Below are 144,179 nucleotides of genomic sequence, written 5' to 3' on the forward strand. Positions count from 1 at the left end.
TCACAGCTGACGAATTGATGTTCCGGAAAAAACTAACAAATGAGTGGGAGTCACCCATACCAAAGGTACCCACAACAGAAATGACGCTACAAGACAAAATCAAACAAGCCATGGTTACACTAGAAAACAGGGCCGAGTATAGAAGGAAAATTTTTAACAAGAAACTGAAACGTGTTACACAATTTTCTGAAGGGTAACAAGTCCTCTTATGGACATACCCTAAATCAACAAAATTTTGCACACTGAATAAGAAGTGGCAATTACTCTATTCAGGACCATATGTAATTTCCAAAATACCATAACCAGGGATGTACAGATTAGCCTATGAGAAAACAGGGAGAAACAAGTCTCCACCCTCACAAAGACATAAAAGCCTTTATAGAATGACGAAGTGTGGTAACATTTCTTTTATCACATGATAATTGTACATAGTGTATATAATTCTAAGTGTAATTTTTCTCCTGGAGTGTATTTTAAGATAAAGTAATGTGTATAGGCATAAGTAATTCCTTTGATTTGTAAATGCAGGCATAAAAATTAACAGTAATGGGAAGTAATACACCACTTCATGTGAAGCGAAAGTATAATCAAAATTAGCGTATGGCTCAGCTGTCATGCGCTCAATAATACACGCTGACGTCAGTAGCAGGAAAGGACGCATTGACCTATGCGCATGCGCAACAGACTGGCAGAAGGCGCAACCAAAATAGGAATGCAATATGTACCTAACCCAAATACAAAGTAAATGGAAATACTACGCAAATACACCTACTGTCTAAGAAGGAACCTATTGATACAGGTATACAGAGATTTAATTAAATACTAAGCTATATACAACATATTTACAACCAAAAGGAAGCATTATGAAAAACTATACAAGACTAATGACAAAATACCATGAGAAATGTCAAATAATTTTCTTTGCAGAGTAAATGATCATAATGGGTATCAGAATAAACGAATGTCTATGAATTGAAAGAAAGTATGGGAATATCAGTGTACGTATGCAATGACCAAATGTATCAGTGGCCACCGAGCTACGTAATGCAATTAGTTTTAAGTTTTTTCTTTCAGCGACCAGTGTGTCGTCACAGCGCAGAAGACGAGAATTACGTCGAGAGTAGCAGGTACCAAATGAAGAAATGGGCCGCACCTCATATAAACAATTTAGTTATAGGGATATTTATACAAAGGTCATAAGGCAAATGAAAATATGCATCGTTGCAGTATATCTCCGTGACATTTACCAGTACCTATTCACTGCAGAGTACACATAAACATTTAAGCATAAGATTTTACAAAAACCAATTTTATCCTGTCACATGAAAGCTTGAATAATAATATTTCCAGGTATTTGAAAAAGATAGGTCTACGATGGTTAAAATGTCATATTTCACACTAAGCAACACGTGATTTGAAGTAAACAGCACTAGCATATGAATAAACATGATACTACACCAATGATTAGTCAGTGCATATTATTTCCATGAAACTAAAGTTCCTTAGCAACTAGTCCATGATTGTACGAGTAACATTTTCCTCGTAAATCCTTGAACAACTAGAGGAGTATATCCCCTTCTTCCCTTCCAAACAAAGGAGACAACGCCAAGCATAGTTAGGCCAGCAATGCATGGTGTTTTAGTCCTCTTTCCAATGTTTTTCTACCTCCTCTACCTAAAGAAGAAATGAGCTCCCATAAGTGATAAAAGCCTATCTATAAAATGAAACATAAATGTATCATATGCTTGTAGTGTATCATGATGATGTGTATGTAATTAATTTGTGTATGTGATGTGAACGAAGATAAGTTGAAGCTAACAAACAACTGTAGTAACAAAACCCAGTTACTGAAAAATTTATGATGTTTTAAAACTTAAGAAATTTATGTTTGTAATATAAGCAATGGATGGAATGTCAGCCATAGGTATAAGCTATCATGTTATGTATATTGTCATAACTCAATACTTGTATGAATTTTCATTGGAAACCAAACTCTATATGAAGAAATGAACTTCAAAGACAAGCAATTTATACAAGGTTTTGGATGGCTATGTGTGTCTTTCAACAAGTGGACGGTCAACTGTGACGACATTAACATGCATGTGCAATGAAGTAATTTCTGAGTATCGTGGCTCACAACGCTTGACACTAACAAGTGAACTATAGTTGTTTGAGCACCTACTCACCTCACTGACGAATGTGCTGTTGGTTGCAGTTCTCTCCGCTAAAAATGCGAGTATGATGGGTGATGATAATGGATTTTGAACAATGGGCGCACACCCAATGCACCCAGAAAGAAGACAAATGCTACAGCAATGCTTCGATATGTGACACTCCGGTGAAAGTGACACTCAATGTGAAATAAACACTAAGAAAACGAGTGCGCACACGTGTGACAGAAGCAGCTAGCATGCTGACAGTTAGTGTCTAGCTCTTAGTCGCCAAAGTCAACCAGTGTGCCAGCGCGAAACCCGGCAGCAAGAATGAAGCAAACTGAACATTATTGTTAGTGCGCTAAATTCAAATATTTAATAGAGTATCATATTATCTATAATCTTTTAATTTCTTGCAGAAATTTAACTTACTTGGGATAAGCTGACACGTCCATTCCATTAAACAAAACCAAAGCTGACAATAAAGGTCATTGACCTCTATCAGCAAATGTAAAAAAACTGTATATCTCCATACCACGTCAACGTACATTGTGGGGGCAATTGCTTAGGTTCATGATGAAAGACTCCCAGAATACCGTGAAGTTAATGTTTTTAATAAACAAAAAATGAAACACCGATCGACCAGAAGAGATTGCAAAGATGTTAATTAGAAATGCACGGTAAGGCGCAGACAAACAACAAAAACATTCATTCAATTATTTGTACAAGTTTTTTTTAACACACACACCCACTCTCGTATGTACAAGAATGACGGAGATGTGTGATTTTAAATATGAAGTATTATGAATTCTATTTATCATATGTGTGCATGAATAATAGTATACTGAACAACAGTATGAAGTATTTTTTATACACTTAAGTGGAGGGAAGATCATATAAGGAGGATTTTCTTGATTATGACAAGCGCTGGTGTTCTCAGAGCCCGCTGCCTGCAACTACAATTGAAATGTATGCGAAGTCCGATAGCCAAGAAAAATTCAAATAAGCACAGAACATTTCTAACAACACAGTCATATTATATCCTACAAAAATGTGTCTTCATATGAATATTTAATAATATTTATTAATAATACTGTCATTTTTTATTTATTTCTTTTATTAATACAACACAACAGGACTCCTTACTGTAAATGTGGTACTATTGATGGCTATGGCAAAGAGTGTAACACTTAAAACACTGCCCTGAGGAACACTAGTCTCCTGCTCAAATCAATCAGACAGCATGTTACCAACTCAGGTCCCAAAAAACAGCTGAGACAGGAAAGACCGTATGATAATGGGGCGGTGGTCACGAAAGCCCCATCGATGCAGTTGGGCGAGAATACAGTGTCTCCAAGTAATGTCATATGCCATACTTATATCACAGAATATGCCAATACAATGATGCTTACGGAGGAAAGCCTGCTGAATAGCCGCCTCTAGGTGCGTATGGGGGGGGGGGTGGGGGGGGGGTCAGACTGTCGACAGTGGACCGAAATCTTCGGAATCCACACTGAGATCAGCTAAGGAGTTGCCTGGTCTCTTAACAAACAGGCCAGATGATGGTTAACCATTTGCTCCAGGGTCTTTCCTACACAACTCGTTAAGACAATACTCTGATAACTACTAGGACACGTGCAGTCCTTTCCTGGTTTGAGGAGAGGGATTAGAATTGCCTCCCTCCACGAGTTGGGGAAGTTGCCTGAATGCCATATTAGATTAAAACATTAGAGGAGGATTTCTTTTGGTGTCACTGGCAAATATCGAAGCATTCCGTACCAGATTTGGTCATAACCAGGTTCAGTGTCACAAATCTGTCAGTGCTGAAAGTGGAGTTGTAGGCCTCAGAACTAATGGACCTGAAGTCCAACTTTTCCCCTCTCTAGAATCACACGATAGCAATGAAATTCTGGATCCTGGATTGCATTGGCAGTAGTTTGTGCAAAATGTTCGGCCAGCATCTGAGCAATGTCTCTGGGTGTTTTTGGAGGCAGCCCTGTTTCAGCACTGCTGCTATCGGTAAACAGCTGTGTTTACCAGAAATCCTCCGGATGGCTTCCCATACTTTTATAGAAGAAGTGGAACGATTGATGGAGTCCAGGAACACTTGCCATGACCTCATCTTAACTTCCCTAATGACACGTCGTTCCTTGGCCCTCATGATTCGAAAGGCCTGAGATGGTCTGCTGTCGGTCGGCATTTAAAATATCGAAGAGCCACATGCCTTTCCCGTATCGTGGAATGGCACTCATCTGTCCACCAAGGTACTGGTTGCCTCCTAAGATGACCTGAGGTCTGTGGGATGAGAAGTCAGTGGCGCGAAGGATCACTCATGTGATGCGGTCCACCCATCCTTGGATGCTATCCCACTGATCGAACACAGCCAGCTGGCTGAAACATGCCCAATTAGCCCTGCTGATCATCCACTTTCAGGGCTTAACTTCAGGTGGTGAGCCACTTAGTAGGTGAAGGCGAATTGGGAAGTGGTCACTGGAATGAATGTCGTCAATGACCTCCCACTGAAGAGAGTCAGCAAGGACGGGAGAACAGAGAGGACGATGGCTGAGAATGACACAGTAGCAGTAGAGAAATGTGTGTGAGTACCCATGTTGAGGATGCACAGCTCATGAGACATCATGAGGCCCTTCAAAACCCGACCCCGAGGGCAAGTACTGGTCAAGCCCCACAGGACATGATGGGCACTGAAATCTCCCAGGAGGAGGAATGGTTGCAGGAGTTACGTGATAAGATCTGTGAGTGCCTCAGAGTCTAGTGAATCTTGCAGAGGTAAATACAGTGAACAAACAGTGATCCTTCGACATGAATTTGAGCTGCAACTGCTAGCAGGTCAGTAGCCAAGGAGAGGGCAGAGAAGTGGTGCGCACTGGTGACAAACACTGCAACACTTCCCTTGGCCCTTTCCCCTGATTCGTCATCCTTGCGGTATAGTGTATATCCTTGTAGCACAGGGACATCTACGTCTTTAAAATTCATTTCTTGTAAACAAAAGCACAAGGGACATACCTGTGATAGGAGTTTCCAGGTCCTCCAAATGAGTCTTGAACCCATTCATGTTCCACTGTAGTATGGAAGCCATGTCATCGATGCAGATTTAATTTACCCCTATCTTTGCACCGGGGATGTGAGGTATTTTAAGAGCAAGGAGGAGTGGAGGGGCTGCCTGGATCCAATGCATCTTACTCTATGATATCCTCCTCATCAATTAAGACAGGGAAGAATGATGTCTGATGGCACTCGGGACAGCTTTTGACCTGAATGTCGTGAGCCTTTCCCTGCACCCTGTCCCTCTGAGGATGGGGGGGGGGGGGGTGATGTGTGTTGAGAGGCACTCTGCTTTTCTTGTACCTTTTGGATGCTCGCTGTGGAACTACTGTTGGTCTGTCCTGGAGGAATATGAGGTGTCAAAGACAGGGGGCTCCGTCACCTTATATTCTTTTTTGGCTTCGGCACAGGGGATCTGCTTGGTCACTTATCTCCTGTGTTTTGCATTCTTCAGCAAAAACAGGGCAGTCTTGACTCCAGCCTGGGTGGTTTCCAGAGCTGTTGATGCACATCACCGGAGATGGGCAGTCAGTCCCAGCGTCATAGCGGGTTTTCCATAGTTCACGAAAATCACTTCACCTCCACAACTCATGGTTGTATGGTTGAAATGCTCGCATTTATAGCACCACATAGGGTTTGGAATGTAAGGCTGAACCCCATCATAAGATGTTCAGGCAGTGTCGGAGAACTGAATGTGACAATGAAAGTGGCAGTCTTTCAGTTGCTCCATTATTCTTCTGAGTTTGTTGCTCCACATTGACTACTCCCTGGGATGCCCATTCTTGCTTCAGTTCTGCTATGTCCATGTCCATGACATCTCAGCATGTGACAATGACCTTACTGGAGCTGAGAGAGGTGTGAACCTCAACAATGATATCATAGTCACCCAGTTTCTGCCATTTCTTAAGAAGGTCTACCGGCTTTGGCCTGTAAGTTTCAACCAACAATATGCCACTACACAATCATGTTATAGATTTTGATGCTCCAGGAATGCCTTCCAAACCCTTATGGATATAAAAGGGGGACACTTCCTCTAATGTCCCCTGTTTCCTCTTTATCACCACAAACACATTGTTATTCATGACTCCATCAGCCCTGTTACTGCAGTCCAAAGTATTCTTATCATCTGGAGGACTAGCCTCTCATTCTTTTGGATGGATGGATGGATGTAAATACTCCCAGGTGGTACACCCTACCCACTGGGAGGAGAGAATATTCAAGGATTCCATTTCAGTCCCATGAGCAGCTAGGGAAACAAGGGTCTACTCAGACAAAGTCCCGCGTGCCTGAGTAACCCTTATACAACGGAGGTGCAGCAGGATCCCCACACGTTGCCCAATAACGACTGTTCCACCTCAACAGCCATGCATACCATCAGCACACAGCAGAAAAAACCAAAAAGATACACTTTGGTGGCGCATACACCTCTGCTTTTCTAAGGGTCTCATTTGAGGTGCTACAGGTCCTGGCTCAACGGCAAGGTGATAAACAACAGAAAAGCTTGTGTGACTGATTTCTTCTGCCCGGGAATGCTTTTTGATGCAGCATAATGTTCATTACAGTTAAAGAGGCTATGGGTAAAAATCCTGTACATCAGCTCATGTTACGACTATTGTGACATGGTGGAAAGATATACTTATCAAGTAACTTATCACATCTACACGCATTGAAAAGTCCTTGACACACTAGTCTCAAATGTAAATGAAATCAGATATCGAAGTGTGTCCACACCAAGAAACTCATCAAAATTACATTGAGTGCATTAGCAGACTGACTTATCGATATTATCACTTGATTATCTAACAAAATGAGTCTTAACAACAGGCTGAAAGCTATTAATATTGTAAAAAGACACAATGATTATTAATTACATTCTGTATTATCAATCCTTTAGGATAGAATAAGGTTCGTGTACCTCTGCTAAAATTACATTCTTCAGGCATAAGAAGTCTCCAAGTTCACTGACTCAATTCTATTGAAAATGCCATTTTTTTGCATTGCAAGTGATTATTTATTTTTTGTGACCAGTGAGAGAGGTTTGTCACACAAATTTACTTGGTAATGGGAAAATTTTACAGAAATTTTCACACTATTCAAGATCTTTCACAGTTACATATGTTACAATAGTTCCATCACATTACCTTTATCAATATATAGGTAATTTGGTACATATATAAATAGTTACATAGATGGATCTGTAATACATTGCTGATGACAATCATATATTCAATGGACTTTCAGCAATGTATCAGCATATTGGAACTCAGTACTTGTTTCATATTCACACATATCAAGGGCAATCTCACAGCTCTCCTTCACAACACGTTTTGGGTCCTGCAGGTAATCCTTTAGTATTTCGAAGCATTCCGGAGATGCAATAGCACCCAGAGCTTCTGCACATTCATGGCGCACCATTTCATTTTCAGAAGCATCTTTCAAGGATGCCTCCAGAAACGGAACAGATACCGCACTTTGTATTTGTCCTAATACAAAAGCAATCTCGTGACGAAATAGGGCACCTCCGACTTTTAGCCCTACAAATCAAGAAATGTTTGAAGATTAGGCATTTTGTCAGAAAATTCAATCTCAAGACAGTTTGACAATTACAGAATTTAAAAAACACTCACCTTCACATAATGCCAATATGCTTTCCTCTGTGTTAATATTTCTTAAGGCAAACATAGCCCTGTATCTATCAAACAGACTGCTATTCTCATCCAACAAGATGTTCTTCAGATGGGGTACATCATTTTCAGATGATGGTGGAGCTGGGTCCACTGAAGCATATGGACTCTTCTGCTGATCATTTGGTTCCCTGGATTTATGAAACCACTCAATCCTTGCTAAAGCTAACTGGCATGTTTCAGCTACTTCAACAGCTGGATCTTCAACAAATTTCCTTAGAATGTCAGATACTTCCAGTGATCCTATTGCTCCAAGTGCTTCAGCTAAAATATGAAAAAAACCTTTATCTTAAGTGAATACTTTTATCTTTTTAGAATCTAACAACAACACAACAATGGTAATCATTTCAATGTGTCAGGAATTTTTATTATATGCACACTGAATTGCAAGGTCAAAATATTGTATAATATGTGTGGTTATCCAATGGAAATAAATTTGTAGTAACCCCACGATATTCACTACCATGAATGTTGCTGCGAGTAGAAATGAGACACTCAATGGTGGTCAAGTACAAAAATCTTTTACATATTTGGGTCTACCCAACAATTGGCCAAATTTGACGCCTTGTTTGTTGTTTTATGTTCTACGAGATAATGTCAAAGTCTTTTTAACCACCAAAAATCTTTTCTTTCTGGTGATCAGTCTCCCGAATTGTTAGATGGGGCCCACCATGTCATCCAATCCTCTGTCAATGTCTTCACCATCACAGAATAGCACATAACAGCCAGTGTCTTCTATTATTTGTTAGATATATTCCAACATTTCTTCCCCTACAGTTTTATCATCTAAAGCAATCACTTAATCATGGAAATTATTCCTTGATGTCTTAACACATTATCCAACCATTCTGTCTCTTCTTGTCAATATTTTAAGCAGTCTTTTCCCCCTCACTCATTCTGTGGAGATCCACTTCATTTCTTATTTGATCTGTTCATCTAATTTACTGATAATACTGTATAAGTCTCACTTTCAAGAAAGTCATACTTTGTAATGCATACCTGAAAATGTTGTTGTCAGGGATACACACAAAAAAATATCATAATATATTTTTGGAGATGCTGCCAAAACCTCTACATAAATTACCATGCTTTTCACAAAGAAGATAATGCGAAGAAATGACATCCCATTGAATGGCTGGACTTTTAAACTCCAATTTTGAAAACTGAGGACCACTTTAACATACTTCAAAAGATAACCCTGATACTAAATTACATAGTTCCCCAACATTCTCTGTGTCCAGTAGGTTACATGGAACAAAACTATCCATTTAATATGCTTGATGGAGCTACAAACTATTGTATCAAAAGTGTTTATTCTGCAGAATTGAGTGATAAGAATACTATGTAAAGCTGACAACAAAAGGTTATGCAGCAGCCTCTTTCAGAGTTGTGGAATCACAAACAACTGCATCAATCATGTTATCTATGTTTACTAACAAAAATTAAGTTTCAGACAAACCAAAATAATTACAACATAAAGTAAAAAAGACTTAAAATTGGATTTTACTTGTTTGGCTTGGTGCCAAACTGAAGTTCTCTGTTCTTGTCCAAAAGCTTTTTTTGCTAGTTCTCGACGTAATAGTAACCTGTATTTACCCAAAGATTCAACAACCACTTCCACTAATTATCTATACCCTCATGCTGCAACTGTCTCGACACCACCACCACGCACAGGCTTCCTAGTGCAATATATTCATAATTATTTTCCTCTGATAATGTACACTTGACAGCAAAAGAGGTTGTAGTGGAAAGTCACAGCCAGATTCAAAGTCCAGTGCAGCACCGACACGGATGATATGCGAGGTGGCATTTATCCAAATTACATTGAGAACATGTGTAAAGGCAGTATTACTTGAAATATTATGCAAAACTATTTCTGTGTGTATTCTAGACCTATTCCAAGGACTGATACTCATTAGCTGCAGATACATTACAGAGACCCTTAACAGGGAATTTTTTGGTCGGTGTGATGTTTTCATGGCCTATCGGAGTAAACAACAGAGTTTACTGCAGCCAGAGGTCTTACTCCTTTTGATTATGAGTAATGTTAATGACAACATGCAAACAGACCAATGAAATCCATTGTTAGAGTTGAATTACTATACAGATAAGGGCATCCGTACAGCAATACCATTGGCAGCAGATTAGCATAAACAAACAGTCTATAAGAACACAAATTGTGTGGCTTACTGTGCAGCTTCCAACACATCTTTCTGGCCAGTGTCACACAATGGGAACTCCATGTTGGAATAAGAAAAGTATAGATGACACGTTAAGCTGCAGACAGGCACAATAAAAAGACTGTTAGACATTTAGCTTTCAACCAAAGCCTTCCTCAGACAAGAAAACAAACACACACACACACACACACACACACACACACACACACACACAATTCACGCAAGCAAGCACATCTCATGCACACACGACCAACACATGTGGTTGAGTAGTTGGCCGCTTTGATGGCAGCGTTGATTTTCCTTTTTTCATGGGAGATATCTGCAAAAGAAATGAAGTCTACAGCAGTAAACATACATTTTAATATATAAAATGGTATGCAAGCAGAAATGAAGAATCATATTTTCTGTTACTCGAACATAAATGCTTGCAAGGTTCTGACTGTATAAAAGCCTGTGCAGCATGCAAAGCTTTGGACCACTATGCACAAAATGCCCTGTTACTACTGGAGCTCTTAGCCCTTATGAAAAATTAATGTTCAAAGGCAGAATTCTCCTACACAGCCTATTTGATTAATGACTGGCCACTGCCAGATGATGATGATGATGATGATGATGATGATGATTACTATTTGGGTAGATAGGGCACTCGACATCATGGTCTTCAGTACTCTGATGAAAAGTCAGCCCACAAATCTCACGTGTGGGGACAAAGGCTGTCCGCACATGTCAAGCAGTTTATAATACATTAAAGACTGCCACCCTTTCCCACCAATTTAGGGATGAGGTCCGACAGTTCACAAAATTTCACCACCCTTGTAACACTGTAATCGGTATCTATGAGGATGGTGGGCAGATCTCCAGTATCAGTATATAGGACACATGTAGCCACAATATGCCAAACTGAAAGTGGCATGCCACAAACTTTACAGAGTGGTGGTTCCTCCCGCCGGAGGAGGAAATCATGTGTTAATCTGCAGTCTCGTAAGCAGAATCTCCTTCCAGTGGCGAGACTGACTAGAAATTCACCATGCCTTTGTGGTCGATTTGCGTGACCGCAGTTTGTTGTCTGTCACTTGCAACCATTCAGTCTCCCACTGACGAAAGATACATCTGTCAGAAAATGAGATGATGACATGCAACAGTATGGGACATTGATGGACAGCACTATCCCAACATGCTTCCTTGGTAGCTTTGTCGGCCATGTCATTGCCCTGTATTCCAATGTGGCCAGGTACCCAGCAAAAGATCACCTCCTTGCCAAGGTGTTGGTGCCGCTATAAGGAGTCATGGATGAACTGAATCAGCTGGTCCACTGAATACATTAGACGAAGTGCTTGCAGTGTACCAAGAGAGTCGGAACAGACAAGAAACCTTCCACAGCGATGACTGTGAACCCTCTCCACTGCCATAAGAGTGCCATATAATTCCTCATCATAATCTGTAAATTGTTGTGGAAAACACACTTTAAAAACCCCATCAGGGAAAACATCAGAAAAATCGAGAGCATTCTCTTGCTGGGCTCCACCTGTACAAACAAAGATAAAACAGTGGTATGAACTTAAAATGGACAGAAAAAGTTGTAAGAACAAAATCTGGAGTGCAAGTTTTCTTGTACTGTGAAAATCACTTTGGGCCTCTGAAGATGCCTAAGTGGCAATGTGTTCCATCCCTGGCTGTGTATTTTGATGCCTGAGAGATCCAGATTCTTGAGACAACTGTAGAACGTATACCAAATGGCATGGTTGCATGGGGCCAATTCCTGAATAGTTGTTCAAAGGTGGGTTGGACCACTGAACTGAATGTCAATGGCTGAGGTGACACTGAGTTTTCAGCCCCTGTCGAGCCAAAAGGATACGTTGCCGAATCCAGTGTGGTGGTTCACCAGCCTCTGCACACGGACTCTGAACCGGGCTGGTCCAAAAGGCTTCAGTCGATATCTGAATGTCCTCGTGGTGGATAGCATCTAACATCCTGAGGTAGGAAGGACAGCCTGAGCCATAGATCATGATGCCATAATCTAAAAATGATTGAACAAATGCCCTATAAAACTGCAGGAGTGGGAACTGTCAGATACCCATGTTTTTCCACTAAGCATTTCAAAATATTCAATGACTGGAACCCCTTTGTTCATAGGTTTTTCATGTGTGGGAGCCAAGTTAATTTAGAGTCAAATAAAAAACCCAAAACGTGAACAGTGCCTTGAAAACATAAAATATTGTCCTCCAGTGAGTGTACTGGTTGGCTAAAACGCCGACGAGCACGGTTAAAATTGACACACTTAGTCTTCTTCGGTGAAAATTGAAAACCGTTTGTCTGGGTCCAGACTGTGAGAGTCTAGATATGATGGGTGCCCAACAGTGAGGTCAGCACTGTCCTTACACTAATGAAAACAAACGAATGTGGAGATTATCTAAAAGTGTTGGACACACATGCACTCGAAATGACCGCACAGTTGCTCTGTACCACATGCACTCTCATATGCACTAAAACTAATTAGGAGGGAAGAGAACTAATGGGAAGAAAAAAAAAAACCATAGGGAAATGTGACTGGCTGACCACTTACAAAAATCTAGGATCAGCCAGCCACCCTTTGACACATTAAGAACATCTTCCTAAAATCTTGTTAAAAATGTTGGACACTTAACAAAACTTTAAAACCCTAACAACATTAGTTTGATCATTACATAAAATAGATGGCAGATCTGCCGGCAAATCTGCCACAGTCCACTGCTCGACAAATAAAATGCAGTCCTATAAAATGTGGCGCACTGTGATCTGAACGCCACAGGCACCACACATAGGAGGGTCCTTTCGCTGGAGTAAGAATGCATGTGTCATAGAGCTGTGGCATCCGCCCCCGGTAGCCGAGTGGTCAGCGCGACAGACTGTCAATCCTAAGGGCCCGGATTTGATTCCTGGCTGGGTAGATTTTCTCCGCTCAGGGAATGGGTGTTGTGTTGTCCTAATCATCATTTCATCCTCATCGACGCGCAAATCGCTGAAGTGGTGTCAAATCGAAAGACTTGCACCAGGCGAACGGTCTACCCAATGGGAGGCCCTAGTCACAGGCCACATACATACACATAGAGCTGTGGCCTATGCGAAGATGGGTTAGAAGGACCTCATCCTGCTAACTTGGCTGGAAGGAAGTACTCCACAGCCGAGTTGTGGGCTTGATGACACGGAGCTTGTTATCGGTTACTGCCAGCCATTTGTCTTCCCATCAATTCATGACTTTGTACCTCAACAGTGAAGTGTGCGGGTGAAGGTGGGGCTGCAAGGAACTTACACACCTGACAAACCGCGCTGCCACTAGGTGGTAAGCAGCAGTTCCCCTGCCTCAGCACAGATGCTAGGTATGGGACTGGTCCGATAAGCACCTGTGGCCAGCCGAATCCCCTCATAACGGACAGCATCAATGATCCGCAAGTAAGAGGGCCTCGCTGACCCATGCACCATGCAACTATAGTCCAGCCACGAATGCACAAAAGCCCAATAAAACTGAAGGAGATGTGCTCTGTCCGCTCCTCAAGACCTGTGGCTAAGACACTTGACAATGATCAATGCCTTCAGGGTTCTGGCTTTCAGGTCTCGCAGGTGCGGTAACCATGACAATTGGCAGTCAAACATAAAGGCCAGAAATGGCACTGTGTCTCTAAAATGTAGGATGATGTAGCCCATATTCAAGACAGGCAAAATAAGACGGCGACAAGAATGATTAAAAAGAACTCGCACGCACTTATCTGCAGTAAACTGAAAACCAATTTTTGCAGCCCACTCCTCTAAACCACACATTTTAAGTTGCAACAGATGGCTCATTGTTGTAACACTGGAGGACAAACAGAAAACAGCAAAATCGTCTACAAATAAGGAGCACTGGGTCTCTGCTCACTCAGGAATGAGTGGTAATGAGCAAGCTGATAGGTTGGCCAGGATAGGGACAATGACACCATTTATTGGACCAGAACCCGTCCTGACAATCACCAAGGCAATGATCAAAATAAAACTTCGAGACTGGACGAGGAGTCAGCATGCAGAATATTGGGCTAAGGTCCAAAAGCAAAAACATGGCAAGGTATTGATGCCGAAACTATGTTCTAAAAGACGTGTCTCAATCCTGGGCTTGAACAGGGGAGAAATGATACTCATGGTTGGACTATTGAAAGGCCATGGGAACTTCAAAAAACACCTACATACAATGGGGATAATAGAAGAAGACCCCCAAATGTAGGATGAGAGGTGTGGGTGAGGAAATTGCATCACATTTGATCTTCGAATGCGAGGCATTGGAGATTAAGAGACACACAACATTCGGATCAACCAGACCTGAAGAAACTGTGTCTAGCAAAGCACTGGTAAAGGATCTCCTTGCACCATTCAAGGGCATTGGTTGGCTTTACTAGACACACAGGGAATGATACCACACAATAAACTCTGTTTTGGTGTGGGCACCAGCGGGCTTGACCAATGCTGTATTCACTACCCTGATAAAATCAAATAAAATCAGGTGTCTTCTATGTTGATGGTCCACCTTGGGAATAGGTTTCTACACCATGGAAGGTGGCAAAGACAGGCAGTTTTGTTGCCTTACATTCTGTTTTCAGCATAGGCATAGGAGACCCGCTTCTTCACTTTTGTTTCCTGTACTTTGTGTTCTTCAGCAAAAAAAGGGCAGTTTCAGCTCCAGACTGGGTGGTTTCCTGAGCAGTTGATGCAAATAGCCGGAGATGAGCAGTCAGTCCCAGCGTCATAGTGGCTTTTCCACAGTATGCGTTATCTCCACAACTCATGGTTGTATGGCTGAAATGCTGGCATTTATAGCACCGTTTAGGGTTTGGAATGTAAGGCTGAACATAAAGTTGAAGGAACCCTGCCATAAGATGTTCAGGCAGTGTCGGAGAAATGAATGTGACGATGAAAGTGGGAGTCTTTCAGTTGCTCCATTATTCTTCTGAGTTTGTTGCTCCACATTGACTATTCCCTGGGATGCCCATTCTTGCTTCAGTTCTGCTATGTCCACGTCCATGATATCTCAGCATGTGACAACACCCTTACTGGAGTTGAGAGAGGTGTGCATCTCAACAATGATATCATATCAATCAGTTTCTGTGATTTCTTAAGAAGGTCTATCTGCTTTGACCTGTTAGTTTCGACCAATGATGAGCCATTACGCAACTGCGTCATAGATTTTAATGTTCAGCAAGGCCTTCCATACCCTTATGGATATAAAAGAGGGACACTTTCTCAAATGTCCACTCCTTCCTCTTTATCACCAGAAGCACATTGTTATTCTTGACTCCATGAGCCTTGTTACTGCAGTCCAAAGTATTCTTATTATCAGGACTAGCCGCTCTCATTCTCTTGGATGAATGTGTGTAATACTCCCAGGCGGTACACCCTTCCTGCTGGAAAGAGAAGAAGATGATTTCGAGAGTTCCATCTCAGTCCCACGAGCAGCAAGGGAAATAAGGATCCACTCAGACAGAGCCCTGTGTGCCTGAGTAAGCCTTATACAACTGATGTGCGGCAGGTTCCCCAGAGGCTGCCAGCTAACGATTGTTCCATCTCAACAGCCATGCATCCCTTTTTTTCCCTTTTAATTCCGTCCTTGCGTTCCAGGAAGTCAAGTCCAGATCCCCATTCCCTAAGCCACAACGTTCCACCGCCGTGACACACGTTGGTTGCAGAAGCATACTCAGAGCTTATGGAGACGGGGGATTGGCAGTGCTTACCAGTCCCCAGCTAAGGAACCCCAGGGTCGCCAAGCCCATACTCAGCAAATCAATGCTGAGCCCTTGAGAGCCCACAAAATGGTGGCCCAAGGTGTTGGAGATAGCAACAAAGTCCACGATTACTTTGTCTGCTACTGTCAGGCTCGAAATTGGCCAATGGATCTCGGTCTTAGAGAGCCATCGGAGGTTGGCCCACACGACAGACCAAGGGGTGGAACTGTTGAAAGTACTAGTGAATGAAACCCAGCTAGCTTTTTTGCTATCCTGAAGAATGCAATAACACTTTTCATGCATCTGTTTATAATGAATGCAGTTTTCGATTGTAGGATGACTGTTAAAAACACAGAGCATGTCTCCGCGCACGAATTGCATCGCAGCATGTCTCAGTCCACCAAGGGACCAGGACACAGCATGATAAAGAGGAAGTGCGAGGAATGGACTGTTCTGCTGCGGTAAGGATAATGTTTGTAAGGTAGTCCACCTGGTCATCACAACTGTGGAAGGTTGTCAGGGAGGAGTAAAGCCACCAGTCGGCCTTAGTAAGCCACCATTTGGATGTGCACACAGGTGGGGTAGGAGTCAGCAAATGGGTAGCACACGGGAAGTTGTCGCTCGAATAGGTGTCAGAAAGAATGGACTACTCGAGACTATGGGCAAGCTGGGAAGTACAGGATAGGCCCAAATGGGAATAAGTGTGTGAGGAGTCGGAAAGGAATGTGGATGCTCCTGTGTTAAGGCCAAAGAGGTTAAGTTGATTAAGAGGTTCAGTCAAAAGGGCACCTCTCCAACAGGACCTGGGAGAACCCCAAAGGGGATGGTGCATATTAAAGTAACTGAACAGCAGAAATAGGTGAGGAAGCTGCCCAATAAGTTGGAGGTAGTCTGCCCTCCTGACACCGAATGACGGAGGGATGTGAATGGTACAAAGGGAAAAGGTCAAGTGAGGAAAGAAACGGTGAACTGCAACAGCTTGAAGCAGCCGGGTAGTCAGGGACATCGTGCGACTATGAATGTCATCCCGGATGAGCACCGTGACTCCCACACATCACGGAATTCAGTTCTCGGTGGGAGGAGGTGGGGGAAGGTCAAAACAAACCAGAGAGAAATGGAAGAGGTCACAGTGGTTGTGAGGACGCAGTTTTGGTTCCAGGAGACAGAGAACAAGCGGATGCTGTGATTCTAAGAGCAGCCTCAGTTCTCTTTCTCGGATCGAAGGCCAAGAAGGAAGGGGAGTAAGGAAAAAAATGAAGGGTTCTCACCTCAGCGGCTGCCGAGTGCCATCCTTCAAAGACTCACTACTACAGGGTTGGTTGGTTTAAAAGGAGAAGGGGGGGGGGGGGGGGGGAGAAGGGACCAAACTGCAAGGTCATCGGTCCCTTGTTTCCACTAGAACCTTCACCCAAGGGAAAGAAGAAAACAAAGAAGATGTACGACACAATAACAGGAGAAATTAAGAACCAGAAGAACGACAGAAGGACAACAAACACTACAATGGGCAAAACAGGACAAGAAAACCACAGAGAGATGCAGGAAACAGGGAGAAGCGATTAAAAACAAGTAAGCAGATTACCATGAGAATAAATAAGGAGAAGTCAGCCACTCTGCAACATATTAAAACCTCCACCCTAAAAGCCCTAGTGTGGAGGACACAGAGGGACAAAGGACACGCACTAAAACTCAGATCAAATGATAAAACTCACCCTCACCAATAAAATGTAAAACTAAAGCTGCTGTTGAGGCACTGTCACCCAACACCGAAGGTAGAGTGCTGGGGAAAAAAGTCTGCCGCAGAGAGAATAAAAGTGGGCAGTCCAGCAAGATGTGGATGACTGTCATTTGGGAGCCACAGCGACACTGAGGTGGGTCCTTGCGACGATGGAGGTGACCATGTGTGAGTCACGTATGGCCAATGCAGAGCCGACAAAGGACAACTGATTCCCTGCGAGAAGCCTGCAGGGAAGACTTCCACACGTACACAGTCTCCTTAATGACATGCAGTTTGTTGTACATACTATTATGCCACTCTGTATCCCAAAGCTGAAAAACCTTACGGTGTAAGACAGAATGCAAGTCAGTTTCAGAGATGCCCATTTCCATGAGCAGTTTCTGCGTAGCCGGTTTGGCCAGCCTGTCAGCAAGTTCACTGCCTGGGACTCCGATCTGTCTTGGGGTCCACACAAACACCATTGAACGACTGGACCGCTCCTGGGCAGAGATGGACTCCTGTATGTTCACTACCAAAGGGTGGCGAGGGTAGCACTGGTTGATAGCTTGCAAGCTGCTCAGCGAGTCAGAACAGAGAAGAAACGACTCACCAGAACAGGAACAGATGTTCTGAAGTGCACAAGATATAGCCACAAGTTCTGCAGTGAATACGCTGTAGCCAGCGGGCAAGGATTGCTGTTCAGTATAGCCTCTGCAGACATAGGCAAAGCCAACGTTACCATCAGTCATCAAGCCGTTGGTGTAAATAACTTCAGAGTCTCGGAACAAGTAAAGAATAGAGAGGAAGTGACAGTGGAGAGTGGCGGGGTTAACGGAGTCCTTAGGGCTGTGCAAAAGGTCCAGACGAAGATTCGGCCGAGGTGTCCACCATGACACCATGAAGGTGTACGTGAATGGACCTAAAGTAGAGATGGTAAAGGGAAGGACTCCTGTACGGAGAGAAGGGATCGCAAGTGAACCGCAATCGTGACCCCTGACATGGGCCACCAATGAGGGAGATTAACTGCCACGGGTGGGAAAAGGATATGGTAATTTGGATGCTCAGGAGAACTACGAATGTGTGCAATATAACTGGTGAGCAGTTGTGCACATTGGATCCTTAATGGAGGACTCTGGCCTCCACTAGGACATTGGTCACCCAACTCGTTCTGAAAACTCTCGTCCCTAGGCGAACGCCACAGTGGTGCACTGAGTCCAGTAAACACAACGCTGAGGGCACTGCCACACCGTAAACCAGACTCCCACAGTCAAGGCAGGATTGAACAAGGGCTCTATAGAGCTGCAGCAGCGTAGAGCAATCTGTACCCCAGTTGGTGTTGCTCAGGCAGCGACGAGCATTGAGGTGATGTCCGCACTCCTGCTTAAGCTGACGAAGGTGAGGTAGCCAAGTCAAACGGCATCAAAAAACACTCTGAAGAATCAATATGTCTCCACTACAGTGAGTGGATTGTCATTAAGATAAATTTCAGATTCCGGATGAGCGCTACGATGCTGGCAGAAGTGCATGACACACGACTTTGCAGCTGAAAACTGGAAGCCGTGGACGAATGTGTGCGCCTTTTGAATGGCTCCCTGTAGGCACCGCTCAGCAACACCAGTACTGGAGGAGCAATATGTAATGCAGAAGTCATCTGCGTACAGAGAAAGGGAGACTGATGGCCCTACAGCTGCTGCTAGGTAATTAATGGCCACTAAAAATAGAGACATACTCAATTTGGAGCCCTGCAGAATGCCATTCTCCTGAATATGGGGGAACTATAGGAGACATCAACTTGGACACGGAAAGTACGGAGTGGCAGGAAGTTTTGGATAAAAATCAGGAGCGGGCCCAGGAGACCCCACTCACACAATGTGGCAAGGATACGATGTTGCCAGGTTGTGTTGTATGCTTTACCTAAGTCAAAAAAGGTGGCAACCAGTGTTGGCATCTGGAAAAGGCTGTTCAGATTGCAGACTCAAGGGATACAAGATTATCAGTGGTAGAGCAACCCTGGTGGAAGCCGCCCTGACATGGAGCCAGTAGGCCACGAGACTCCAGAACCCGACCTGACCCAACCCAACTGCCGACACACAGTACATCCCAGCAGCTTACAGAGAACGTTGGTAAGGCTAATGGGCCAATAGCTATCCACATAAAGCGGATTTTTACCACGTTTTAGCACCAGAATGATGGTGCTCTCCCGCCATTGCGATGGAAAGACACCATCGCATCAGATCCGGTTGAAGATGACAAGGAGCTATTATCGCTTGTAGTCAGACAAGAGATGTTTGATCATCCGACTGTGGATCCGATCTGACCCAGGAGCTGTGTCGGGGCAATGTGCAAGGTTGCTGAGGAGCTCCTACTCTGTAAATGGGGTGTTACAGGGTTCACTGTGGCATGTAGTGAACAAGAGGACTTTCCATTCGCATTTGAGGTTGTGAAAGGCTGGGGGGGGGGGGGGGGGGTAGGTCTCCAATGCAGAGGCTCAAACATAGTGCTCAGCAATCGCATTTGCATCAGCAGAGAGCACATCACTGATGTTAACACCAGGGACACCTGTTGGGGTCTGGTACCCAGAAGACATCTGATCTTCGTCCAGACTGGAGAAGGTGACGTATGGCACCCCAATGGTCGACACGTACCTCTCCCAACACTCCTGTTTCTGTCATTTTATAAGCAGGCAAACACGCGCATGGAGCGGCTTGAAGGCTATTAGGTGCTCTAGAGAAGGGCGTCACTTATGTCACTGTAGAGCTCACTGATGCTCTTTAATTGCCTCAGCAACTTCTGGCGACCATCAAGGGACTGTCTTTTGCCTGGGGCACCCTAGAGAACAAGGGATTGCGTTTTCTGCCGCAGAAATTATCATTATAGTGACCTGCTCAATCATAACATTGATGGCACCATGTGGGGGAGATTCATTAGTGACAGCAGAGGTTGCCTTGTTTAAAGCCCACCTCGGTAGGTGTCCGTGGGCTTGACGTTGGGTGAGTGACAGGTAGATGGCGAAGTGGTCACTACCACACAGTTCGTCATGTGTTCTTCAGTGGATAGATGGGAGAAGTCCTGGGCTGCAAATTGATAAATCAATGGCCGAGTAACTACCATGAGCCACACTGAAATGTGTGACGCCTCCAGTATTTCAGAGGCAGAGGTCGAGTTGGGATAGTAAATTCTGGACATCTCCGCCATGGCCAGTAAGCATGGTGCCACACCACAAGGCGTTAAAACCTCCCAAATGTCGGAAAGGTTTAGGGAGTTGATCAATCAATGCAGCCAAGACATTCAGGGGTACCAAACCATCTGGAAGGATATATATGTTGCAGACACTTATTTCCTGCGTTGTCCGTATCCTGACAGCCACAGTTTCAAGTGGAGTTTGAAGGGGCACAGGTTCACTAAATACCGAGTTCAGAACATAAACGCATACTCCACCTGACACACTATTATATTCGCTATGGTTCTTGTACTATCCCCTGTAGACGCAAAGGGCAGGCAGCCACATTGCTGGGAACCAGGTTTCCTGGAGGGCAATGCAGGAAGCAGGTGTAAAGTTTAAGAGTTGCCGTAGCTCAGCCAGCAATTCCACTAGAGGATGACGCGATCGTGAGACTGGGAAGGCACGAAACACTCAATGAGGCAGTCTATGCCTCAGGGTCACCTGCTACCACCGACTTATTTCCTGAACAGCCTATATCCATTGTGTCTGAGGGTCTGGCAAGATCTAGGTCCTGAACAGACACCAGCGTCTTCACCTCATCCTCAGATGCAGAGCTTGTAGGCAGCAACGGTGCAGATGCACCGCAATTCCCTTAGGCTTGGGGGTTTTCTTTCTGGATTTCTCTTGTTGATCCTTGGGTTTCTCTGGCTGGGAGGGATTCACTTATTCAGTCTCCAGGACTGAGGACGATCATGAACCCCTTTCGCCTCTCCGGTTGAGAAGTGGGGACTGGTGTCCCTGATGGTTGGGGGGACAGTGCTCCTGATGTGGGAGCATCAGGGAGGGAAGTGCCCCCGCCATCAAGGAGGCAGGTGCAGTCTTCCAGCACTGAGAGCTGACTGGAATTCGCCGTGGTGATGGGGCTACAACTGTTCTTGTAGCGGTGCCATAAGAGGAGGCCATAGCCACAGGATGTATGTGCTCAAATTTCCTCTTGGCCTCAGTGTAGGTCAGTCAGTCCAGGGTCTTGTATTCTATGATTTTCCTTTCTCGCTGTAAACTCCTGCAGTCTGCTGAGCAAGGGAATGATGTTCTCCACAGTTGACACAGATGGGAGCGGGTCACATAGAGAATTGGGATGGGATGGACATTCACAATCTCGACATGTTATGCTGAAAGTACAGCGGGAAGACATATGGCCGAACTTCCAGCACTTCAAGCACCGCATTGGAGGAAGGATATATGGCTTGACATCACAGCGGTAGACCATCACCTTGACCCTCTCGGGTAATGTGTCACCCTTGAAGGCCAAGATGAAGGCACCGGTGGCAATCTGATTATCCCTCAGGCCCTGATGGATGCGCTGGACGAAATGAACTCCTCGTCACTCTAAGTTGGCGCGCAGCTCGTTGTCAGACTGCAAAAGAAGGTCCCTGTGGAATATAATACCCTGGACCATATTTAAGCTCTTATGAGGTGTGATGATAATGGAAACATCACCCAACTTGTCACAAGCAAGTAATGCCCGTTACTGGGCAGAGGATGCCGTTTTTATCAAGACTGACCGACTGCGTTTTGGACAAGCCCTCCACCTCCCCAAACTTGTCCACTAAATGCTCTACAAAAAACTGAGGCTTCATCGAGACAAAGGAGTCCCCATCAGCTCTTGTACATATGAGGTACCGGGGTGAATAAGGTTCACTGCCATCCTTAGCCTGGCATTCCTCCCATGGTGTGACCAGGGAGGGGAACGATTTAGGATCGTACTTCCTTCCATTGTACTGAGACTTGAAATGCTTAGAGACTGCTGGCGTTTGATCACCAGCAAGTGATCACGTACTACACTTCATGGCGTGTCATCTGCCCTGATGCCACCCACTCCGACCAGCGCCCTCCCCAGGGGCATCAGCCAGCCTCAGTAAAGGCCACCTGGCAGGATGGTCATTGCCGGGAGTCCTGATGCCCCAAGGAGATGGGCATCTACTCCATGGCATAAAAGGGGAGTTAAATGTGCAGGCATCAGCAGAACGATCCTTGTGTAGTCAGGGGTTACAATCAACAGGGTACATGGCAGCCTCACCACAATGGACGTGAGGTGCAGAGAATTCAATGGTCAACATTGGCACAGAAAACTATATTGCATAATGGGTGGAGGAAAACGCACCCAGGAAGGTGTCCTTGCTCAAGAGATGGAGGGTGAGCAGGACTGCAATGCCACGATGAGAAAGTGGGCTAAAGATCTACATGCATGATGGACACGGTGCACCATGTAAGGTGGGACATGATGCATCATGTAAGGTGCCCTTCCCCAATCGGCTCACTCTTCGGCAAAATTTTGAAAAATGGAGGTCAAACCCTACATGGGACCATCACATAAAGGACGAAACGTGTGAGACTCCTTTTAGTCACTTCTTACGACAGGCAGTAATACCTCGGGCCTATTCTAACCACCAGGCCCACAGGGGGACTACTACAGGGCACAGTGGCTGGAGGACCCTGCTCTGTGAGATCTACAGAGGCACCGCCATTCTCCTTCTGTCAGTCTGCGGAGTCCAGGGCGGAAAAACTGTTGGTGGTATGCACCAGCAACATGGACGACGGCTAGGTGAGGGTACCACATGGCGACACCATTGAAGAGGAACTTCAAGTCGGCAAAGGATATGACTGTTTGCCTTTGTTTGACGCCTTGGAGCCTTTCCGGTTGGCAAAGGGGGGCTCAGATGTTGGTTGGCTGGAGGGACATATTAAGTCATGGGAGTATTCCTTCCATTCTTTCCGGACTGCTGGTTGTGTAGCAGGTGACTTCACCCAAAGTTTCGTGGCTTGCTGCACAGCTGGAGGAGGAGACTGGGCTGCTACCATAACACTGAGCGATTTTACAACTGCAATGCTGTATTTGAGGTCATTTGTCTGCAGAACCGTGTCGTTCATGGAGCGAGAAGCAGCAAGAACAATACTTTTAAGTGCTGGGTGGTAAATGCAGGGTTTCCAACTAGCCAACAACTTGTGAGCGAGCGTAGAAGGCACTTTTTCCTTCACCCAGATCTCCTGGTCAGCCCACTCGTCGAGATACATGGAACAATCTCTGGAGGCTGCGGCATGGTCGCCAGTGCAGTTGATACACCGGGAAGGAGGAGGTGGACAATTGCTCTCGTGAGCATCCCTACCACGGATGACACATTGGCCAGTTGTCGACCGGAGACTCTAGAGTGGTTGTAACAATGACACAGGCAGCAGTGCATTGGGTTCAGAACATACAGACTGAGAGTGATAACTTCATAACCTGGTTTGATATTTGATGGGAACACCAGAGAAAAGTCAGAAAATGAGTGCTTTTGTCATTAAAGAGGCATTCCCCTTTATCATCACTGACGGACTGCAATGAAACCCTGATCAGAGAGGTATATTTGGATTTCTGTCTCTGTCACACCATCGAACAGCCTAATGTAAATAACATTACAGGAAGAATTCATCATTCAATGGGCCTCGACACGAACAGGATAGCCATGGAGGAGCAGAGCTGCAACCAGTTGTTATGCTTGAGAATCACAACTAGTCTTCAAAAACAAAGTGCCATCGCGTAAACATGAGCAGGATTTCACAGGGCCAGCAATTGCATCAACAACTTTCTGAATAATAAAAGGATTTACCAATGCAAAGGACTGCATCTTCAGTACGTGAAACCATGAGGTACCGTGGTGCCACTGGAAGGGTCTTTGAATTGTTTAACTACTTCCATTTACATTTTGTAGACTTTGACTGTAAAGAAGATAATTGGCTCATTGCAAGAAAATCCACCATGATTGCCAGTGTGTCTGGTGGTGTGATCCTTCCAATTAGGGGCCCCCTTCAGAAGGGGACGCACCCACCTTAGGTGATTGTTCACACCTCAAGCCACACCTCCCAAACACCTGACAGAGGGACCAATCGGCAATATGGGAAGGTAGCAGCTCAGGCAATCACCCTTCCCTGGGCCTGGCCTGTACCAGGCGGTATGTGGAAACCCTACCTGTCAACCCAGGGATGGGAATTACGTGTTACCTTCACCTGTTACATATCAGATGTGTGAGTTGGCCTTCAGGAGTGCACAGAGAGGAAGAAGAAAAAGAGGAACCTCAAATGCTGAAGTGGCGGAAGGACAGGAGAAAGCGAATGAAGAAAGAAGAAAAAAGGAATGAAAAAACAGTGGTGAGACTGTTCCGATGTCAGTCACTGAAAATGCAGAGTACATTACGAAAAATACCCCAGACATGTTCCCCAAGGGAGGGGAAAAAGAACAGCAAGAGGACAGACATGCATCACGGAAGGGAAAAGATGTTGCAAAGGCTGGGGACACATGGTAGTCAAGCACAAACCTGCCAAAGATCGGTGAGCCCCCGAGGGGGGGGTTTCAGGGTGTGCCCATACCAGCCATTTCCACTTGTGGAATCACAGTACTCTTTCCCAAAATGAATACCACAACCATAAATGCACAGCAGCTGATTATACTAATAAAGTCTGAGTTTAAATTTCTGGTATGCACTATTAATAACAAACTGTAATATTTTTGTTGTGTGTCCTAGGGTCATACCAACATGGCCCTCGAGTGCTGATCAATGCTTAGCCCATTATAGTGACCTAAAGTGGTGTATTCCTGGATATATGCCAATCTTCAGTCTCCTCATAGGCTGGAATCCACGTGAACTGTGACATCCTTGGTTGCCACAAACAGACATCCAGAAAAATCTGAAGACATTCTGCAATGCTTGCTCAAATGAGATTATATTCAAATGAGATCATAATCAAATGATGCATTAAGATGCAAAACAACAAAGCCACCATATGTAGAAGATGTCTGTGGTAATCTATTGCCTCAAATATGTCTGCAATCAATAGTTTTATTTGACTGCAGAATATAATGGCAGTGCTGTCCTTGTCAGCTGCAAGGAATGTGCTGGCCACAAAAACTTGGCCTCTGTTCACACAATCTATTCCAAGCCTCTTTTAAAACCACTGAAACACTCAACATTTTTTGCAAACTTTGACTTCAAAACCAAGGAACCAACTGCATGGCAATTCTCCTCAAAAGAGAGTACAAATCCTGAATGATATTAATGACAGTAACTAAACAACTCTATTAATCCCTCCACCAGGAGATCATCCCAATACTATCTCGAGACATCGCTGCTAATATTGTACTGGAATATGCTGATCTCTATTCCCGAGCCCTGAACCAATCAGGGGATAGAGTACTTTTCTACTACATGTCATTCATATGCAATACATTGCATCATCCTGTTCCATTGCACACTCTATCAACTAAGTTCCTGTAGCTCAATTGGCCCATGATGTTAATCGAATGAGACCCAATGCCGTGCAAGTTATACAATATGAAGTGATCAAAATGTGTGTATGGATGAGAAGGTGAACAAAGTCAAACTTGTACAAAGCCCACTCTGCACCATTGTTGAATTCCTGATACCAATTAACATTGATTCTTGTATGTACAAAACACTATTCTGTAGAACAATGAGTGTTATTTGTAATGGCAAAATACGATAAAACTGGGGCCAATGTTTGCTGCTAGCTCACGTGTATGGGATGGCTCTGAAAACTATGCAAAAAAACTATAATACTAATAATACATTAATTCCGTAAGTCTACCATCAGCAGCTGAGTATTCTGTCTACCCAACAGCTGCATATTATCTTACAATTATATTACAGAATTCTGACAAGGGGTGGATACACACAACTAACCAAGGATTCTGATGCGCTTTGACACATTGACAGTGGACCATTCAAAAGTAACTCTTGTGAAACAATTTAGGTGACTAGGTCTTAGCTATATAGGTAAAAATATAGGTAACTGTAATGTTTATTGTTTCATATTACTGTTCAGGCAGCCTCTTCCTGAACTTTGTCTTTATGTGTCTAATGATAAATGTCAAAGGCACTCAAAACACAAAAATTTTCTGCACCACAATTACTAGCAAGATAGTTCTTTTTTCCAGATGATACTAGTATTGTAATCAATCCAAGCATACATACAGCAACCATAGAAATGGTAAATGAGGTTCTTAAAAGCATCATTGACAGATTTTCTGCAAATGGTCTCACCTTCAATTTTAAAAAGACAACATATTCAGTTCTGTGCAACCAGGGGTATTACAGCAACGATACATGTAACAAATGGTGAGGAAATAATAAATAGAGTCAAAACTTCAAAATACATAGGTTTCCATATTGATTAGAGTTTAAATTGGAAAAAAGCACATTTTGGAACTCCTAACACAACTTCGTCATTCAACATTTGCACCTAGAATCACTGCAAATCTTGAGGACACACAAAGCAGTAGGTTCACATATTTTGCACGTTTTCATTCAATAATGTCACACAGAATAATGTTCTGGGATAACTCATATTTAGGAAAGGTAATCTTCTTCACTAAAAATCATGCTGTAAGAACAATACATGGTTCTCACCCACGATCATCTTTTAGACGCCTGTTTAAGGAGTTGGGAGTTTTGACTATTGCTTCAGCCATTTATTCTCTCATGAAATTTTTTGTAAATAATCAAATGTACTTCAAAAGGAACAATGATGTATATAATTATGATGGCAGAAGGAAAAATGACATTCACTACTCCACATTATGCTATTCTTTAGCACAAAAAGGGGTGCACATGACAACTAAAATTATCTATAACTTGCACAGTGATATAAAATGTCTGACACAGCAAAGTAAAATTTGAAAATGAATTGAGGATAAACCCTTTGGCAACTCCTATTCCATAGAGGAATCTCTCTTATTGTAGTGTGTAAAAGGCTGTGGGCAGGAATTGCTAACTCATGCCTGTATATTTAATAATAATAATAAACAGAACAAAAATGTTCAGCACATCTACAAATTAATTTGTGATGTGAATGTAAAATGATTCATTTCACATAATTACCATTTATCATGCAAATGATCCATGTAACATGGAACTAACTGTAGCTGTACATTGCATTATTTTTACCTGCATTATTAGATTTTCCCGTAATTATCACACAAAGTACAGTTTTACTAAACACTTCTAATTATTCATGTGACAAACAAAAACTGTTAACTTTAGGGATTTGAACCCACAATGTCCAGGTGAGCAAGTAATCCACCTAATGCCCCATCAACTCTCCAGTCCTAACTAGTCATCAAATGTGATGACTGTAGACCATGTTTCTTTCATTAACCAAGGCTTAGTGATCTAAACTGTGTACAGGGCTAAACATTTTAGCAGCATCATACCTGAAGGGGAACACCATTCTGGTGTAATATATAACATTGGACATTACCCCTGCTTGTGGTGGCATAATCTACTACATTGACCGACATTTTAACATGGCAAGTTATATTGGTCACCACATATTAGGTTGCTAACTATTTCAATTGCACAATATGGCAGAAGAAAAACACTATAACTGATCAGCTGTAGGCACATTTACAAAGTACTTTAGGATAAGAATATAAAATGATTCATCCTAAATCATTGCGATTTATTGTGGACGTTATAAATGGAACACTGACTGACTGACTAACCAGCCACATGTCTGTGGCAATTTGGACGTGGATGTCTTCATGTGGAGTTGGGATGTTTCACAGGACATATGACTGACTTGATGCTGCCCAGCATACTCTCACCAAGAATTTATACCAAACCTCAGCCCCAATGACAACATATTGACAGAGATGAAATGGACCATGTGAAACGCTGTGCAAGTTTTAAGGCTAAAAATATCTCAATAAGGAATGTTAACTGTTTGTTACATTAATTTTGTGTTCTATGGATTCAACAAGTTAAATTAAAACAGAAAAAATTGCCAGAGGTGTGGTATGATTCAAATCCTGTCATCATATAATTACTTGGAAGTCTGCTGACTATGCTACTGAACTGTGAAGTCACTATACCCTAATCATGTAAGAGTAAATGGAGTCAATTCCACGCCAAGTGGTCTACAGGTTCCCACATGACCATAATGGAGATTGATAAAATTTTGTATGAACAACCATACATGTCCCCAATGACACTGGTAAATTTTCATAATTATTAATTCAATACTTCCGGTTGTATAGTAATTTGTTTGACACCACAATTCAGCTTTTGGAAATCAATAGGAGAATGAAATTCTATATTCTAAGGCATTTATTTCACTCAGGAGAGTGCAAGAAGTTGCACAAGGTGGCCTATTTATGTTTCTTTCAAGAAAATATTTCAGGAGATACTACGTCGCAGTTTTGTCGAAAACTCACTGCTGCACTACAGGATCAAACAAATGACTACGGGTATATCTCTGCAAGTATTAAACTACTGGAAGTAAAAACTCCCAATGTTCACTGGGAACATGTGCAACTGTTCACACAAAATTTCAGAAAAACCTGTGATGGTCATGCTGGAATTTATTCTGAAGTTTTTTTCTGAAATTAGACCACTTGACATGGAATGGCCCTTTTACATGATCTGGGACTATACTAAATTCTGTGATATTCAGATATTTCTTAGTGCCATTCCACCCCGACTCCACCTCAAGACTTCACATGACTTTTTCATGTGTGGAATCCTAGGAATGACACTGAGCAGATTTTCTTGTGCGTTTTTAGAGAGAGTATGCTTTGTGCCAAGAGCCAACAGGACATAATTAGTCACAGTTACAAGTAACCTTTACTTTTATGAGTAGTAAGCTAACTGCACATCTGAAGTGAGGGTCATTCCATGTCAAATCAATGCACTGATTCAGACTTGATGTCTCAGATTTCCACGATTTTTGGTATGCAGCGATATATCAGGGACTTAAGGAAAAATACCAAATTTCAGTTATGAAGCACAATTATTTTTGAAGTTATTAATTTTCAAAGATTTAAATTTTTATGAAGAAATTTCAAGATGGCCACCGAGTGAGATCACAGGTATTTTCTTTGTCCGCTAAAAGAACTTATTTAAGAGGAAATCGAGTCAACTTAAATTTTCTTTGTTTTGTATACTTGCTGTAGTGTCCGATCTTGACACACAACTGAATATTAGCATCCCAGCTGTGCTTGTTCTTGAACAAACTTGTACTTTAGCTGAAGTCCCGATAATTACGACATACCCTGAAATTTTGTGTGACAAACACAAAAAATTCTATGCAAGTTTTCTTGACAGTGCAAAATTTGTTTTCAAAAGGCTGCTACTAGTTTCATCAGTGTCTATTGTTGCAATAAAAGTGTAACATTTCTAAATCGTACTTAACTGACACACTTCGTATTGCTTACCAGCTAGATAAACGCGATTTTGGCCTAAATTTTCCGAGTTATAAACTTTCAAAAAACTGACCAAACAAACTTGATAACGTAAATTCTCTGAAAGCAAATTAATTACAAATTCAGTCTTCTGTCATTTTATCTCTAGATCAGTACAAAAAAACAACCACTGCACATAAGACCTTTGTGTCTTTTTTATTTACACACAACCAATCTCGCGTCCTTGGCAAATTTAAAACATTCTTTAAACTTAATTATTCTTTCGAAACTGACTGAGTGAGAAATGTGGGAGCTGTTATAGGGTAGCGAGTACAGGGATTTGTTGCCAATCTTGTAGGAAATATTTTCACGGGGGGGGGGGGGGGGGGGGGGGGGATGCAGTGGGGAGAATGTTGGGAGAAGAGAGAGGCTCTCCCCTGGAACTGCAGAGTATGCAGTAGGAACATTTTGATTGGGGAACAGGAACAGGCCACCAGTATCTTCAAACCAAATGCAGGGTTGTCATGTGATGGAGGAAGTAGGGTCTTTATGTAAGGACTTTACAAAAGAGGACCATGTAGTGATAGTGGGTGGGGTGGGAAACAGTTTGGACAGGGATGGGGTACATGACATAGTTGGTGATCTGGACAAGAAAGCTTCCCTGACACATGGCATCAACGTACACTTTGTTGAGCTGTTCCAGCATCATGATCAACCACACCTTGATGGAGCTGTGAGGCGAATCAATGTGGGGTTAGGGATGGCTCTGAGGACAGCCAACTTTGCTCGTGTTTCTCTGGTGCCTGTCGGAACTATCAACAGATGGGGTTTCACTAGGCATGACCTACACCTAAACATGACCGGGAAGGGAAGATTGGTATAGCTGATTCATGAAAGTATAGGGTGTGGATCTTGGGCCACAAATGGTCAAATACCTGTTGTCATAGGTAGGAAAAGTAGGTCTTTTTTAGGATAAATTCAGACAACTGGTTCCCCTGCCTAAAGAGTATCTCCAGCATTTTAAAAAAATACTGAAACAATCACTCACAAGACAGATTTTAACAGCTAAAATATCACATATACCAGATTTCACAAAGAAAAACAAACCATTGGAAAGAGTAACATGGGGCATTTCACAGACTTCACAATCATCCATCAAAACATGCAATCAATAAAAAATAAAATACAACTATTAGAAGTTCAGCTCCAGTCTTTGAACTGGTGTAGAGACACAGAAATCCAACATGTAGTATTATCTTTGTATGGAAGGGCAATTCAAGGAGTGGAGGATCATGCATTTATATCAGAAAAGGAACACAGTTCAAATCAAGACATGACCTCAGTACTGTATGTGAAGACAAACACTTTGAAATATCAGCTATTGAATTAACAGGGCTTGACATCACCAAGAAATTAATCATTTTGTTTATGTATAGATCTCCCAGTGGTAGTGTGAACACATTTTTCAGTAACCTAACAGAAGTTTTAGATAAAGTCTCAAGTAAAAAAGGTCCACATAATTCTGTGTGGGGACATTAACATCAACACTAACAACATAAATGAATCCTTCATAAACATCCTTCAAAGTTTTAGCATGTCCCTATTGGTCAATAGTGCAACAACGGTTACCACGACAGCTTCATCAGTAATTGACCATGTGGCCACAAATATGGACAGGGAAAAATGTGATGTAGCTGTAAAAGATCTCTATCAGCCCATCTCTGTCAAAAAACAACAGTAAAATTGGGCATCGAATCATTCCCTAAACTACAAGCCTACAAACGACATCTATCAGAAATCAAAATAAAAGATTTTTCAAAGGAACTAGAAAAACAAAGCTGGGATGAAGTGGATAAGGAAACCAATTTGAATATGAAATTCTCTATGTTCTCCAAAGTGTTTAAATTGAACTTTGAAAAGGCATTTCCAAAAGTATGCATGACTGTATCAACATCCCACAAAAACAGATGGATAACAGCAGGTGTTAAGAAGTCCTCCCAAACAAACACCTCAGTTCCATGAAAAAGATTTGCAATTATCCAGAATTCTTAAATTTCTATCACAGATCCAAAAAGATCTATAGGAAGGTGCTGATTGTTGCAAAAAAGTCATTTAATGACAAAATAATATATAATGCAGAGAATAAAAGCAAAGCAGTTTGGGATGTTATAAAAAAGGAAACAGGGAGGGGGCAAACAAACAGAATAACATACTGCTAAGGGAGGGGGATAAAGTAATAAATGATCCACAGCACTTAGCAAACTATGTAAATGGGTATTTTTCAAGTATTGCAGAGAAGGTACAGCAAAAATTCCCCAAACAAATATAACACCTGTAAATAATGTTGCCCTAAAAACAATGATGTTATTTCCAACCACAGAGAATGAAGTCAGTAAAACAATTCAAAAACTAAAAAATAAAAAGTCAGTAGGCTTAGATGAAGTACCAATCTGTGTACGGAAACAATGCATAGGGATTATGCAAGGCCCCTTAACAACTATAATAAATGAATCCTTCACATCAGGGACATTTCTAGAGCAGTTAAAACAGGCAAGAGTTGTACCTTTGCTTAAGAAAGGTAATGCAGAAGACATAGAAAATTACCGGCCCATTTCCCTGCTGTCAGCATTCTCAAAAATAATAGAAGCAATTATGAAAGACAGATAAATGAATTACCTGAATAAATACAATCTTTTAAGTGAATCACAGTTCGGTTTCCGAAGTGGCAAAAATATGGAGTCAGCCATAGTGGAATTCACAAAAATTGTACTCGATGTTCCTGGCAAAGATGAGTGTGTCACAGGCATATTTTTGGATATTTCTAAGGTGTTTGAAACAGTTGACCACAAGATACTATTAAATAAATTAGAAGCATTAGGAATAAGAGGAGTAGCTAATGACTAGTTTCAATCATACCTAATACATAGGGTACAAAGAGTAGAGGTAACACATACTTCAAATAGATCCAAACATTTACTAAAACACTTATCAGAACCAAAATACATTAATATAGGGGTTCACAAGGTAGCATATTAGGACCAATATTGTTCCTGGCTTTCTCAGTAGTGTTACTGATGGCAAAAAAATCCTCTTTGCTGATGACAGCAATATTATAGTCACTGAGAAAACAAGAGAACTCCTTGCTGTGAAAGCAAATGAAACTCTAAAGGAAGTTTACGATTGGTCAATAAGTAATAAAGTGACATTGAACCTAAAGAAAACTAATGCCATGAATTTCAGTTTGAAGAGGAAAAATGACAATGTTAAATTAAATGTAGATGGCACCTCTACAGACTGTAACAAATGCAAAATTTCTAGGAATGAATTTCAGTTGAAGTGGTGTGAACACACAAAGGTACTTGCAAACAGAATGTCATCAGCATGTTATGCCCTTAGAATCCTATCATCAGTGTGTAACATGCAGTGTCTTCTAGTTACATATTATTCATATGTACACTCAGTTATTAGCTATGGCATTCTTTTTTGGGGAACAAATGCACACAATATGAACACAATTTTCAAACTTCAGAAAAGACCCGTAAAACTAATAACCAAAAATACAAGTCGAACTCATTGTAAAGATCTGTTCAGAACATTGGGGACTGCTCCATGTGAATACATTTACCAGTCAGTTGTACACATCAAAAATAACATTGGCAATTACTGCACAAACAGCTCTGTCCATGACCATGCAATGAGAGAGAGAGACTCAACTTACATTTACCAAGAAAAAATACACATGAAACTCAAAATAGCATTTTCTACCAAGGAATAAAACTACAATAAATTACCATACAAGAGATTAACAAAATTGCAAAAACACACTTATTTAAAAAGGCAGCTAAAAAGTACCAGTTATGTAACACATTTTATACATTGAAGGATTACTTAGCTAACACAGTATGGTTTGGATAAAAAATGTTATACTAATAATAATAATAATAATGATTATAAAATATCCAACATTCTACATAACACCTTCCACTTTATATGTTTTTCCCCTTCTTTTTTTCCTTTCTAGAAATACTTTTCCCTTCTTTTTTTCCTTTCTAGAAATACTTACCCCCAAGCTATGCATGGCACAATACTAAAACCTCTTCATCTTTCTGAGCTCAACATCTCACTCATTATGGAGGGATGCTGACTTAGTTTTTCAGGATAGCAAATGGGAAGTTGCAGTACAGAAAATGGCCCAGAGATCACCAGATTTAATACATTATTTGTAAAAAAAGTATTGTATACCAGGAGTAAATGTAATGATTGTCTCTAACTAGAAGTCGGTAAATATATGTGTATACGAATTAGCTTATTTTAAATTGATCTAAATTTGTAAATACTTTGACATGTCCTATATCCTAGTAAAAAGATATCTGCAATAAATAAAGCTGCTGCTGCTGCTGCCGCTGCTACTACTACTGCTTCTACTACTGCTACTACTACATGTTTTGGCACCTTTGGATGCCTAAAGGCTAGCAACCAGTGATGATGTAAACCTGGGAGTGGTCTCATTTTAAAGCTGTTGAATGGGGCTTTAATATGATATGCCACAAGATAGGGATTACAATTCTTTTAAAAAATTGTAAATTTTAAAATCTAAATTTCTCAAAAGTGGCAATTTTAAAAATTCCAAAACATTATTAAATACAGTTTGCAAGACCTTAATACATACAGCAAAATTTTATCATGGGTTCAGGAGATATAGGACTTCAGAATTAGTATCACTTCAGAAAATTTTGAATAGTTCATTGAATGAAACAAGCAACACATTACAATGAAACAAGCAGTAGCAATTACTTTTAGATTTTTTAATGGAAAAAGGTCACATACACGCATAAGTGTAACTTCAAAAATCCAATATTATGAGTAAAGTTAAGGGTTAACAAATTAATTCATTGAGACTTCAATCAGTGGAAGATACCCACACATTTGTTCACTTCACTGTCTGATAAACTATATTTCAGACAGTCTGTGTGACGGGGTTCACTTTGCATATCACATCTGCAAAAGGGATCCATGGTGTATCATGTGGTATGGGATATATAAGTGTGGGTGATGGACTTGAGGGATGGAGGAATGTAACTTGCACTTTACTGCAATCTTCATCTTTATCCAGAACATAACTCAACCACCAAATGTCACCACAGATTGATGTTACATACCTACTAATATCTGCTGTATGTCCTTTACAACAGGAAATATGTTTCAAACAACTGCAGAAGAAAATAATTTCACATTTACTTTGGTTCCACATTTCAGAGGTATGAAGGCATGAAATTTCTGGGTTTGTGATCTAGTTCCAGTGGTATTGTACCAGTTGGCCAGTTCTTCAGTTTTAACATATTCTTCAAGGGTCACAAATACAAAGTCTATGTTAGATATGTTCTGATGTGACCATTCATACAGTTGCCTAGCGTCCATAATTTGGTCCTTATACGGTCTTTGTAGGCTTGCTCTGGCTGCTAGTCTTTTTACTGTGGCCCCCAACCTATCGCATGGTCCTTTGCCATGTGCTGTTGCTGAAAAATGCCTTTCAGCCTCAGCTCCAAAATCTTGCTTGTGATTACACAACTTAATAAAGTTTTATTTTTGTATAGATAGACGGCTGTATTGTTGTGGTTGAGGCAATCTGATATTATTACAAAATTTAAATGTTTGGCTTCCTTCTCTTTAAAATACACCACAACAGGGTGAATGGTTGCCTGACTATTTGACCAATGATAGGATTGGATTGTGCCTCATCTTGAAAAATGATCAAATAATTCTAAGAAAAGTCACAAATGACAGCCACTTCACATTCCACAAGATTTTCCTCAGTATGTCTCAGAAATGCACTTTGTTCCTTTGCTGTGAAGTTGTGACGAAGTAGGACAGGAAGTTTTTCACAAAATACATCAGCAAATTCACTTACTGGTTTTTGAATTATTTCCAAGTTACATCGCTCCACAGTCTGTATGTGAGTCTCAATTGCATTGTCTTTATATGCTTTTTCCGAAAGTTCTCTAATCCTTTTGGTACCTGGACATGAAACAATTTGAAAAGAAGCAGTCAGTTGATGGTGGGCTGCAAACCATCATTTGCAGGCAGTCCTTGTATGATTTAATTCTGCCATCCATCACTAAACTCATTCTTGCATTTTCAAACATAAGCTTCACATTCCGTTGAGTGGTGCACACACAGACTGAGTGTGTTCCACTCTGGCCCGCTAGCACACAATTTTTAGGCCTAAGTTCTGCAAACTTAGAAAATCTCACTTCTACAGGTGGGAATTTTTCTTTGAAAACTATGTATATAGTGTATGCTTCTTTTAAATTAAATTATTAAGCATCAACCTTTTTGAAACATATTATTTACCACCTGTGCTGTTGTCTTCTTTCACTGATATAAAGTCCTTCATCCCTGGTATCACTCTACTCATTTCATAACTTGTAAAAAGTCCTTTAACAATATGAATGGTATGATTTGATAGACCTTTTCCTGATTTCAGATCAGGACCAGACAAGGCGCCCTTTTTTTCTATGTCTTGATTTATTGAACTAAGTAGTTAGAGGCCGAAAATTCCTGCATTACTTTTCCTCACACTCCAGCTGTCAGGCATAAGAGTCAGCAGTTGAAGCTGCTTCTTCCTACTAGTGAAGCTGTTGTACACCTACTTTACATGTGTTAAGAACTCATCTTGTGAACCATCATTCTCATCATTGCTAGATGCATTCACTAGCAGTTTTCTCTTGCCAGGCACATTGATTCTGTTGGCCTTCTCAGTAGAGTAAATTTTGGATTGCATCCTTTTTTTGTCTACAGGCGACTCTCCCATCTCTAAAAGAGAGCTGTTAGAGCTTCACATTCATTTGAAAATGGCATATAAATAGCTTCTTCAATTTCAGTATCAGACTGACTTTCTTCCTGTATGTTGCTAGTTCCAGTGGTTATTTCTCTATGTTTTTCATTTTTCAACTTCATCAGCTGATTCCTACAATGGTCACAGACCTTGGATAACTCAGGTGTTCTTGGAATCAAGTCAAACGTCCATGAAGTAACGTGTCTGAAACCTTTTCTTGCATGGGAGTGATTAGGCTTATTGAAAGGATTAAAACAATCCATTCTCACTATCTTGTCAGTGGTATTCATCCTGCAAGGGAAAAACAGTGAGAAATTAACAAGGAAAAGTATAGTGGCCAAGAAATGGGTTGTGTTCTAAATATACAATAACACAGGAAACGTCAAATGAACTTCATACAAGCAACTCTGATGCTACACTGGCTATAAATGTGGTCTTGTCTGCTTGACCAATCAGCTTCCACCTTGTGAAAGGGGATTTCCCACGAGGGAAATCCCCTTTTTATCTGAGTAAAAGGGGATTTCTCTCTATTTGTAGGGCAATCAGCTCCAGTTTTCTTTTAAAGAGAAGTTTCCAAATATGGTACACTATAAAGTAATCATTGTGTTTTATTAATTTAATAGTGTACTGCACACTGCATAGCAAAATTAGTAATTCAAAAATAAAATTTTACTAATTTGGTACTTTTTTTTACAAAACGTGTGTGTATCTGAAGCCCTGTGTATCTGATCCCATTAGATCCCATGATAGAATTTTGCTATATGTATTAAGACATTAAAAACTACATTTGATAATTTTTGAAATTTTTAAAATCACCACTTTTAGAGAAATTTAAATTTTATAATTTTCAATTTTTTAAAAATTGTAATGCCTATCTTGTGGCATATCATATTAAAGCCCCATTCAACAGCTTTAAAATGAGACCACTTCCAGGTTTATATCCTCACTGGTTGCCAGCCTATGGGCATCTAAAGGTGCCAAAATACGATTTTTTTTTTTTTAATTTTAATCTTTAAAAATTAATAGCTTCAAAAATAATTGTGCAGTATAACTGAAATTTGGTATTTTTTCATAAGTCTATGATATATTGCTGCATACAAAAAAATCATGAAAATCTGAGACATCAGTTCTGAAAATCTCCCAAAATTGTGTTGATTTGACATGGCATGACCTGCGACTGGTTTCAGTGTAAAGAGTGGGCAACTTAACTTTCAGCAACTACCACTTTCTGCTGTCAAATGTACATAGTGAACAATGAAGTATGCAATATAGAGGGTACCAGTTTGAGATTTTGAAGTGAAGATATAGTACAGCAAGTGCCATCTATTAATTTCACACTTATTAATCACAAAATGGAAAATTCAGGCTTGAATGTAACAATCTTATGAAAAGGATAATTGCTACTCATGATAGAGTAGAGTGGAGATGCTGAGTCCCAGATAGGCAGAATGAAAAGATTGTCAGAAAGTGAGCTTTTGGCGAGCAAGGTCTTTGTCGAAAACTGACAACCCAACCCCCCCCCCCCCCCCCCCCCCCCCCACACACACACACACACAGAGAGATAGAGGTCACGCGCTATCGCGCTTCTATAAAAGCGAGCGAGCACCGCGAAGCGGATCACTCGCGCTGCTGCTGCTGCTGCTGCACAGGCAACTGCATTGAACGCTGCCAAGATGCCATACAGAAGATATCGTCGTCGTGTTAAGCAAACAGTCTATAAAACCATTGAAAACATAGAAATCGCCACAACTGCCGCAGACAAGAAGTACCGCATACCAATGAAGTCCGTCGCTGCCCAAGCTCTCCTCGACGGACCATCTGTCTTCATTGGTTGCCGACTTAATTTTAGTGTAGATATCAATGATTCTTTTTCACACGGTAATGGTTGGCTAACTGTAGCTATTGTACGTGGAGGTACAGGTGTTCCTAACGTACCGGGACTTGAAAGTTTTGTAGATAGAGACATTATTGCCTACCGTACCTACCATATGGCTGAACTTGCAAATAAAGACTTTGGTAAATCTGCTTATATGTCTACTTCAGCATTGTCATTGTATACACGGAACAGGAGAAAAATATCTGTAAATGAGTCTGTATTTATTTGGGTTAAAGGAAAAGGTGTGTGTGAATATGTAAAGTTTGTTGGTGATTGTACTTTGTATTTTCATAAATAAATTGATCTGTAGCGTAGCTGTGAACCGGACAAGGGTACATCTAGGTGCTGCTTGTGGGAGTGCGCAGGGATGAAGTGGAGAGAGGGCATGCAACTAGGTGCAGCCAGGAGGTTAGATGGAGGGCAGGGGAGAGTGCGGGTGATGGAAAAGGAGAGGAGTAAAGAGACTGGGTGCATTGGGGGAATAGAGGGCTGTGTAGTGCTGGAATGGGGACAGGGAAGGGGCTAGATGGGTAAGGTCAATGACTAATGAAGATTTACACCACGAGAGTTACAGGAACATAGGATATATTACAGGACAGTTCCCATCTGTGCAAATCAGAAACATCACATTGGGTGGAGCGCTCAGCAACAGGGTGGACAAGCTGTTTCTTGGCCACCTTCCCGTCGGTGGCCATTTGTGCAGACAGGCAGCTTGTTGGTTGTCATGTCCACATAAAATGCAGCACAGTGGTTGCAGCTTAACTTGTAGATCACATGACTGGTTTCACAGGTAACCATGCCTTTGATGGGATAGGTGATGCTTGTGACAAGACTGGAGTAGGTGGTGGTGTATGCGACAGGTCTTGCATCTCTGTCTATTACAGGGACATAAGCCATGAAGCAAAGAGGTGGGAGCAGGAGTTGTGTAGGGATGGACAAGGATATTGTGTAGGTTCGGTGGGTGGCAGAATACCACTGTGGAGGGGGTGGGAAGGATAGTGAGTAGGACATTTCTCATTTCAGTGCACAAGAGGTAATCTACACCCTGATGTATGTAACTCAGTTACTCCACTCTGGATGGTACTGAGTAGCCAGACGATGGGACTTTGTGAGGTGGTGGGTGACTGGAAAGGTAAGGCACAAGATATCTGTTTTTGTACAAGGGTGGGAGAGTAATTACAGTCTGTGAAGGCCTCGGCGAGAGATTCAATATATTTTGAGAGGGACTACTCGTCACTACACAACCCATGCTCTCAACCCCTTGCCTCATGGCTCATATCCCTGTAACAGACCTAGATGCAAGACCTGTCCCATACATCCTCACACTACCACCTACTCCAGTCCAGTCACAATCCTCACCTACCCCATCAGAGGCAGGACTACCTGTGAAACCAGACATGCGATCTATAAGCCAAGCTGCAACCATTGTGCTGCATTCCATAAGGGCATGACAACTAACAAAAGCTTATCTCCACATAAAAGGCCACCAACAAACTGTGGCCAAGAAACAGTTGGACCACCCTGCTGCTGGGCATGCCATGCAACGTGACACTCTTATTTCAATGACTACTTCACAACCTGTGTCATCTGGATCCTTCCTACCAACAACAGCTTTTCTGAATTGTGCAGGTGGAAACTCTCCCTGCAGTATATCCTACGTTCCCGAAACACTTCTGGCCTCAATCTCCGTTAGCCATTGTCCTTATCCATGTAGCCCCTTCCCTGCTCCCATTCTAGCACTGCACAGCTCTCTATTCCACCAACACATCCAATCTTTTTACTTCTCTCCATTTCTGCTACCCCACTCTCCCCTGCCCTCCACCTAACTCCTGACTGCGTCTAGTTGCACGCCCTCTCTCCACTTCATTCCTGCACGCTACCACAAGCAGCACTTTACTGTCCTCCAATCCTACCCTGCTATCCCTTCCTATCCACACCCCAGCCTCCTCATCCCCACCACCCAGTTGCCTCTCCCATCACACACTGCTGCTCGCAGTCTGGCTTCAGCTGCCAGATGAGACTGTAGTCGCGCACGTGTGTGTGTGTGTGTGTGTGTGTGTGTGTGTGTGTGTGTGTGTGTGTGGGGGGGGGGGGGGGGGGGGGGGGGGCTGTCCATTTTCAACGAAGGCCTTGTTGGCCAAAAACTCACTTTCTGACAGTCTTTTCGTTCTGCCTATCTGTGACTCAGCATCTCCGCTCTTTGGTTAGTAGCAACTATCCTTTTCATAATATTATTACCTTCAAGCATGGATTTTCCGTTTTTGATTAATATGTGTGACACTAATAAAGGGCACTTGCTGAACTATATCTGTACAGCACTGTATGAAGGACTGACTCTGCATACAGGAAAGTAACAACAATGTTTGGTGAAATTAAACGCAAGGGCAGTAACATTAACACTATAATGGGAATTCCACTGTTAAACGCAGAAGAGAGGGCAGTTAGGTGGAAAGAGTGCAATGGAGGCCTCTACAAGTTGTTTGATAATGTGATAGAAGAAGAAACAGAAGTCAACAGGACAGAGATATGTAATACAGTATTAGATGGAACTTATGGGTACTTAACAGCAAGGTGATCAGTGTCCAGTATTATACTCAGAATTTAAAAGAGCTTTGGATGACTTAATACCAAATAAAGCAGAAGGGATAAATAGCATTCCATAGGGACCACTATTCACACTGGTCTGTAGAATGTATTGACTGGTGATGTACCAAGCGTTGGCAAATGCGAGTGTTATTGCACAATGAGCTTAATAGCTTATGAAGCCAAGTTGCTGACAAAAATAATATACAGAAGAATGGAAAAGAAAATTGAGGAGCTGTTGGATGATAATTTGGCTTTAGGAAAGGTAAAGGCACCAGAGAAGCACTTTTGATGCTGTGTTGATAAGGAATGAAGACTGAAGAAAAGTCAAGGCACATTCACAGGATATGGCGACTCTGAAAAGCTTTCAACAGTGTAAATTGGTGCAAGATGTTAAAAATTCTGAGAAAAATAGGGGTAAATTACAGCAAAAGACAGGTAATATACAATATGTACATGATCCAACAGGGAACAATAGCACTGGAAGACCAAGAATGAAGTGCTCACAATAAAAAAGATGTAAGACAGTGATGTAGTCTTCTGCTCCCATAGATTGAAGTAATGGTGGAAATAAAAGAAAGGTTCTAGGGTGGGTTTACAATTCAAGATGAAAGGTATCAGTGATAAGATTTGCTGATGACATTGATATCCTCAGTGAAAGTGAAGCAGAGTTATAGGATTTTTTGAATGAACAGTATAATGGGCACAAAATATGGATAGAGTAAATCAAAGAAAGATGGAAGTAATGAGAAGCAGCAGAAATGAGAAAAGCGAGAAACTTATCATCAGGATTGGGGATCACAAACCAGATAAACTTAGGGAATTCTGGTACCTAGACAATAAAATAAGCCATGACAGATGGAGCAAGGAGGATGTAAAAAGCAGACTCATTCTTGAGGCAAAACAAGCACTGTATGATTGTAAGAGGTACAGAAGCATGAGAGTGTGCTGGGGCTTACCCCGATTCACTACTACCAGCGCCACATCATCAGAACATATCTGTGCTCAACAGTCAAAGAATTGCACCATAATCTAAGGGAGAAATTGAAAAATTAAAACAACTTTCCAAACTTTGTCAGTGTATTCTTCAGTATGTTAATGTTAACATCATAAGGACTCAGAATGATCAAATGAATATATTAGGCATAATATATGATCCAAAGAATAAAATAAGTGGCACCAAATAATAAGACTAAGAGGCTGAAATAAGGTACCTCTGCTAGTTTTCAAATTTTTACTGAAAACCGAATTGGAACAAAAACATTTTTATTCATAATAGATTAAGGATTGTTTGTATTTGTAATAGAAAGTTCTAATTATAGCACTTCATTATATTCATAATATAATAAATCTGTACAAAGTTTCAAGAATGTATTGTAAATAACTATTAATACAAGGAATCTTAAAAAGGCAGTTCAAAGGCCATGTTCTACTATCAGATCCATACTAAAATTTTAGCCAGCAAAGTTTAAACACAGTAGAGCAAAAACTTTTTCAGTAACTAAAGAAAAAAATAACTGTCTTTATACAAAAATTAAGAAGATTGTAAATTGTTAAACAGAGCTATTAATTAATACATGTCCAAGAAAGGGCCATTTAGATGCTGCTACCTGTGCCTAGGTCGGTAGATAGCACACATTCCTTTTGGACATCTGCTGTGCACAAATACAGCCAGTGATGCAGTTAGAAGGGAGACTTTGCACAAAGATACCAGTCTGTCCGTGTCAAACAAACATCTGTGTGTGCTGTGCTTCAGATGACATCAGACCCATGCAGCTATCAAAAGTGTTATTGGTAAAATTAGGAAGTGAGCTCATGAGGACCAAACACTGTTGTAGGTCGCTAAGATTTCACGGACGTAACTGTTTGTGTGTTGCCCGTCATGTTGACAAAACCACAAGGCAAGAGGAGAGATCATTTCTACTTTTCAGACAAGTAATTAACTTTTGGTTAGAAGTCAGGGCAATAGACCATTTAACTTGGAACTTACTACAGAGGTCACCTATGAACTGTTAATATTGCTGTTTCTGATAGGGACATCATCATATTTTGTGCATGTCAACCTTTAAAGAATGTATCAATCAGTTAAAACTCAAAACTTTTAATTACAGTCACAGTTCCTGATCCAACTGGGTAAACAGCTAGTAGGAATTTTTTTCTTTCAATGAGTTCAAAGAGTTATGTGGACTGGCAGACTGGAAATTATGTTCAATATGTTCTCCACCACTTTCTCACTGACTGCAATTATCATTTTCAGGCTTTTGTAAATGGCGAAGGTAGATTTAAAGCACGCAGGTACACAATTTAAGTGTCTTTTCATGGTGACATAACAAAGGTAATGACCATTTTGATTATTTACCTGCTGTCTGCCACACTGGCAAAAAGGGCATTCCTGACAAAGAGAAGTCTGCTAGTAACAAATATAGTCTTTGAGGAAGAAATGTCTGAGAATGTATGTTTGGAGCACAGGACTGTATGGTTGTGAGACAAGGACTGTGGGAAAACTGAAGCAGAAGAGAATCTAAGCATCTGAGCTGTGGTGCTACAAAAAAATTTTGTGAGTTAGGTGGACTGGGTAAGGAATGAGAAAGTTCTCAGCAGAATTGGTGAGGAAAGGAATAAATGGAATACTTGGACAAGGAGGGACAGGATGATTGGACATCTGTTAAGACATCAGGGAGTAACTTGCATAGTACGAGAGGGAGCAGCACATGGTAAAAACTGTAGAGGAAGACAGACTGGAACACATCTAGCAAATAATTGAGGACATAGGTTGCAACTGCTACTCTGAGATGAAGAGGCCTAAAAAAAAAAAAAGCATGATGAGGTGGAAATCATTTGCTGCCAAGTGTAGGCTGTAGAACAGGTGTTGAAACATGTACAATTTCAACTGATTCAACAGTTATTCTTGGTATGTTGCACTTCTTGGCAAATAATTAGTGTGTCAATTCGAAGTGTTCACTTTGTAAGACTGCCCATGTAGCTCGGACTTTGCTACAAGTAATTTTTCACTATTTAATGCATCCAAAGTGCCTTGGGTTCCAGCACTGGCAAAAAAATTCAAGATGTTATCACTGGCTAAGTGAGATCTAACATGCAGAAACTTCGAAAGGCTTTATCAACTAGTAGCGATAATCTTTAAGCCCAAAAGATTCGCATATAGTAGTACAAAGAAGTGTAATCAACATCTTTCTAATAAATTTTCTTTTCCCCTTCTACAGTATTTTACTTACATATCACTAGGCCCTACTACTCATACAGCCCATGTAAAAAAAAGAAAAAGGTCCCATATACACCAGGCATCATAGGTACTATTTCGTCTACTAGCAAATATAAATAAACAATGAGAACTTTCAGTAATGAAGTAGATCTGACTTAGGCTATTTCAACTGCGTTAAGTATAGGCACTACTCTGCGAGAACATACCACTTCAAAGGTAAGAAAATATCACACAAAATTGTGAGAAACCGCTGACGTGCATATTCTTGAAACAAAAGAAATATCTTTACTAATGCTTTCCGTATCGATAACGATTTGAGATAATATTGCTGTTACACTATCAAATATCACATAGTCTAATGTTAATTTCTCTACGGTATAGGGTCTTGCATTGAAAATACTGTAGTTCTCAACAAAATTAACTGATATGTCATTAAAAGTTCCACGACTAATGTAACCTGACCTGCTTCATGTCTGACCATGGGCTCCTGATTACGGTCTCTCAAAATATCTATCAGAATAGGATTTGCGATGGGATCCTGCATCTGCCCAAGGCAGTATGCCAGTTCATGTTTCAGTAACGCCGAAGGATCATTAAAACATTGCTTAATACATTCAACAGCAACAGGTCCGCCTATGTTTTTCAATGTGAATAATGCTCTAAATCTTTCTTTCAGCGGCCTTTCCTGGTCGTTCAACACTGATCCAATAGCTCGTATTCTCTCTTCAGGAATCAGACTCAAACTCATCTTGCTGCAATATTATAACGAACTTAATTCACAACATACACAGTTACACACTTCGTTTCAACGTCACAACATCAGTCACCAACCAAGACATGTGACAATCACAACCAACGCATATCGCTCAAAGCTGTTAAGGTTGTCACATGTATCGTTTTTATAATTTTTCCCTCTAATTTCCCTTTAACACAAAGTAAACTATTCCTGCATATTTTCTACTTATTTGACTAATTTGCTAGTTCTATTTGGAATGGTTTTCTATTCATTTTCACACTGTGTCACTGCCGCCTATATTACTGGCTGCCGCGACTTCGTTCACTGTCATGTGTAAACAGGGAGAGCTTCGTTTCACCCGAACGAACTAAGGAAGTGACGTCGAGATGACGTAGCCCAGCGTTCGCGTAAACATCGAGTGTAGCGTGGTATAGAGCCCTTGAAAGTTCGTGTGTTTACAAACACTAGACAACCACGACCGCAGCAGCGTAGCATTATATTTTTGTTGTGAACAATGTTTATGATGTATAGATATCTTATTGGTCTATAGGAGAAAACCATCTCTTCTTCGTAGTGTAACAGAAGTGGTGTTCGAAATATTGCGTCCTTCTGAGACATGGCAAGTAGCAGATTAGAAAAAGTTGGAACTATATATTCAAGGTAAATTTTAGTAGTTTTGCTACTACCTCACATCGTGTGGTCTTAAGTTGCATATGATGACAATAGTGTAGTTCACAGGTAGAAACTATGTCCGTGTTTCTCGTTCGCAGGGTTACCGGTCTTCTGAAGTCTGGTGCCATGAAGAATGAAGATAGACCAATTTGGTACGATGTGTACAAATCCTTTCCACCGAAGTACGAGCCAACCTTCTCCAGACCTGCTCCAAATGTACCTATAAGGAATATCTTTTACCCCGAGGATAATTTGCGAGCGTAAGAATTTCAATTGACTCAAATACTCTGCGCTCTGGGCATGCTTCGGCGATCTCAGTGAGCACTGCACAACGGTAGAATGTTATATACCACGGCAGATCTTGGCGTTATCATGTGAATCGTAAAGATGTTAGAAAACTACATAAAAAACGGCCTCAAGGTGTGCTAATGACATGCTGATTTGGTGCGTGGCTGTAAATGTGCAACAGATGTTTGTGGACAAACTCTGGGGCAATGAAATGAAATGATCGTATGGCATTTATTGGCCGAGATATCCCCTTCAGAGTTCGGCCGCCGTATTGCAAGTTTTTTTTTAGTTGACGCCACTTCGGTGACTTGCGTGTCAATGATGGTGAAAATGGTGATGAAGTACACACAACACCCAGTCCTCTGCAGCAGCTGCATGTCGCTTGCTTTCCAGTGTGCTGATGCTGTCCGCTTGAAATCTTTATTGGAATGATTCACTGATCTCGTAAAGTAGTCTGGGGTCTCGGTTATGTTGGAACAGGACAGTTTGGCTGTGAGTTGATGAATCCAATGTATGTGAAGACGACATAAATACAATATTAACAAATTTCTCTGTAGAGAACCCAAAGGTGTACATTTGCTTCATACATAACGCAATTTCGTTAAATTTAAAGTAGCATGACAAAAGTTTTGAAAAATCTTCATTATTTTATATTCGATGTGCTTTTTCAAGATTCGCTGGAAATTTGAAATCAGTGGAAAGTTTCAAAAATAGGTCATCTCCAACAGAGACCACCTTCTCCAATCAGCCTTCATTGGTGTTGAATGTTAAAACAGTTTTGGAGGTGTAACTATTTTGGCATCCTGTTGGAATAATTTCCTTGGTGTCCCAGCTCTCCCTGTCATTTTGTTGTTCCTGCCCCCCCCCCCCCCCCCCCTCTCTTCTCCTTCCCCCATTCCCTACACCAGAAAGAGTGAGAAATATAGAGAAGAGTAACAACAAATAACAAAATGTGCAAATTTAGGATCTCAAGAAATAACAATAATAGTATGAGTGTGTTGTTGTTTTCAGACCTGAGACAATTTTGATTCATTTATTCATGTTAGCCCAACCTAAACAAGTTCCTTCATCTCTGTTCACCAACTGCAACCCATTGTCATTTCACGCCTACTTAATTTATTCAACCTTGGCCTCTCTGCAATTTTTACTTTTTGGTCATTCCATGTCAAGGTGACCAGAGGTCCCCACTCGACCATCTCCAAATCTAATGAAATTTTGTGGGAAGGTTCTATATGGTCTTTGATGGTTATATAACAAATTTCAGTTCAGTGCCTTCAGTGGTTGAATTCTTAGGAGCTTTTAAAGAGAGGCTATTCATCTTCGCATCGTGTACAAAGGCACAAATGTGCTAAGTTTGGTAGGCATTTTTAAAATTTCTAGCAAACATTTGGTCATGTACATTAATATACACAGACAACTTTCTATGCTGAATCACACCATGACAAAAATGTGAGATTTAGCCACTCCTAAACATAGATACAAGCCTCTAAAGTGGCTAAAAAATTTGTCGCACTATTGTAAGAGCCAAGGTTTGACCAACCACTGCTTGTTTTTGTATGGACCAATCACACCAAAACTTCAGAGGATTATTCCTACCTATGATGTCTTTATATGTATCAAATTTAATTAACATTGGATGCCTAGATGAGACGGTATGCATCTGCAAGTTTGGCCAAAATTTTCTAAGTGCAAATTGTAGCGTATTTTTGGGGGGCAATATCTCAACTGTGTCTTGTTCAATCTATTTTTTTCTTGCCACAGCTGGAAAGAACATACTTAAGCTTTCAAAGCTATATTGTTTAATTTCTGGAGCTTACATACTGATTAGTAAGAATACATTTCAGAAGTTATTATTTTAGCACTTCCTGAAGATCGAGAAGTGAGATATTTTGCTCATTAAGTCCTCTAATAAATTTTTTATTTAGTATATAAATCAGTTTCAAACATTAATTTAACAAATGCCATACACAACACAAGCAAATTTGCAAAACAAAAACACTAAAGAGTCAGCTCCATTTTTGGTTAAATAGTTCTACAATTTTGTCAATGACAGACTGAGGAAAACTGTATTGTCTTCCTGATGATGATGGTGCTTCTAAAGTCATGAAAATATCTTGCTCAGAAATCCAGCAGGTGTCTTTAGCAGTTGGCCAGTGCAAGGAACGAGCAGAACCATGTGGGTTCATAAAGCTGATGAGGACATCATCTTGTTCATATGAAACTTTTCCTACCCACCAAAAATTGTCTTACACCCATGCAACACACTGTCCTGGTTGTAAACTTGCAGTTGAGATTGTTGGAATTTCTTCATCTACTTCAGAGGCATTAACTGTGATTGCTGTAGCATCATTGGAAACTCTTCTTGTTGCTTGATCAAGCTGAACTTTTTCAAAGTTTTTTTTATACGCAAAAAACTATGCCTGGAATACTGTCACCATAGAATTTGAAAAAAATTGTATGGCGTCAATATTTGGTTATCGAAGGGCCTCTGCAAACTAGCACAGGTTGCTAGTCTTTTTGCTGTTCCCACAGTGCCAGCACAAGGCGATTTACTGTGGCTTGTTCCAGAAAAATTCCATTCACCATTGATGGCAAAAATTTTTCATGCATACATAAATTGATGAAATTTTTGAAATTCTTTTATTGAGCTGATGAACCATCACTAAAGAAATAAATATTCTTAATCTTTTCGTTCTTTATCTTTAAATATGCTATTAACATTATTTGAAAGGGGTGGACAGCAATGGCATCATGATGAAGACAGTCACTGATAATACAAATGCTAATACTCTGACATTCTTTGCCACCAAAATAGATAACAAACAGATGTAATGTGGTCCGACTATTCTCCCAATGAAATCCTTGCACAGCATCTTGAACAACAAATGAACAAGTTTCAGCAAAATCCATTAATACAATTAATTCATTTCCTGCAAGATTTCTTTTTAGCTGCTTAAGGTATAAACTTCAGTGTTATGTCACAAAGTGATGGCTTCTTAAACCAGTAAGTTTCCAAATCAGTGCCTCCATGAAACCTTCAACAGTTCTCTGGCATGTCTCTAATGTGCCTCTGTCAGAATGGACACATTGCTTGTATTACATTGCTTCTTCAAGGTCATAATCTTTAAAAGCATCTTTAAGAAAAGCCTCTAGTTGTATTTTTCCTGGACATTTGTTGCAATGTTGCAGTATATAATCTTTTGATTCCAAGCTGCATATAGTTTCTTCTCAAAACCTTGTAGTCGTCTCGGATGGATGTTTCTGAAGCCAACATTAATTTGACATTTTGATAAATTGCACATACACATACTGAATGTGATCTAGAAGCACCAACTGTAGTGCACCATTTCAGCCCGAGCTCACAAAATTTTGAGAAGCTCAGTTCATTTCCATATTGCTTACAATAAGCAAAGAACATTTCTTACAGGTTACAAAGGAGCAGTGGTTCCTGCTTGTGAATCTTTTTCCCAGTTACTCTTACTGCATCATAATCCTTTTAGCTGGGCATAAATGAGAAAACTCATCATCTCCAAACAAGTAAAGACATTTTGTTTTACTTCATCACTGAGCTTTTTCCCATTTTGGTTTGCAGGTGTTGCCAAAATCCAATCTTCCATCTTTAGTTTCCTACACTTTTTCACCATTTTAGTTGAAACAGCAAATTCTTTAGCCATTTTTTTCAATAGTCCAGCTATTTGTGGCCAGGATCAAAATTTGAACTTTACTGCAATTTCTTGAAGCCTGAAGCTTAATCTTAAGTTCTTCAATTAAGGTGTCTTTATCTTTAAGTTTTTGGCACTCTTCCATTTTTATTTGAACAATATCTACTTGGCTCACACCAGCAGCTGTGGCAATTACCTTAGTAATGCTGCCTTGGGCCTTTAGAACTTTGTGCTTTATGTATCCCATTGAATACCTTTTGCTGATCCATTGAAGCTCTAATGGTGACTCTTCAATTGGTGATAATGAAGTATTAACAGTAAAGCAAGCATCAATGACACCCATGTCTTCAGTGGATGGACTTATCCTGGTAAGATGATGTAAAATATACAAATTAGTCCATCAATACATACTGTTTTAGTGCTTACCTTTAGCTACAACAATGATTATTGATTATTCAAACACTCAGTACTCAACACTAAGATTGTACAGTGTCAACACCAAACATCACTCTGCACAGAAAATTGACTCTGTGAAAATTGCTAATAATGAAAGCAATAATTGAAACTGGTGATTCAGCAATGTATCACTGCTGTGAGGATAGAGCCTTAAAAAACTATTGCTGCTTTATAATGCTGATGGAAACTGATTTACAGCACATATATGCACCACCATGCAGTGTGGGATTACAACATTCCAAAGCAACATAACATTCCATTACAATATACTGTAAAATGATGTATAAACACTTCTTATTAGCATAGTTACATTCCCTAAACTACAAGCAAATCTTATACTATTAAAAGACACTACAATGACATTTTTTGATTTACAGCCTCTTCTTCTTCTTCTGCTTTTACGGCCTCATTGGACCACTTCAGTCAATCATTTCTGGTCCTCTTCTTTGGTATTTTCATTCCGATGCTTTTCGTCGTTCCTTATCTGTAAATACCCTTTTCATTGTATGTCGTTTGTCAATTTTTGGTTTAAATCTTATTTCTGTGTCCCTCAACTTCTTTAAATTTGGCGTTTTGTTCTGCAAATCATCCAGAGTTATTTCCAGTTCTTCCATATCCTCTCTTATTTCCTTAAGCCATCCTCCTTGTTGTTTCAAATTCCAGAGTTTCTCAATAATTTTCCTTGATAATCTGGTTTCTGGTGTCCTCAGAATGTGACCACAAAAAGAGATCCTTTTCTTTCGTATAGTATCAGTGATAGGCTCCAGTTCTCTGTATACCACTTCATTTGGAACTATCCGCCATTGCCCAGCTTTTTGATATTTCTTATTTATGCATGTTCTAGCAATTCTTCTCTCTACTTTTAAAATTTTGTCAATTCTGTTTTTCTGGGTGACTTTAAAAAGAGTTTCACTTCCATATGTAACCTCTGGTTGAACCACCGTCTTGTAATGTTTTAATTTTGTTTTAATTGATAGACATTTTTTATTGTACGTAGACCATGTTAGTTTTTGAGCTTTTATCATTTTATTAGTTCTTGCTCGCCATGCAGGTTTCTCATCCAATTTATGTGTTATAATTTCACCCAGGTATTTAAATTGTTTCACTATTTTAATTTCCCTATTGTTCACTGTGATGTGATCTATTACAAGTGGATCCGTTACCATTATTTCAGTCTTTTCAAATGATATCTGGAGTCCTAATTTTTGTGCTATATTTTGTAAGCTTGTTATTTGTTTCGTGGCTTCCTGAATATTATTAGCTAGTAATGCTAGGTCATCAGCAAATCCCAAGCAATTTAGGTTTATTTTATCTTTCTTAGTTCCAATTTTAATATTCATAGGATTTTCCTTGTACCATTCTCTCATTACATATTCAAGAGCACAATTGAATAGCAATGGTGATAAACAATCTCCCTGTCTCAACCCTGTTTTAATCGTAAATGGTTCAGATATTTCTCCTCTAAATTTTACTTTGGATTTGGTGTTTGTTAAGGTTAACTGTATCATTTTTATTAATTTAGGATGAAGTCCAAAATTCCTTAATATTTTCATCATTGAAGATCTATGGATGCAATCATACGCCTTTTTGAAATCTACAAAGGTTATGACTAGTTGTTTTTTGCCTTCTTTCGTCGACATCCATAACTAACTTCAAGGTGATTATCTGTTCTGGGCAGCTTCTCCAGGATCTAAATCCTCCTTGATATTCTCCCAGTTCCAGTTCTAGTTGATCTTTACAGCGGTTGTATAGTATTCTTGACATGATCTTATACGTGCAGTCCAAAAGGGAAATTCCTCTATAGTTGTCTGGATTTAATTTTTCTCCTTTCTTATGTAATGGATGTATTATAGCAGTAGTCCAATTTTCTGGTAATTTCTCTTCATTCCAGATTTTTACTATGCATTGGTGTAATGCTATCTTTACTGGTTCTGCTGCATATTTCCAAAGTTCAGCAAACGTTTGATCTTCTCCACTTGCTTTGTAGTTTTTGAGTTCTTTCAAAGCTCTGTAGATCTCATTAATTGTAGGTGGATTTATATTTTCTGCTGGTGTTTTAATTGGGGTTTCTGTGTTTATCTGAAGAAGTTCTGGGGGATCTTCACAATTTAGTAACTTGTTAAATGTTTCTGCTAGAATTTCTGTATTTTTACTATTGCTATGGGCTAGGTTATTATCTTTATCTTTTAACATTAATGTTGGAGGATCATATCTTTGTAATTGTCTGCCAAATATTTTGTAATAGTCTCTTGAGTTTGTTTTTTCACTATTTGTTTCTATCATTAGAAGTATATCTTTTTGGTACTGACGTTTAACTCTCCTTATTATTTTTTGTGTTGTCTTCCTTTGTTTTGTGTGTTCCAAATATTATTTTTCTGTTTTTTCATTTTGATGCCTTAACCAGGCTTGGTGTCGATCCAACACTGCTTCATCCCATTCATCGTTCCACCACTGGTGTTTTTTCCTTGGATTTATAGGGGCAACTTGTTCAGCTATTTGTTTCAATTTGGGAATTATTTCTTCCAGATCATCTGTTATTTTTATACCCCTGGTTTGTGCTTCATAATCCTCATTTTGTATCAGTTTATGAGGGTCATAGGTTCTCTTCTTCTTCTGGTGGGATTTTTTCTTTGCTAATGGGGTTAATTTAATTTTAATTTTTATCATGTAATGATCTGATCCGGTATCTGTCCCTCTCAGTACTTTCACATTGTAAATTTCCTTGTGGTAATTCTTATCCATGCAGACATGGTCCAGTTGCCATTCTCCTTTTTTCCAGTCTGGATGTTTCCAAGTTTTTAGTTTACTTGGTCTTCTCTTAAAATACGTCGACTTTGAGATCGTGTCATGGTTTCTGCAAAATTCCACTAGTCTTATGCCATTTTTGTTTGTTCTTGTTTGTGCTGTCCATTTCCCTATTATGTCTCTATATCTCTTTTCCCTTCCTAACTGGGCATTGAAGTCTCCAATTAAAATTTTGATGTGATTTTTATTAATGTTATTCGTCGTTTGATCTAAGAGCTCCCAAAATTTTTCTACCTCTTCTCTGTGTTCTTTTTTATTATTTTTATCATTTGTCGGGGCATGGGCATTTATTATTGTGTACATTTTATTTGCAGCTTTTAGCGTTAATGTTGAGAGCCTGGGAGATTGTGCTTTAAATTCTATTACGGACTCTATTATTTTCAGACTCACCACGAATCCTGTTCCAAATTGTGGACACTGTTTCATGACTCTTTTCCCTGGTATTCCCTTATAAATCCTATATCCTTGTGATTCTATCGGCTCCTGATCAGTATTTCTCATTTCTTGAAGTCCGGTTATGAGAATCCCCTTGCGATCCATTTCATCTGTCAGAATTTTGAGTTTGCCTGGTTGTATGAGGGAATTTATATTGTGTGTCGCAATGTAGTTTATTTGTCCTGTCTTGAGTTTTGGTCGTCTGTCCGTTTTGGGTATTTTCAGATGCTCCGACTCATCCAAGTTATCTTTCAGGTGACTGCCCACCGTATCCGAGTGCAGTCTTCCTTGGTTATTGCCAAGCGGTGGATTATTCCTTGAAAGATTTCCTTCCATGTTTGACTTTCAAAGGTAGTGAACCTTGTATGGAGCAAGCTCCGAGTTACAACTACGGTTGTTAGCCGTAGCTTCATATTGTATTAATTTTTTGTATTTATCGATAATCCATTTTCCCCACTTTTGATAGGTATTCTTACTATCAATATGCGAGATCCAAAAATGGGAATAGCTTCTCATTCTTCTTACCAAAGTTAAATATTAGCTATTGGCTGCTCTTCTTTTTACTTTTTTGTACACTTTCATGTAGGATTGTTTACCTGCCTCTCAACGAAAGAGATTAATGGTGCTTGGCTATTGATATTTGTATCTTGAGCCAGTAAATCGTAAAACTGTATTTCTTTGTCACCAGTGTTACTCTCTCTTGGGTGGATTGTGTAACCATCATCTCTGGATGCCTTTGGAAAATACATTTGGTTCAGTGTGTTACGCAACATTGTCCATGCTACCCATTCTCATTTTAAAAGAGTGCTTCTTCCAGTATGTGGCTGGCTGGTACTATCAATAGCCTATATCATCACCAGTAAATTGAAGTGCAATATTTTGTAACCTTCAGTGGTGCAGCTTACCTCTGTAGTACTTACTGTGGGCACCCGATGGGAACATAGGATTACGGTATAGTTTTGCTCCAACTTTGAAGGTAATCTTCACCAAGATTATCATGTGTTCATACTCTTTGTAATTATTTAATTAAACATAACTCAGTTTTGTATGGCAATAGTTCCTTTGCTAGTACCTGTCTGCCCAGCCAATTTAACAATATTTCTTCCATTCAGAAATTAAGAATGTTCTCATACATATTAATGTCTGGTTACAGCCACCTATCTGTACCAAGTATTATGTTTGCATTTATGGTTGATGAGTAAGAGAAATTCTGAGCTGCTTCCCTGAATGCATTTGCAGTTAACTAATGTTATGTAACATTTTCTTTTTCCTGACCTGCAAGACTGTGTATTACTCCCATCCACACCCTTTCTTTTCCAACCCCCCCCCCCCCCCCCCCACATACATACTAAATACAGATAACTCATTATTTTGTCTATAGAGCTTCATACTTATTCCTTATTGGCCCTACAGAGGGTTTCTCTAACTTAAGATGTGTTCATTTACATGCCACACATTCTCTGCTATCTGAGTAGCTGCTTTCCAGGTGTAGTGCATGACTGACATCTTCAGGAAGACCCAAAAATTTCTGCCTTAGTGTGCAGGTCTAGCTATATGAAAGCACAATAATCACAGATTTGATAATTTTCAAGTTCTGTGGTTTGTTGTTTAAATGTCTCCAGTTTAAGCTGATTACCTGAATCCAAGCCATTTCCTGAAGACATACATTTAATTTCAGTCGCATGAAACATACATACACATATTTCATCTTCAGCAATGAGTAATGTTTTAGGTGATACTTATGATTTTGGATGATTCATATTTATCACTAGGACTGGAGTAATGTTGCAGATTTAGAGACATAAAGGACATCAGTTCTTTTTTATTTATTTATTGTTCCGTGGGACCAAATTAAGGAGAAGTCTCCATGGTCATGGAAGGAGTCAATACATGAAATTATAACACGATATTAGAAACAGATAAAATGAAATATAAAAAAACATATTCAGGTGACAAGTCGTAAATTTAAATAAAGAAAAGCAACAATGTAACACTGGAATTTGCTTAATTTTTTAGCTCTTCCAGGAGCTCCTCGACAGAATAGAAGGAGTGAGCCATGAGGAAACTCTTCAGTTTAGACTTAAAAGTGTTTGGGGTACTGCTAAGATTTTTGAGTTCTTGTGGTAGCTTATTGAAAATGGATGGAGCAGAATACTGCACTCCTTTCTGCACAAGAGTCAAGGAAGTGCATTCCACATGCAGATTGGATTTCTGCCTAGTATTAACTGAGTGAAAGCTGCTAACTCTTGGGAATAGGCTAATATTGCTAACAACAAACGACATTAAAGAAAATATATACTGTGAGGGCAGTGTCAGAATTCCCAGACTATTGAATAGGGGTCGACAAGAGGTTCTCGAACATACACCACATATAGCTCGAACAGCCCGTTTTTGAGCCAAAAATACCCATTTTGAATCAGAAGAACTACCCCAAAAAATAATACCATACGACATAAGCGTATGGAAATATGCGAAGTAGACTACTTTTCGTGTTGAAGTGTCACTTATTTCAGATACTGTTCTAATGGTAAATAAAGCAGCATATAGTTTCTGAACAAGGTCCTGAACATGGGCTTTCCACAACAGCTTACTATCTATCCGAACTCCTAGGAACTTGAACTGTTCCGTCTCGCTTATAATATGCCCATTCTGTCTGATCAAAATATCAGTTCTTGTTGAATTGTGTGTTAGAAACTGTAAAAACTGAGTCTTACTGTGATTTAGCATCAAATTATTTTCCACAAGCCACTAACTTATTTCATGAACTACGTTATTTGATACTGTTTCAATATTACACACAAGATCCTTCACTATCAAGCTGGTGTCATCAGCAAACAGAAATATTTTTGAATCACCTGTAATACTAGAAGGCATATCATTTATATAAATAAGAAACAGCAGTGGCCCCATCACCGACCCTTGGGGAACGCCCCACTTAACAGTGCCCCGTTGGGACCGAACATCACTACCACTCTCAATATTGCGGAGAATTACCCTCTGCTTTCTGTTCTTAAAGTAAGACGCGAACCAATTGTAAGCTACTCCCCTTACTCCATAATAGTCCAACTTCTGCAGTAACATTTTGTGGTCAACACAGTCAAAAGCCTTCGTTAAATCAAAGAAAACACCTAGCGTTCGCAACCTTTTATTTAATCCGTCCAAAACCTCACAGAGAAAAGAGAATATAGCATTTTCAGTTGTTAAACCATTTCTAAAACCAAACTGAACATTTGACAGCAAATTATGTGAATTTAAATGCTCCACTAACCTTGCATATACAACCTTCTCGATAACTTTAGCAAACACCGATGGCATAGAAATAGGTCTATAATTGTCAACATTATCCCCGTCTCCCTTTTTATAAAGTGGCTTCACTACTGAGTACTTTAATCGGTCAGGAAACCGACCACTCCTAAAGGAAAAGTTACATATATGGCTAAGTACTGGGCTAACATACATAGAACAATACTTCAGTATTCTGCTAGATACCCCATCATATCCATGAGAGTTCTTGGTCTTTAGTGATTTAATTATTAACTCAATCTCCCTCTTGTCAGTATCATGGAGGAGCATTTCAGGTAACAGTCTCGGAACACTTTTTTCTAAGAGCGCTATATGATTCCCTGTTGGGACTAGGTTTCTATTTAGTTCACCTGCTATATTCAGAAAGTGATTATTAAATACTGTACATATATGCGACTTATCAGTAACACGGACATTCCCACTACGCACTGATTCTATATCCTCGACCTGTCTCTGCAGACCAGCCACTTCCTTTACGACTGACCATACGGTTTTAATTTTATCCTGAGACTTAGCTATTCTATCTGCATACCACATACTTTTTGCCTTCCTAATAACATTTTTAAGCACCTTACAATACTGTTTGTAATGGGCTGCTGCATTTAGATTTTGACTGTTTCTAACGTTTTGATATAATTGCCACTTTGTTCTACAAGATATTCTTATCCCTCTAGTCAGCCACCCAGGCTGCCTGTTTGTGCTAGTACCCTGTTTTGAACATTCTAACGGAGCATGAGAAAAGTCTTGAGAAAAGCATTATATTTATCGTTACTGTATCAGCGCTATAAACATCTTGCCACTCTTGTTCCTTGATAAGGTTTACAAAGGTCTCTACAGCAACTGGATCAGCTTTCCTAAACAGCTGATGACTATATTTAACACGTGTTGCAGCACAAAAATCTTTTAGAGTTAAAATTTGTGCATCATGATCTGAAAGGCCATTCACCTTTTTGCTAACAGAATGCCCTTCTAGTAATGAAGAATGAACAAAAATGTTGTCTATGGTTGTTCTACTGTTCCCTTGCACTCTCGCTGGAAAGAATACGGTTTGCATAAGATTATATGAATTAAGGAGGTCTACCAGCATCCTCTTCCTTGCACAATCACTTATACAATTAATATTGAAGTCACCACATATAACTAACTTTTTGTATTTCCTATAAAGTGAACCAAGAACCTCCTCTAGCTTTAGCAAAAATGTTGTGAAATCGGAGTCTGGGGATCTATAAATAACAACAGTTAGAAGTTTAGCTCCGTTAAATTTAACCACACCTGCACAACATTCAAACACCTTTTCAGTGCAATTCTTTGAAACATCAATTGACTCAAATGGGATGCCGTTTTTCACATACATGGCTACTCCCCCACACTGCAAAGAGCTCCTCGAAAAGCTCCCAGCCAACCTGTATCCTGGTAAAGGAAGCCTCTGAATCATCTCCTTATTTAAGAAGTGTTCAGATATACCAATAATTTCAGAGTCAACATCTGTAAGCAGTTCACTAACTTTATCTCTAATACTTTGTATATTTTGATGAAATATACTAATTCCCTCATTACTCGGATACCTAAGCTTTGTCAAAAGTGGTTCCTTTGTTAGAGAGACTTCCCTTAAGCAGGAATACATATCAGCTGACTTCAATCTAAAAAAGGTGCAGCTCTAACACCCACTACTGTAGGAATTTTCCCATGAGTGATCCCACCAACCCCACCTATGCTGTCACCTATAAGCTTTGCCAACCTCCCCTTCCCATACCTGTTGAGGTGCAGGCCATGTCTAGTGAAACCCGTCCTGCTGATAGACTCCACCGACACCACTGAAATGTGACCCATGCTTTCTGTCATCAGCGCACCCCCAAGTCTCATGTTATTACGCCTGACGGCTGTATTAAGATGAGGCTGATCGTGGCGCTGAAACAGTTCCACGAAATGCACATTCGTGTTGCCAGTCTGAGTGGCTATCTTTTCCGGGTCACCATCTATGTCATACTTCCCATCCCTATCAGTACTGTTACCAGCCCCACCCACAATCACAACCTGATCCTCTTTAGTAAAATCCCTACATAACCCCCCTATGTTAACAGTCACCTGAGCCAATCCTGCATTAGGCTTCACAATGCTGGTGACCTGGTACTCACTCCCCAGCACTTCCTGCAACTGCTGGCCTACACCTCTGCCATGAGAACTACCTAACAGCAGAACCTTCTTCTTCCTCTTCGACTTTGCAACTGTTCTAGCCACCGTAACTACTGAGGTCTGCTGCGTACTTCCTACATCTACAGCTACTAGAGATTCCTCTCCACTAGACTCTGACAGTTGGTCATATCTATTGTAAACACCAATAGTAAAACTATCTGAAAATCTTCTTCTCCTAGCAGATCTCTTGCCAACAGCCAGCTCCCATTCCCCAACCCCCTTCTCCCTCCTCATCCTATCTAGCTCCTCCTGTGCGTTTTTCAACTGCACCTGAAGGGCACAGATCTTACGCTCCTGCTTCTCTATCAACTTACTCTTGCTACATAACCTGCAGTTCCAGGAGAGGATCTCACCAGAATGCCCACTGGCTTCCCCACTGCATTCCCCCCCCCCCCCCCCCCCCAGTGAAAATACTTTGAACAAGTCTCACACCGCAATCCACTACTCACAAACCTACGGCAAAGCCCACACTTCTCACTCATGGTAAAATTTTACTTTTTCTAAGTTCCGCTGCTACAATAAGAAGATGTTAAAAACCTGACTACAATAAACACAAACTTACTCTACAAGGGAAGTAACTACTATTATTAACAGTATTAATAAACAACAAATGTGAATAAAACAAAAGACTAATACAGAAAGAGAATAAAACGTCTAATGAGACTGTAACAAAGCTGAAAACAGTTCCCAAAAGGTTCTTCTGAAATTATTTCACCAGAAAACATTAAAAACTCTGGTTGAAGACTACTATAGTTCCTAAATAAACCACTATACACAAACAATTAATTAGTACTTAGCTTTCGATGCGCCGCTACAGCTGTAACTGGTCAGCGCGGAATGTAAACACAGGTGAGAGGTTACGTTGCTCAATGCGAAACACTCACAAAGTTCTTATGTTTGGCACGGTGTAGCATATGTCTATATTAACAAATGTGTGGTTCTTCAGTGGGTACAGGTGTGAGGAATGGACACTGTTCATGAACAGAGAATTCAGATATTAATTTATTCTACATGTTGTTGTTGTGGTCTTCAGTCCTGAGACTGGTTTGATGCAGCTTTCCATGCTACTCTATCCTGTGCAAGCCTCTTCATCTCCCAGTACCTGCTGTAGCCTACATCCTTCTGAATCTGCATAGTGTATTCATCTCTTGGTCTCCCTCTACGATTTTTACCCTCCATGCTGCCCTCCAGTACTAAATTGGTGATCTCTTGATTCCTCAGAACATATCCTACCAACCGGTCCCTTCTTCTAGTCAAGTTGTGCCACAAACTCCTCTTCTCTCCAATTCTATTCAATACCTCCTCATTAGTTATGTGATCTACCCATCTAATCTTCAGCATTCTTCTGTAGCACCACATTTCAAAAGCTTCTATTCTCTTCTTGTCCAAACTATTTATCGTCCACGTTTCACTTCCATTCATGTCTACACTCCATACAAATTACTTTCAGAAACGACTTCCTGACACTTAAATCAATACTCGACGTTAACAAATTTCTCTTCTTCAGAAACGCTTTCCTTGCCATTGCCAGTCTACATTTTATATCCTCTCTACTTCGACCATCGTCAGTTATTTTGCTCCCCAAAAAGCAAAACTGCTTTACTACTTTAAGTGTCTCATTTCCTAATCTAATTCCCTCAACATCACCCGACTTAATTCGACTACATTCCATTATCCTCATTTTTGCTTTTGTTGATGTTCATCTTATACTCTCCTTTCAAGACACTGTCCATTCCGTTCAACTGCTCTTCGAAGTCCTTTGCTGTCTCTGACAGAATTACAATGTCATCGGCGAACCTCAAAGTTTTTATTTCTTCTCCATGGATTTTAATACCTACTCCGAACTTTTCTTTTGTTTCCTTTACTGCTTGCTCAATATACAGATTGAATAACATCAGGGAGAGGCCACAACCCTGTCTCACTCCCTTCCCAACCACTGCTTCCCTTTCATGTCCCTCAACTCTTATAACTGCCATCTGCTTTCTGTACAAATTGTAAATAGCCTTTCGCTCCCTGAATTTTACCACTGCCATCTTCAGAATTTGAAAGAGAGTATTCTAGTCATCATTGTCAAAAGCTTTCTCTAAGTCTACAAATGCTAGAAACGTAGGTTTGTCTTTCCTTAATCTATCTTCTAACATACGTTGTAGGGTCAGTATTGCCTCACACATTCCAATATTTCTGCGGAAACCAAACTGACCTTCCCTGAGATCGGCTACTACCAGTTTTTCCATTCGTCTGTAAAGAATTCCCGTTAGTATTTTGCAGCTGTGACTTATTAAACTGATAGTTTGGTAATTTTCAAACCTGTCAACACCTGCTCTCTTTGGGATCGGAATTATTATATTCTTCTTAAAGTCTGAGGGTATGTCGCCTCTCTCATGCATCTTACTCACCAGATGGTAGAGTTTTGTCCTCTCCGAAGTCTGTCAGTAGTGCTAATGGCATGTCGTCTACTCCCATAGCCTTGTTTCGACTCAGGTCTTTAGTGCTCTGTCAACGTCTTCACGCAGTATCGTATCTCCCATTTCATCTTCATCTACATCCTTTTCCATTTTCATAATATTGTCCTCAAGTACATCGCCCTTATATAGGCCCTCTATATACTCCTTCCACCTTTCTGCTTTCCCTTCTTTGCTTAGAACTGGGTTTCCATCTGAGCTCTTGATATTCATGCAAGTGGTTCTCTATTCTCCAAAGGTCTCTTTAATTTTCTTGTAGGCAGTATCTATCTTACCCCTCATGAGATAAGCCTCTACATCCTGACATTTGTCCTCTAGCCATCCCTGCTTAGCCATTTTGCACTTCCTGTCGCTCTCATTTTTGAGACGTTTGTATTCCTTTTTGCCTGCTTCACTTGCTGCACTTTTGTATTTTCTCCCTTCATCAATTAAATTCAGTATCTCTTCTGTTACCCAAGGATTTCTACTATCCCTCATCTTTTTACCTACTTGATCCTCTGCTGCCTTCACTATTTCATTCCTCAAAGCTACCCATTCTTCTTCTACTGTATTTCTCCCCCCCCCCCCCCCCCCCATTCCTGTCAATTGTTCCCTTATGCTCTCCCTGAAACTCTGTACAACCTCTGGTTTAGTCAGTTTATCCAGGTCCCATCTCCTTAAATTCCCACCTTTTTGCAGTTTCTTCAGTTTTAATCTACAGTTCATAACCAATAGATTGTGGTCAGAGTCCACATCTGCCCCTGGAAATGTCTTACAACTTAAAATCTGGTTCCTGAATCTCTGTCTTACCATTATATAATCTATCTGAAACCTTTTAGTAACTCCAGGGTTCTTCCATGTATACAATCTTCTTTCATGATTCTTCAACCAAGTTTTAGCTACGCTTAAGTTATGCTCTGTGCAAAATTCTACCAGACGTCTTCCTCTTTCATTTCTTAGCCGCAATTCATATTCACCTACTACGTTTCCTTCTCTTCCTTTTCCTACTGTCGAATTCCAGTCACCCATGACTATTAAATTTTCATCTCCCTTCACTACCTGAATAATTTCTTTTATCTCATCATACATTTCATGAATTTCTTCATCATCTGCAGAGCTAGTTGGCATATAAACTTGTACTACTGTAGTAGATGTGGGCTTCATGTCTATCTTGCCCACAATAATGGGTTCACTATGCTGTTTGTAGTAGCTTACCTGCACTCCTATTTTTTTTATTCATTATTAAACCTACTCCTGCATTACCCCTATTTGATTTTGTGTTTATAACCCTGTAGTCACCTGACCAAAAGTCTTGTTCCTCCTGCTACCGAACTTCACTAATTCCCACTATATCTAACTTTATCCTATCCATTTCCCTTTTTAAATTTTCTAACCTACCTGCCTGATTAAGGGATCTGACATTCCACACTCCGATCCGTAGAACACCAGTTTTCTTTCTTCTGATAACAATGTCCTCTTGAGTAGTCGCCGCCCAGAGATCCGAATGGGGGACTATTTTACCTCCGGAATATTTTTCCCAAGAGGACGCCAACATCATTTAATCATACAGTAAAGCTGCATGCCCTCGGGAAAAATTACGGCTGTAGTTTCCCCTTGCTTTCAGCCGTTCGCAGTACCAAAACAGCAAGGCCGTTTTGGTTAGTGTTACAGGGCCAGATCAGTCAATCATCCATACTGTTGCCCCTGCAACTACTGAAAAGGCTGCTGCCCCTCGTCAGGAACCACATGTTTGTCTGGCCTCTCAACAGATACCCCTCCGTTGTGGTTGCACCTACGGTATGGCTGTCTGTATCGTTGAGGCATGTAAGCCTCCCCACCAACGGCAAGGTCCATGGTTCAGGGGGGGGGGGGGGGGGGGTTATTCTACATCTAAGATCAAATAGTAAAAATAATAAATAACTTTGTTGCTGTAGTTGGAATGTCAGCTGCTAATAGTAGTTTTGATTGTTTAAATACATACAGATACTGCAGATTTATAAATCAGTCAGTCTTCAGTTCAATAACTATTCAGTAGATCATGAGCCCTGGCCACTATGGAAGTCTGTAAATGTTAATCAACTGGCAAACATACAAAATGGAGTCAGTGCAAGTATGTTTGAACTTAAGTACACCCGCTGCTGAAGCTCCAGAGAGGGGGTGCTTGCATCTCATTGGCAGTGGTGTAATCATTCATGGTAGTGTGCTTGTGTTGCCGTGCTTGCTGTAGGAAAGGTGGCAGCGTAACTGGCGTTGCTCGAATTTGGATATGTGGCCGATACTGCCTCTCTCCCTCACTAACTTGGAGGGTGTGGGTGAAGGCGTATGCTGTGTATAGTGATGAGGCTGGGTATGTGTCTGGGGGCAGAGCAGACCGAACCGTATCCAGACACTGCAGCTTGCAAGCACCAGGGAAACTGCCTTGGAAAGCCAGGCGCATGATGTGTCCGACGACTTGGAGGGTGCCGGCAACTAGCTGATGGTGACAGCATTGATATCCTTGGAAGAGATGACCTGCAACATTGGCAGCAATGGCAGTGCAGGTGGGCAGGCAGAGACTTCCATCACTGACTTGGCCATGGGTTGAGACACCCGCTCGGTTAGCTGCATAGGAGGATGCATTTGCATCAGACAGATGTGGCTGCATCACAGTGGCCGGACGTCATGCTGTGAAGAAATCTAAAACAGTTTGATCTACTGCAGGATCACTGAATTCGTGGTGCCATAGCTGATTTTGATGGTGCTGATGTATACCTGCACTACCACGAATGTTGTACTGTGCTCTGTCAGCTGATCTGAGAACAATGCTGGATCTCCATAGTTGTGGCTTGTTGTACACTTGATATTGAACTCTGACATTTGGGTGCAACTTCATGCTGAAGTCTGAAGCTGGATCAGAGCAAATGCAGCAAAGTTCTGTGGCATCTCCCATGCAAACATTCTGTCAGAAAATTGTTGGGAGCTAGCAAAGTGTTATGTAAACTCAGAAACATCTTTATGTGAATGTGAAACTCGAAGTTTTGACATTTGTGTCGTGAACATTTGAACAAAACTTTGGTCATGCCAGTAGACTGTGGCAAAAACATTGCTGTCCTGACATGCTGTATTCCATTGCACGTGTAAAATTGTTAAAATTCCTTGGAAGGAAAACAAGGTTCATTGCCAGAAACAATTGTTTAGTGGGATAACAAAAGGATATTTGTAGTTGGCATCGACAATAACTGACCAACCTGTTTACCAAGAGGGGCCAGCAGAGTCTATATGGAGGCATCGCCATGCAGTATCAGAATGCGGCTAGGAGAAAAAGTCCTGGCGCAGAGCAGCCTGATTGTCGTCCACCCAAGCATGACATTTTGCTGTCACGAATTCTGTTTCCTTATCTAAACCAAGCCATGTACAATGTTGGTGCACCAGCTGCTTAGTGCGAACTGTTCCTGAATGAACTCTGTGTAGATGACTTAAAACTTGCTGTTGCAATGAGGTGAGGATTAACACTCTTGTTTGGTCTTTGGGCATGAGAAGCAGAATCACATCATTCAGAAGAGAGAAACTGTTGCAGTACACAAAGTATTTTCACACTAAGGAGTCAGGAATACATTTCTGAAAGCATGGCCAACCTTTGTGAATGTAACTTTCTAGCAATGGTAGTGATTGGTCACGCTCCGTGGCTTGCACTATCTGCTGTGAATCACCAGGAAAAGAATCCAGTGATTGCAAACCACTAGAATCAGTAAGTACAAAAGAAGATTCCAGTGCATCGAATGCTGCATCTGTGCTGACAGGTAAACGAGACAGTGTTTCAGCGTGTGTGTGTGTTGCACTGTTGGGCGATACAGAATTTCATACTGATAATTTGACAATAATAGCAAACAACAATGAAGCTTTTGTGCTGCGTGGTTGGCAACTTGTTTCGATGGATGAAACCTTGCAGTCATAGGCTAGTGGTCCGTGACCAGGAATAATTTTCTGTCAACACATAATGATGTAATTGGGTGACACCATATATTATAGCCAGGGCTTCCTTCTCCGGCTGACTAATTAATCTGAGCACTGTTCAAATTTTGAAGCAAATGCGATGGGGTGTTCTGTTTTGCCAATTTTATGGGACGAAACCACACCAACACCATGGGATGAGGCATTGACCACAAGCACAAGTGGTCTGATAAAGCAACGTTGACAAAGTAGTGCATTTTTCAGTCTTTGAAAAGCTTAGTCATAGTCTTTTGACCACTGGAACAGAACATTTTTAGATCTGAGGTGATTCAGAGGCATGGCAATTTGTGCTTCATTAGGAATGAACTCCAAGTAGTGAGTCAGTTTTCCAAAAATAGCTTGCAGTTCATGTAAATTCTTAAGAGATGGCAGTTGCTGAATTGCTTGCAAATGTTTCATCATAGGACGAGCATAATTGGCATCAATGATATGCCCTAAGTATTCAATGATTGTGTTAAAAAAAGAACATTTCTGCAAGGTATGTTTGAGGCCCACAAACTTGAAAAAGACAGTCCAAATTTTTAAGGTGTTGTTCCGCTGTTCATCCAGATGTCATCAAAATAATTAAAGCTAGAAGACATATTGGACGTTACTTGTTAAAGGAATTTTTGGAACAACACAGGTACAGAAGCCTTTCAGGAAGATAGGCATTGATATTCAAACATGCCGACATCAATATTCACAACAAAAATATTCTTTGTCTCTTCATCCAGTGGTAATTGATGATAGGTTTCAGTAAGATCAATTTTTGAGAAGAACTGTCTTCCCTCTAGGTGATCCAAAAATTTTGTCTACACATTGTCTGTCGAACAAATGTTGATACATGTCACAGAGTTGTTGAATTGTGGCATGGGAAACTTTTGTGTCAGTGACATGCACATTGTCCTGCACATCCTATCGGTAGGAATCAAACACAGCCATGCTGAAAATATTTGGACTTGCCCGTGAGCAAACTACAGTGAAAGGGACTTCCTTAGTCATGTTTTTGTATTTTGCAGGTAAGCAGTGAGTTGCAAGCACTAAAACACTATCATTTTATATGTGGTGAGATGCAGACTTGATTTTTGCAAAGGTGGTTGGCCAAATTTCTTATGTGTTAAGCAGTAGTTTTTCATAGGTTAAGCGACGTGACAGAAGCTCCAGTAGCTAGTTGAAAGGGCACTGACTGATTACAAATTTGCAGTTTAATCCACATCGTATGATGTGTTTTCTGAATACAATTGTCCATTCTGTGTTTTGGAAAACTGTCCTCTGTTTTGCTTGCATCTCATTGGCAGTGGTGTAATCATTCATTGCAGTGCCCTCGTGTTGTGTTGGCGGCTGTAGATAATGTGGTGGGCTAACTGGCAGCACACGCATTTGACTGTGTGGCCGACAAGATAGCAGTCGGTACTGCAGATACATAGGATGGAAACTTCAAAATTTAAACTGGTATAAACACATTTTGGAACTCCTAAAAAATCGTAGTCAGCCACATTTGCACTTAAAATCATTGCAAATTGTGGGAAGACAAATCAGTAAATTAAAATTTTTTGCATATTGACATTCAACAATGTCATATGGAATTAAGAAAGAAAGTCTTCATAGCTCAATAATGTGCTGTAAGAATAATATGTGGTGATTATCCCTGATCATCTTGTAGACATCTGTTTAAGAAACATTGTGTGTTCAGCATGTAGCCATGTTTACCATTTAATTTATTATGTGACTGTAAAATTATTCATTCCACAACATTAAGATTTTGTGTGCAAAACGATCCATGGAACATGAAACTAATTAACTTTGATTATAAAAGTAACATATACTTTGTCCATTGCACAGGGAATGACTGTTAATAACCGCAGAAATGTGATCAACTTGAAATCAGTATCAAGCATGCAAGACACATGTATCCTCTTGGAAAGCAACTTTGAGCCTCTTACAAGTTAGTCAGATGGTTATGCTACTTTCTAGATACTTTGAAAAAGAATAGTACAAAAACATGGTGAGCTAACTTTTATCCTACATGATAATTGTATTTATTCTGAGTCCATACATAAAATAACTTTATAAACATATACAGATAGTGATCAAAACACAGCTCCTCTCTTGTACACTAACTAATATCCTCATTGGAAAATGGACCTAAAAACACCACATTAATAAAACACTGTTGCTATGGGTTGTTAATATATTCAGTATTCTGTCACCTGGAGAAAATATGTTACTTTTCTACAGGCAAGAAGCAAAAATTTACAGTGAAAGGTCCTGGCTGTAGAGGCAGTGAATAGGAAGTCCCAGAAAAGTTGTTTGGACACTGGGACAAGTGTTGCAATATAAAAATTCCATATATCTGATACCTGTATGTGTATTTGTCTGTGTACGCATTTTTCCATGTTTACTGTAATATGTACTTGCTTTTTCCTAGAAAAGCCAGTTGATTTGAAGAATTTTTGTCATTTTTGTTATTTTCTTTTTCTTAAGATTTCCCTTTTGATTGTATTTTGTCTCAAAATAAAATGACATCTTGATATCATAGCTTAAATTCTTTTTTCAGACGCTTCCACAAGGAATATTCCAATCTCATGACAACAGTTAACATCGCTGATGAGAGCAGAAGTTCAGTGACACAGAAGTTTCTGTCATTGTATAAAAAACTAGAAGAGGAAGGAAATACTGCTGAAGAGGATTTGTTTTTGTCAGCTGTTGAGTTGCTGGAAGCTGAGAGAGAAAGCAGAGTGAAGCAAGAAGAGAAGAATTTTGGAGAAGATCATGGAGAGGAAAAAAGTGATTTGGTTTCATCATTCAAAGCAGCTCAAAGAGAAATGGATAGAAGTGGCACTGAAAAATTAAAACTTTCTGAAATTTTGAAAGAATAGTGTTTATTGCCATGTAATGTACAAACCTGTTGTAAAAATGACTAGAATCAAATGTAGTGTTAAGATGTTTTATTGGTATTATTGCTTGAAAACTCTGACTCATTGAAATATGCCCGTTATGTTGAATGAACATTACAATGAACAATATTCACATGGAACAGTAACGAAGACTGGCTATATTTACTTGTGAAGCTCCTTGGGGTTGATTGATGGATACTTTGTGAAGGATTTGTTTACACATGTTTATTAGCAAACAACAACCATGAAGGAACCATCAGAATATTTTAAATTCTGCTGCAATCCTTTACAAATAATGAGGATGTTATAAGTCATCAATATCAGTGGTTCTCATTGCAGTTTTATTTATTATTGTGTCTTGTAAAATCCAGTTCCAAACTTTAATCTGACACTTGCAAACAAAAATGTGGGCTTTGGATGTGATCATTTCACATTTTTTGCAAAGAGGGGTGGGTTATAGTTTTATCGTTTGTAATTGTTCCCTATTTGGGATTGTTTGCATGGAAACTTACTATTCCCATGCATGTTGGTAATATTGAATTCAGTCAAGCATCTTTTACATAAGTGATTTCTAAAAAGTAAATAATTTGGAAGTAGAGGAGTTGATTCACCAAACAGTAGAAGTGTTGGGCCGTTGACAGGCACACGCAAAAGAGTGAAAACTTGCTAGCTACGGAAAAATTATTTCGCAGGGTAAATTACACACAAACACACTGCATCATCCCTGTATGTATCTGTATAGTCTCAGATTTGAGTTCCTTGATTTCCCATTGTTTTAACTTTTTGCACTTGAAATTTCTTGCATATCATTGTAGCGGAGCAGGTTGGTTGATGCTGCAGACTTGTTTAATGCTGGTATTGAACTACTTGAAGATGTGGAAATTTTATCAATAAATACAAAGAGTTTCTTCTGGAATGATTTCTTTATATTGTTCTGTAAAATACAACTTCTTCCATTCAGAACTTTACACTCCAGGAAACAACACAGGGAAGGTGACTTATCAAGCTCTGACATAAAAATGTAACATGAATAAATATTGTGTGTTCTTGTCCTGACCTCACAGTGTTGTTATGCTGCACACATTTTCTATGAGATTACATTTTACTCCAACATGAGATGACAATGCCACACAGATACTTCATCTAATGGAGATACTGCGGTCACAGCCCACTGTATACTCATTACTTGCAAAAACAGATAACAAAACCTTTCACTTTCACATTCGTAATTAATAAATTGCTATATTGCTTAAAGGTCTTGATGAATCGTTCATCAGCTAGGTAGACATATGGTTCCACATCACTCTACTGGAGAGATATGTAACACACATCCCTCTACTCGGATGAATGATGCCTGAACAACTACATAAACCTAAGTAGTTAGATGTTCAATACTGTATACAGCTGAATCCTATAGTAATTTTTTCTAATATGGAGTCACACTGAAAAGTGATGCCTTTAATTTCTTTTAAACATACTCAATATTGGTTGGGTAATAATAAGTCATACATTTTACTTGGTTGACTTTCCCACTTCCCTGATGCAAGTTGCAACCATCTACCTCTAGAGGGGTCCGAATTGTAGCGTGTAATATGGCAGTGTCTAACGTAACTACGTCGCTTCATGAGAAGAACTGGAAGCACAAATTTGAAGAGATCATCTGCACATGGAGTACTCTCTCCTGCAGCATGACAATGGTATGTCACACATGAGCACTGTGACATGTACAATAATCTGACAGCTGTCATCAGTCATCCTCCGTCAGTCCCAACTTGTCCTCACTTGCTCTGTCAACAAACTCAAACATTCTACAGTGACAATATCAATGAGAAATGTGTTTGTCACCAGGGTGACTATTATGAGAAGTAAATATATAAATATGAAAAATGAAGATGTAGAATGTTAATTAAGTTAATTTTATTTCGAAAGCTGTATGAGCTTTTACATAAAAGATTGAGAGGCATTACTTTTCAGCACACCCTCAACATAATATCTCTGCCTAACTCTAGAGAATGTGTCAGTAGGTTTATGTTGATTTTTCTATTCAAAACCCTTTTAATCTTGTTCTTAACATCACATTGCCAGGTTTTAATGCTTTATAATGATAATATGAATATACCTGCAACTCACAGATTTTCACCCTAAATTAAATTTATCATGTACCCATACTCTAATGTTGTTTGGTTTCGTTGGTTCATAATGTTTCGTCTCTTTCTTATCCATGGTGCAGATACACAGATATATCGATACGAAAAGTTGTCCTGTTTGTTGATTTGTTTATTATTCTTCTGTATGCATTAAAGAAACACTTTATTTCACTATTGCCCACAGCGTGTATCTTCGATCTACTGTTGTTGGCTCTCCCTTTTTGACTCTAAATATACCTCAAAGAAACTTTCCCCTGCTGAAATCTTGGCATTCGTTAACCTCTTGGAACTGCCATTGAAAAATAATTGCTTTTCTTTCAATGGAAAAATCTACAAATTAAGAAATTGGGTAGCTATGGGTGCCAGCATAACAGGAATTATAGCTGAAATTTTTCTCAAGCACCTAGAGCACAAACTTTCCACAAGGAAAGTCAGCATCCACTCCAAAAGATCAGTTCTACAGAAGATACATAGAGGATACATTTCTAGTCACTGACAGGATGAACAAAGATGACATCCAAGACACCCTCCAGACCTTCAACAAAATGCACAGTAAATGGGAAACAAATAATATCATTAACTTCCTTAATCTAACCACCTGAAAGCAAGATGACAGATATGTCTTCCAAATCTGTGGGAAGCCAACCATCACTGACATAAACATACATGTTTCTTCCTGCCACCCCAACATGCACAAACTAGCGGCATACCACTTGGTGATTCATAGAGCACTAAAATCCCACAGAGTAATGAGAACCTCTGGGATGAAATGAGAATCATAAAACAAATAGCTACATCTAACAGGTATAAACCCACACTAATAGACAATTTAGCTAAAAAAGTAAAAAAAAAGGAAGATAACCATCAAGAAACAGGAATATACAACATAAATCCCCTTCCTTGGTAATATCTCCCAGAAAGTTGCCAATATCTTCAAATGACGCAAAATAAGAAATGCATTTCAAACAAAAAATAAAATTTGCCACCAGCCAAGATAAATTTTCATCCTCTGGCATATACTGGGTGTTTCAAAACTGAATGGCAGCACTTCAGGAATTGATTCCTTATATAAGAAGTAGAAGAAAGAAAAGGATAATTGCCAAATTATTCGAACTTGTTACTGTTACACATTGCATATTGTCAAGTGTTGTTTGCCAGTGGAAAGTGTATAATTCTGGTTTTCAATCAAATTATGAATCAATGTGATACGGGCCTGAATATCCTTCAGAACGTGCAGATGAAGTACAGTGGTCACCAGTTAAATATTTACGTGGATAGTAATTGTGATATGCAGTCTGCTCTGAAGTGCATCGGAAAGTTAAATGTATGAGTAGCCATTAGCAAAGGTGTGTATGGGGTAGTTTAATTCCCTGTGCTGATGGCTTGCAGTCTGGAAATATACACCAAGCAGTAGCTCGCAACCATGCATTACATGTATGATTTGGCAGGTGGCAGTGCATTGGAGGCATGTCACGTGTACCAGGAATGCTACTCAATGTGCAGATTACTAGACCAAAAGACACATGAAGGAATTCATTTCCACCTCTGTGATTACGGAGGTTTCACACATCTACCAGGCAGCGGTAGTTGGCTAAAATGTATAGCACCAAAGGATGAGGAAGGTCTACTCAATGTTGTGGAGGAAAATGCTGGAGCTGTTGTTTTATTCACATGGAATCCAAAACTTGTATAACCAGCACCTGTGGGTGGGCGCAAATCCCCATACAACTTTTTGATTGTCTCACCAACAGAGGTTCTCCCTTAACTGGGTAGCCATTGTTGGTGACTGCTTCTGGGCCCTTACATCCTTCCAGGGAGACTTACTGTGTAGAACTACACAGAGTTCCTGCATACCGCATTGCCTGAAGACTTACCGTGTGCATCCCATCAACAACTACATTCTATATATGGTGGTACTCTTGCAAAATTCAGTCTGACTGCCTGGAGGCATACGAGTGCACAAGTTCATGAGTGCTGGATAGGCAGAAGTAGAACAATTGGTTAACCACCCTGTTTGCCTGACGTAAATCCTGTGAACTTTCACGTAAAGTCTCTCCTGTATTTGACTGCTGTTGTGGGTGAACCTACTCTCCATGCATGCATTGTGACAGCCTTTCAGACAGTGTGAACTACACCAGGCAATAATTTATGATATATTTCAATGCACAGCAATTTATTTAATCACATACTCCGGTAAGTTTTCTGCTTCTTTAGAAGTTTCTTTACAGTGACACTGTACCATTGAGGGTCCCCACCTGTATGAACTGTTCTGTTGGGTACTTATGTATCCTGTCCATGCTCAACTGTTCTTTTAAACTTTGTATATACCTGCAATGTATATGTATGATCTTTTTTTAATCAGCCTTGTCACACAAGAAAGCACCTAAAATATAGACATCTAACACTGCATTTAAGAAAAATGTGGCACCTGCAACATTAAATTGCTAATTGTTTAATTTTTTCCTTTAAATCCATAATACATTTATAATTAGCAATAAGTCTAAATTTAGTAATAACACACTAAATTACCTTTCTTTTGTGCTTACGCCCATGTCCCTATTCTGTTACAGCCCAATCATACTTTTAAAAAAAGGTGGAACGTATTTATGTACACATTTAATATAATAACTGAATTCATTCTGCAGCATTTCTTCATCTTCAAGCTTCCTCTTGCCATTCCTTTTAGCACTTCTTGCTTCTTTGGTAACTTGAAGAGCGAATCTTTCAGCTTCATGCCCCCATTGTCTGCCACATGCAAGCAATTGATCTTCCACATTAGAGCCACATTTTATACCTAAATTTCTCAGGACTTCCAACCTTCCTATAACTACACCACTGAAACATATCACTGCATCTGGTACACCAACTTTTAATTTAGTTCTACAATAACATTCTTGGGTAATCTTTCCTATTTGCAATTGCTGAAACATTCAATTATATTGTGAGTTTCCCATGAAGACATTACTAAGCAAAACAGGGTCACTCAGGGGTCTAAAAATTGGTTTTATTTCATTCATAACAGGCTCAGACAGAGAATGCTTATGATGGTATATTTGACCACTTTCTTTTGCTTTTTGGTAACCACACCAAAATTCTGCTCCTTTATGGCAAAGTCCGTGAACAGGGTGATCATCTGTGGACAACTTATGAAAGTAGGTGACCCATACAGCCTTTTCTCATTGCTGTAAAATCATTCAGAGGTGCAGTTCGTCTAATGGCCAGTCCATAATAACTCTGAAGAAGGTCTATTTCAGTTTCTGCCAGTCTGCCTCGGTCAGACAGAGATTTTCCATCAAATAGAAAGTTTCCTTTCATTTCTCTTCATAGCTTCCTCAATCTAGCACCCATCCTCTTTTTCACATGTCCGCAACACTCCAGTTTTGTTACCAAGGAATCACCATAAACACTGAGCTCATTAATTTTATTGAAAGCCTTAGAGTCCCCATTGCCTAGGTACTTCGTATATCTAACATTATAAATGGGCACCGACCTCCGAAATAGTTTTAGAGCTCCATCACACTCCATACCTCCAATGTAACCATCATAATTCTTAGAACAGTGATGTACAATATGTCCTTCAGTGTTATTGTGGCAGTACTTAGATAATCACTCAACATCAACATGTTTTCATTCTCCAGAGGACATGGCATTGTCCTCGACATTGCCATGTCATATCAAGTGCAACAGCAATGTCCCTGGTTCCACTAATATTTACAGTTTTTTCTACTGCATGTTTCATAGATGCTTTAGACACAACTGTCAAGGCACCTAAAAGTATTTTTATGTACTTCCTGAACCTACTGGGAGGACAAGGAAGGTCCATCAAACCACAAAACGTTTGAGCCGTCTTTTTTCCTTTTCCTAGTGCATACACTAACTTCAAATTCACATCATATGAATTATGCACAATGTTTCGAAGTCATTTTCGAGGTAGATTTATTGCAGGATTTACAAAGAACAACTAATTTTGATGCAAAACCCTTCCTGCTACTTTGTTGTTCAGTTATTTCCAGACAGACTACATCATCACATTGTTTACATTTCGCCACTTCCTTTATCAAAGAAGATAAGGTGCCCACATCAACAACACATCCACTACAAAAGGCGTCATTGTTAACACAAAAATTTGAATTACCAGGAGGCATCCCACGTGGGACTTTCTTCCCTGAAGAACTGATACAGAGGTTACTTTCAACAGTGTGGCTGGCTTTGTTTGTGAACCGGTTACCACGGAATTTCCTTTTATTGAATTTGTTGATGCGTGGCATAGTTTGTATTTATTGCACACTAAGGGATATGCACCCCTCTCTCCCCCACATGAATTATGGACCTTGCTGTTGGTGGGGAGGCTTGCGTGCCTCACTGACACAGATAGCCATACCATAGGTGCAACCACAACGGAGGGGTATCTGTTGAGAGGCCAGACAATTGTGTGGTTCCTGAAGAGGGGCAGCAGCCTTTTCAGCAGTTGCAGGGGCAACAGTCTGGATGATTGACTGATCTGGCCTTGTAACACTAACCAAAACAGCCTTGCTGTGCTGGTACTGCAAATGGCTGAAAGCAAGGGGAAATTACAGTCGTAACTGTATGGTTAAATGATGATGGCGTCCTCTTGGGTAAAATATTCCAGATGTAAAATAGTCTCCCATTCGGAACTCCAGGCGGGGACTACTCAGGAGGACGTCGTTATCAGGAGAAAGAAAACTGGTGTTCTACGGATTGGAGCATTAAATGTCAGATCCCATAATCGGGTGGATAGGTTAGAAAATTTAAAATGGGAAATGGATAGGTTAAAGTTATATATAGTGGGAATTAGTGAAGTTTGGTGGCAGGAGGAACAAGACTTCTGGTCAGATGAATACAGGATTATAAATACAAAATCAAAAGGGGGTAATGATGGAGTAGGTTTAATAATGAATAAAAAATAGGACTGCAGGTAAGCTACCACAAACAGCATAGTGAACCCATTATTGTGGGCAAGATAGACACAGAGCCCACATCTACCACAGTAGTACAAGTTTATATGACACCTAGCTCTGCAAATGACAAAGAGATTGATGAAATGTGTGATGAGATAAAAGAAATTATTCAGATAGTGAAGGGAGACGCAAATTTAATAGTCATGGGTGACTGGATTTCGATAGTAGGAAAAGGAAGAGAAGGAAACGTAGTAGGTGAATATGGATTGGGAGTAAGAAACGAAAGAGGAAGCCGCCTGGTAGAATTCTGCACAGAGCATAACTTAAGTGTAGCTAACACGTGGTTCAAGAATCATGAAAGAAAGTTGTATACATGGAAGAACCCTGCAGATACTAAAAGGTTTCAGATAGATTATATAATGGTAAGACAGAGATTTAGGAACCAGGTTTTAAATTGTACAATATTTCCAGGGGCAGATGTAGACTCTGACCACAATCTATTGGTTATGAACTGTAGATTAAAACTGAAGAAACTACAAAAAGGTGGGAATTTAAGGAGATGGGACCTGGACAAACTGACAGAACCAGAGGTAGTAGAGAGTTTCAGGGAAAGCCTAAGGGAACGATTGACAGGAATGGGGGAATGAAATATGGCAGAAGAAGAATGGGTAGCTTTGAGGGATGAAATAGAGAAGGCAGCAGAGGATCAAGTAGGTGAAAAGACGAGGGCTAATAGAAATCCTTGGGTGACAGAAGAAATATTGAATTTAATTGATGAAAGGAGATAATATAAAAATGCAGTAAATGAAGCAGGCAAAAATGAATACAAATGTCTTTGAAATGGAGCATCGAGAAATCCGCTACCCCATCGCTGTGGAAGATGAGATTGACTGTAAAGGTCATCACCTACAGACAGCTGTTGGAATTGCTCTGCAATGCTGGGATAGAGTTTGAAGGTGGATCCACAATGCATTGTATCCGGAGCAGTGTTTGGATGCAGATTCACAATATACCACATTCGAGTTGGAATTTGAGTGTGGATCTGCTGCGCACTATATATATCCGGACCAATGTTCAGAGGTGGATTCATCACATGTCACATCTGTGATAGGGCTATCAGGTGGAGCAATCACACGTTACGTCTGAACAAGTGCTCTCTGTTCGAAGTTTGGTCCACCAGCGGGGGGGAGAGGGTCCTGGGAGCCTTCTGTGACACATGCATATATACAGTCACACAGAAAACAGAGCAGACGCTCTCCAAATGTGGAGGTGACTGGATACAATCGAGTACAGTCCTATTCTACGCCTCCCGATCAGTGTATTTGGGCTAGCTGTTTGCAGATGTACTACATTTACAAGCAATTTTAGAACACAGAACGAGAGGTTACGTCATGATCGCATGGATGAAACTGACATAAAATTTGATACAGCTGCAAAAAATGATGGGGGGATAGGTATAAATTGACCGAATATGCACAAAAATGCGGGGAAATTGAGGAAGTACTTGCGTATCTTCTGATTGGCGCAGAGAAATTTGTACATGGGAACAAGTATGCAGCACCAAGAGGAATTCGAGAAAACGTCGACATGGAAGAAAACTGAATCAGGGAAGCAGCCAATTTTTTTTCCGCCGAGGCAGCTTTATACTGCGTGTCTACTGAGGTACCAGTGATACACGCGAGTTGACTACTGTATTTGATGCTTTTCAGGAAGACAGAGAACCATCTGCCTCTAAACTTACATGCATCTGCGTTAAAGGATGACAGAGAGTGGACGTGGTGATCGATTGAGATGGAGCTATAACAAGGTACGATTTAATGGTAGACTGATGATGCATTCTAGAGAGGGAGAATTTGCTGTAGGTCAATTTTTCCACTGTTCCGTCAGGATGCATCAGTTGTGTGACATAGCCTGTGTTTGACTCTTATATAGCCATGTGTTCTGTATGTGATTTAAAGCACTGTCTACTTGCGATCGTTAACGGTAAATTTGTCGGTCATCAGAGAACTTCCATCTCATGTGTGATGAAACGTGACACATTCCTCTAAACGAACTATGATTTAGGCGGTGTACTCCATCCCCCAGTCGCAGTTTGGATGTAAAATCGAGACTTCAGCTTCATAAATAAGTTAGCGATAGGTTCTTGTGAAGCACTGCAATCCCTGTGTATACATTTCCCTGACAGATGTGCTGTTTACAGAGTTAGTGGTGGAATGACGTAATTTTCATACGTCGGACGCTTCTGCTATGCGTTTATCTGTATCCTTGTAAGAGGTATTCCCCATTACTAACGATAATTTTGTATAGGTATGATGCAGGCAAAGTATAATTTCTGAAGCGTGATCAGATGTGAACAGTGGACGCTATACATCTCTGGAAAGCTATATTGTGATCGTATCACACTGAGCCAATGTTTTAAGGAAGTGGTTTTTTCGTTTTACGGTTCGATAACATAGTTTATCGTAGAGAAACCGGGAAGAAGGATGTATGTCTTGCACTTCAAATATATTTCTTACATTGGAATATTAACAGCGCTACATTCCATATGACTGATAGGTCGGAAACGTAAGCGATCTAACATTATAGCCCGTTTTAAGTGCAGAACGTTGTAGCCTAAGGAGTGCGTGGGTATATGTTCTCTCTTACCAGTAACTTCCAGGTACTGATCCTGGACTCTGTAATAATACTTTAAAATTGGTAGCTTGGTTGATTTACATAAAAATGATTCGAACTCCATCCATCTGGAACTCCATCGCGCATAAAAATCATCCGTTTCTTGCTCTTCTTCACCGTCTGCTATTACATCACAACACTCAAATCTGTTACTATACATCGATAAGGAATGCTAACCTCCTCGACATACCGCATCTCGAGAAATCTTGTGCGCTTGGATGCGCGAGGACTCAGCAAGCTCCATTCATTCACGAAGAGTGGACTGTAGCGGTCTACTTCTGGTCGATTGCAGATTAAATCGGTAATGGTACTGCAGGATGGGTTGGTCAATGAAAGGGTGAGGGGAGTGTTTCAGTCTCTAATTTTTACCCTAAGACTGCGAGAATGCTCTGTGACTTTCATCAGCATAGAGGAAAATCGTAAATTAAGCACTATGCTCGAAGTGTTAGAAATATGTAGAGCGCTGTCTGATACACTTTGACAACGGATGTGTTCGAGAATTAACAATGAATGGACGTACTGCACACTCATCTGTCCACATTCGCAATGATACTCGCAAAGTGGGGAGGGAGTGGTTTAGCTATGATACCGAAATTGGGAAACATTTTGTCACATCATTGATCGGTGTTGAAATTACTGTAAAATTGCTAAAATTGTTCTCACAATCAACTGTAATGCTTATTATTTCAGTACATTGGGGGTGTCATTTCCATCCCATCCGTCCACTGTCATGCTGTTGGTTACCATATAATCGTGGGGGGGTGTCATTTCCATCCCATCCGTCCACTGGCATGCTGTTGGTTACCATATAATGATTGACTGACAACACTTGTTTGAGTTGGAGAAAGAGTTTTGTGGAGGGGTGACACCTTCTGGTGACGGGTAGCACCAAAACAATGATTGCGTACATGACTGCAGTATGAGGAATCAGTAGAAATGGAACGCAGAGGAATCTGCTTTTCCATCAGTGTCACAGATGAGTTTAAATGTAGTCTGGAAACCAACGCCAACGCCGCAAATCTCTTCCAATTTCCTCATGTTGTAAATCACTTTTGTTTAATATCATCCCGTGTGTGCAGTGTGTTATGGTCACAGCTGTAACAATATGATTTACGCAGTGTGACATCTAGAGGTAACCCAATTGACCTATCTTCCCTCCAAAATTCAAACTTCCCGCCAGGAGGGCTTGGCAGTGGCAGTGTGCTTAATAACCATCTTGGGTAACGGTAATCGCGTCATCAGCTGACGTCACAAAAGCCATCGTGAATTACGTAAATCGCTTCACAGTGCGAAATCTTGGATAACGGTACTTTGGGATGATGTCCTTGTTGTCTGCGAGAGACTGTGGATCAGAATGTCTTAATGAATGATGTCAATCGCGTCATCAGCTGACGTCACAGCAGCCATCTTGAATGACGTCAATCGCGTCACAGTGCAACGTCTTGGATAATGGTACTTTGGGGTGATGTCCTTGTTGACTGCCGGAGGCCATGGATCAGAACGTCTTAATGTCAGTTTGGAACCTGAGACAGACCTCAAAGTCGTGGCAGAAAAACAAAATGTTTGGTAGTATACAAAGCGTGTTAGAGCAGAAAAAAAACAATGTTTCAAACAACGAGACAGGGCCACAGGGGGCGTCTCTTGCAACTTACAATATAGTCCGTGGGATATGATCATCCTCCTACAGTACGGGTGATGAAACTTTAAACTGGTCCGTACAGTTCATCATTACCTGTATTTAATCGGATCGTCACATGTGCTCGAAGACTGCACGCACGCGGTATTTGTTTTCGAGGCATGGGAGGTGAAAGCTGCAGTAACAGTCTCATCTAGTTATCTATCGGATGAATTTAGTTGAGCTTTTATAGTTCATAATTTTTCTCTGATGGATGGCACAGAATAACGAAGATAGCATTTTGGGGAGATAGATGTGAATGGACGTGGATCTGTAGTACTTGTATGTAGTTCGGGAGTGCACCACAGTACAGTAGTAAAAATCTTCAACCTTCTCTCAGATCCCGTTTTCATCAGATGGTCAAAACACAGTCCTGCCACAGTAATACAGCTTAGCCTCTTTCCTGCGGTATGCAGAAGGTGGTAGATATAGTTTCCTCTGACTTCTACTCAGTTCTGATTTGCATTGGAATGATCACATGTGGAAAGCTGCAGGGATGGTAGCGCAGTGTCTGAGAGGGCTGTTGCACGATGGCTAGGGACTACCTAAAATGTGGCTGGAATTTTACTGTAGCAGATAGGTTCGAGAGAGGTGACTCTATTCGAGATATGAGAGTGTCAGAAATATGATTCACTAGTGGCTGTAATCATTAAAGCACTTCTTCACAGGATCCAATGCAGGTATGTGCTTGAATGGAGGGACTTAATTCCAAATCGTAGAAATCATTTCTAGCAGACAGTGTGACACTAGAGATCTGAAAAGATACTGTATATTTCTTACGACATCAACCAGCTCAACATCTACTACTGTTTGTGATCCTCCTCAATCAGTCATCACCTATAGCTCAGTGGATATATCACTTAACCTCTGACATGGTATCGAGACAGAATATGTCACAAATACTGGAGAAATATCTAGCGGCGTGAGGGAGTTCCAACTACCGGTTTCAAACCACGTTCCTTAGCCGAATCACTTTCAAAATTCAGCGATTTTATCTTGAGGTTGTATCAAGGGCTATGTGTAACCAGACTACTGGTCTGATAATATACACTCCTACTATCACCATCGTGGTATCTATCTGGAAAAACCAGTTCATTCGAAGGTAATGCCATACCTCGATTTATAAAGCCAGTATAGCTTTTAACATGGATACTTGTGTGCACCTGTAGAGCCAAGACTGCTTGTGACGGTAATATGGTTGTGTTTTTTAACATCTGACGGGTTGTAAGACGATTACGCCTTTCTTTCTAAGACACAGTGGTACCAGTCACAAGAAAAACTTATGACACATATCCACTAATGGTTAACTTTCAGTCAGTATTATTTTGTACCGCTAGCAATCAGTTATTGATGAGGTATTATACTTAGTAGTAGGGGATGTTGGATAGGTTTGCCTTGGGCATCAGGCGTAGTATGTGTTTGTGTTCAGACATGTGCAAATGAAGGTATGGATTTGACGTGGAATACTGTGACAGCAGAGGGAAGGGTATGTCAGGTCATAAGAATGATACAGATATTTCTATTTCCAGAGCCACAGCCATCAGCAGGATGTATTTCAGATACTTCGCTCATTGTCAAATGTCGTTCAATTGAGACTGCGACTGTGAAATTTAATTGTAAGTACAATGATAAAACATACATGTGACCAGTTTTCTATGATGATTGTGTCTTTGCACGCTTGGCATGCGGAGCCGGTCATGGTTTCATGTCTTTAGTTTACATTCATTACTGCCTGGGAATGCACTGCTTGTTCTGAAAAGTCAATAATTTTGGTTTTTTGTTTCTGTAAGTAGTAGGACAACAGGGCTATGGCCCCAAGTTGCATTGATGCCAGATTTATTTCAATATGGAGGATCCAAGATGGTGGCCATAGATGTGGCAATGTCGCAATGACATCATGGTGGGAAGTTCAAATTTTGTCGGGAAAATAGGTCAACTGGGCTACCTCCACTATCCTAACCCACTCCACTCCCCTCCCCTCTCTCTCCCCCCATTTGTATATTGGTGAGAAAAGGGTTCAGGCTGTGCTGAGCTGCTGGATAGAATGGATATGAGTCTTTACTCTGTATGCATTGCTCCCATCCCCTCCCCTCCCATCCCTCATCTGCACATTGGTTGGAAAAGGACTCAGTCTGTGTTGGGCTGCTGGATAGGTTGGATGTAAGTCTTGCATGCATTGTTTATGTAAACAATTTGAGTTGTCACAGGTACTAACTCCATCCAGTGTGTTCACCATGAGGTCCAGAGTCCAACTGTCCTAGTTCACAGTACCACTACCAGAGGGTGCTGTCATCCCTTTCCCTCTCCCCTCCAGTGACGTAATCCAAGATGGCGGCCCGGGCAAAAATTGTGGGAAGAGGACTCAGTCTATGTCTAGTGGCTGGACTTGGAGGATGGACGTTATTGTTTATCATGTTCAATGGACGAGATGTTTGCACTGTAAGAGGAGGTGTATATGAGCATCCGCTGGCTGTATTGATAGCTTTGATATTTGATGAAGATGAATATGGGCTAATTTACACTTTGCAACTCATACTGATAAAAGCACAAGACGCAAGGTGTTCACCCCAGAGTCGCTGTACCCCACTGGAAGAGAGGCAATGCGCTGGGCTACCTGCTCCAAGAGTAACTGTGCTGGCTTATGATTTGGCCATCTGGTAACCACTAAGCACATCCTGCAACATTGGAAATATCTGTGGCCCCTTCCGTTCCCATCCCCAGAACATGGACATCCTTTGCCCTTAAACACAATCTGCTTCAGGAGCTATTACATCTTGTGTTGCGGAATAATGCCACATACATAACTTGAGTATATCAATGGAACTAAAGGTACCACTGCATAAAGAGAGAGAGAGAGAGAGAAAGTTTGGCAGGGTGGTGGGAAGACGGCTGGGGTGTTAGGTACTATCTTTAGTCTTTTTGGCGGGAAATATGTTCAACTAACAAGGTGCTGGTGTTCGACAGAGAGGAGTTTAATAAGTTTATTACGTGGCAAGCAGACAGTGGAGGACAGTGTCTACCATTGTTTGATGTCAGAGTTCGCTACAGACACCTGCTCAAAAATCACCCTGCAGCCCAGGTAATCGAAGACAATATACCCTACCACAGATGATGGAAAAATGCATCACAGTTCTAATTACGCTTCAAAATTGTCTTGAAAAAAAAAAGCCAGCAGTTGTAATGAATGGGTCATAATGCAACACATGCACTGGGGAAAATCATCATTCCAAAAGACAGCAGAGAGGGTGATAGCTGAACATGCCTTCTCCTCGGTAGGAGCCCACTTATTGTTAATAATCGAGGTCCCTCTTACCTAGCCTCATTCCTCCCATTCCTCCCTCCAGCCATCCATCCACCCTCAGGGAGGATACAGGCTTTTTCAAGTCAACTGTTATGGCCGAGTGGCCGCACCTGGGGGAGGAGATAAAAGGACGGCCATCCCAAGGGCAACTTGTTCGTCTAAAGTGTAGTGACACAGCTTTAGGGGGGAGGGGGGATGGGCACCTGCAGCGACGGCCTGACACAAATGAGACAGGCCCTCAACGCCACCAATAGGCCTGTCGTTCTACTATGGAAACCACATTTATTTAATGTCAACACAATTCTTTCTTGCAGTCTGTTAAACGTATTTCTCGCAAAGACTAGACCCTTCTTGAACAACAACGAAATTCTAGAGAACAGTCTAGATGGTTATAAGTGATGGCTATCCCGACGCAGGTTGTTTGTCTAAATGGAACTCCTATGGAACTCGGCCACCACGCTGTACTGAGCACTGGACTGTAAAATTTATATTTAAGATCAATGCGTCTCCTATAATCGAGCATCTATTACAAAAGGAAAACACAATAGCGATGATAATAAATGACCTCTTTCCACGGAAGTAGGTGCAGTCCATATTCTTTTAGTTTTATGAGCAAAATCGGTTTAGTTTCTACTTTCAACTGCAGGATACAATTCGCATCTCATTATTTTGCGACATCCAGCGAAGTGCACCGCCACCGATCACAAATGTCAGCAGAAGCATGTCCAACCTGAATAAAATCGGGAAAAAAACTTCCACTATTTTTATACGAAAACTACGGATCACCGCAGAATGTGGACAAAAAATGGCTCTGAGCACTATGGGACTTAACGTCTGAGGTCATCAGTCCCCTAGAACTTAGAACTACTTAAACCTAGCTAACCTAAGGACATCACACACATCCATGCCCGAGGCAGGATTCGAACCTGCGACCGTAGCGAACGCGCGGTTCCAGACTAGCGCCTAGTACCGCTCGGCCACCTCGGCCGGCGAATGTGGACAAATTACTCGACCTGAGAGCATCACTCGCATTCAAATCAGTGTCTGCAAATAGACTGTCATGCACGTATGTATTACCAACAGTTCAGATACGTGAAATAATATTAGAGAATACAATCTTTCAAGCCATCAGCTCACATGTCCGAAAAACTACAATCATTTTACGTTTGGCAGCAACAAGCTATAATTCAAGAGAATGCTCCTATTTTGTACACTATAGGAGGTTCTGTTTTACCAATGCGATGCCATATCATACTAGCGTTTACGAAACAAATCGTGAGAACTTGTCTTGTAATAGAACCTCCTATAAGATTTTACTGCGTCTCTCTCTTCCAATAGGTCGAAATTGAATAACCCGTCCGTGTGCTTACATTTCACATTTTTGATGTATAAATCACCTCTATCATCATGTCTGTAAAGGATCTGTCATACAGCAGTTGATTCTCACGTTCCACTTTTGTAAGCAATATCGCAGCCTGTTTCCCGCAATCTACTCACATGTCTGAAAAAAAAAACCACTATCATTTCTAGGCTCCACAACGAGCTATAATTCAAGTGATGTCTACTTTGTAATTGGAGGTTACGAAGCATGAAATAACAATCGGTATAGTTTTGAGAGAACTATCTGCATCCAAACTTTAAGCAGTTATAGCACTCCTTGTAATAGAACCCTCCTATAAGACCATGTCTCTTTCTTCTGCCATATCGAAAAGCAATTACCATCTGCATATTGTCTTTGAGCATATTACTTATACATGTATCGCTCTATTCGAGCTGGGGGCCAGTGCTCGAAGTCGTTTGCACGGATCTGCACAAAGTTTTGTCCTCTGTACTGGAGGAAGCCCATGTCCAGCAGACTATCAATCACATGAGAGGCCTCCTGTACTGTTCCTTCGTAAGCAATGTAAAAAAGATCATTCATTACCACTATGGCTACCGCAAAAAAAAAAAAAAATGGTTCAAATGGCTCTGAGCACTATGGGACTTGACATTTGAGGTCATCAGTCCCCTAGAACTTAGAATTACTTAAACTTAACTAACCCAAGGACATCACACACATCCATGCCCGAGGCAGGATTCGTACCTGCGACTGTAGCGGTCGCGCCGTTCCAGACTGAAGCGCCTAGAACCGCTCGGCCACACCTGCCGGCTTGGCTATTGTAGTTTCCCGTGTCAAATCCATACCTTCCCTTAAGACAGGACATTTTCATTTTCTTTTCATAGATCGGAACACACATATACTTTACAAGCCTGCTGCTCAAGGCGAATCTATCATGCATTTCCTACTATTAAGTATAATATTTCATCGATAACTGAATGCTGGCAATACGAAACAATACTGGTCGAAAATCAGCGATGGGTGGACATGTCTCATAAATTTCTTCTTGCGAGTGGTACCACTGTGTCTTAGATAGAAAGGCGTTATAGCCTTACAAGCCGCCAGATGTTAGAAACACGGTTGCAACGGCTATGTTACTGTCACAAGCGGTCTTGGTTCTACAGGTGCTCTCAAGTATTGCTAGCGATATCCATATTAAAAACTGTACAAGCCTTACAAATCGAGGTATGGCATTACCTCCAAATTAAGTGGGTTTTCAACACTGCGACACTGAATATTGACGGTGATCGCTGGAGTGTGTATTAACAGACCACAGTGCGATTACACATCACCGACGGTGCAAGCTCGTAATAAAATCACCGAATTTAGAAAGTGATTCGGCTAAGGAACGTGGTATGAAGCCAGCGTTTGTAACTCCCTCGTGCCACCGCTAGATATTTCTCCGGAATTTGTAATGCATTATGTCTCGAAGCCATGTCAGAGGTTCTGCGATGTATCCACTGGGTTATAGGCGATGGTTAATTGAGAATGATAACATACAGTAGATTGTGTGCTCATTGAGGTCGTGGCTTTTCAGATATCTAGTGTTACACTTTCCAGTAGAAATGGAATCAAGTCTTTCCATTCAACCACATACCTCCGTTAGATCCTATGTAGAAGTCTGCGATGCCACTACCCGAATTTATTGTATTATTATTAGTCCATGCGGCATCGGACTCCCGGAAAGTGACTCTCACATGTAATAGGTTTGAATAGACACCCTATGGTGTTCCAACTACTATCCTGAATTTTTTGAATAAATAATGATAATGGCGCGTAACAAACTTATTTTTACGCCTATATTTGATTATTAGTAGCACTGAGAATCTCTCTGAAGTGACTGAACAGGGAGCACTTAATTCTGTATGTTTGATATTGCCGATATTGCCTAGCAGGAGGACATTATTCATTTAAAACAATACCACAGCCTGAAATCATTTCACAATACATAAAAACACATGATAAACACTATGCCTGGCATTCACTAGACGGCACGTTGTCACATTACAAGTCTTTTATTGAATACAGCCACTAGTGGATCATATTCGTGGCACTGTAATATCTCAAAACCAGTCACCTTTTTGGAACCTGTCAGTTACAGTAAAATTCCAACGTTGTGTTAGATAGTTCCTATGAATCTTGTAACTGCTCCTCAGACCCTGCCCCGCCATCCCTGCAGCTTTGCGCACCTGATCACTGCAATTTAAGTCGGAACTGAGCAAAAGTCAGAGAGAGATTTATCTAACATTCTGCAACCCGTATAGAAACAGAGTGAGCTGAGTTAATGCGACAGGAGCATGTTTTGACCACTCAGTGGAAATGAGAACATGTTGTCGTAGCTCCGCCAATCGCATACGATGTGTAAGGTCAGCGCCAAATGAAGCCTGCTCCTGCAAGACGAGGAAGTATAAAAGACAGTACGAACAGTTACAGTAACGTTTCTTATCGCGAAAATTAGGAAGACTCAACACCATACAGGTACTCCAGTCCAAAGCAGATCTGCATCCCTCAGGGACCACTCACGTCTATCACCCAAACATTCTATCATCGTTATTCTGTACGATCCAACAGAGAACACTTATGAACTATAAAAGCCCCGCTAACTTCATCCAATAGAGAACTCGATTAGATTTTTACCACATCTCTCTCTTCCGATATATCGAAAACAAGTACCGTCTGTGTGCCAGCATCGAGCATATGCAGTGATCTTGTTAAATTTACAGATAATGGCCCACTGGCGCAGGTGGTCAGTGATCGAAGTCGCTTGCACAGACCAGTGTAAAGTTTCATCATCTGCATTGTACGAGGACCATATCCCACAGACTGTCAGTCACAAGAGAGGGTGTAATGATACTTTGACAAAGATATAATTTACGATCGCACACGCATAAGAGCGCTGCACCAGCGACCGATTTTATAAATAATTTTGTTCGTTGTACTTTTGCGTAGGTTTTTGTTTTTAAGAACTAATTGAGGACTCTCTCTCTCTCTCTCTTGTCTTGATACGAAAGACGTGTATTTTTCCGCGCTGTGTTGAATGTGCCTTTGGATGAAAATTAAAATTACATTACAAAGCGAGGTTGTTTCAATAGCTAATGAGGAGAAGATAATAAAGGTAACACTACAAGGGTCCCTGTTTCGTGGTTTGCTATTCTACTTTTTCTGCTGTAACACGCTTTGTACATTGCGATACTTTTCGTTTTTTTTTTTCCGCCATGACTTCGAGGTTTGTGTCAGGTTCTAAACTGACATTAATACGTTTTTATCCATTGGCTCTCACAGAAAACTAGACATTGCACGGTGTAAATCATGTTGTTGCTGCTGCTCCCACAACACACACATTAGGTGATTAAAATAAATACAGTCACAAAATAAGGAAACTGAAAGAGTTTTCAGGCATTATAGAGCATTTCCAAACTGCTGTCCGAACGTGTTTGACGACCTCTACATTTAAACTCATCATTCACAGTGACGGGATAGCTGATTGTGCTGTGTTCAGTTTCGATTGATCCCTCATAGCCGGCCGCGGTGGTCTCGCGGTTAAGGCGCTCAGTCCGGAACCGCGCGACTGCTACGGTCGCAGGTTCGAATCCTGCCTCGGGCATGGATGTGTGTGATGTCCTTAGGTTAGTTAGGTTTACGTAGTTCCAAGTTCTAGGGGACTGATGACCACAGAAGTTAAGTCCCATAGTGCTCAGAGCCATTTAAACCATTTGATCCCTCATATTGCAGTCACGTACGTGATCACTGTTTCAGTGATAGCCGTCCCCAGAAAGTGTTGCCCCTTCACGAAGACTCTTTCTCCATCTCAAACAAGCGATGTCAGTCAATCATTATGTGGTAATCAACAGGTTATCAGTGGACAGATGGGATGGAAAAGACACCGTCGATGTACTGTAATAATAAGCGTAAAAGTTGATAATGCGAACAATTTTAGCAATTTTACCGCAATTTCAACACTGTCCAATTAAGTGGCAGGACGCTTCCCCGTTTCTGTATCATCACTAAACAGCCCCTCCACTACTTTGCAAGTACCATTGCAAATGTAGACAGATGGCTGTTCATGATTTTTAATTCTCGAACACATACACCAAAGTGTACCAGACAGCGATCTACATATCTCTAGAACTTCGATCATAGTACGTAATTTATGATCTTTCTCTATTCGATGGGAGTCACAAGGCATTCTCGCATTATTAGGACAAAGTTAGAGACCGAAAAATCTGCTTGCATTGTCTTTGATCAACTCTTCTTGCACCACTGTCACCGATTTAATCTGCAGCTAACCAGAATTAGACCGCTAAATTCCGCATCTCGTGAAGGAACAGTGTGAATCGAGTCTATAACAGCTGTCCCGCACCCATCCAAGAGCATAAGATTCCTACAGATGCACGAATGCTGAGGAGGTTAGCAGCACTGCGCTAACAATTACAAAGTATTGTTATACTGTCTGGCGTAAGTGGGAAGAACGTATTGGTAAGAGAGAACGTAAACACATGAACACGGTTCTGCACTTAAAACAGGCTATAATGTTAGATCGTTGCGATTTCCGACCTATTAGTCGTGTGGAATGCGACGCTGTTGCTATACCAATGTAAGAAAGCGCATGACACACATTCTCCTTGCAGGTTTCTCTACGATAAACTATAGTGACAAACTGTAAAATGAAAAACTACTTCCTTAAAACTTAGATTCTATGTAACACACGTAGAATAAAGTTTTCCAGAGGCATGTAGCGCCCACTGTCCACGCCCGATCAAAGGTAAGAAATTATGCTACGCTCACATCAGTTCTATATAACATGATCTTTAGTAATGGAGAATGCCTCTTACAAAGAAACAAAAAATGCGTAGCAGCAGTGTTTGATATAGAATTACACGTTATGCCGCCACTAACTCCGTAAACAGGACATTTGTCAAGCAGATGTATACATGGGCACTGCAGTACCTCACAAACACCTGTCGCTAACTTAGAATAACCGTAGTTATTAAACTGAAGACTCGATTTTATGACCATGATGCGGCAGGGGAATGGAGTACATCGCATAAATCTTCTTTCATCTTCTGTCCGGAACCACGCGGCTGCTACGGTCGCAGGTTCGAATCCTGCCTCGGGCATGGATGTGTGTGATGTCCTTAGTTAGGTTTAAGTAGTTCTAAGTCTAGGGGACTGATGACCTCAGATGTTAAGTCCCGTAGCGCTTGGAGCCATTTGAACTTCTTTCATCTAGAGATATGTATCAAAACAGGACGGTCATGTTTCATCACTCATGGGGTGGAAGTCCCCTGATGATTGAGAGTTTTGCTGTTAATGATCGCAAGTAGATAGTGCTCTAAGCCACACACAGAACACACAGTTGTATGCGAGTCAAACGCTAGTTATGTCACACAACTGATGCATCCCGACAGAACACGGAAAAAAGGATGTTGAAATGAACTGCAGCAACATGGCCCTCTGTCTCTAGAATGTACCATCAGTCTACTATTAAATCCTACCTCGTTACAACTCCATCTCAACCGATTGCTCCATCTACTCTCTGTCATCCTTTAACGAATGTGCAAGTAAGTTTAGAGGCAGATGGTTCTCTTTTTTCCTGGAAAACATCAAAGACATCAGTCAACTCGTGCGCATCACTATTACCTCAATAGATATACAGAATAATGTTACTTCGAAGAAAAAAAAAAGACTGTTTCCCCAATTCCCGGAGTTTCCATGTCAACGTCTTTCATATTCCTCTTGCTCTCGTTCTGCACCAACTAGAAGACATGCAAGTATTCCCTCAATTTCCCGCCATTTCGGCGTATTTTCTCTCAATTTATACGTATTTTCCGTCATTTTTCGCAATTACATGGATGTTATGTCACTTCTACCCATGTGATCATGACATCACATCTCGTTCTGTATTCTAAAACTGCTTGTAAATGTAGTAAAGTTGCCAACACCTAGCGCAAATGCACTATTTTTCTGATTGGGCGGTGTATTACAGTACTGTACTCGAATGCATCCAGTCACCTCCAGCCACGTATTCTACAGCTGCTGCGCGTCCGCTCTGTTTTCTGCTTGTCCACGAGATTATGGGGAAAGGCCGGATGTGGGCAGCGGCCGCTTTGCTGTAGCAGTTGACCATCTGAAAAAGGGAGGAAGGGAAGGGAAGTATGAGGGGAGGTAAGAGGGACTCGGTTTTCGGCAGTAAGTGAGCGCCTACCGAGGAGAAGGCACATTCAACTACCGCCACCTCTGCAGTCTTTTGAGACGACGAGTTTCCCCAGTACATGCGTTGCATTATGACCTGTTCATTACGAGTGCTGGTTTTTTGAGGACAAGCTTCCCTGAATGAGGGACAGCTGGCCCACAATGCCGTAGACACATTTCCATTTCACTTACGAGTATTAAACTCCTCTCTGTCGAACACCAGCATCAGTTGAACATATTTTTCGCCAAATAAGAATAAAGATACTACCTTACACCCCAACCGTTTTCCCACCATCTTGTAGATGAAGGGTATAGTTTGAGTGTGTCTGTCACTAGTTTCGGGTGGCATTGTGAAATTTTTTCCCAGCAGGATAGCACCATTTGTATGATATCGCCAATTTTGGAGCTGTATTGTGATTTTAGACTGTCGTTATGTAGCACTATTCATATAGTTGTCTAATTAGGCCCAATGTTTATGATTAATTACGTAACTAGTACCGATCTTTACGTCAGCTTCCAACCCAATATAAATAAAGTTCGCTAACCTAACTTTCCTCTCATGCATCTGAACAGTTTCCTTGTGTTGGGGAGACCAATTGCGCTTTCCATTCAGATCTATTTTTAGAGTCCATGTTAGAGTGTGGCAGTATACATCGCAAAACTGAGGCAAACTACGGTGCATCTATCAGTTTGAAAGTGTGTTTAGAGACAGATTCAGTTGGATTTAGTAACTGCTGAAGCAGTTCAAACTCAAAGACAAGTGTTTCTCCCACAAAAGCGCACAAAGTGTCCCTGGAACGGTTTCGCAACTGTGTCGCTATCTTTTCCTTTTAGAGTTCGCGCTCAAGTGTGGCTGTGGCAATTTTCCTCGGAATAAAACTTGTAATTGTTTAAATATTCTCGTGTTATCTGCAAGACCTTCTCTCTCTTTGTGCAGTGTACAAGATGTATTAACTCCTGAAGCAGTTCAAAGACAAAGGGTATCCATGTGCTTGGGATCAGAACGGCGGAGGCCGCAGGATGTGCTTAGCAGATAACGCGTGGCTGTGCTGTACGATGGCGCAGAGACTCTAGGAGCAGGTAGCCCTGCACATTGTCTCTCTTCCAGTGGGGTGCAGAGACTCTAGGAGCAGGTAGCCCTGCACATTGTCTCTCTTCCAGTGGGGTGCAGAGACTCTGGGGTGAATGACTTGCCTCTTGAGCTTTGGTTTGACTTTTGTCGAATGATATATATTTACAGCACACGCATTTATCAGTATGAGTTGCGAAGTGTAAATTAGCCTATATTCATCTTCATAAAATATCAATGCTTTCGACACAGCTCGCAGATGCTAATATACACCTCCTCCTACAGTGCAGACATCTCGTCCACTGAAGATAGCAAAAAATAACGTCTGTCCTCTAAGTCCCTCAGACAGACACAGACTGAGTCCTTTTCCTGCCATTATTTCCCCAGCCAGCCATCTTGGATTACATCGCAAAAGAGGAGAGGGGAAGAGATGAAAGCACTCTCTGTTGGCAGTACTGTGAACTAGGTCAGTTGTTACTCCGGACCTCTAGGTTAACACACTGGATGGAGCTACTGCCTGTGACAACTCGAATTGTTTATGGATACAGGAGACTTATAAATAGTGGAAAAATCGAAATTTTGTATGACTTTATTAAATTCTAAAGTCTTTCCTGATTACATTGCCTCTTGAGCTTTGGTTTGACTTTTGTCGAATGATATATATTTACAGCACACGCATTTATCAGTATGAGTTGCGAAGTGTAAATTAGCCTATATTCATCTTCATAAAATATCAATGCTTTCGACACAGCTCGCAGATGCTAATATACACCTCCTCCTACAGTGCAGACATCTCGTCCACTGAAGATAGCAAAAAATAACGTCTGTCCTCTAAGTCCCTCAGACAGACACAGACTGAGTCCTTTTCCTGCCATTATTTCCCCAGCCAGCCATCTTGGATTACATCGCAAAAGAGGAGAGGGGAAGAGATGAAAGCACTCTCTGTTGGCAGTACTGTGAACTAGGTCAGTTGTTACTCCGGACCTCTAGGTTAACACACTGGATGGAGCCACTGCCTGTGACAACTCGAATTGTTTATGGATACAGGAGACTTATAAATAGTGGAAAAATCGAAATTTTGTATGACTTTATTAAATTCTAAAGTCTTTCCTGATTACATTGATATATACATTATAGGGTTTCAAATGAAAAATGCGCTATATACACAAAATTTTAAATTTACGGTCATGTATGCCGCCACGCCCCCTTAATTTCTGTTTTCCAGCGATTATACGTATGATACATTATCAAAAGCTTTTGACTGTGTAAATCGTGGAATACTTCTAGATAAGCTCAAGTACTGTGGTATGAATGGGACAGTGCTCAAATGGTTTAAATCATACCTAACTGGAAGAGTGCAGAAAGTTGAAATAAACGGATCACATAATATGCAAATACTGGTGATTTCTCAAACTGGGGAACAATCAAGAATAGGGCGCCGAAAGGTTCAGTCGTGGGTCCTCTGCTGTTCTTAATATATATTAATGACTTGCCATTCTACATTCACGAAGATGCAAAGCTGGTACTTTTTGCCGATGATACAAGTATAGCTGTCACACCCAACAGACAAGAATTAACTGATGAACTTGTAAACGATGTTTTTCAGAAAATCATTAAGTGGTTCTCTGCAAATGGGCTCTCATTAAACTTTGACAAAACACAGTATATACAGTTCCACACAGTAAACGGAATGACCCCATTAATAAATGTAGACTTCGATCAGAAATCGGTAGCTAAGGTAGAATATTGAAAATTTCTAGGTGTATGCATTGATGAGGGGTTGAACTGGAAAAAACACACTGAGGATCTGCTGAAACGTTTGAGTTCACCTACTAACGCTATTAGGGTCATTGCAAATTTTGGCGATATATATCTGAGTAAATTAACTTACCACGCCTATTTTCATTCTCTGCTTTCGTTTGGCATCATATTCTGCGGTAACTCATCACTGAGTAAAAGAGTGTTCATTTGCACAAAAGCGTGTAATCAGAATAATTGCTGGAGCTCATCCAAGATCATCCTGCAGACACTTATTTAAAGAGGTAGAAATCTTCACTGTAGCCTCACAATATATATATTCACTTATGAAATTTGTTATTAACAATCCAAACGAATTCAAAAGTAATAGCAGTGTACATGGCTACAGCACTAGGAGAAAGGATGGTCTTCACTACTCAAGGTTAAATCTAACTTTGGCTCAGAAGGGGGTAAATTTTGCTGCCACAAAAGTATTTGGTCACTTACCTAATAGCATCAAAAGTCTGACAGATAGCCATACAGCATTTAAAAGGAAGTTAAAAGAATTTCTTAATAGCAACTCCTTCTACTCATTAGATGAATTTTTCGATATAGTAAGTGGGTAATTTCCCAACCTCCACAAAAAAAAAATATTGAGTGTCATGTAATATTTTGTCTAATGTAATATCTTGTTTAGACACCTTTTATTAACCGGACATGTTCCACATCATTACGAAGTGTTGTATTCATGATCTATGGAACAAGTACTAATCTAATCTAATCTGTATGTGGTAATAGTGCAGGTTTCTAGTGTCTGTAAATTATCATCTTTGCTGATATTTACATTTGTTTCGCTGAAGCAGTTTATTCATGTGTTACTGAATGTTTGTTGCCCAAGTGCTACATATATTTGTGGAAGTACATATCCCTTAGTGTGCAACAAATTCGAACTATGTCATGCATCAACAAATTCAATAAAAAGAAATTCCGTGGTAACCAGTTCACAAACAAAGCAAGCCACTCTGCTGAAAGTAACCTATGTATCAGTTCTTCAGGGAAGAAACTCCCACATGGCACACCTCCTGGTGATTCAAATTTTTGTGTTAACAATGACGCCGTTTGTAGTGGATTTGTTGTTGTTGTGTGGGATCTTATCTTCTTTGATAAAGGAAGTGACGAAATGTAAACAATGTATTGGTGTAGGCTGTGTGGAAATAACTGAACAACAAAGTAGCAGGAAGGGCTTAGCGTCTATATTGGTTGTTGTTTGTAGACCCTGCAATAAATCTACCTCAAAAGGACTTCGAACATTGTGCATAATTCATATGATGTGAATTTGAAATTAGTGTATGCAATGTGTGAAACAAGAAAAGGGAAAAAGGCTGCTCAAACATTTTGTGGTTTGATGGACCTTCCTCCTCCTCACAGTAGGTTCAGAAGTTACATAAAAATACTTTTAGGAGTCTTGACGGTTGTGTCTAAAGCATCTATGAAACGTGCAGTAGAAGAAACTGTAAATGTTAGTGGAGCCAGGGACATCGCTGTTGCACTTGATGGGACATGGCAACGTCAAGGACATCGATCCTTGAATGATGTTGTAAGTGCTACTTCTCTGGAGAATGGAAAAGTTGTTGACGTTGATCGCTTATCTAAGTACTGCCCCACCTGCCACAGTAGCACTGAAGGACATATTATACATCAGTGTTCTAAGAATTATAATGGTTACAGTGGAGGTATGGAGTGTGATCGAGCTCTAAAAATATTTCAGAGGTCGATGCCCGAATGTTGGATATACATAGGCAATGGGGACTCTAAAGTTTTCATTAATATTAATGAGTTCAATGTTTATGTTGATACCTTGTTAACAAAACTGGAGCGTTGTGGACATGTGCAAAAGAGGATGGGTGCTAGATTGAGGAAGCTACGAAGAGAAATGAAAGGAAAGTTGCTATCTGACGGAAAATCTCTGTCTGGCCATGGCAGATTGACAGAAACTGAAATAGACTTTATTCAGAGTTATTATGTACTGGCCATTAGACGAAATGCACCTCTGAATGATGTTACAGCAATGAGAAAAGCTGTATGGGCCACCTACTTTCATTAGTTGTCCACAGATGATCACCCTGTTCGGTGGTCAGATATACCATCTGCTATGTATGAAATAAAAGCAATTTTTAGAGACCTGAGTGACCCTGTTTTGTTTAGTAACTGTCTTCATGAGGGCAGTCAGAATACAAACGGAACTTTCAACCATTGCATATAGGAAAGATTACCCAATAATGTTTTTGTAGGAGTAAATACATTAAAAGTGATATGTTTCAATGATGAAGTGATAGGAATGTTGGAAGTCCTGAGAAATTTAGGATCAAATCCTAACGTTTGTAAAGCATAGATCTAATTTTTTTCTGTAACTTGCAATAGTCCATACTTGTGTAGTAGACCTAAGCTTTATTTCAGATTCAACTAAATTAGGAATAAACAACATTTTTACTAGGAAAAAATTATAAAAAATAAAAAGTAAGATGTGATATTTTTTGTCCTTGAAATACACATAATAGGTGAAATTAAATAGGTCTAGTACCTCAGCCATCATGTCATGCATATCTGGTAAAAATTTGATCTCCTTAAAATGTATAACATTGGATTAAATGGTACCTCAATTTGAGGAAGCATTTTGGAAAAAAACTGCATCAATTTCTTTGTATTTTTTTAATAACCATAAGAAGGTTGAAAAATATTCAAAATACTTCTAATTTGTTTAGCAAGTGTGCTGCATTACCTGATATCAACTAAAAATCTGTAGAACGTAACTTTATAAACAGAGGCTGAAAGAAATAGGTGTTGATTTTTACATAATATTGAGCCAGAAAAGTGCCCTGTATCCTTCAATAAACAATGCATGCACAATAAAGACTTACAGCTATCCTATCCAGCAGGCCAACACAGACTGAGTCCTCTTCCCGCCAATTTGCAGATGGATGAGGGGGCGGGGGGAGGAGAGCTATGCGCACAAAGTAAAGGCTTACGTCCATCCTATCTGGCATCTCATCTCAGACTGAGTCCTTTTTCCGCCAATTTACAGGGGAGGGGACGCGGGATTGGAGAGGTTAGGTTAGTGGAGGTAGCCTGACTGAACTTTTTCCCAATAAAATTTGAACTTCCCACCACGACGTCATTGTGACATTGCCATTTTGGATCCGCCATCTTGAATAAATTTGGCAATAATACAATGTGGGGCCACAGTCCTGTTTCCCTACTACTGCTCTATTGTGTTGAATAACAATCTGCGGGGCTACCATTCGCAGCAACTCTGTGTGATTTTAATAAACGAACAGTCAATATTAGTCCTTCGGTTTGAGCCCACATTATTATTCTATGGATCACGTTCTTAAATGTTTTCCCTTTAATGTTTTCAACTGACATATCATTTTTTTATATTCACTGATACGTCTGGGCTAAATTAATGTGACTCGTGATAGATTCATGCTTTTATAAGTGCTTAAAACAACAGTGCATGATCGACAACTTCTTGTTCAGATGAGCCATGTACAACTTCAAAGTAATGTTTGCACTCTAATCATTAGGTAGCTACGAATTAGTGTTGACTGGCAGTTAATGTCTCATCTTAAATTGTTGCCAAATCCGCAGTAGCGTTGCAATACTAACAAACCAATATATGGTCATACATTTGACGTGTTTTTCCGAGTTTACGTTATGTTTGGTCAAAATTAACTCACACAAACGACTTATTGTAATGGGCCTACATCTGTTAGAGTGTGTTGTTTGCTCATGGTGCATGTTGTTGAATGAAATGTTGTTTTATTCGTGATTGAAGGTATTTCTTAACATTTAAGAAGCAAACATATTCTTGTACATCAGTCTGAACCGGTTCCAAAATTTATGATTATTAGGAAATCGAATACCAACGCTGAAAATTTATGATATGAAAATATCAAAGTAAGAGTGAAGGGCTAGTAAAGATATGAGAATTGGGAAAAAGTAACCACAGTCGACTTGTTGACAGTAAGACTTCATCTCTTTTCGTCCAGAGTAATGTAGTCGAATATAATTTTTTCTAACTACTATCTTCATGTGAATTAGTTAAACTAGGCTTTATACTTAGGGAGAGCTAAATGTGAGTTTGGAAGTTCCGATCCACAGAACTCAAATTCTTGACTGGGACAAAACAAAGAGCTATCGGAAATAGCTGAACTGGTTTCACCGTGTGACGTAACTGTTTTTCTTGACGTAATACTGTGGAACTTTGCAGTCACGTAGTGAAACTCAGAATTCGTGTCACAAGTGCTCAGTGTTACTCCTTGGTAATTCTGCAGGTACTCTGTTCCTTCCATATTCTACGGAAAGTATTCATTGTGCTCGGAGGCACTTCCCCCTCTTCCCACCCCTCCCCCTTTAAACACAGAAAAAAAATGAATTTCAAAGATCGGACTCGCATCCTACTCTGCCATACAGACAGACATACCAATTCAGTATCAACTGAAGATAGGAAGAATTTGTAATGGATACTCACTAGTGGCATGTGTACCCAGAGTCATTTGTCATGCAGTCTCATAATTGTTTCACCATTCAGCGCAATTCCAATTATTTGCATCCTGCTTCCTTCTCCCATCAATCCCTAGCTTACAGATTGCCAAAATTCCAGTATAAAGTGCTGGAAAACCCATCTCATGAAACGTCAAATAACGCTTACGTTTCCATATGTGCGAATATTGTCTGTGAGGTCATGTAAGCTTACAGTGAAAAATAACGGTGCTAATATACTTACTTGAAATATCTTTAGATGCTACATTTGCTTCTAAAGCTGTTTCCTGTTAAAATAATGCGCTGACTTCTGTTTTCTAGGAAGGCGCTTACACAGGGTACTTCAATTCTACAAGACAAACGCTTTTTCTCGGAAACGGTGCATCCGATCATTTTCGGGTGAAATGTGTTTTAGCCAAACAAATAAGCGAATCGAAATTGAGATTTATATTCACTGGAAACTGCCAGAAAATGGAGAAAATTAATTCATTTTAAGAATTTCAGATGGAATATGGGAGAAATTTTACCACTGAAATGTGCTTTCAAAACTAAACATTTTTGTCCAAAGTCTTTACATTTTGCTCATTTTCGATGATTCCGTCAAAAAATGCTTCCTGGGGCTGACGATTTGGATAGATTAAAGGAAATAAAAAGAAAGTTTGATAATTAATGAGCTTTTTAATATTGTAGAGAGAAGAAAACAATGTCTTACAGCATTCACTTTTAATAAATTTTATCTGCAATTTTAACGTATAACAATATATCTAAAAAAAATCACATTTTTGTTTATCAGTTTAAGGTGATAGGTGTTCAAACTGCTTTCCGTCTTGATCTATCGTAGCAGTGTCCGTCATTGTGCATTTTGGGAATTGCGAAGTATCTTTGTATCTGGGAGCGACCGCCATGCTTCGTGTATAGTATCTTTCATCTCATTTCGTAATGTAGGACGCTGTGTCTTCCATGAATGAACGTAGTGGACATATCACTGACTTTCATCTTCCATTTCATCGACAGTTAAAGTTTGCTTTACAGTACGCCTGGCTACCAAGGTAAAGCTGTAATCAGGATGGCACAGTACAAAACGCAAAGAAGACTTTTTCTTTAGGAGATGTGATACTATCAGATGATCTTTACGCGATGTTCCAATTGTATCATTACTTGCTTACTGTATCTATGAAAACCAATTAACTTCTCATGAAATTAAGTGCACAATAAATAATTCCAATAAATTAATGGAAGGATTATCATACAAATGTTAACCAAATGTAAATACGGGGAACATTCTTTGTAGAATAATATACAACAGAACAGTAGTAATAAACATATAACTTAATGTAAGACATCGAAATCATATTAGCATCAAAATTAATGGAAATAATGGTGTAATAATGAAGTATTAATTGAGGTAGTCAATGTACATTTAATGAAATTTCAATGTAAAAACAGAGTTATTTCAACAAGCAATTTACATCAGACATATTGTCACGATATGTTAAGATCCTATCCGTAATTAGATTTATGAAAGCACGTAAATTTCGGTTGTAAGTGTAATTATACTAAGTGATCAAAAGTATCCGGACATCCCAAAACATATGTTTTTCGTGTTAGGTGCATTGTGCTGTCACATACTGCCAGGTTCTCCATATCAGCGACCTCAGTAGTCAGTAGACATCGCGAGAGAACAGAATGGGGCGCTCCGCGGAACTCACGGACTTCGAACGTGGTCAGCTGATTGGGTGTCACTTGTGTCATACGTCTGTACGCGAGATTTTCACACTCCCTAGGTCCACTGTTTCCGATGTGATGGTGAAGTGGAAACGTGAAGGGACACGCACAGCGCAAAAGGGTACAGGCCGACGTCGTCTGTTGACTGACACAGACCGCCGACAGTTGAAGAGGGTCGTAATTTCTAATCGGCAGACATCCATCCAGACCATCACACAGGAATTCCAAAGTGCATCAGGCACCACTGCAAGTACTTTGAAAATTAGGCGAGAGGTGAAAAACTTGGGTTTCATGGTCAAGCGGCTGCTCATAAGCCACACATCACGCCGGTAAAAGCCAAACGACGCCTCGCTTGGTGTAAGGAGCGTAAACGTTGGACGACTGAACATTGGAAAAACGTTTTGCAGAATGACGAATCACGGTACACAGTGTAGCGATCCGATGGCAGGGTGTGGGTATGGCGAATGCCCGGTGAGCGTCGTCTGTCAGCGTGTGTAGTGCCAACAGTAAAATTCGCAGGCAGTGGTGTTATGGTGTGGTCGTGTTTTTCGTGGAGGGGGCTTGCACCCCTTGTTGTTTTGCGTGGTACTATCACAGCACAGGCTACATTGATGTTTTAAGCTTCCCACTGTTGAAGAGCAATTCGGGGACGACGATTGCATCTTTCTACACAATCGAGTACCTGTTCATAATGCACGGCCTGTGGCGGAATAGTTACACTACAATAACATCCCTGTAATGGACTGGCCAGCACAGAGTCTTGACCTGAATCTTATAGAACAACTTTGGGATGTTTTGGAACGCCGACTTCGTGCCAGACCTCACCTATCGACATCGATACCTCTCCTCAGTGCAGCCCCCCTTGAAGAATTCCCCAAGAAACCTTCCAGCACCTGATTGAACGTATGCCTGCGAGAGTAGAAGCTATCATCAAGACTAAGGGTGGGCCAACACGATACTGAATTCCAATTCGATGGTGGGTGCCGCGAACTTTTAAGTCATTTTCAGCCAGGCGTCCGGATACTTTTGATCACATGGTGTATGTTCAGTTTAAACAACACTTAGAAAGATTGTGTAACTGTTGGATCTTATATAAGGAGCAGTGGCGGCAGCGATGTTTCGCCAGTTATTAGCGTGTTAGTTTCACTTGAGTACTGCTCCAGTATTACCTTAGATTTACCTCAGCATTGGGCCAGTATTGCGTTAGCCCTGGGTGAGATTTTGATGTATGTCTTTGTAGAAATATAAGGGGCGATCAAGAAGTTTCCATTTGAGAGCGTTGCTGCAGCGTACAAGCAAAGCAGCGCGACTCCGATTCGGGTATATAAGCACCTACATGCGGGCAAGAGATCAGTGTGGCATTCGGGTCTTTTGGGCGTGCGTGTGGCAAATGGGGAAACGTGACCTGTGCTGACGTTATTGCCAAATGCGTCCAAACAAGAGCAACGTGCTGTTATTCTTTTCTTGGTTGCCGAAGGACAAGCTCTGGTAGACATTCATCGAAGAACGAAAGGTGTTTCTGGGGCAGCATGTCTATCGAAAACCACCGTTGCAGAACGATGCGCCAAGCGGCACTGCTGCTTCATGGTCACGCACGTCCCCATATCGCAAATGTCATAACGCAGAAGTTACGCCAACTCAAGTGAGAGACACTTCTAAAAATGTTCAAATGTGTGTGACATCTTATGGGACTTAACTGCTAAGGTCATCAGTCCCTAAGCTGACACACTACTTAACCTAAATTATCCTAAGGGCAAACACATATACCCATGCCCGAGGGAGGACTCGAACCTCCGCCGGAACCAGCCGCACAGTCCATGACTGCAGCGCCCGAGACCGCTCGGCTAATCCCGCGCGGCAGAGACACTTCTCCCTATGCGATAATAAAACCGTCGGTCTCTTAAAAATGGTTCAAATGGCCCTGAGCACTATGGGACTCAACATCTGAGGTCATCAGTCCCCTAGAGCTTAGAACTACTTAAACCTAACTAACCTAAGGACATCACACACATCCATGCCCGAGACAGGATTCGAATCTGCGACCGTAGCGGTCGCGCGGTTCCAGACTGTAGCGCCTAGAACCGCTCGGCTACACCGGCCGGCGTCGGTCTCTTTAAAAGGCCTTGAAGTTTTGAAGATTCCTGTCGGACGAGGATGTGCAGCAGGCACCTACGGACTTCTTCACGCAGTAGGACACGGTGTTTTACCAAACGAATATCTACAGCATGGAGCGTCGGTGGAATGACGGCCTGATTGCTCATGGCGATTTTGCCTGATTGGCATACCACTTATGGAGCGTACGGCCTTCGAACGGAAATTCTTTCATCGCCCCCTATAAATAGGCGAAATATTAACTTCAAGGTGTCGACTACATCATTTTAATAATTAATCTACCGAAAGAACTGTCTTGATACGCAAAATGTGGATACCTGGCATGTTTTATAAAGGATGGATTATTCATTTTATGGAAAGTTACACCACCGGTTCGACGGAAAGCATATACGAAACTTTAGGTAGGCTATTCGCGTTTATTCCCAGAAGCAGCGGCAAATTATAAAATGTGCTGCGACCACAATAACAATCCTTTTACTAGTAATCTGTCTTCTAGCAGCTCTGTCAGTGTAAGTTGGAGAAATTCAGAGCACAATTCACCGGAAAAATAAGGTAGGATAACGTTGTAAGAAACGGAGATTTCGGTTTAACGTTTCGTCGACGCCGAGGTGGTCAGTGACGGAGCACAACCTCGGATAGAGGAAAGCAGTCATCCGTATCCTTTCAAAGAAGCCATCTGAACCTCACCCTAAATGATTTATGGAAAGCATGGAAAACCCAAATCAGGACGGCTGTACTGGGATCCGAATCACCATCCTCCGGGACATGATTCCGGTATCCTATCATTGAACCATCTCACTCGCTGCAATAACTTCTTCATGGATGAGTTTACAACAGGCGTTTACGCTCCGCAACTGCTGGCTGTTTGCTGCGCTAACCACTGAGGGCTTTATCTTCACCATTAGTGAGGACTGTAGGTGTTTGCATGGGCGTTAGAGCTGAAAATGGCGTTATCAGTCCACTATGAGACAATCGTGGATTCCAGATTCTGATTTGTAGAGCAGGTGCAGAAGGCGATTCTTGTCTTAAAGTCATCTTTGCTTAATGCTCGATGAACATAGACCCGAAAACGAACGGATGCACCGTTTCCGAGAAAAAAGGGCCAGTGCGGGTAATCTAAAGTATCCTGTATATGCGACTGGGCTGAAGACTTCCTAGAAAACAGAATTCAGTACACAGAAATTAACGGGCAACGGCGTTAGAAGTGAAAGCAGCAAACAGTATACCTCAAGGAAATGTCTGAGAACAGTTACTTTTTATGACACATTTAAACACGTGCCGAAATGTTAGTAGCTCTGTGAAGCTACTCGCTGACGACGCAGCTATACTCGTATATATGTAGAGCTCACCTACCTGAAAACTGTCAGGTACTGTGGAAGGACTTGCAGACTGTGAGTAGATCGTGCGAAAACAGGCGTCTGGCGCTCAACACAATGAAATGATGAAAATTAATGTGAGAAAGTAGACGAAGACGCTGTAAAATCAATAATGTGTCATTAGAGCCAGTCATAATCGCCAAATATTTTGCTGTTATCTTTCCAAAGCGAATTAAGTTAAACTGTGTTAGAGCTAAAGTCACATGAAAACATATAACCTCCCACTCTAAAAATTCTTTGTGTACAACCAGTCTATATTTGATTTCCGATGCAGCATTACAGCCGGAATTGTTTAACCTGTACTTGAAAGACTTATGCTGCAGACTTTTAGAGGATTATGCACCGTATGAGACCTTCGTTGTTGCTGTCAGCTGCTGTCTTTGTCGTCATGCTATTGCTTTTTTGAACGAATTGAGCGCTGCAATTTTTATCCCTCTACCTTGGCTAGAGATGCCGTTCTCTTCAGCTCCATATAGCAGCCGGTAGGACGGGCGAATCATCTGGTTATGCGACGACAGCTGCCATTCACTCTTATCGGTACCTTCTAGCAGCATCTCGATCATTTGCTCCTGCAAGACATTTGCCTTTAACGCTTCTTGACGGGCATCTTTCAGCGCTCCTTAGTTTGTATGTCAAGTAATACTCACGTTAATATTACATCGTAGCAGGACTTTTTCAAGAATTACGGAGGCGTTTGTGCACTTTTAGCTTCCTACGTTTGATCTCACTAGTGACGTCACGAGAATATACTCATACAGCACAAACTTGCGTGTACTCGAGTTAAACCGGAGTCAGATCCTAAGTGAGGAGAACTGGTAAGTTATACGAGTTAAGCTGGGTATGAATTTAATCGGCTGTTCAGACCTTTAGGCAAATACCAAGCTGGTTTGCCATATCCGTTTCGCATCTGGTACGCTGCCTGCACAGAAACAAAGTTCGATCCAGGGTGAGCAAAAGCTTATCAGACCTGGACCCCGCTAAAACAGAAAACACGACGAAAGAAAGGATCTTTTCAATATGAGGGGCAGTCAAATAAAAACGTGACAGATGGAAAGGAGTTAGTAAACTGTTCATTATTTAAAAAGTAATCGCATAACTATTAATACATTTATCCCTCTGTGAGACAAGACGATCAGTGCCTTTAATAGAAAAATGTTTGCGGTTGCCTACGGAATCATGACTGTCCTCTGGCGCGCACCTTTTTTTTCGAAGCAAATAGACGCCACGATTGTCTTTATTCGGGGCTCCAAAAATATGACAGTCGCGTGCCTACGGAGTATCGCCCCAGTTGTGCGACTGGATTCGTGATTTCCTGTCAGAAAGGTCACAGTTCGTAGTAACAGACGGAAAGTCATCGAGTAAAACAGAAGTAACATCCGGCGGTCCCCAAGGGAGTGTTATAGGCCCTCTATTGTTCCTGATCTATATTAACGACATAGGAGACAATCTGAGTAGCCGTCTTAGATTGTTTGCAGATGATGCTGTCATTTACCGTCTTGTAAAGTCATCAGATGATCAAAACGGCTTGCAAAATGATTTAGATAAGATATCTGTATGGTGCGAAAAGTGGCAATTGACCCTGAATATAGAAAAGTGTGAAGTTATTCACATGAGTACTAAAGGAAATCAGCTAAATTTCGATTACGCGATAAGTCATACAAATATGAGGGCTGTAAATTCAACTAAATACTTAGGGATTACAATTACAAATAATCTAAATTGGGACGATCGCATAGATAATATTGTGGGTAGAGCAAACCAAAGACTGCGATTCATTGGCAGAACACTTAGAAGGTGCAACAGGTCTACCCAAGAGACTGCTTACACCACGCTTGTCCGCCCTATTCTCGAGTATTGCTGCGCAGTGTGAAATCCGCTTCAGGTGGGACTGACGGATGACATCGAAAAAGTACAAGGAAGGGCAGTTCGTTTTGTATTATTGCGAAATAGGGGAGATAGTGTCATAGACATGATACGTGAATTGGAGTGGCAATCATTAAAACAAAGGCGTTTTTCGTTGCGACGGGATCTTCTCATGAAATTTCAATCACTAGTTTTCTCCTCCGATTGCTAAAACATTGTGTTGGCACCCACAAACATAGGGAGAAATTATCATCACGTTAAAATAAGATATCAGGGCTCGCACAGAAAAATTTAAGTGCTCGTTTTTCCCGCGTGCCGTTCGAGAGTGGAACGGTGGAGAGACAGCATGAAGGTGGTTCACTGAACCCTCTGCCAGGCACTTTATTGTGAATAGCAGAGTACTCACGTAGATGTAGATGGATTGAAATCGGGACTGTATGGGGAACGTGTAAGGATTTACCAGCGAAACTTCTGCAGCGTAGTTGGGACTGACCGTCTTGTTTCACGGCTGGGTAAATGTATTAACAGTTATGGCGATTACTTTTGAAATAATGAACAGTTTACTTACTTTTTCTCCACCTGCCTCGTTTTCGTTTGATTACTCTTACACTTAACTGAAGACTTATATATGTTCTGCACTATAACACGAATTAAAACAACTTTGATGGCACGGCAGCTTCATTTATGCGGCGTCCATTGGTTTTTTGCTTCAACAGGTAGTACTCATTTATCTATTTTACGTGTGTAAATAACCTTTCACGTATCATGAAACAGACAGAGTTAGTACTTTTTGTAGATGACTTAAATGCTTTAATTAATCCTGTTATAGAAAAAGGCATAGAGTAATTTGTTAATACTGTTTTTCAGAAAGCTGCTAAGTGATTCTCTGCAAATCGGCTAACCATTAAATTCGAAAAAAAGAACAGTATATTCAGACTCATATAACAAATAGAATAACACCAACAATTAATTCAGTATCAGCAGTGAAGTTATTGAATAGCCTAAATGTTTCAAATTTTTGAGTGTAAACGGTGATCAAAGTGAGAACCGGAAGGAATGTGTTACTAAAAAAGGCCAACTTTGGGAACTTCTGTTCTTGGCATAACTGCTAGATTCGGAAACAAATGAATGTATATTTCCACTTATTCATGTTTTAAGATATAATTTTCTGGATTAGCCCATTAGTTACAAAGACAATATCGATTCCACAAAAGCGACTACTGAGAAGTAATAAGTAGTTTCCAGCAGCAGTCATTTTGTAGGGCACCTCTTGAAGTAGTCATTCTATCGCGCTAAAACACACACACACACACACACACACAAATCGTTGATCATGTGCCCGTGACGTAACATATCTGAGAGCTAGTAGAGTAAATTGTAAATCTAGCCTGCAATAATTTCTTCTGATCAACTTATTATATTCAGTACTCGAATTTTTGTTCAACAACCAATAGAATACACAGTACAAAAGAGAAAGTTTTTTCTTTTGTCATTAAATTTAAGTGTGTTTTATTAGTAACACGAGTGGTGCCACATTATAATGTAATATGTTGATTAAAAGCAAATCATCTTTACATTGCCTGTAGACTGACTCGTTCAACGTTATTTCGACAGTAGTAGTGTTATTGTTCTAGGAACAGGAAAGTAGCTAACTAATTACACACTTTTCTCACGGCCAACGTTTCGCAATGGTACAGCCTATCGGGTTAGGTGGCCCACACAACGAGAGCTTCAGACATGTTGCATGCAGCGAAGGCCCACTCCAGCACGTAGACAGCCTTAAGCTGTAACAGGTAGTACGCATAGCAGACTATTGTTGCACATACACTGAGATGACAAAATTCTTGGAATACCTCCTAATATCGTGTGGGACCTCCTTTTGCGCGGAGTGCAGCAGCAGCTCGACGTGGCATGGGCTCAACAAGTCGTTGGAAGTCCCCCGCAGAAATACTGAACCATGCTGCCACTATAGCCGCCCACAATCGCAGAAGTGTTGTCGGTGCAGGATTTTGTGCACGAACTGACCTCTCGATATGTCACATAAGTGTTCAAACGTATTTATGTCAGGCGATCTGGGTGCCCAAGTCAATCGCTCGAACTGTCCAAATGTTCTTCAAACCAATCGTGAACAATTTTGGCCTGGTGACATGGTACATTGTCATCCACAAAAATTCCACCGTTGTTTGGGGACATGAAGTCCACGAATGGTTTAAAATGGGCTTCTCAAGTAGCCTAACATAACCATTTTCAGCTAATGATCGGATTAGTTGGACCAGGGGTCCCAATTCATTCCATGTAACCACAGCCCACACCACTGTGGAACAACCACCAGCTCGGACAGTGCCTTGTTGACAACATGGATCCTCCGCTTCTTGGGATCTGCGCCACACTCGAAGCCTCAATCATCAGCCCTTACCAGCTGATATCGGGACTCATCTGACCAGGCCATGGTGTTCCAGGCGTCTAGGTTCCAAACGATATGGTCACGAGCCCGAGAGAGGCGCTGCAGGCGATGTTGCGCTGTTAGCAAAGGCACTCGCGTCGATAGTCGGCTTTCACATTTCTGAAATTGCTATGTTTCCTGCAGATTATAAATCTTGATCTTACGTTGTCATGTATTAGTAAGAGACTGAAAAGATGATTAAAAATCGTATGATGTCTTCTTTATGTGCTGAGAATTGTGGTAAACCCAAGAATTTCGATATGAAGGGCAGAGGTTACCATAGAAAACGTTTACACTGGTGTATCTCTACTTTTTCAGTAACCTTTCTTTTCTAAACAGATATTATATTATGTGTATTACCTTTTTACTAAGCTCCCCCTATACTTAATTTTAACTGTAGTGGTTATTGCAGTGTCAACAGCTAAATAAAAAAAGTAGTAAACAACATTCCAGCATCAAAATCAAAAGAAATATTTTCTATCTGTCTTAGGCACAAGCGAGTTTAATTAATTGCAGCGGAAGCAGAAGGCTATAAAAGTGCTCTTTTTGCACCAACAGTCGCTCATTGGTGTGTATTGATGTAAGTAATATGAATACGAGAACATGGTTGCTTCATTTCAGGAACGCTTGTTATGTGTACCCAACCGAAAATCAGGAAGATTAGATAAAATTTCTATCAAAGAAATGCTTTGTCAAGAATAATACAAATTTCTATAGATCTGCGGAGACTGATTTCGCAAAGAATACGGCAAAAACTTTGTCCTATATTACATACACCACGTATCTGAAATTTATTATGTTTTGCTTGCATTTTGGGTATTTGAACAATAAACTGATAGCCAAAATGTATGTTTTCTAGAAGCCAATAATAAAAACGCAAACAACAAAATCTATATCTCTATTATGGATCAGGAATATCATGGAGCGTACTGCGCATGTTGCCAACATCAGTCAGGAATAGTCACCCGACATCGGTATAACGCTGATCATTTACATGTTGCGCCAAGACCTAATTGATATTACACTTGTTTGCTGGATGTTTACTCATTTAGTAACACTATTGGTGAATAATTTTTTGCTACCTCTCATGCAAATCTAAATACGTCGGACGAGGAGAAGTTAGTTTTTATAGGTAGTAATGAAGTTATCTCAGTAATGAGAGGAAATTTGTGTATTACAAATAATGAGACCTAATATAACATAGAGTTAATGCTACAGTGCTAATTTATGTGACTATACTGTCGTACATGGTGTGTCTGTTTTAAATTGAGACAACTAAATATCTTGAAAACGACGCATCGTTAAAAAATAAGTTCTAGGTGAAAAGTCATTATTAGTAAAAGGGACATCTGTCAGTATTACAACTGGCCACCCCTCCAGTGTGGACTGTGTCAACTTTGTTTTTCAAATGAGAAGCCTCTATTTTTATTACATACTCGCAGTCTACGCCAAAAATATATACGGTTTACTCAAACCATTGTTTACCATTTGTGATAGCTGGCGCTATAACTGACGAATATCAAGTGTGTTTGCTTTTGCAATCAAGAATCGACACATTTGATTCTACGTTTCTTTTACGACTTGAATGTAATACTCTGTGTTATAACGGTTGGTTTTTATGTCCGAAATTTTGTTTAGTGTTGCAAATGTGATTCTGCAATACAAATAATACCACTAGACAATGACCTTTCTGGCAAATAAGCTGCTTGTATGGTAACGTTGCTTTCTGTTCCCTACGGGTTGATTGTGTTAAGTCCCCAAACCATTGGAATACTTAATCTCAGAGGCCGCCCTCGAACCCCGTCATCAGGTTGATTGATTTCGGTGTGTGTTTCCATCCAACTGCCGTAGCTTTTGTGCTGGCCGCTACGCGGCTATATATATATATATATCCCCTAGACTTACAGCCACTTAAACCTGACTAACCTAAGGACGTCACACACATCCATTTCCGAGGCAGGATTCGAACCTGCGACCGTAGCAGCAGCGCGGTTCTGGACTGAAGCGCTTAGAACCGCTCGGTCACAGCGGCTCGCACGCGGTTATCGCCGAAGTACAAATCACAACCATTGTAATAAGGTAAAACGTCTGTGAAGTGACAATGACAGACGCACCTGCCATGAATAAACACATACTGTACAAACACTCACATGCTCGTCCCGTCGCTCAGCGCCCCACCACGTGGCGTGCTCCGCCATAGTCGGAGCCTTTGTAAGTACGACACCGAATATCCCGGCACAGCTGCCGGTCTGGAATCCTGTCAGTGTTTACTTGCCAATACGTGCGCGTCGTTCGTAACGGTCACGAGTTCTACTCATTGTTGCTGGTCGTAGTGCCTGAGTCGACGTTGAGTTGTCGTTTGCCTTCTAAGGAGTTGTTGTTTTTTGTAAGTGTCTCGGTCAATTTGGGATTTATAGGCGGCAGGAGTTAGGGTATTTGTCAGCCGGGGCCCTAGCTGTCAGTGGGGCCGCGGCTTAACATGAAGAAGGCCAACGACAAGAATCCGCGGCTTGGTGAATCTTCCGCCGTCCCTCCACGTGGCAATGTAGCACATACAGATCGACGTCCGTGCCGGTATGATGTCGGAGGCGCCGATAGCCACACTACTCAAAAGGCACCGATAGCGACACTACCCAACAGGCTAAGGACCGATCGTGTCGTGCTCCCCACCACAAGTCACCGGTAACCACTGATACCTATTCACGAGAACCTTGTCCACAGTCCCACATAGGAGACCTATCTTCCACCTCGTCATTCGACGACTCGCATGGCCTCCTGGTAATAGACGTCTCAACCACTAACTGTCATGGCATGTCGGCATCAGACACTGCTGCAAGCATCACGTGGACGCACCATCGAGTTTGGATTCGGATGCCTCCTACCAGCGGAAACTGCACTTGCTTGTGTCATGGACCAGGGCACTGGTCCCCATTCCAACTGCAAGCCACCAAAAAAGAGAAGATACCTCCTATCATGGTTTACTATTCCACGAATTACATTAAACTGAACACTGAACTGCAACGTCTATTACAAGCTAATTGCAAGTAATTTACCAGAAAGACCATGTCAAGTACTTGCTCGACACAAAGGACGACTATTTCACAGCCCTTAACTTTGTGATGTCGTGGACAATGGATTATTACACCCATCTGGCTCTGGCGACAGAAGAATAAAAATCATAATGAAAGACCTTCCCTTCAAAGTTATGGAAACTGATGTCAGGTGTGAATTACTCCATTTCCTTTGGTCCACCAATATAAAAGGAGGGACGCTGAGAACTGGAAGTTAATCCCTATGCCAACCAGTGTTGTCTCCCTTATGAGGAGAGAAAACGTCGAACATATCTACCAAATGAGGTACCTCCTGTGCACCAAGGTGCATATTGAATCATCGGAAGACCGTAACGGTCCATCCATCTGACGTAGGTGTTAACGTTTGCGACACATCAGTAATTACTGCTCATAGCGTTTCTGGTGTGCCAAGACTGCCAGCCAGCATGCTTTAGAGGACTGCAAACTCCCAGCCTCAGCCGGCCGGAGTGGCCGTGCGGTTCTAGGCGCTACAGTCTGGAACCGAGCGACCGCTACGGTCGCAGGTTCGAATCCTGCTTCGGGCATGGATGTGTGTGATGTCCTTAGGTTAGTTAGGTTTAATTAGTTCTAAGTTCTAGGCGACTGATGACCTCAGAAGTTAAGTCGCATAGTGCTCAGAGCCATTTGAACCATTTTGAACACTCAGCCTCAGACAAACCCATGTGCACCTGAAGTTTGGGCACCTCTCACGATCCCACCATTTGGCCTCCTGGAAGGGTCATCCTGTATAGCAGAAGGCGAGGAAGTCTTCCCACCCTCCAAGAAGGAAACCAAGGACGAATCGGCCGCCACCGCCACTACAGGACCGCACCAAATTCCCCGTTTTATGGGGTAAACCGGACGACCGTCAAACTGTAGATGCTCAGGCATCTTGAAAGGTGGACATATATAGGTGGAATGGACATTTATTACCACATAGTTCGAGAATGAGTGTAAATTTCGTGTTATGAAAGCGAAGCAGTCGACTTATGGCAGTAGCAGTAGTATTTCCGAACTTGTTTATCTTTGGCTCAGTTGTAGAACGAAGAGTATTCGAGCTTTGGACATTGAGTGAGCTGGCAGAACTTTAAGCGTTGTGCGTATTGGAGGAGAATTTTGTTGAAGAAAATTCTTAGAAATTATTAACAAGGTGGAAGAGCGCAGCATTTATTGAACAAGAGAATGGATTTGCACTATAGATATGTTTTCAAGGTAATGATTTTTGCTGGCACGTGCTGATAATGTTAGCGATTATTGCAACAGAACAGTCCGCCTGCCCACCTCAGTTTAGGTCATTTCAAGTTAATTCATTTCAATTTGCATAATCGTAAAAGATTTTTGTAAAGAAAATAAACTTTTTGGTTTTCTGTGAGTTTTATGTCCTTGTGAAACAAGAGTTTAAAAAACCGCATTGTCCTTGTAATGAACGGATTAGTATTTTCATTTCAAAGAAGTTTTTGTTTGGTATACGAAAATCATATCAATCTTTCTCTCAGTAGATTAATTTTACTTTAGCATATTTTAGTTGGCGCGATCTCTTCACGCTGCTGATTATGCTGCATTTTTCAGGTGATATTCTTTTTTTTTTTTTTTTTTTTTTTTTTGCTTCTCAATTCACGTTTCCATTGAGCTAATTCTAAGCATTTTATTTGTAATTCAGTTTTTTAATGGGCCAGTGAACAGTGTGTGTTACTATGTAATTGCAATGTTACAATTTTTTTGACTAGTGCATAGTTTGATTTTGTTAATGGTTTTTGAGTTAATTCCTGCACAATGAACGCCAGTCAACCCTTTTACACCAAAGGACAATGCATTCAGTTCTGAGTAACAAGCAGGCAAACATTTTAATGCTCTTGAACGAACGAACGACAAAAGACAGAGCAAATAACTTTCACTTGTCTAGTGCCGCTTCGGATTGACCGTTGGCACTTTTGAAAAGCAGTCATGTAATTTTATTTTCTTTTGCTACGACACATAGCAAATAGCATGTTTATTGTACTAATAATTTCATGTTTCTTTCCTTACAGTTACTTTTTTGTGTAACTGTTACGTGTGAAATTTTCTATGTTTTCATGTACGAATATTCATTACGTGTGACAAATATTCAGTACGGGTGGTGAAGTTCCATTATCCGTAAAAATTTGACTATTGGTATACGCTGTTACACGACGGTTACGCCGTATTTTCAGTTACTGCATTTTTTAGAAATGTATTCTGAGCGATAAACCATATTAAATTTTAGCATTTTTTGGTAACGGTTGTAGTCTCATTTCGTTACAACACTCCATACCAGACGCGTTCAGAGCAGTGACGAACAGCAACACAACCTGGCGGAACACAGCGAAAGTATGTCATTTAACTCTGTTAATAATGAACAATTACCGTTAAGCATCAATACTGTAACCGACACGGAACGTAATCTAATTAAGCAAGTACAGGGAAACGTGCCTACACCTGAAATAGAACAAAATTTCGAAACGAGTGACAGTTGTCAAACCGAAGAAGAATCGCTAGGCGATAAGTCGCCAGTTTAATATGCAAACCGGCAAATAGTGAATAACACTGTTACAGACATGCAGCTGAATAACATAAATTCAGGTTTTGCATGGTTTGTCTCCGGTAGATCGGACTCTGTCACTACTTCGAACAATGCGAATTCAGATCAAAAAGTAACATTGATGTTTCAAACACTACTTGAACAATTTAAACAGTCGCAACTGCGACAAGAACGAACATGCGAACAGACCAAAATAAAAACCGCAAGAACAAACTAATGAGCAGTTTAAACAGACGAAAGAAAATTTACAAAGCTTATCAGACGAACTCGGGGAAGAAACAAAAAAAGATTTTTAATCAGCGTTTAACGGTGTTGCTAACCGATTACAAGTTTTAGAAACCGACATTGAGTAAATTAAAAACACACAAAAAAAAACCGACCGCGCAGAAATAATGGCGAAAATTAGCGAGGTCGTCACCAACGAAATAGTTACCGAGATAAAAGAGCAGACCGTATTATTATAAGAAAATGTCAAAGATATTACCGAAAAATTAGGAAGCTAACACTCACAAGTACAGAAAGAACGAATAAGTAACATCTCCGAACAAATAGATGAACTATGCACAAAAATGACAAATTTGTCTGCCAACAATGATCGAGATTCCGATGACACAGTATTTGTGCACTTCGTGGATGCAGCCGAATACCACTGTTTGAAAAATTTCAATAAAAATAAGGTAAAAACCAATAAACAAGAAAAGAATGACACGCGTGTTTTAATCGATCCTCTTCGTCATCTTCCTGCATCCTTTTGCTTCAGAGCGTTTTAGCTGCATACATCGCTGTCAGTATACAGTTCTTCAAAAACATTTGCTTCCCACTCTTCTTCTTGTTTAGTGCAGAACGTGCAACATTCATCACTCCTAAACCCAACTAAATTTTTCCACGCATGGTTTTATCAACTGCAAATGCTGCAATGCGTTGACCCATACCAATATCCTTTCTTCTGCGTATCGTCTTAGCCCTATCAGCTAAAATCCTGTCTGCAATGTGACGACTTGGGAGATCTTTATTTGCAGCGTATGCAATGTCGTGTTCCTTACACGCTCCGTCGAGCAGATTAATGCCTTTGCGATGCGTTTTTGAAGCTTTGTTCCACGTCCACAGAATGTGTAGTTCCACTGGCAGTTTGTCTAGAATACCACCACATCCTCTAATGGTTTTCCTAGCACACTTGTTACGCTACTGTGCTGGTTGTGGACTGCTCACCCCATTGTACAGTAAATCGTTAGCATCAACCCAACTGTTTTGTGGTACAGGAAAACCAAGCAATTTGACTAGTTTAAATGTTCAAATGTGTCTGAAATCTTATGGGACTTAACTGCTAAGGTCATCAGTCCTTAAGCTTACACACTGCTTAACCTAAATTATCCCAAGGACAAACACACACACCCATTCCCGAGAAGCAACGTGCAATTTTTTCACCTTTACTACCTTTCAAGATATAAGTTCTAGGATTCGTTCTTTGCACTTTTGAAACTATAAATATCTCTGTTGAGCAGTTTGGCAGGTATGATTTCCCGAATGCTGTCTTGTGTTTTGAGATACATACCAAATCACCTACATTAAATTTCTGTTTGCGATGATCCAGCATTTTAATGTAATGAGTCCATAATCATGAACATCGGTTGGTCCCATTTTTATTGTGCAATGTTTGGTTCTATTATACTGAGCAATTATTTCTGGGAGGATGTCTGTCCATTTCTATGAGCCACTAAACTTAAAACGCTTCCACATTTGACCTTTAAAATTGTTCTATTCATACGTTCCACGATAGTCGCCTTCAGGTGGTTGACTGCTGAGTAGTGACGTATTCTACACAGCTGCATCACAGTCTAGAAATACCTATTGTAAAATTCTGCACTGTGATCGGTTTGGAGTTTCTTCGGGTATCGATTCGTCCCTGTTTGTAACAAACGCTCAAACACATCCTCAACATTCCACCCTCCCCCCTTTTTGTTTTAACGGTAATGCCCAGGCAAATTTAAATATATTTGAATCCATTAATCTCATATGAATATTCCCTCATATCGTACAGGATCAGCCTGCCATAACTCATCCAAATCTTCAATCATAACATACCTACAAGGGTATGTTTTGTGAGCTGGTTTGTGCAGTTCTCGAACTACCGTCTCCATAATTACTTGATGGTATCTCTCTCTATAAGCTTAGAGAATACCGAAACAGTCTCATTCGAATGAGCGGTATTGCCTGCAGCAGCTGATGCCATGAGCAGACGCAGTCGATCTACAAGCTCGTTGGGGTCGTCATAATACATTGAAGCGCCAACGAACATGGTACAAACATGTGTATTCTAATAAAGAGGTATATAAACAGGCAGAATAAGGCGCTGAGGTCTGCAACCCCTGCAAGAGACAACAAGTGTCTCGCGCAGTTTTTAGATCGGTTACTGCTGCTACAATGGCAGTTATCAACATTTCAGTGAGTCTCAACGTGGTGTTATAGTCGGCCCACTAGCGATGGGACATAGCATCTCCGAGGTAGAGAGGTAGTGGGAATTTTCCAATACCACAATTTCACGAATGTACCATGGATATCAGGAATCCGGTAAAACAACAAATCTCCGACGTCACTGAGGCCGGAAAAAGATCCTGCAAGAACGGGACCAACGACGACTGCAGAGTATAGTTCAACGTGACAGAAGTGCAATCCTTCCGCAAATTGCTGCAGATTTCAATGCTTGGCCATTAACAACTGTCAGCGCGCGAACCATTCAACGAAACATCATCGATATGGGCTTTCGGAGCCGAAGGCCCACTCGTGTATCCTTTATGACTGCACGACTCAAAGCTTTACATCTCGCCTGGGCCTGTCAGCACCGACATTGGACTGTTGATGACTGGAAACATGCTACCTGGTCGGACGAGTCTCGTTTTGACTTGCACCGAGCGGATGTACGAGTACGGGTATGGAGACAACCTCATGAATTCATGGACCCTGAATGTCAGCAGGGGACTGTTCAAGCTGGTGGAGGCTCTTGAACGGTGTGGGGCGTGTGCAGCTGGAGTCTTATGCGACCCCTGGTATGTCTAGATACGACTGTGGCAGGTGACACGTACGTAAGCATCCTGTCTGATCACCTGCATCCATTCATGCCCATTGTGCATTCCGACGGACTTCGGAAATTCCAGCAGGACTGCACTCCACACGTCCAGAACTGCTACAGAGTGGCTCCAAGAACACTCTTCTGAGTTTAAACAGTTCTGCTGGCCACCAAACTCAACAGACATGAATATTATTACGCATATCTAGGAAGCCTCGCGACGTGCTGTTCATAAGAGATCTCTTTCGGATTTATGGACAGCCCTGCAGGATTCATGGTGTCAGTTCCCTCCAGCACTACTTCAGACATTAGTCGAGTCCATGCTACGTCGTGTTGCGGCATTTCTATGTGCTCGTGTGGACCCTACACGATATTAGGCAGGTGTACAGGTTTCTTTGGCTACTCATTGTATAATCATGCAGCAGCAGACAATTGCCTCAAACATCTCCTCACCAGTCCTTGTCAAACTGAGTGATGAAGTTACTTTTCATGGATATATGTATACAAATTCACTGTGTAACCAATATAGTTCAGTTGGTTAAGTGATGGAGCTATAATGGCTACACATCTTATTACCCTCCTCACAAGTATGACTTTCTATATATGCCCATTACTTGTCGGTCCTCTGTAGTCGTTATCATGGTATGTTGGGCGAAACATCCTCGTCACAAGGATTTTGCGGTTGATGACAGGTCCTGTGAAGATGCAAAAGAAGTCCTGGAAAAAAAGAAGAAGAAGAATGGAATAATCCTTCCTGATAATATATAATGTACATGTCTGTGGAGTTTGGTGGCCAGCAGAAAACTGTTTAAACTCAGAAGAGTGTTCCTGAAGCTACTCTGTAGCAATACTGGGCGTGTGGGGTGTCGCACTGTCCCGCTGGAATTGCCCATGTCCGTCGGAATGCACAATGGGCATGAATGGATGCAGGTGATCAGACAGGATGCTAATGTACGTGTCACCTGCCAGAGTAGTATCTAGACATATCAGGGGTCCCATATGACTCCACACCATTAAAGAGTCTCCACCAGCTTGAACAGTCCTCTGCTGACACGCAGAGTCCATGGATTCATAAGGTTGTCTCCATACCCGTACACATCGATCTGCTCAATACAATTTGAAACGAGACTCGCCCGACCAGGCAGCATGTTTTCAGTCGTAAACAGTCCAATGTCAGTGTTGACAGGCCCAGGCGAGGTGTAAAGCTTTGTGTTGTGCAGTCATCAATGGTACACAAGTCGGTCTTTGGCTCCGAAAGCCCATATCGATGATGTTTCGTTTAGCATGCTGACACTTACTGATGGCCCAGCATTGAAATATGCAGCAATTTGCGGAAGGATTGCATTTCTGTCACGTCGAACGATTTTCTTCAGTCGTCGTTGGCCCTGTTCTTGCAGGATCTTTTTCCAGCTGCAGTGATGTCGGAGATCTGATATTTTCCGGATTCTTGATATTCATGGTACACTCATGAAATGGTCATACGGGAAGATCCCTACTTCATCGCTACCTCAAAGATATTGTGTCCCATCACTCATGAGTTGACTGTAACACCACGCTTTGAGACTCACTGAAATGTTGATAACCATCCATTGTAGCAGCAGCAACCGATCTAAGAGCTGCACCAGTCACTTATCTTACACAGACGTTGCCGACCACAGTGCCGTATTCTGCTTGTTTACATACCTCTGTATTTGAATACATGTGCCTAAACATTTTCTTTGTCGCTTGAGTACAGCATTGAAAATAATGATATTAAGAAATGTAATACATGGACTATAATGAGAGAGGTATGAAATAAAATACAAACAAGTTTGAGACTTATATATATCATATGTCAGATGCAGTATTTAAGAATAATAATCAGAGTCTTTCTTTATCTTATTTGCACCTGTACAATGTTTCCTAAACAATTTTTGACATGCAATAAATTCCATTTGTATCTACTTCAGACCGATGGGTACCTCACAATACTTTGGTTTTTCACATACATATATAACCTGATTCTCTTTCGGCTCTGCGTTTTTGCAGAAACAAAGCTACTGCTTCAAATCATCAACATGTACACTATGCACACATAGAACGTTTACATCATTACTAACGACTCATTCTCTACAATGCAAGGTGTAGCGCCATATCCCCATTGTATAAGTTCATAACTGGGGTATGCCATAGATAAAAACATTTGTCACCTCATTTCAACACAGGGCAGAGTCATCACACACTGTTGTAATAAATAGTGTCACACCAGTAAGGCAAATGTCTAGGGTGGTACGAGTTGGATAACTCTCTGTGGTCACTGGCGACTGATATGGCGCTCTGCATAACATATTTCGTACCAGTCGAACTTAGATGTAAGAACTTTAACACCATTCGCTGCATTTTCGAGTTATACCCTCACATGCAAGCCCCAGTCATGATGTGCTTCTATATCCACATTTAAATGTTTCGTTCCATTAGGAGTTAAACTGTATGTAGAACTGAAAATCAGGGGTACACTTGATACCTTCTTATTCACAATATCTGCATTCTGTCCCTGTACTAACACAAGGGCGTTCTTCTGAGATGGGTCACAAGTCAGTGACCGGTACTGTATTCTATCTTGTTGTTTAGAACCACCAGCAACAATCGGGACATTGGGAGCAGACTGCACATTCTTATCACACAATTCAATGAGTGGGACAGGTAATAACAGCTCCTTGCCCTGCTCCAGTGGGTGGGCATGTGTAGAACCTTCTTATCCACAGCATCTGGACTCTGGCCCTGCACTACCACAGGGATGTTCTGATAGGACAGGTCATATGTCAGTGACCAGTACTCATCCGCATTTTGCTGTTGTTTAGGATCATCAGCAGCTTTCGAGATGTCAGGAATAGACTGGGTTTCCTAATCACACAAATCAATAAGTGGGACAGACAATAAAATATTCTTGTCCTGTTCCAGAAAGTGGGCTGTGTGTGCTACAGGTTCAGACACGCTGCAGGTTCAGACACGCTGTAAGTTGTTGCTGCTGCAGGTTCAGAGGTCAGTGCAGGTGTTAACAATCGACAAGATGGCAGCTGAGGTTGCTGTGGGTCCAGATGTGGCAGAGGTCGATATGTTGGTGCTCACTCCTGCAAGCCTTTACGTGTCGATGGCTTCTGCTGAACAAGGAGGAGGAAGTGTTACATACAGACCAAGAAACAAAAACAATTAATAATAGTGCTAAATACACGCAAAGATGTGAGATGGAATACTTACTTTTCCGCTTCTTCCTGTTTTCCATTGCTGTGTTGGATCTCGACTGCCGCTGCTGACCCTTCGTGGTTCTTTTTCTTCTTCATCTTCTGCATCTTTATCTGCTGGATGACTGATGAGACTGAGCCTGCCCTATATTTCTTCTGATAACGTTACCACATGCTGCCATTGTACTGTCTGAGGCCTATCATGTGACCAGATTCAGCATTCCTATTGGTTCCCACTATTTTTCTCGACTGCCATCTTGGATTATATTATTGGAGGGGAAGGCAGGGGGGAGAGGGAGGGCCAGTAGCACCCTCTTGTTGCGTTATTGTGAACTAGACTAGTTGGTCTCCAAACCTCAAGGTGAACACCTGTGTTCATTGTGGAATAGGGTGAAGTTGATGTGGGGTGTTATACAATTTCAAAAAAAGGTAGGCAGTTCCAGTAGGAGCATATATCTGCATGAATTCTGAAATGCATCTTCACGCCATACTGCTGTATTGTCATTATTTGTTGAAAAGTATTCACCACATGCTCACCTATTATCTTTACCTTCCACTCATTGTGCAGGAGGCTGTGGATAGCCCTCAGCTGTGTGCTTGCATGTAGTACATTTATTAAATCAATTTCTGCTCATCACCAGCATTTCCTCAATTGAACATATGGATGGTTGCACCAGAGTGTGTGAACATCTTGCCTCTTGCACTTCAGAAGACTGACTGGACTTTTATCAAATGATCTATAGTTACAGCACACGAATTTATCTGCATGAGTTGCGAAGTGTAACTTACCACCATCCTGCAGCATCTTCATTATTTGATGAAGTGTACTCATCTTCTTCATGCATTCACCAGGCTGCCTGGTTACAGCTAACATACACATTAAACTCCACCTTCTCCAGCACAGACATCTCACCCATTGAGCACATAGTACACAGAAAACAATTATGTCTGGTCTCTCCAGAAGCTCAGACAGAGTGAATTCCATTTTTTCTCTAGGTCACTGTCTTATACTATGTCACGGGCAGGGAGAGGGAAGGGCGGGGGGAGTAGAGAGGAGAGAGCCAACAGTGTTATGAGCTAGGTCAGTTGGACTCGAAACCTCAAGACAAATGTACTGATTGGAGCTACTGTCTAGTGCTTGATCAATGACAACTCAAACTGTTTATTTAAACAGTATACCACACTGCATACAAAACAAAGATTTATGTCCATCCTATCTGGCAGTCCAGCACAGACTGAGTCTTTTCCCCACCAATTTCCAGATAGGTGAAGTGAGGGGAGGGAAGGGGAGTGGAACAGAGAAGGGGGGAGGATAGAGTGAGGGTGGAATTAGGTCAGTGGAGGTTGCCTAGTTGGCCTATTTTCCCACCATAATCTGAACTTTCTGCCAAGATGTCAATCTGATGTTGGCACATCTATGGCCGCCATCTTGGAGCTGCAGAGAAGTTTGGTGTGTCCTTTGCCCCACTACTCACCTGACTTTGAGTCACGGGTTTTTTCTTGTGCAGTTATCTAAAGAACAAAGTGTATACAGAAGTACCAATTACTAGACAGAACATGACTGAATGTTCATAAATGCTTGGGCAAACGTTCCACCAGTCATTCTTTTGAGTTGCGTACATACATTCCACACATAAATTAATAAATGTAGCGAAATGGAAGGTCATCAGTTTGAGCATTTGTTGTGAATTGCAGTTATGGTGAGAGGCAAAGGGATTCACCGAAATCAAGCACGCCAATGCAGAGAGTCAAGAGGCTCACTGATATCAAGCATCCTCATGGGAACGGAAAAACTATTCCATCCACGTCATTGTTGCTGGATAATGCTAAATGTAGTTTCTAAGCAGACGTTGAAACCGCTAGTCATATTGTGTCGTATAATCAAATTTACAACATTAAAGTAAATTTCGAACATAATTATCAGCCATTAGAAAACAAAGGTTTACATTCACATCATAAATGAAATGTAGAATCAAATGCGTCGCTTCTTAATTGCAAAAACTGGCACACTTGACATTTGACGAAGAATCCGAATATGTAATAAAAAGGGGGGTCCTTTATAAAGAGACAAAGTTGACCCCACCCACACAGTTGGGGTGTTTGAGAGATAGCCAGTTGTAGCACAGACAGGTGTCCCCTTTACTAATAATGATTGTTTACGTAGAACATTTTTTTTGTGCGATGCGTCGTTTTAGAGATATTTAGCTGTCTCAAGTTAAAACAAACACTAGGTATTTGTGAGACAAGTGAAGGTAAAGACGACAGCGTGTGAATGTTGAAACACGTATGTAACATAGCAGCGATGACGAGGCATTGTAGCATCTGTGACCAGAGAGTATGCGCTTGACCGCGCGAGTGTTGCGAGCGGTTCTCAGTCAGTCAGTCAGTCGTTGCGAGTCTGTAGCTCTGTCTAGTTGAGAGCAGTACTCTGTCAGTAGTGGTCGCGAGCAGTAGCTCTGTTCAGTGGCGTGCAGTACGCTAATAGTCGTCATGCAGAGCGGTCGGTCAGTAGTAGCAGCCCAGTGTGGTTGTGTGATGTAGGCGGTCGGCAACACTGGTCAAGATGGTGAATAAGGTATACTGTTAATTAATATAATCATTAGATAATGAAAAATTTTATTTATTGTAATTATTGTCCAACAAGTCCCCCAATAATAATTTTTATTTCAAAAGCATTTTTTTCAAAAATTTAATTTTTTATTGAACTAAAGATTTCGTTGCACTTCCCATTTCATTCCACTTCTTTTGAAGAAAAATTTCACTAGAATCACAAAAAAAAGAGAATATTAGTATTTGCAATGCACTTCCTCCAAGCGGTGCGCAACAACAAGAGCAGAAATATGACATCCATTTATTCTGAGGTAAGACTTTAATTCTGATTGTTTTGCACAGGGCCAAAGACCGATATTTCGGTTTAATTGTATTTTCTTGTCACTGAACGGACTTTAAATTTTGTGAAAAATTTATATTTGAGTCAGATTGCGAATTTCACATTTTTGTTGCCATTTTCAATACCTCTCATTGTGGGCGAGGTTACAATTAGCGCAATGACCATTAGCATTCACAATTAAATATTGTCGTGTTTCTTTCTTTCAAATTTTTGTGGGGAGGTTATACTCGGCTCCCATTTCTATATAATATTGACATTTCATTTTTTTAAAATTACGGTGGGGAGGTTACACTTGGCGACACCCAGTCCAGGATCGTATTTCGTTGAGAATCTTTTGAAAAACAGTCAGATATCTGCTCTTATTTGTTTAGATATAATTAGGATTTGGCGCAACGCTTTTACTAACTTGTGACTTTCTTTCCACAGATCAACGACAATTCGTTTGCTTTGTTGTATTTGTGTGTTGCTTTTGCATTGTGCTTATTTGTTTTGTGAATAATTGTGACTACTGTAAAAATGCCGCGAAAGACTGTGAATAGTGTATCGCGAGGTATTTTGAATGAAATTACCGACTTAAACAGCGTGACCGATAGTAATTGTGACACGCAGTGTAGTGATGACAATCCTGTGTTCACTAACAATCAGTGCATTACAACCACTAGTGATGACTTTTATATTAATGATGAACAAACGAACTCAATTGTCTCGTCTGTTAATTTGACGACAATTGATGACGCGGGACGCTCTATTGTAATGAGCGCTGCCGAGCTTAACACACCCGATTTGGAAAATTCAAGTAACGTACAGACAAATTTGTCTAATGAAAATGAACAGGATATTCAAAGTACGACGGATCTATTTAATTCCGAAATAATGTCTGACAGTGTACATCCGACTGACAAACCTTTTTCTAAATCTCACAATAACCAAATGGTTACAGTAAGCGAGAAAGGTCCAGATCCACCACTAAACAGCACAGAGAGTATAAACGCTAACTTTGGCTTTGAACAAATTATGGTAAGATTGCTACAACAACAGAGTGAAGATTTCAAACAACAACTTAATGAACAGGTCAAACAACTTAGGGAAGATAACAAACACTTAAATGAGAAACTTGACAATAATGACGAAAATCTCAAACAACTTAGTGAACAGGTCAGACAACAGAATGAGAAATTAGACGACAATTCCAGACAGCTTAGTGAACAAATTAGAGCCGTTGCCGCGCAGTGCCATGACACTAAGGAACAGTTGCGCGTGGAAATTGAGGCTTGTTCACAAAAAAATAGCGAAGAAATTAAGTCTGTTGCGCAAGAATTAAGGGAAATGCAGACAGCCGCAACAGAAACACTCAGAGACGAAATTAGCGGAGTCGCTAAACAATGCTCTGAAAAAGCTACACAATTACGGGATGAGTTTAAAGCAATGACGGTAGAACTTTCGCGCACAATGGATCAAAAGATCGACGCGAAATTCGATCAACAGAATACTTAGATTAACGAGCGCTTTAATCAGCACATACAGAACAGTGATACGCGTTTCCGCAAATTTATTCAGGATCAAAATAAAGTCAAACGTCAGGTTATGGAAACAATCACTGCACAAAGACAAGAGGACAAACGTAAAATATTCGCGAAAGCGAAGACGTATGTAGACAATAATATTACTACAGTGTCCGACAAAATTAATACCATAGAACAATTGAACGCGGAATTACGGGATGAAATTTCTGACCTTAAATCAAAAACAGATACACACACAGTAAATATTCAAACAGTGACAGATAGATTCGAACAATTAGATCTAACACAGGATTGTGATGTTATCAAAGCTGATGTTAAAAAACTGAGCGAAACTACGCGCAAGTTGCAAAAACAGATTAATGCGTCTGATTCTAAAACCGATGATCAGGTTAAAATACTGACTGAAAAATGTGATGAATTGGCCAGTCGTATTGATGTTATCGAAAATACTAATGACAATAAATCAGACGATACTGCACCGATTTCATTTAACCAAACACCTGAATTTCAAAATTTACAGCAGACTATTAATGAGATCGATTCATCTAACAACACGTTACGTAGGAAGTTGTCGAATTTACAACAAGAAGTAAGAGAAATGAAAAGTATTTCAGTTAATAACGCATCACAGCAGACGCCACTTTGCGAACATTTATCTGACTCACGCAGCGTGTATAATGTGAGCAATTTACAGCAACTACGCGACTTAAAATCCGAAAAGCTACGCGACTTAAAATCTGAAAAGCTACGTAACTTGAAGTACGAAATGACACAGACAAACGAATTCTCACACAAACCGGAACGTATTCTCAAATTCAGTGACGAGAGCGTTGATAATAAGCAGTTTGCATTAGTAAGAAAATGTAAAGAATTTAATAATGACAGAACACAGGTACACGCTTTGAGCTGTATACGACAATTTGTTTTTATGCTTTCACCGGTATTGCCTGTAATGCAGAAGCTAGCTTTGAACCAGATGCGACAATTTATTTTTGTATTTACAACAGTATTGCCTGTAATGAGGAAACTTGAATTAACATGGATACAACTATTTGCTTTTGGATTTATACCGCAATTGCCTGTAACGCAAAAGCCGAAATTTATTTGCAGTGCGTAATAGACCTCAGGGGATTCATTACGCTTTAATGAATATGTGCCGTAGCGAGCATAGGGCCCCGAGCTGTAGTAGTGCTGTTTCATCTTTAGTTTTCAGCACTGCTGCCTTTTCTTCTACTATCCTTTATATCTATCCAAACTGCCCTTTAACTATTGCTCTACCTAGAATTAAGAAAAATGACTAAAGAAAACCCGATGTGACAAATTTTTACCGAATGTGACAATTTTCATTAGGCACTCCAGAATCACGAGAACTTAAATAACAGATAAAAGTCGCAATCATCAGTATGTGTAAAATTATCAGCAATCGGAACCACATTTTTGTAACAATAGATGTTTTTCACTACAATAGCATGAAAGTCAGCCGCTTAGCATACCTAACCAACAATGCAGTCTACAAGGTCAACCAAACTTTAATGTTTCGCCGCGTACACGTATAGTCCCAGCTCCAACAAATAGTAACGCATGGCAGAAAGAAATAACTACGTACAGACAACACACCATTTCAATTCATATCGCAATGCGCTGTATAGAAATTACTATCATGACAGACGTAAAAATAATGAGCACAATTTTCAGCGTACATTTAATAACAGTCGGTCTTATGAGCAGCAACAACATCAGCAACAACATATAATCATGAATGGAACAGACAATAGGTGTCATCGATAGCGTAATACGTCAGTAAGAAATAACAGAACAGTTCATATAGTGGATATGCCACAACATTCTCCCGTAAATAATAACACGTACGATAGAATTTTAACCAGATACAGCACAGATAGCATATTACAGTAACGCAAACTTTACTTTTGACGCGCAGAATTTTGTTCACGAGAATGTTATTTGAAACATGCTTTGTTGAATGCTCCACTTTTATCGCACCCAGATCTTACTAGAAATTTTTCCATTGCCACCGACAGTTCTAACACCGCTTTAGGCGAACACATTTTTCAGGAAATTGAAGAAGATGGTTCAATAGTAATTAAAAACATCGCATTTGCAAGCCGCATTTTGTCACCCGCTGAACGAAATTATTCCGTTACAGAATTGGAAACATTATGTGTTGTATGGGCTTTCACGAGTTTCGGCACTTTCTTTATGGCAGACATACCACTGTTTACACAGACCACAGAGCGATACAATTTTTGCTTTCAGCTAAATTTACTCACGACAGATTAAGCAGATGGAAACTATATTTACAAGAATTTAATTTTACAACAGTTCACATTCCGGGTACGCAAAATGTTATAGCAGACGCACTATCGCGTTCTCTCGGCAACAATCAGCAAGACGTAGCAACCAACTTCTGCAAAACAAATTTCAGTGTCTTGTACATTCAGCAAGTTGCATTTGAAAACTTTATTTCATCGTCATTACAGGACATAGCAAAAGAGCAAAATAAAGACAACGTGTGGAAAGAAATTAAACACCTTTGGCAAGATAGGAATAATGTTACGATTAGAAACCATTACACTGTACGCAATGACATTCTGTTTCGCCGCTCTCATCCTGACAGCAACAATTGGTTATTATGCATTCCTGACGAACTGGTTAACAAATTAATCTGGTACACACATTTAAGTTACGCACATTATGGAGCAAGAAAATGTTTTCTTATACTGAGACAGAACTGTTATTTTACCAACATGGAGAAACGTATACGACGAGTTTTAGCGTCTTGTAAAATTTGCCAGAAAGCTAAATCAGACACCACTTCACATATTCCTCCTTTATATCCCATTATACCTGTTAAATTAAGACACATGGCCGCAGTAGATATTTTTGGTCCGATTCCCAGAACTAACAGAGGTTTTTGCTACATCTTTGTCGCTGTTGAGCTCACTTCAAAATTTGTTACTTTCACTCCATTACGCAAAGCTACTGCTAAAACTGTTTCGAAAGCATTTGTAAAACATTTTCTATCTCATGTAGGGCATGTAATGAAAGTAATTTCTGACAATGGATCTCAATTTCGTAGTAGCGTATGGACACGCATGTTACGAGCCAGAAACATTTCTCCGATCTATATATCCAAGTACCACGCTTCTTCGAACCCCTGTGAACGATTAATGAAAGAAATTGGTAAACTGTGCCGAATATACTGCCACAAAAGACATATTGATTGGGACACACACATATTCTCATTCCAAGATGTAATTAATTCCATTCCAAATGAATCCACTATGCTATCTCCGTCTGTTATACTGAAAAATGCTGAACCACCTAACAAAATTAAAGAATTAATAACATTTCCTACATCTCGTCGATTACGACACCACGAAATAATTGACATTGCGCTGAACAACATCAAACGTGCCGCAGAGCGCCGGAGAAGACAGCAAAAACAGGTTTGTACACACCGCGTCTTTCACGTTGGACAGAAGATACTAGTACGTACACACTATTTATCCAGTAAATTAAAAGGTAAGTGCAGTAAATTTGAACTTCTATACGCAGGTCCATATCGGATTCGCAGCATCCCTCACCCCAATGTTGTACACGTCGAAACTTTGAGAACCAGAAAATCGAAAGGCAATCACCATATCTCAAACATTAAACCGTTTATTGAATGAAGACACTGTATGATTCAACACACTATGATGCCATTTACTAACGCAATTATTTCACCTGACTAATTACTGATGATTATCGTATTTTTTCTTGGCAAGTGCCCGACAAGGTAAGGTTAGCAGGTCGCTTTTCTTGTCGTTACACATCAGACCATGCATATTTTTTCAGACACACTTACGTATTTTATGACTAATTATGCAATGTTAGCTAATGACATGTTAATTTCATTACATTTTTTTTATTAAAGTCTTTAATTCTCGCCTTGATTAATTACACTACATACAAGCTGAACACAACGAACGTCACATTTTTGTCTTTTTATGTACGATTGTTTACATGTTTTGTTTGTATGCATTGTGAAATAGCTAAGATATAACACACACCAGTTGACTTTGACATTTTTTTTGCCTTATGACATCTCAACATCGTGACTGTTTTACATTTTTTGCTGCTGCATTGTGATATTCTCTGTACATTTTTAGCTTTGAACACTGTCAATTTCTTTGACATATTACGTTTTCTGTCATGATATGCTGTATGCTTAAGTATGTTACCATAAACCAGTCATTATTTAGTGGGTATATGATTTAAATGCAGGACATTAATCTTTGTTCATGAATTTCAGAAAGAAATGATGCATGTAAGAAATAAATTCAACAGAAATGGGAATTTCACCTACGGAATAAACGAAAGGAGATGCAATGACTTTATGAGGAAGAGTAAATGGATCAGGATTAACAAGCATTAACAAGAATATACTATACTCATCATAGAATAGCAGTCTTAACTAATTTTTTCTTTCAGAATACAAGGTGATTGATGCAGGCTGTCAGACTGAACTACACATCTTAGTTTTAGTGATGAAATATGCTAGAGATAAGGAATAGTTGTATAATGAGTAATGAAGTGATTTTTTGCAGATGATAATGAATACTGATGAATAATGATGAAGGATATGGTATTATGAATAATGAAGTTTTTTCTTTACAGGTGATGATAATAATGAAGTTATGATAATATGGATAATGAAGTGATGGATAATGAAGTTTTTTCTTTACAGATGAGGATAATGTTGAAGTTATGTATTTATGCTACGTAGTTATTTAAGTATTTGTTGCAGTTTGTTTTGACAGCAGGTGTTACATTGCATAGTAGGATGACAGAAAGTTTTGGAAAGGACAGCTATGGAACACATTTTATACACATTTCACTACCTGTTAATTCGAAGTTCACTACTTTTCAGCATAGTGTGCGTTTCTTCTTTCAGGTCAATAATCCATTTTGTATATTTTTTTTCAGGAGAAGTTTTTCATTATACTTACTAAACCTGTTAGTTATTATACCTGTTCTAGTACTTGCATTTTATTTTTTTTACCCATTTGTGTTTATCATTTATAAATGTGATCACATATACTGCCTTGTTGCATAATCTTGCTACAGCTGACTCATGACGAATGACGTTACCTATCCTCATTTGCAGCAATAGGTCAAAAACAAATAGTGTTATGCCTCAGCAATTAATTATCGATCCCAACGCAATGCATTGCTAACAAAAAAAAAAAAAAAAAAAAAATGTATTACCAGTCCCACATAATGTCACTAGTTTATGAAAATTCTGAATAGTACTGATTAGCTCTGAATAGTATGTCACTTGAGTAATGACCTCTTAATGAGACAAAAAAAAGTATATATTTAAAATAATGCTTTGTCACTAGTTAATAACTGCCACTGTTTATTGTAATGAGACTACTTATAATGCCTATGATTACTAATGCTATGACTAATTAACTGATTTTAATAATGACTTTGTAATGATCTGAATACTACTGAAGGAGAAACACTGTTTATTGTAATGAGACTACTTATAATGCCTGTGATTATTAATGCTATGACTGTAATTAACTGATTTTCAATAATGACTTCGTAGTGATCTGAATAATACTGAATGATGAACTATGTTTTATTCTATTCAATACTTGCTGGCCACTGAGTGCCAATAATTAATGTCACTTGAAGAATTGTTATTAATTATGCCATTAATTAGCCTTTTTCCCATGTTGAGTTTTCATGTTTTGGTTAATGGCCAATGAGTGCCAATAATTTGTATCACTCAATGTATTATGTTAATGCTAGGCCAATAATTGACTCTCCTTTTCAACTAAGACTTCTGATGAACATTATTCTGTCATACTAAATATACTTTGTAACTGGCCAAGGACCGCCACTGTTTATTGTAATACGATTACCCATGATGCCAGCTAGTGATTCTTAATAGATTGGAATGACACATAATTAATTAACTATGGTACTGTTTAATAATGCTTTGTAATTAGGAGAAGACTAATAATTCTTACTATTGGAATGACAAATGATTAATTAACGACAAATGATTAATTAACTGTAATTAGACAAATGATTAATTAACGACAAATGATTAATTAACTGTAATTAGGAAAAGGCTAATGATTATTATTGGAATGACAAATGATTAATTAACTGTAATTAGGAGAAGGTTAATGATTCTTAATTACACTCTGTAACTGAAAAGAATGCGATTATTTGTAACCAGGAAAAGAAGGCTACTGATTCCATGTAAAACAATTAATGAACATTTTTCTGTAATACTACATACTTAGTACAGAAATGTTCAATAACTGGGCTATGAATGCCACAAACTAATTAAGTCTCTAACTGTCAATATTATGTGACTTGATGTCCTTCACCTCATAAGCTGACTACCCTGAATTATTGCAATGTCCATTTGTCCTGTTTATCCTAGTGATCATGGAGCACTATATTTGGTTTTGCACTAATTCTACGTTGGTGCGCCTTGTAAGAGCGTGGTGTTGACACGACATGCTGTCCACCACCGTGAGCGATGAAGACGTTATTATGGTCCCACTGTTTGGCGTACCTAATGTACTGCCAAAATGAAAACATGGAACATTACTACGACAGTTCAGTGTCTTGGCTACACTGATAAATTCTGATGGGAAAAGAACTTCAAGTTGTGTCACTTGGTGTTGTACTACTGTGGAAAGATATGGACTTTCAGAACAGCTGTGTGCAATCTAAAGTGCTACAACCATGATGCAATCCTTCCCTTTCCTATCCTGATTCTTGTCACATAAAGAAAAAAAAATTTTTTTTTTTGGTAACATCATTTATGTTCACAGGTTATACATTTTTCGATTTGTTGAACTCCAGTGCGAGTACACTTATGGCACTGGTCGACATGATGTTTTGCCATTATGTTTATTTGTTGTGAAAATGCTAAAGACATTTTTCAGTGCGTGTGCACTTTGGACTTGATTTTTTTGCCATTATGTTTATTTGTTGTGAAAATGCTAAAGACATTTTTTCAGTGCGTGTGCACTTCGGACATGATTTTTTGCCATTATGTTTATTTATTGCGAAAATGCTAAAGACATTTATTTTTTCGATTTGTTCTCAAGTACAGTATGTGCACTCTTGTCTTTTATATTGTGTATACATTTTTTATTTTTAATGATATGTTCTGAACTACAGTGCATGTGCACTTATGTTAGGTGTTAATATGTTTTCTACTGAACTTCAGTGCCTGTGCATTTTTCTCATTTTTCAATATGATTTGTACTATACTGTATATTCAATACTTCAATGCGTATGCACTTATGTCATTTGTTATTAAATGTATATACATTTCATCATTTACTGATATGTTCTCAACTGCATTGCATGTGCACTCATGTCACTTGTCAACATAATATTTTTTGCCAGTCTGTTTATTTGTTCTGAATATGCTAAAGAATTTTTTCAGTGCCTGTGCACTTTGTTTTCTGTCAAATAATTTGTATATACATTTTTCTGTTTTGCTACTATGTTTTGTACTCACATTTTGTCTTTGTCTGATATATCTTGTACTTAGTGCGTGTGCACAACATTTACTTTATGTACTACATCTAATTATTCTGTAAATTGTAGAAGTTTATTAGTTAATTAAAAATTTTGCCGCGATTGGCAAGTCCAAATGACTCACCATCGCTGCCAAATTTTTGCCCCCCCAGTGGAGGGTTATGAAACACGTATGTAACATAGCAGCGATGGCGAGGCATTGTAGCATCTGTGACCAGAGAGTATGCGCTTGACCGCGCGAGTGTTGCGAGCGGTTCTCAGTCAGTCAGTCAGTCGTTGCGAGTCTGTAGCTCTGTCTAGTTGAGAGCAGTACTCTGTCAGTAGTGGTCGCGAGCAGTAGCTCTGTTCAGTGGCGTGCAGTACGCTAATAGTCGTCATGCAGAGCGGTCGGTCAGTAGTAGCAGCCCAGTGTGGTTGTGTGATGTAGGCGGTCGGCAACACTGGTCAAGATGGTGAATAAGGTATACTGTTAATTAATATAATCATTAGATAATGAAAAATTTTATTTATTGTAATTATTGTCCAACAAGTCCCCCAATAATAATTTTTATTTCAAAAGCATTTTTTTCAAAAATTTAATTTTTTATTGAACTAAAGATTTCGTTGCACTTCCCATTTCATTCCACTTCTTTTGAAGAAAAATTTCACTAGAATCACAAAAAAAAGAGAATATTAGTATTTGCAATGCACTTCCTCCAAGCGGTGCGCAACAACAAGAGCAGAAATGTGACATCCATTTATTCTGAGGTAAGACTTTAATTCTGATTGTTTTGCACAGGGCCAAAGACCGATATTTCGGTTTAATTGTATTTTCTTGTCACTGAACAGACTTTAAATTTTGTGAAAAATTTATATTTGAGTCAGATTGCGAATTTCACATTTTTGTTGCCATTTTCAATACCTCTCATTGTGGGCGAGGTTACAATTAGCGCAATGACCATTAGCATTCACAATTAAATATTGTCGTGTTTCTTTCTTTCAAATTTTTGTGGGGAGGTTATACTCGGCTCCCATTTCTATATAATATTGACATTTCATTTTTTTAAAATTACGGTGGGGAGGTTACAATGTGCCGCCACTCAGTCCGTTGAATGTGTTCACATTATGAGTAATTTTTACCTCCAGATATGACCGATTTAGCTATTACATCCAGATTATACGGATTTCCTAACTATTGTTAAAGTAGCTAGTTGTACTGCTAGTTGCTACGGGAAGTGGACGAAAACCACAACACATTACCAATGCTAATACGGAGTAGGAAGACCGTTGGCATCGAAAACATCTCCAGTCGTCCCAGAACGAATAAATACAGGCCATGTGTGGTTTTAAAGGCAAGCTTATACCATTCTTCCTGCAAAATAGTCCCAATTTCAGGTAACGATGATGGGTGTGGGTAGCGATCACGCACCCTTCTCTCCAAAGTGGACTTCAATAATATTGAGTCTGATGGCTGTGGCGGCCAATGGAGATGGGACATCTCATCCTCGTGTTCACAAAATCAGCACTGGTCGATGCGAGTTGCCCTACTATCCTAGAACTCAGCATAACCACTTTGGGAGAAACACTGTATCATGTGGTGGACATGACCAGCCAAACAGTCACATAATCCTTGGCGGTAATGTGCGGTTATAGAGTACATGGTTATAGCTAGCCAAATCATCACTGAAAACCCCGACATGTTTCACTCTTGGGACATAAACTTGGGCAACAGCTGGAAACAGTGTGAAAGAACACTCATCCGACCAAATGACATTCTTCCATTGCTCCATAGTCCAGGTGTTATAGCTACAGCACCACGTTTTCCGGCAGCAGGCATTTGCATCACTGGTGAGTGGTTTTGGAATTCCACCTCTCTCCGAAAATCCCTGCTTCTGGAGCTGCTATTGTGTTTTTCTGGTGGTGACAAGGTTGCGAGTGCGACATTCAGATCTGAAGTGACTTTTACAACTGTCGTCCTCTTATTTTTCGTTACATATCTCTTCAATGACCGTCCATCAGAAACATTCAACACACACTCGCATTGCATTGTGACTTAGCAGATGTTTTTCCGCTTTCCCTGTATGCAATCTAAACCTTCGATACGATGACTCTTGAAACATCAAACACTTCAGCTTTCTTGGTGATATAAGCACCCACCATAGGAGCACTAAAAATTTTCCTACGTTCGCATTCACTTAGCTCCGACGTAATACACTGACAACTACACCAAATACAGTTCTGACCACATCTGTCTCTTGAAACGTATTGGGGACAATGTACAGGCGCCGATCGTCGCCAAATGCAACAGCACAATTTGCAGGTTTGCCTAGCGTCTGTATTTATGTCCAAGGCTACGTTTCTCACGGTGTTTACTAACTTTTGTCCAACCCTGTATGAAGTGGAGAAATAGTACACTGAGGTGATAAAAGTAATGGGATACCTCCCAATATCGTGTCGGATCTCCTCATGCCTGGCGTAGTGCAGCAACTAGACGTGACATTGACTCCATAGGTCATTGGAAGTCTCTGCAGAAATATTGAGCCATACTGGCTTTATACACTCCTGGAAATTGAAATAAGAACACCGTGAATTCATTGTCCCAGGAAGGGGAAACTTTATTGACACATTCCTGGGGTCAGATACATCACATGATCACACTGACAGAACCACAGGCACATAGACACAGGCAACAGAGCATGCACAATGTCGGCACTAGTACAGTGTATATCCACCTTTCGCAGCAATGCAGGCTGCTATTCTCCCATGGAGACGATCGTAGAGATGCTGGATGTAGTCCTGTGGAACGGCTTGCCATGCCGTTTCCACCTGGCGCCTCAGTTGGACCAGCGTTCGTGCTGGACGTGCAGACCGCGTGAGACGACGCTTCATCCAGTCCCAAACATGCTCAATGGGGGACAGATCCGGAGATCTTGCTGGCCAGGGTAGTTGACTTACACCTTCTAGAGCACGTTGGGTGGCACGGGATACATGCGGACGTGCATTGTCCTGTTGGAACAGCAAGTTCCCTTGCCGGTCTAGGAATGGTAGAACGATGGGTTCGATGACGGTTTGGATGTACCGTGCACTATTCAGTGTCCCCTCGACGATCACCAGTGGTGTACGGCCAGTGTAGGAGATAGCTCCCCACACCATGATGCCGGGTGTTGGCCCTGTGTGCCTCGGTCGTATGCAGTCCTGATTGTGGCGCTCACCTGCACGGCGCCAAACACGCATACGACCATCATTGGCACCAAGGCAGAAGCGACTCTCATCGCTGAAGACGACACGTCTCCATTCGTCCCTCCATTCACGCCTGTCGCGACACTACTGGAGGCGGGCTGCACGATGTTGGGGCGTGAGCGGAAGACGGCCTAACGGTGTGCGGGACCGTAGCCCAGCTTCATGGAGACGGTTGCGAATGGTCCTCGCCGATACCCCAGGAGCAACAGTGTCCCTAATTTGCTGGGAAGTGGCGGTGCGGTCCCCTACGGCACTGCGTAGGATCCTACGGTCTTGGCGTGCATCCGTGCGTCGCTGCGGTCCGGTCCCAGGTCGACGGGCACGTGCACCTTCCGCCGACCACTGGCGACAACATCGATGTACTGTGGAGACCTCACGCCCCACGTGTTGAGCAATTCGGCGGTACGTCCACCCGGCCTCCCGCATGCCCACTATACGCCCTCGCTCAAAGTCCGTCAACTGCACATACGGTTCACGTCCACGCTGTCGCGGCATGCTACCAGTGTTAAAGACTGCGATGGAGCTCCGTATGCCACGGCAAACTGGCTGACACTGACGGCGGCGGTGCACGAATGCTGCGCAGCTAGCGCCATTCGACGGCCAACACCGCGGTTCCTGGTGTGTCCGCTGTGCCGTGCGTGTGATCATTGCTTGTACAGCCCTCTCGCAGTGTCCGGAGCAAGTATGGTGGGTCTGACACACCGGTGTCAATGTGTTCTTTTTTTCATTTCCAGGAGTGTAGTTGTACTTAAATAAGAAAGTGTTGCAAGTGCAGGATGTCGTGCACGACTTGGTTTCTTGATCATGTTATATAGATCATCGATGGGATTCATGTCGGGCGTTCTGGGTGGCCAAATCTTTCGTTTCATATATCCACAATGTCCTTCAAACCAATCGCGAACCACTATGACCGAATGGCATGACGCATTGTCATCCACAAAAATTCCATTGTTGTTTGCCAACATGAACTCCATGATTGGCTGCAAATGGTCTCCAAGTAGCCGAACATAACCATTTCCAGTCAATGATCGGCTCAGTTGGACCAGAGGATGGTGTCAGTAGTGGGACAAGGTTCATGTCACCCCAATCTCCATTGTTGCAAATTTATACAAGATGGCGGCGAAGACGTCATCTACGATGGCAGCATGTAGACTTGGCAACAGCGCATGACATCATCCAAGATGGTGGCTTTCGGCGGGAAAATAGGCCAATTGTGCTACGTTCACTAACCTAACCTCCAGAAAAAATGGCGGCAATTTTGAATTTTGGCGAGAAAGTAGAACAATTGTGCGCTGTCCACTAACCTAAGCCTCCAGAAGAAAAAATGGCGGGAAGTTTGAATTCCAACAGGATAATGCATGCAAAACTGTACCTATCTTTATTATTATTGATTATCATTTATTAACATTCATTATCATTTATTATTATTTATGATCATTTATTATCATTTATTATTATTTAATGTTATTGACCTGCCTCCACTAGAAAATTCCCTCGAAATTCAAATTCCAACATGATAATGGCGGCAAAACCTTACCTTTGTTTATTATTATTGATTATCATTTATTAACGTTCATTATCATTCATTGTCATTTATTTTCATTCATTATCATTTATTATCATTATTATTTATTATTATAGGCCTACCTCCTCTAGAAAATTGCCTCAAATTCAAATTCCAGCATGATAATGTCTCGAAAACTGTACTTCTATTTATTATTATCATTTATTATTTATTCAAGATGTCCGATTTTCTTGGCGAGAAAGCCATTTTCCTTATATAACAAAAATTTGTCACAAGTTCAAATCCCAACACCATAATTGATCACATGTACGAACTTTCTCCTTCACTTATCTTTTTTCACTGGTAGCCTATCATAATCGTTTCAAATAACAAACTGCGCTTATAGTAACATAAGTCACATCCTTAGATTTTGCAGAGGGGGAAGGGACTGAAGACTTTATTTCAAGCAGTACAGTCATCACTTGTTTGCCAACACAGTCAGCACACACCTCTTTGATATCGCAGTGCAGTCGCCACTACGTCCGCGCTCCAACTGAATTAGTTCATATCCTCGCCACCCCCTGGCCAGCACACAGAAACACTGGCGACGCCTGTCACGTGAGGCGGCCGGCCACTCGCGCTGGACTGCTGGTACGCTTGGGGCGAGCCCAGCGATCGCTCCCACGTCGTAAACATGTTTTCGCTGGACACGCTGGAACTTGCCGATTTTGACGTCACAGCGGTCCCTTGTCCGCTCACCACGTGTATTCGTCGGCTCCGCATGTTTCCCGCCAAAATTGTTTGCCTCGGAACTGAATCACACAACGGTCGGCCGTTCCCTCCCACACTTTTGGTGCCAAAGTTGTTTTCCTGGGCACGTTCAAACTTGTCGATGCCGACAGCTCACCATCCACCACGTGTCCTTGTGGAAGCAAGAACGCAGTGCTACACTTTTGGTGGCAAAGTTTGCTCGACAGTGGAATCCGCCATGACTATATAACAGCACGTTTGGCCCGCACTAGAACGCTCGCTAATTGACTCTCTCTCGCACGCGCATAATAACTGTACAATCGCTGCGCCGCCGCCCCGCTTACGTCACACACCCTCCATACACGCGACGGACATAGTCTTCTGTAAATACCTAATTACTTAATTCCATTTCGATTTTAATCAAATTAAATAATTCAATTTACAATTTCATATACGTATGCAAAGGTGTTCAACTACCTAATTTCAACTACTTTTCGAGGACCAGACAGCCACCTCTCCCTAGGAACCAGCGCCAAGTTTGAAATCTGCCGGTAAACAAAGCTCACATGCCCTTCCACCACCAACCTAAGAAAACTGTTGCAAGTGAAGCTCATCACCACTAAACTAACCCACCAGCACTCAACCTCTTCCTACATGTTTTGGGTTAAAGGACTCGCCCTGCACTAGGCCCATGGATGGAGGAACCAATTTACTTTATTTAGGAATGGAGTATATGGATCACACCGACATGTTCCACACCATAGAGACGTGCAAAACACTCCTACATAACTCATTTATAATACTCTAGACACACACTTGCTAATTGTAAACAGTTAAAAAAAAAACCATAGCACAGCCTACAGACATGCGAACCGCTCGTAAATATTGCAAAACATTTACATCCAAATAGCCAAACAACTCCTAATTTTCGCAAATAATTTCAGTGCATAGGCTGATGGAAGGAGTAACGAGTGTAGTTTATTTATTTGGGACAAATATTTTTGAAACTTTTGCTTCTCATAGGTTTCGATATGTAAGGCTGACCTAAGGCATGTTCTGAACTCCAAAACACTTGGCAACACAACCACACCCATCAAGATATTCATTCCAATCCAGACCTTAAACTGCTCCACAGATAAATTTGTCCAGTTATTTGTCGACTCACTCACAATCTCACCAATTCGCAGTTTTTTGCGCAAAAACCTCTCAGACTGCGCTGTGCTGCTCGGGGAAGTAAGGAAGGACTGCACTCTATTTATTTGGATCCCTTTTATTTAGTCGTGGAGTATACTTGTCACAAAACACCCGCACTGATCCGACTGTGTTCATCTGACACAGGGCACAAACACGTAAACAACTCCTAATTTCACCACACAATAGCAAACAGCTCTTAAATAATGCAGTACACAATATCAGCAGACGAGCTCTGTACTCTTGAACTCTCCAAATACAGCACCGCACAGTGCACATACATGCTCGCAAAATAGTGCAACAGACGCGCCCAAACTCCCCCAGCTGCCAAACCGACCAAAAGTCTCTGCTCGGCCTCCCCCCAAACATGACCTCAACACAGTCGCATTTGCACCTAACACCGGAGAAACTGATATCGCTTATGCGCCTTAGATTACGCACCAAGGCACGCGCGCGTGTGGTCGGCAGGGGTGGGGGTTCCAGAGTCTCCAGTCAAGTTCAGCTTCCGAGTGCTCGTGACAGCCGACCAGAAAGGGCACTCTCTTCTGACACATGTCAAAGCTGCATTGTTCTTCTGATGTATACCGCCGGCGTCTCAGGTCCGGACCTGCCTTCACGTCTATTGTCAGAATAGCTCATAGCTCGTTGACACACACGATTAACACGACCGGGAAAACATTTACTACTCACATGCAACCGAGATGGTGACGCAGAACCAATCACTCTGATCTGTGCTGCAGGCGCGTGTAATCATTGAGAACACTATATTTTTCGAACAACTTATTTAACCATACAGTATATCTATCACGCTATCACAAAACACCCACCCAGATGTGCCCTGGGCCATGTTGCACAGCCCACAAACACGCACCCAATCATAATTTCAGTACACACTATAGCAAACTGCTACCAAATAATTCCTCACACAGATGTGCAGATACGCTCAGTACTCGTAAACTATCCTAATAACGCACAGCAGAGCCTGCAGATCCGCTCGAAAAATAACTCAGCAGACGTGCGCAGGTACCCCCCCCCCCCCCCCCCCCAATCATCACCCTGCCCACGGGATCGTGAAGTCACCCATCCGTCTGATTTCAGACCTCGCACAGCCCCTGCTCGGCTTCCGCAAGCGTGAGTTGGCGCGGTCAACGCGCTCGTCAGCGGTCAAAGCACACACATACGTCCGTCCAGGACCGCGATCCGTCACAATCCCGAGCCGCGACCACCGAACGCGGGTGAAAGTCAACTTTATATCTTTTTTTTTTTTGGTCATCAGTCTACTGACTGGTTTGATGCGGCCCGCCACGAATTCCTTTCCTGTGCTAACCTCTTCATCTCAGAGTAGCACTTGCAACCTACGTCCTCAATTATTTGCTTGATGTATTCCAATCTCTGTCTTCCTCTACAGTTTTTGCCCTCTATAGCTCCCTCTAGTACCATGGAAGTCATTCCCTCATGTCTTAGCAGATGTCCTATCGTGCTGTCCCTTCTCCTTATCAGTGTTTTCCACATATTCCTTTCCTCTCCGATTCTGCGTAGAACCTCCTCATTCCTTACCTTATCAGTCCACCTAATTTTCAACATTCGTCTATAGCACCACATCTCAAACGCTTCGATTCTCTTCTGTTCCGGTTTTCTCACAGTCCATGTTTCACTACCATACAATGCTGTACTCCAGACGTACATCCTCAGAAATTTCTTCCTCAAATTAAGGCCGGTATTTGATATTAGTAGACTTCTCTTGGCCAGAAATGCCTTTTTTGCCATAGCGAGTCTGCTTTTGATGTCCTCCTTGCTCCGTCCGTCATTGGTTATTTTACTGCCTAGGTAGCAGAATTCCTTAACTTCATTGACTTCGTGACCATCAATCCTGATGTTAAGTTTCTCGCTGTTCTCATTTCTACTACTTCTCATTACCTTCGTCTTTCTCCGATTTACTCTCAAACCATACTCTGTACTCATTAGACTGTTCATTTCGTTCAGCACATCATTTAATTCTTCTTCACTTTCACTCAAGATAGCAATGTCATCAGCGAATCAAATCATTGATATCCATTCACCTTGTATTTTAATTCCACTCCTGAACCTTTCTTTTATTTCCATCATTGCTTCCTCGATGTACAGATTGAAGAGTAGGGGCGAAAGGCTACAGACTTGTCTCACACCCTTCTTAGTACGAGCACTTCGTTCTTGATCGTCCACTCTTATTATTCTCTCTTGGTTGTTGTACATATTGTATGTGACCCGTCTCTCCCTATAGCTTACCCTTACTGTTTTCAGAATCTCGAACAGCTTGCACCATTTTATATTGTCGAACGCTTTTTCCAGGTCGATAAATCCTATGAAAGTGTATTGATTTTTCTTTAGCCTTGCTTCCATTGGTAGCCGCAACGTCAAAATTGCCTCTCTCGTCCCTTTACTTTTCCTAAAGCCTAACTGATAGTCACGTATCGCATTCTCATTTTTCTTTTACATTCTTCTGTATATTATTCTTGTAAGCAGCTTCGATGCATAAGCTGTTAAGCTGATTGTGCGATAATTCTCGCACTTGTCAGCTCTTGCCGTCTTCGGAATTGTGTGGATGATGCTTTTCCGAAAGTCAGATGGTACATCGCCAGACTCATATATTCTACACACCAAAGTGAATAGTCGTTTTGTTGCCACTTCCCCCAATGATTTTAGAAATTCTGATGGAATGTTATCTATCCCTTCTGCCTTATTTGACCGTAAGTCCTCCAAAGCTCTTTTAAATTCCGATTCTAATACTGGATCCCCTATTTCTTCTAAATCGACTCCTGTTTCTTCTTCTATCACATCAGACAGATCTTCACCCTCATAGAGGCTTTCAATGTATTCTTTCCACCTATCCGCTCTCTCCTCTGCATTTAACAGTGGAATTCCCGTTGCACTCTTAATGTTACCACCGTTGCTTTTAATGTCACCAAAGGTTGTTTTGACTTTCCTTTATGCTGAGTCTGTCCTTCCGACAATCATATCTTTTTCGATGTCTTCACATTTTTCCTGCAGCCATTTCGTCTTAGCTTCCCTGCACTTCCTATTTATTTCATTCCGCAGCGACTTGTATTTCTGTATTCCTGATTTACCCAGAACATGTTTGTACACTCCTGGAAATGGAAAAAAGAACACATTGACACCGGTGTGTCAGACCCACCATACTTGCTCCGGACACTGCGAGAGGGCTGTACAAGCAATGATCACACGCACGGCACAGCGGACACACCAGGAACCGCGGTGTTGGCCGTCGAATGGCGCTAGCTGCGCAGCATTTGTGCACCGCCGCCGTCAGTGTCAGCCAGTTTGCCGTGGCATACGCAGCTCCATCGCAGTCTTTAACACTGGTAGCATGCCGCGACAGCGTGGACGTGAACCGTATGTGCAGTTGACGGACTTTGAGCGAGGGCGTATAGTGGGCATGCGGGAGGCCGGGTGGACGTACCGTCGAATTGCTCAACACGTAGGGCGTGAGGTCTCCACAGTACATCGATGTTGTCGCCAGTGGTCGGCGGAAGGTGCACGTGCCCGTCGACCTGGGACCGGACCGCAGCGACGCACGGATGCACGCCAAGACCGTAGGATCCTACGCAGTGCCGTAGGGGACCGCACCGCCACTTCCCAGCAAATTAGGGACACTGTTGCTCCTGGGGTATCGGCGAGGACCATTCGCAACCGTCTCCATGAAGCTGGGCTACGGTCCCGCACACCGTTAGGCCGTCTTCCGCTCACGCCCCAACATCGTGCAGCCCGCCTCCAGTGGTGTCGCGACAGGCGTGAATGGAGGGACGAATGGAGACGTGTCGTCTTCAGCGATGAGAGTCGCTTCTGCCTTGGTGCCAATGATGGTCGTATGCGTGTTTGGCGCCGTGCAGGTGAGCGCCACAATCAGGACTGCATACGACCGAGGCACACAGGGCCAACACCCGGCATCATGGTGTGGGGAGGATCTCCTACACTGGCCGTACACCACTGGTGATCGTCGAGGGGACACTGAATAGTGCACGGTACATCCAAACCGTCATCGAACCCATCGTTCTACCATTCCTAGACCGGCAAGGGAACTTGCTGTTCCAACAGGACAATGCACGTCCGCATGTATCCCGTGCCACCCAACGTGCTCTAGAAGGTGTAAGTCAACTACCCTGGCCAGCAAGATCTCCGGATCTGTCCCCCATTGAGCATGTTTGGGACTGGATGAAGCGTCGTCTCACGCGGTCTGCACGTCCAGCACGAACGCTGGTCCAACTGAGGCGCCAGGTGGAAATGGCATGGCAAGCCGTTCCACAGGACTACATATAGCATCTCTACGATCGTCTCCATGGGAGAATAGCAGCCTGCATTGCTGCGAAAGGTGGATATACACTGTACTAGTGCCGACATTGTGCATGCTCTGTTGCCTGTGTCTATGTGCCTGTGGTTCTGTCGGTGTGATCATGTGATGTATCTGACCCCAGGAATGTGTCAATAAAGTTTCCCCTTCCTGGGACAATGAATTCACGGTGTTCTTATTTCAATTTCCAGGAGTGTACTTCCTCCTTTCATCAATCAACTGAAGTATTTCTTCTGTTACCCATGGTGTCTTCGCAGCTACCTTATTTGTACCTATGTTTTCCTTCCCAACTTCTGTGATGGCCCTTTTTAGAGATGTCCATTCCTCTTCAACTGTACTGCCTACTGCGCTATTCCTTATTGCTGTATCTATAGCGTTAGAGAACTTCAAACGTATCTCGTCATTCCTTAGTACTTCCGTATCCCACTTCTTTGCGTATTGATTCTACCTGACTAATGTCTTGAACTTCAGCCTACTCTTCATCACTACTATATTGTGGTCTGAGTCTATATCTGCTCCTGGGTACGCCTTACATTCCAGTATCTGATTTCGGAATCTCTGTCTGACCATGATGTAATCTAATTGAAATCTTCCCGTATCTCCCGGCCTTTTCCAAGTATACCTCCTCCTCTTGTGATTCTTGAACAGGGTATTCGCTATTACTAGCTGAAACTTGTTACAGAACTCAATTAGTCTTTCTCCTCTTTCATTACTCGTCCCAAGCCCATATTCTCCTGTAACCTTTTTTTCTACTCCTTCCCCTACAACTGCATTCCAGTCGCCCATGACTATTAGATTTTCGTCCCCCTTTACATACTGCATTACCCTTTCAATATCCTCATACACTTTCTCTATTTGTTCATCTTCACCTTGTGACGTCGGCATGCATACCTGAACTATCGTTGTCGGTGTTGGTCTGCTGTCGATTCTGATTAGAACAACCCGGTCACTGAACTGTTCACAGTAACACACCCTCTGCCCTACCTTCCTATTCATAACGAATCCTACACCTGTTATATCATTTTCTGCTGCTGTTGATATTACCCGATACTCATCTGACCAGAAATCCTTGTCTTCCTTCCACTTCACTTCACTGACCCCTACTATATCTAGATTGAGCCTTTGCATTTCCCTTTTCAGATTTTCTAGTTTCCCTGCCACGTTCAAGCTTCAGACATTCCACACCCCGACTCGTAGAACGTTATCCTTGCGTTGATTATTCAATCTTTTTCTCTTGGTAACCTCCCCCTCGGCAGTCCCCTCCCGGAGATCCGAATGGGGAACTATTCCGGAATCTTTTGCCAATGGAGATATCATCATGACACTTCTTCAATTACATGCCACATGTCCTGTGGAAACACGTTACGTGTCTTTAATGCAGTGGTTTCCATTGCCTTCTGCATCCTCATGTCGTTGATCATTGCTGATTCTTCCACCTTTAGGGGCAATTTCCCACCCCTAGGACAAGAGAGTGCCCTGAACCTCTATCCGCTCCTCCGCTCTCTTTGACAAGGCCGTTGGCAGAATGAGGCTGACTTCTTATGCCGGAAGTCTTCGGCCGCCAATGCTGATTATTTATCAAAATTTAGGCAGTGGCGGGGATCGAACCCGGGACCGAAGACGTTTTTGATTTGAATCAAAGACGCAACCCATAGACCACGCGTAATAATATCAACGTAGCATAATTCCAAAGCGCAGCCTCTATACGCTAGACACACATAGCAGCACATGTCTTTACCTCCTATGACACAGTAGCACACTGTGCATTGTTCCTGGCACGCCATTACACGGCGCTTTAAATAAACATAACTACACATCCCTG

At 41.0% G+C, this 144,179-nt stretch overlaps 2 protein-coding genes across 2 annotated transcripts; one reads left to right on the top strand and one right to left on the bottom strand.

Annotated features, from left to right (window-relative positions):
• Window positions 1–7,212: 7,212 nt before the first annotated feature.
• On the bottom strand, window positions 7,213–45,387 carry LOC124801850 (deoxyhypusine hydroxylase). Its single transcript, XM_047263104.1, has 3 exons — window positions 44,892–45,387; window positions 7,844–8,164; window positions 7,213–7,750 (listed from the first exon to the last, which is right to left on the bottom strand). Exons 1-3 carry the CDS (start codon window positions 45,175–45,177, stop codon window positions 7,443–7,445), a joined length of 915 nt encoding a protein of 304 aa, XP_047119060.1. The 5' UTR covers window positions 45,178–45,387; the 3' UTR covers window positions 7,213–7,442.
• Window positions 45,388–45,545: 158 nt separating this feature from the next.
• Window positions 45,546–68,336, top strand: LOC124801866 (probable 28S ribosomal protein S23, mitochondrial). Its single transcript, XM_047263105.1, has 3 exons — window positions 45,546–45,825; window positions 45,936–46,097; window positions 67,947–68,336. The coding sequence occupies exons 1-3, from the start codon at window positions 45,782–45,784 to the stop codon at window positions 68,266–68,268; spliced, it is 528 nt and encodes a 175-aa protein (XP_047119061.1). The 5' UTR covers window positions 45,546–45,781; the 3' UTR covers window positions 68,269–68,336.
• The last annotated feature ends 75,843 nt before the right edge of the window (window positions 68,337–144,179 follow it).

The sequence above is a fragment of the Schistocerca piceifrons genome, chromosome 1, assembly GCF_021461385.2.
Source record: "Schistocerca piceifrons isolate TAMUIC-IGC-003096 chromosome 1, iqSchPice1.1, whole genome shotgun sequence".
In the NCBI taxonomy this organism is placed as follows: domain Eukaryota; kingdom Metazoa; phylum Arthropoda; class Insecta; order Orthoptera; family Acrididae; genus Schistocerca; species Schistocerca piceifrons.

Coding starts and splice junctions, on each gene's coding strand:
- LOC124801866 (XM_047263105.1), top strand. CDS start 45,782: ATGGCAAGTAGCAGATTAGAAAAAGTTGGAACTATATATTCAAG. Junction 45,826..45,935: donor GTTGGAACTATATATTCAAG/GTAAATTTTAGT, acceptor TCTCGTTCGCAG/GGTTACCGGTCTTCTGAAGT. Junction 46,098..67,946: donor CCCGAGGATAATTTGCGAGC/GTAAGAATTTCA, acceptor TTCTTTTTTCAG/ACGCTTCCACAAGGAATATT.
- LOC124801850 (XM_047263104.1), bottom strand. CDS start 45,177: ATGAGTTTGAGTCTGATTCCTGAAGAGAGAATACGAGCTATTGGATCA. Junction 8,165..44,891: donor CATGGTCAGACATGAAGCAG/GTCAGGTTACAT, acceptor TTCATATTTTAG/CTGAAGCACTTGGAGCAATA. Junction 7,751..7,843: donor CATATTGGCATTATGTGAAG/GTGAGTGTTTTT, acceptor CTTGATTTGTAG/GGCTAAAAGTCGGAGGTGCC.